At 46.1% G+C, this 144179-nt stretch overlaps 3 protein-coding genes across 4 annotated transcripts; 2 read left to right on the forward strand and 1 right to left on the reverse strand.

The window, feature by feature from the left end:
• Positions 1 to 2424: 2424 nt before the first annotated feature.
• Positions 2425 to 4061, forward strand: LOC149456136 (tripartite motif-containing protein 60-like). Its single transcript, XM_089685371.1, has one exon. The coding sequence runs from the start codon at positions 2425 to 2427 to the stop codon at positions 3994 to 3996; it is 1572 nt and encodes a 523-aa protein (XP_089541497.1). The 3' UTR covers positions 3997 to 4061.
• Positions 4062 to 27988: 23927 nt separating this feature from the next.
• On the forward strand, positions 27989 to 29706 carry LOC149456137 (E3 ubiquitin/ISG15 ligase TRIM25-like). Its single transcript, XM_089685372.1, has one exon. It carries the CDS (start codon positions 28100 to 28102, stop codon positions 29651 to 29653), a length of 1554 nt encoding a protein of 517 aa, XP_089541498.1. The 5' UTR covers positions 27989 to 28099; the 3' UTR covers positions 29654 to 29706.
• Positions 29707 to 36191: 6485 nt separating this feature from the next.
• On the reverse strand, positions 36192 to 114152 carry LOC149456138 (NACHT, LRR and PYD domains-containing protein 12-like). 2 transcript variants are annotated; one of them, XM_089685379.1, is made up of 12 exons: positions 114035 to 114152; positions 102886 to 102953; positions 94194 to 94496; positions 91197 to 91235; positions 88970 to 90692; positions 84782 to 84904; positions 61960 to 62130; positions 53533 to 53703; positions 44960 to 45130; positions 41377 to 41559; positions 36778 to 36854; positions 36192 to 36676 (listed from the first exon to the last, which is right to left on the reverse strand). In XM_089685379.1, exons 2-12 carry the CDS (start codon positions 102920 to 102922, stop codon positions 36654 to 36656), a joined length of 3021 nt encoding a protein of 1006 aa, XP_089541505.1. In that variant the 5' UTR covers positions 102923 to 102953; positions 114035 to 114152; the 3' UTR covers positions 36192 to 36653. The 2 variants fall into 2 exon arrangements, with proteins under 2 accessions (XP_089541505.1, XP_089541506.1); XM_089685380.1 differs by lacking the exons at positions 36192 to 36676; positions 36778 to 36854; positions 41377 to 41559; ... (2 more) ...; positions 61960 to 62130; positions 84782 to 84904 and having other exon boundaries at positions 88966 to 90692.
• Positions 114153 to 144179: the final 30027 nt, after the last annotated feature.

A 144179-nucleotide genomic window follows, 5' to 3' on the forward strand; every position in this document is an offset into this window, starting at 1 on the left:
CCCGGGGGTATTCCAGTTAACCGAGGTTTAACTGGAAGGTGGTGGTTCTGCACTGCGGATGGTATGGTTGTCTCCGAGCCGGTGTGTTGCGACTGGAGGCCTGGTGTAATATTTTTTCCGCAGGTGGATATTGGTTCGGTTTTGGTGCCTTCGAAGACCAACAACTCCGACTATGTGTTTCTGTTTAAGGAATGTTTTGTGTATTTGAAGTTGAAGTGTTAATGAAAGGCCGTGTTGGCCATTTTTACTCCAATCGGTGTTATGTTTTTTCTTTAATGATAAGTTATAAAGGGTTGATATGTGAAGAGTGATATGGTGGTGTAGTGGGTCTTGATTAGCCTATCTCTTGTGCACTAGTCAAGGCTTCCTTCTATACTTGAATATGTGCCGTGCTGGAGTTCTACTTTAACCACTTGCCGCCCTGCCACTGTAGAAATATGACGGCACTGGCAGGCAAAACCACGTTTTAAAACGTGTGTTTTGTAACAGATAGGGGGGGTGCGCGAGGCGCGCCGCCGCTCTATCTGTCCCGCCGATCACCGCCGCGGATGTCAGTCGCCGGGTCACAGCCGGTCCTTAGCGGCTGCTTCCCGGCGATTGGCGGCAAATAGTGACAGAGAGCACAGCTGCAGTAGCTGTGCTTTCTGTCACTTCCTTGTCAGCTCAAGAACGAGCTGATCGAGACAGAAGAGTTTCTCTCTCTCGATCAGTGGTGTCCCGTGCAGCACACCCCCCCGCCCCGCCCCCTAGTAAAACACTCCCCTCACTCAGATAACCCTTCCCTGCAAAATAAAGTTAACCCCTTCCTCCCCAGTGCCATTAGTACAGTGTCAGTTTTTTTTTTTTTTGCACTGATCACTGTATTAGTGTTTTTGGGGATGTCAGTGACCCCAAGTCAGTACCCCCCAAGTGTCAGAATGTCCGCCGCAGTCCCGCAGTCCAGCCATAAGTCGCTGGTCGCTGCCATAAGTCCCTGATCGCTGCCATAAGTCCCTGATCGCCGCCATTATTAGTATAAAAAAACCCTAAAAATCCCAGTATCTTTCCCGCCATTTGTAAACGCTATAACTTTCACGTAAACCAATTAATTTACACATATTGTTTTTTTTTTTTTTAGCAAAGACATGTCGCAGAATGCATTTTGGCAGAAATTTATGACTAAATTTGATTTTTGCATTTTTTTTTTACTGGACATGTTTTATAGCAAAAAGTCCAAAATATTGTTTTTTTTTCCTCAAAATTGTCAGCCTTTTTTGTTATAGCGCAAAAAATAAAAACCGCACAGGCGATCAAATACCACCAAAAGAAAGCTCAATTTGTGGGGAAAAAAAGAATGTAAATTTCATTTATGTACCATATTGCATGACCGCGCAATTGTCCATTAAACTAGTACAGCGCTGTATAGCAGAAAAATGCGTAAATTCCATTATCTATACCATAGTTTGTAGACGCTATAACTTCCACACAAAGCAATCAATATACACTTATTGGGGTTTTTTTTACCAAAAACATGGAGCAGAATACATTTTGGCCTAAATTTATAACCAACTTTGAGTTTACTATATATTTTTTTATAGCTGAAAGTAAAAAATATTGTTTTTCTTCAAAATTTTTGGCCTTTTTTTGTTTATAGTGTGAAAAATAAAAAGTGCACAGGTGATCAAATACCACCGAAAGAAAGCTCTATTTGTGTGAAAAAAAAGACATAAATTTCGTTTGGGTGCAGCATTGCATGACCGCGCAATTATCAGTTGAATTAGTGCAGCGCTGAGTAGCAAAAAGAGGCGTGGTCATTAAGGGGGGTAAATCCTCTGGAGCTCAAGTGATTAAACCTAGGAAATCTGTGAGATTTACCCGTTTCTCCCTGAACTGTAAGTAATAAAACTACTTTCTGTTTTTATCTAAAAGTGACTGATGCCTATTCTTCACAATCCTACAATCAAGGCCAGGACTCCCCTGAGAACTGAATGTCAGCTCTCTGCGCACTCCTGGATGGCGCCATCTGCTTCCAGAGGGGGAGTCAGGGTGTAGGGGGGCTAAAAGCTGAAAAGTTGTTCAAGGTGCAAACACATAGACTTCCATGTCTCCTGTTTAACCACGAGCATTAATTATTATTTGGGTTTTGTGTGTTATAAAGTCTATGAACCCTATGTGTAAATGTGCAGAGACGGTACAGCTCAGTGATCACCCCCATATCATTTTGCAGAAAAGCACAAATGTTCCATCTTTCCCGGTTTTCTAGAGTAGGGAAGAGTGATTATCTATACTACTGCGGAAAACACCTCCCCCCCTGTACTTCACCATGTGAAATATCACTGATCCAGCCTTGTCCTCTGTAGGAGGAAGTGACCCTCCTGAATGTATTCTTCCCGTCTTCTTGGTGACTTTCACTTTCACTTTCACTTCTCCCTCCTACTGTCAGCGATGGCGTTTGCCGATCTGAGAGCTGAGCTGGAATGTTCCCTCTGTCTGAACATTTATACTGATCCTGTAAACCTGAAATGTGGTCACAACTTCTGCCGGGTCTGTATTGATTGTGTTCTGGATACACAGGAGGGGTCTGGAGGATATTCCTGTCCTGAATGCAGAGAGGAGTTTCCGGATCGGCCTTCTCTGCAGAGGAACATAACTCTATGTAACATAATGGAGAAGTTACTAGCTGCTCGGCCAGATCAGGAGGAGTCAGGAGTCTTCTGTACTTACTGTGTGGACTCTCCTGTACCTGCTGTTAGATCCTGTCTACACTGCGAGGTTTCTCTGTGTGATAAACACCTGAGAGTCCACAAAAAGTCCCCAGAGCACATCTTATGTGACCCCACCTTGTCCATGGAGAGCAGGAAATGCTCCGTCCATAAGGAGGTCTTGAAGTATTTCTGCATTGAGGATGAGACCTGTATCTGTGTGTCCTGCAGTTTGGCCGGAGAACATCGAGGACACCAGGTGGAGATGCTGGATGAGGCTTCTGAGAAGAAGAAGGAGACACTGAGGAATGTTCTGCAGAAACTTCTGACAAAGAGAGAGGAGATGGAGGAAAGAGTCCAGAGTCTGCAGGAACACAGGAGGAAAGTAGAAGAAGAAGAAGCTGGTGACACCGAGAGAGTCACTGCCCTGTTTAGAGATCTCAGGAGACGTCTGGAGGACCTGGAGAAGAGAGTCCTGAGGGAAATCTCAGGGAGGGCAGAGCGGGTCTCCATCTTCATCTGGGATCTGGAAATAAAGAAGGAGGAGCTGTCCAGGAAGATGCGTGACATTGAGGAGCTGTGTAACATGACGGATCCACTGACTGTCCTACAGGAATCAGACACAGGTGACTTGTGTGATACTGAGGATGGAGATAATGAGGACAGAGAGAGACATGAGGAACTCCTCCATGATGGAGGGGGGCTGGATGTGGCTGGGGTCTTACACACAGGTTTATCTGATATAATAACAGAGGTAAATGTATACTTCTATCTACAGGGGGCTGAGGACATATTACGGGGTGTAAACATAACCTGTTGTGAGTTACAGATATCAGATGATGGGAAAACTGTATCCTGGTCAGATATAGACCAGAATCGTTCAGAAACACCAGAGAGATTTCAAGTTTATTTTCAGGTTTTGAGCCATCAGAGTTTTTCCTCAGGGAGACATTACTGGGAAGTGGATTTTGGGGGATCAGAGAGCTGGATAGTCGGGATGTGTTACCCCAGTATAGACAGGGGAGGAGTGCAATCTGGGATTGGAAATAATAACAAGTCCTGGGGTTTGGATAGGACTAGTAAAGGGTATTCAGTGATACATGACAGTAAATGGATCCCCTTACCCCCCAATATTCCCAGTAACAAAGTCAGGATAGATCTGGATTATGAGGCCGGCCGGATCTCCTTTTATGATCTGTGTGACCCGATCCGACACCTCCACACCTTCACCACCACCTTCACTGAGCCCCTCCATGCCGGGGTATGGATACCAGAAGGTTGTATAAAGTTAAGTGGGGGGAATCAGAAGATGTGAGAACTCCACCCAGAGTCTAATGACATCACAGAGAGGAGGGATGGGATTGGTGGAATATTCATTCAGTTAGATAAATCACAGGGAGGAGCTGCAGTCACTGTCCTGAAGGTTTTTCTTTTACAGTATCTCCCAAAAGTGAGTCCCCTCTCACATGTTTGTAAATATTTGATTCTATCTTTTCATGTGACAACACTGAAGAAATGACACTTTGCTACAATGTGACGTAGTCAGTGTACAGATTGTATAACATGAAAATTTGCTGTCCCCTCAAAATAACTCAACACACCGCCATTAATGTCTAAACCACTGGCAACAAAAGTGAGTCCACCCCTAAGTGACAAGGTCCAAATTGGGCCCAAAGTGTCAATATTTTGTGTGGCCGCCATTATTTTCCAGCACTACCTTAACCCTCTTGGGCATGGAGGTCACCAGAGCTTCACAGGTTGCCACTGGAGACCTCTTCCACTCCTCCATGATGACATCACGGAGCTGGTGGATGTTAGAGACCTTGCGCTCCTCGCACTTATGTTTGAGGATGCCCCACAGATGCTCAATAGGGTTTAGGTCTGGAGACATGCTTGGCCAGTCCATCACCTTTACCCTCAGCTTCTTTAGCAAGGTAGTGGTGATCTTGGAGGTGTGTTTGGGGTCGTTATCATGTTGGAATACTGCCCTGCGGTCCAGTCTCCGAAGGGAGGGGATCATGCTCTGCTTCAGTATGTCACAGTACTTGTTGGCATTCATGGCTCCCTCAATGAACTGTAGCTCCCCAGTGCCGGCAGCACTCATGCAGCCCCAGACCATGACACTCCCACCACCATGCTTGACTGTAGGCAAGACACACTTGTCTTTGTACTCCTCACCTGGTTGCCGCCACACATGCTTGACACCATCTGAACCAAATCAGTTGATGTTGGTGTCATCAGACCACAGGACATGGTTCCAGTAATCCATGTCCTTAGTCTGCTTGTCTTCAGCAAACTGTTTGTGGGCTTTCTTGTGCATCATCTTTAGAAGAGGCTTCCTTCTGGGACGACAGCCATGCAGACCAGGTCTGAACACTGACAGACTGACCCCCCACCCCTACACCCTCTGCAGCGATGCTGGCAGCAGTCATACGTGTTTCCCAAAGACAACCTCTGGATATGACGCTGAGCACGTGCACTCAACTTCTTTGGTGGACCATGGCGAGGCCTGCTCTGAGTGGAACCTGTCCTGTTACACCGCTGTATGGTCTTGGCCAGCGTGCTGCAGTTCAGTTTCAGGGTCTTGGCAACCTTCTTTTTTTTTTTTTAGAATCTTTATTGGGTTTTCAATTATACAAAACCTGAGCAGGTTAAATATTCCAAGGATGTATCTCAACAACATAGCATCTTCATATTACTGACATAATAACCAACACAGGCGATAGTAATAGATTTGTATAGATAATCTAAACAAAGAAATTCTCCAAGTATGTGATATCTCTGAAGAGTTTTCAGAATAGGAAGAGAAGTCAGTTGTTTGCAGCAGTATCATCAGGAAAATCTGAGCAGAGATTCTGAAAAAAAAAAACTGTTTAGAAAAAAGAAAAGGAGAAGGGTGTTGTGAGTCAGAGATGTAGAAGGATGCGTAGAAGTATGTGAGAACGTACCCTGAGATATATAGGTGATAGCAGGTTGTGGCGTAATGGCTATGTGCCGAAGAACTGAGACTATGATGAGTGTCATGTATATGGGTCAGAAACTACTGCAGGGAGAAGAAAAAACGTATGTGAAAGAAGATAGAAAAAGAGAGAAGAAGACGATAAGTTAAAGGGAGCAATAGAGAGAAAGAAAAGGTGTGGGAGAGCTGAGACTGAAGAATAAGGACAAAAGAAAAGAGAAGGGGAGATGAAGTAGCAGCGGGCTGGAGGGGTCCTTCCCAGAACACATTGTATATGTTTAGTAGTAAGACGAAGGGTGAATTAACCGCTTCAATACCGGGCAATTTTTCCCCTTCCTGCCCAGGCCATTTTTCACGTTTCAGCGCTCTCACACTTTGAATGACAATTTCACGGTCATGCAACATTGTACCCAAACTAAAATTTTATCATTTTCTTCACACAACTAGAACTTTCTTTTGGTGGTATTTAATCACCGCTGGGGTTTTTATTTTTTGCTAAATTAACAAAAAAAGACTGAAAATTTTGAAAAAAAACTTATTTTTCTTTGTTTCTGTTATAAAAGTTTACAAATAAATAATTGTTCTTCATAAAATTAGGCCGAGAAGTATTCTGCTACATGTCTTTGGGGAAAATAACCCAAATTAGGATGTATTATTTAGTTTGTAGGAAAGTTATAGAGTTCACAAACTATGGTATAGATCTGAATATTGATCAATCCTGAAGTACTGACAGCCAATCTAATTTCTTGAGGTCCAAGAGTGTCAGAACAGTACAGATATCCCCCAAATGTCAGAACAGTACAGATATCCCCCAAATGTCAGAACAGTACAGATATCCCCCAAATGTCAGGACAGTACAGATATCCCCCAAATGTCAGGACAGGACAGATATCCCCCAAATGTCAGAACAGGACAGATATCCCCCAAATGTCAGGACAGGACAGATATCCCCCCAAATGTCAGGACAGTACAGATATTCCCCAAATGTCAGGACAGTACAGATATCCCCCAAATGTCAGAACAGTACAGATATCCCCCAAATGTCAGGACAGTACAGATACCCCCAAATGTCAGGACAGGACAGATATCCCCCAAATGTCAGGACAGTACAGATACCCCCAAATGTCAGAACAGTACAGATATCCCCCAAATGTCAGAACAGTACAGATATCCCCCAAATGTCAGGACAGTACAGATACCCCCAAATGTCAGGACAGGACAGATATCCCCCAAATGTCAGGGCGGTACAGATATCCCCCAAATGTCAGGACAGTACAGATACCCCCAAATGTCAGGACAGGACAGATATCCCCCAAATGTCAGGACAGTGCAGATATCCCCCAAATGTAAGGACAGTACAGATATCCCCCAAATGTCAGAATAGTGCAGATATCCCCCAAATGTCAGAACAGTACAGATACCCCCCAAATGTCAGGACAGTACAGATACCCCCAAATGTCAGGACAGGACAGATATCCCCCAAATGTCAGGACAGTACAGATACCCCCAAATGTCAGAACAGTGCAGATATCCCCCAAATGTCAGGACAGTACAGATACCCCCAAATGTCAGAACAGTGCAGATATCCCCCAAATGTAAGGACAGTACAGATATCCCCCAAATGTCAGAATAGTGCAGATATCCCCCAAATGTCAGAATAGTGCAGATATCCCCCAAATGTCAGAACAGTACAGATATCCCCCAAATGTCAGGACAGTACAGATATCCCCCAAATGTCAGGACAGTACAGATATCCCCCAAATGTCAGGACAGTACAGATATCCCCCAAATGTCAGAACAGTACAGATATCCCCCAAATGACCCCTTTTTGCAAAGTAGACAGTCTGACGTACTTCATAAGAGGCATGGCGAGTTTTTTGAAGTTGTATTTTTTTGTCATAATTTTTCGGAAAATGAAAAAAAAAAAAAATTATTTTCACTATTTTTTTTTACATACTGTCACCAGTGCAGTACAGCGTCATCATATAACTGGCATGGCGGTGATCAGGGACACTGACTGGTGACAGTATGAAAAAAAATATATATATTTGTTTTTTAAATTTTTTTTATTATTTAGAATTTTTTATTACATTTCTTTTCTTTTTTTAAGATTTTTTTCATATTTCACTATGACCATAGTAGTATAAGGTTACCATAGTAACATTGTACTACTTTGGGGAAGTGATCTATATTTTGTTTTTTACACAATTTGCAGCAATTTATAGCAAATAATTACTTTGCCATAAGCAAGCATTTACCTGAATGACATCGATTCATTCAGGTTTTTTTTTTTTTTGTGCTTAGCTGTGATTTGGTCACAGCTAATCACATGACATGTGCATGTGACCTGCTGTGACCATTCACAGCTAGACACTAGTATACAATGGATGGCATGAATGAAGCCATCCATTGTATACAACTGTCATGTGACCTGCTGTGATTGGTCACAGCAGGTCACATGGTACAGGCAATGGGGGCCAGTACTCAGATCTGTCATCGGCCGTGTCCGAGGTACACGGCCGGTGACAGATCATGCCGCTGCGCAGCTCTGCAAGCGTGAACTGGCCATATGGCGTCCTCCCGGAAAGCCAGTACATTTTTCCGGACGCCATACAGCTATTGGCCGGGCGTCAAATGGTTGAGGAGCTAGGGGGATGGCAGAAGAAGGCAATATGGGGTGGAGGGTACTGCAGGTGTCGTAAGGCCTCACTTGGTTGGGGATGTGAAAGGACGAAGTGTCGAGGTTAGAAGAGGGGGATGGAAGTATATAGGAGACGGTGGAGAGAACGGTTGGATAGAAGTTTAGTTTGGCTGACTAGGAGTGGTAAGAGAGCAGTAACAACATAATGAGCCTAGTATGCCCATGTTACATAATCATGATAACAGAAGACAGGATGGAGCAATACAGAATATCCAGACTACTGGATCGTGTTTCCAGGTTGGGTCATTACAGATGAGTCACAAAGAAGTAGCTGCTGCTCTGGAGTCGGAAAGGATTGTTGAATATAAAGTCTCCATTTTCCAATACATTTCTCCTCTCTATGCTGCTGGGAGGAGGTTAGAGAATCGAGTTGGTCCAGACGAAGAAGGGCATTAAGGTCTGTTTTGACATCTGAGATATTCGGGGGGCTGCTGGAGACCCACTTTTTCAAAATATCTCTTCTTGCGATCATCAGGCAGGAGGACAGCCATGGTTTTGTGGCACGAAGTGTAGTTGGCAACCTTCTTATCGCCTTGGCCATCTTTATGTAGAGCAACAATTCTTTTTTTCAGATCCTCAGAGAGTTCTTTGCCATGAGGTGCCATGTTGAACTTCCAGTGACCAGTATGAGAGAGTGAGAGCGATAACACCAAATGTAACCCACCCGCTCCCCATTCACACCGGAGACCTTGTAACACTAACGAGTCACATGACCCCGGGGAGGGAAAATGGCTGATTGGGCCCAATTTGGACCTTGTCACTTAGGGGTGGACTCACTTTTGTTGCCAGCAGTTTAGACATTAATGGCGGTGTGTTGAGTTATTTTGAGGGGACAGCAAATTTTCATGTTATACAAGCTGTACACTGACTACGTCACATTGTAGCAAAGTGTCATTTCTTCAGTGTTGTCACATGAAAAAAGAGAGTCAAATATTAACACAAATGTGAGGGGGGACTCACGTCTGGGGTATACACACACACACATTGTATACAGTCAGGGGGAGGGGGGGACTCACGTCTGGGGTATATGCACACGCACACATTGTATACAGTCAGGGGGAGGGGGGGACTCACGTCTGGGGTATATACACACGCACACATTGTATACAGTCAGGGGGAGGGGTGGACTCACGTCTGGGGTATATACACACGCACACATTGTATACAGTCAGGGGGAGGGGTGGACTCACGTCTGGGGTATATACACACACATTGTATACAGTCGGGGGGGGTGGACTCACTTCTGGGGTATATACACACGCACACATTGTATACAGTCAGGGGGAGGGGTGGACTCACGTCTGGGGTATATACACACACATTGTATACAGTCGGGGGGGGGGTGGACTCACTTCTGGGGTATATACACACACATTGTATACAGTCAGGGGGAGGGGTGGACTCACTTCTGGGGTATATACACACACATTGTATACAGTCAGGGGGAGGGGTGGACTCACTTCTGGGGATACTGTATAAATAAAAGTGCCTGAGATCTGTAATGCATTTTAAGGTCACAGACATATTCATAATTCCATATTTACACGTCACCCTATTTTTATCTGAGATTAGACTTTGTAGATGGTCTCAATCATTATTATTAATACATTTACAATGAGTTTGGTCTATGGATTATTTTATTGTGTGAATAAATACAAATTAATAATAAATCTACAAATAGAAAGTGTCAGGGCTCCCGGGTATGACCAGAGGTGTGTGACTGACGCAGGGAAACGCAGACTTCAGATAAGTTATAAACAATTTATTAACACTAACAATACAAACATAAACGCAGTGCAATACTAAAACATAACACAGTGCAAACGAACCAAACCAAACCACCCACAGATAACAGTACATACAATGCAAGCGTCGTCAGGCAGGCCGGGTCAATTTCGTGCGGGCAGCATGGTACAGGGGGAGTAAGCGGAGAATAGTCAGGTCACGAGCAGGGTACAGCAACTAACAGGCAGGTAGGTACAGGGGGTCAGGCAGAGAATGGTCGGGGTCACAAGCCAGGGATCAGAACAGGAGAAGTCAGCAGAGGTGAGAATCAAGCTGGGTCAGCAACAAGACAGGAACAGGGACAGGGACAGGGACAGGATGCAGGAACAAGATACAGGGCCCAGGAAAAACACAACACCAAGGCAGAGTCTGCAGGTCTGAATGTCCCTTAAATACACCAGTATAATTAGTTCCAGGTGTTTGACTGGCTGCAAGGTTGAGTCTCTGATTGCTGGGAGCACCCGCTGGCCAGCCCTGGTACTGCAGCTCATAAGGCAGCTGAGTCCCACTATTGCTGGCCAGTCCATTCCTGACAGAAAGAGATGAAAAACGATGGTAAAATCTCAGAGGAAACATATGAAGAAAGGATCCCAAGATTTACTAGTGACAGAAAACATGGGATCTATCCCCAATATAATGATCTGACTGTAATAATGTCTGATGAATGGAACCAGAATGTGTCCCCAATATCATGTGTCCCTATAGAATGGATCCCCAATAGAGTCCGACTGGATCCTAATATGATGTGTCCCCATAGAATTCTATTGGTGATCCATTCTATGGGGGCACATTATATTGGGGATACATTCCAGTTCTATTAATTAGACACAGTATTTGATACAATGATACTTTATATTAGGATCCATTATAAAAGTGATCCAATAGAATTCTATTGGTGATCCATTCTATGAGACACATTATATTAGGATCCATTATAAAAGTGATCCAGTAGAGTTCTATTGGGGATCCATTCTATGGAGACCAAATACATTGGGATCCATTATAAAACGGATCCAATAGAATTTGATTGGTGATCCATTCTTTGGGAACACATTATATTGGGATCCATTATAAAAGGGATCCAGTAGGATTCTATTAGGGATCCATTCTATGGGGACACATTATATTAGGATCCATTATAAAAGGGATCCAATAGCATTCTATTTTTATAATGGATCCTAATACAATGTATCATTGTGACGTTGTATCCTATGATCACTCGATGTGTCCTGGTGATGGAGGAGGAGTCAGGAAAGGAGATGTTAATGTGAATAAAGTTTTTTCTATTGTACATGTGACGTGTCGGTGATCGGTGATGAGCTGCGGGTTCGATCTGAATGTCAGACTTTCAGGCACTTCAGCAGGTTCCAGACATCAGATACCATTTGTGTGCGAATGAAACCACAACACGCTACAACCAGAAACATCTGTGCAATCAGGAAATTGTAAATGTATGGTAAACTATGACAATTAATACAAATAAAACGGTACCCTCTAACAGGTGGAGACTTTTCTTGCCTCAAAAATGGCCCAACAAATTTAATAAAGTTTATGCAAAATAAAATTCACAATATACATGTTTAGAATGTTGACCAGATGACAGAAATTAAAAAATAGTACACATTAACAGAACCCATACAACAGAAGCATGAAACAATATCCAACGCGTTTCGACACAAACTCTTCTTCATATTTGCTGGTTCAGGATTTTGTCTGCAACATGAAAAACATGCATATAGAGTCATCGTTTTACACAGAAGATATTAGTGTAACATAGGTGGAGGTTGTATACACCGACCTATATAGTGCCATCAATTTATGCAGCACTTTACATGTATATTGTCCATTCACATCAGTCCCCGCCCCCGAGGAGCATACAATCTAAGGTCCCTAACTCACATTCATACATACCATACAAGGGCCAATTTAGACAGGAGACAATTCACCTCCCAGCATCTCTTTGGAGCGTAGAGGAAACCGGAGTACCCGGAAGAAACCCACGCAGGCACAGGGAGAGCATGCAAACTCCAGGCAGGTGGTGTCATGGTTGGGATTCAAGCCAACGACCCGAGCACTGCCAGGCGGAAGTGTTAACCATTTAGCCGCTGTGATGTATCCATGAGAATATGCAAGGTCACCAAAATACAATAAAATCTTGTTCAATGAAGTATGTTGCCGGCACATGGTGTCACACCGGAGGAAATGGCTCCTGAGTCTCAAAAATCTATGACCACTGGGGTCCCCCAGAAGGAGAGAACAGGGAGCTGAGGGTGTCACTAGTGCTATAGAAAAAATAGAAAATGGAAGATATAACGCTCAGAAATATATAACTGGCACATGAAAGTATGACCTAAATAATGATCCATATGGGCCGAATCTTACATAGTACATTATGTCCATAGGGGGAAAATGGGATGAAGGACTTGCCAATAGATCCTGGGATTTCAATCATTTGTAACCACCGTTTCCCAAAGGATGGACAATATCAATAATCATCTTATGAATATATAAAAAAACAAAGAAAAAAGATGGGAGTGGTGAGAAATATGCCAAGATGAAAAGCCCCTCAAACCGAAGGCAGATAAAGGCCAGCTTACATGTATAACATACCAAATGGGGATATGGCCATCGCTCTTATGGGCAAACACAGCGTTTGGTAAGAAATATGGGAGACCTTAAATATGGACGGTCGGTTTCAACACCGACCAAACATAAGGAGCGGAAAGCCGCTCAAATCAAGGTCCCAACTTGTGGTGGCCACACCCCCAAGCTACACCGTGCACCAACACGATGACGTCTTGCATCGAGCAGCCACTGATGCACAAAGCCAGCTCAGTCTGAGCTCAGGTGGAGAGTGATTACGAATCCTCACGAAGGGTTTTAGCTTTTGCCCGGACAATAATACTGACAAATGTTAAATTATCAAGGATCCCCACCTTTGTTTGCTAGAAAAGTGATAAGAGAAACTAGAGACCTTAAATATGGACGGCCAGCTTGAAAGCAAACCAGTCAAACATAAGGAGCAGAAAGCCGCTCCAATCATGGTCCCAACTCACGGTGGGCACACCGCCTGGCTGCAGGGTGTGCGGTGCGAGGTCATTGAGGTCGGCATGTAAGTTGGGGACTTCCTGTAAGGACGTTATTCCCCGGCACAGCTTGGTGTCATCTGCAAAGACTGAAATGGGATTTATAATCTCACACCCCATATTGTTTATAAATATATTACAAAGTAAGGGTCCCAACACTGAACCCTGGGGTACCCCACTAATAACACTGAACCTTGGGGTACACCACTAATAACACTCAGCCTTGGGGTACACCACTAATAACACTGAACCTTGGGGTACACCACTAATAACACTCAGCCTTGGGGTACACCACTAATAACACTCAGCCTTGGGGTACACCACTAATAACACTCAGCCTTGGGGTACACTGCTAATGACACTGAAACTTGGGGCACCCCACTAATAACGCTGAGCCTTGGGGTACATCGCTAATAACGCTGAACCTTGGGGTACATCACTAATGACACTGAACCTTGGATTACACCACTAATAACACTGATCCTTGGGGTACACCACTAATAACACTGATCCTTGGGGTACCCCACTAACACTGAACCTTGGGGTACCCCACTAATAACACTGAACCTTGGGGTACATCACTAATGACACTGAACCTTGGGGTACATCACTAATAACACTGAACCTTGGGGTACCCCACTAATAACACTGAACCTTGGATTAAACCACTAATAACACTGAGCCTTGGGGTACACCACTAATAACACTGATCCTTGGGGTACACCACTAATAACACAGATCCTTGGGGTACCCCACTAACACTGATCCTTGGGGTACATCACTAATAACACTGAACCTTGGGGTACACCACTAACACTGAACCTTGGGGTACACCACTAATAACACTGATCCTTGGGGTACACCGCTAATAACACTGAACCTTGGGGTACACCACTAATAACACTGATCCTTGGGGTACACCACTAATAACACTGAACCTTGGGGTACACCACTAATAACACTGATCCTTGGGGTACACCGCTAATAACACTGAGTCTTGGGGTACACCACTAACACTGAACCTTGGGGTACACCACTAATAACACTGAACCTTGGGGTACACCACTAATAACACTGATCCTTGGGGTACACCACTAATAACACTGAACCTTGGGGTACACCACTAATAACACTGATCCTTGGGGTACACCACTAATAACACTGATCCTTGGGGTACACCACTAATAACACTGAACCTTGGGGTACACCACTAATAACACTGAGTCTTGGGGTACACCGCTAATTACCCTCAGACTTGGGGTACACCACTAATAACACTGAGCCTTGGGGTACACCAAGGACACTGAACCTTGGGGCACCCCATTAACACTGAACTTTGGGGTACACCACTAATAACACTGAGCCTTGGGGCACCACACTAATAACACTGAGCCTTGAGGTACATCACCAGGGCTGGATCTAGCCTTTCTGATATGGGGGGGGGGTGCAGTAAAAAATGTCAGGGGGGCAGAGGATGGGAGGTCAGTTGGGCAGGGGACAGGAGTCAGAAGGGAGGACAACAGATTTCAGCAGGGCAGGGGACAGGAGCTAGAAGGGAGGAGGACAGGGGTCAGCAGGGCAGGGGATGGGACGGGACAGGTCCCATCCCCTGCCCTGGATAAAGGGAGGTGGACAGGTGTCAACAGGGCAGGGGACAGGAGCCAGAAGGGAGGAGGACAGGGGTCAGCAGGGCAAGGGACAGGAGCCAGAAGGGAGGAAGACAGGGGTCAGCAGGGCAGGGGACAGGAGTCAGAAGGGAGGAGGACAGGGGTCAGCAGGGCAGGGGACAGGAGCCAGAAGGGAGGAGGACTGGAGTCAGCAGGGCAGGGGACAGGAGTCAGAAGGGAGGAGGACAGGGGTCAGCAGGGCAGGGGACAGGATTCAGAAGGGAGAAGGAAAGGGGTCAGCAGGGCAGGGGACAGGAGCCAGAAGGGAGGAGGACAGGGGTCAGCAGGGCAGGGGACAGGAGCCAGAAGGGAGGAAGACAGGGGTCAGCAGGGCAGGGGACAGGAGTCAGAAGGGAGGAGGACAGGGGTCAGCAGGGCAGGGGACAGGATTCAAAAGGGAGAAGGAAAGGGGTCAGCAGGGCAGGGGACAGGAGCCAGAAGGGAGGAGGACAGGGGTCAGCAGGGCAGGGGACAGGAGCCAGAAGGGAAGAGGACAGGGGCCAGCAGGGCAGTTTACAGGGGTCAGCTGAGCCGAGGACAAGGGTCAGCAGAATGAAGGACAGGGGTCACTGTTGCCAGGACACTTGACAAAGCTTCTACTCCCATTCCTGCATGCTGTGCAGATTGAGGTTGTGTGTAAAAGAATCCAAACTCAGCTACAGTATGTGTTGTGTGGGGAGGAGAAGCCCTGCCGCCTGTGCCCAGGCTGTATGCAGTGCTGGGATGCAATCTGAATGAACAGCGGTATATCTATGTGCTTTAAGTAGATGCAAGTGGATCCTACACATTGGAGGCGGTTTCTGCTGTCCTGGCATGTCACATCTGAGCACACAGCATGGCCGCATGAGTGGTAACAAGCCTTAAAGGGACCTGCACCCATTTTTCTGGATGACAGCTAAGGCGTGTAAAGTGGGCACTCTAGTGGGCAGGAGGTCCAGGTGACTGTACTACGAGCATACAGGCGGGCATCTAAGACCCTAGGAGACCCTGATGGTTATACAGCAAGTATTATATGACCTTACATTGTATGGGGGTCATATGTTTAGGGTGAGAGCATTGTGAGCAATGTGGTGACACAGGAGGAATCACAATATTGGTGCAGCCTTGAGCAGTTTTTTTGGGATAACAGCTCTGGAAGGTTCAGGAATTGTATGCATGCACCTGGATAGGCATTTACGTTTGTCATAAGTCATCACTAGGAGATAAACTTACATAGTTAGTCTGGCTGAAAAAAGACAAAAGTCCATCCAGTTCAACCATTAAAAAAAATAAATAAAAAAAAAAAAGTTATAATCCTACACCCACAGTTGATCCAGAGGAAGGCAAAAAACCCAGCAAAGCACGATCCAATAGACTGCACATGATTGATTCAGAACCTCAGCACACTTCTTTCTATATTGTAGCATTTTGGTATTTATTTATTTCATGTTTTTGTAATTTTTAGTATATTAGTATTTATGGTAAGTCACAAGACAGACAAAAGATTTCCCACCAACACTTACCAGCCAGCCTGCGAGACAACCAGTGTGACTTCATCTAACAGTATGCATTAAAAACAGAGGGTTTTGTTTGCACACATTTGCAGATACAGGCGCAAGCCACAGTCTCATGTCAAGGGTCCTCTGTATACTGCGCAACTAACTAAAACTTCCACAGCCTCCATAGTAGGAGCTCATGTATCAATGGATAGGTTAAGGGCCGGTGTGCCTGGAGGAGCCCATCCCTCCTTAACCACTTCCAGTCCGGACACTTTCCCCCCCTTCCAGTCCGGACACTTTCCCCCCTTCCAGTCCGGACACTTCCCCCCCTTCCAGTCCGGACACTTTCACCCCCTTCCAGTCCGGACGCTTTCACCCCCCTTCCAGTCCGGACACTTTCCCCCCCTTCCAGTCCGGATACTTTCCCCCCCTTCCAGTCCGGACACTTTCACCCCCTTCCAGTCCGGACGCTTTCACCCCCCTTCCAGTCCGGACACTTTCCCCCCCTTCCAGTCCGGACACTTTCCCCCCCTTCCAGTCCAGACACTTTCCCCCCTTCCAGTCCGGACACTTTCCCCCCCTTCCAGTCCGGATACTTTCCCCCCCTTCCAGTCCGGACACTTCCCCCCCTTCCAGTCCGGACACTTTCACCCCCTTCCAGTCCGGACGCTTTCACCCCCCTTCCAGTCCGGACACTTTCCCCCCCTTCCAGTCCGGATACTTTCCCCCCCTTCCAGTCCGGACACTTTCACCCCCTTCCAGTCCGGACACTTTCCCCCCCTTCCAGTCCAGACACTTTCCCCCCCTTCCAGTCCGGACACTTTCCCCCCCTTCCAGTCCAGACACTTTCCCCCCCTTCCAGTCCGGACACTTTCCCCCCCTTCCAGTCCGGACACTTTCACCCCCTTCCAGTCCGGACACTTTCCCCCCTTCCAGTCCGGACACTTTCCCCCCCTTCCAGTCTGGACACTTTCCCCCCCTTCCAGTCCGAACACTTTCCCCCCCCTCCCTGTCCAGGCCAATGTTCAGCTTTCAGCGCTATCACACTTTGAATGACAATTGCGCGGTCATGCAACACTGGACCCATATGAGTTTTTTAGCATTTTGTTGAGACAGATAAAGCTTTATTTTGGTGGTATTTATTCACCGCTGGGATTTTTATTTTTTTTTTGCTATATAAATGAAAAAGTCCAAACATTTTGAAAAAAAGTGTTTTTCTTATAATATTTAGCAAATAAATAATCTTGGCCAAAATTTATTCAGTTATCTTTTTAGTAAAAAAAAAATAACCCAAATTAGTTTATAACCAAAAATTATAATTTTTCTAAATTTTGTTTTACATCTTTCTTTTCTTTTTTTTTTATAGTATTATTTATGTTTTTTTTTAACATACTGTCACCCTAACAGTACAGTGTCACCATATTACTACTGGGGCTTCATGGATGTGACGTCAGGACGTTCCTGGAGACTGTCGGCTGGGTTACTGCGGTGAGCGACGCTCCTCCTTGTTGTTTTGCAGAGGCTGTCATTGCTGGCGTCGGCTCAGACACCTTTTTTGTGAGTTTGCATTGGTATTATAATAAAGCTCAAGTTTTAACGAACGTATTGCACCATTATATTTCTTCTTGATTCCCCGAGCATTGCCATTATTCTTGGAGAGAGAGAGGATGACCGTTTGATATCAGAGTTTCTTCATTCATGCTGATTGGCTGATTGCAGAGTATTGCTCCCAAACCTTTGGAAACCTCAACAGATCATCGCTCCCAGAGCAATAGCAATTATGCTGATTTATAATTTTATCAGCATATAGCTCTGGTGAGGTTATTCATTTATTTGGTGGTGGATTTTCTTCACGGTGTCTATTGTTTATACAAGATTGCAATATTGATTGTCACTTTATGGTGATTGGACTTTATTTAAGTTTTGTGGACATTATAATTTTTGCACCTATAATTATGGATATATATTTTTCTGACATGATCTAATATGGACATTTTATTTTGGATGTATTATTTTTGATATATATTATTTGAGATTTTATTTATTAGCGCATTCCTTTTATTATTTAGAACAAATTCAGAGTACTTTGCAGAGAGTTGTCCGCAGTTAGACTGCAAAGGGCAGTGGACAGTAGTGTCCTCGGTGGAACCATGTTGTAAGTATCTTTCAGTTGTGACTCTGGGGCCATAGGTGGATGGTGGTCAATGGGGTCCTCCTTACCCCCTTCACCCGAGCCCAAGGCCGACTCCTCGGTCACACCTGGACAGACTGTGGAAGAACTGTCTGTTGTCGCTATAATTGGGCTGCCTGCTTTCAAATCAGGAGAGGCAAGAGAGGAGGCAGGCACCATTCAACGTCGACTTCCTGCAAAGGTGGGACATCCACAGGATCGAATATTTCTCTGTTTCCTGCTGGCTTGGCAGAACAGTTGCCACTTAGCACACAAGCTCTCAGCAGATTGAGGTGGAGACGTCTCTTGGCAGGATCGGGTTCCTCTGAGATTATACTATATACTGGAGTTGGAGGAAAGGATTTGTCATGTACCTGGTGAAGATCGAGCTGGAGAGGGGGCTTCTCTTGCAACTCTTGTCCAACACCCCTGGTTGTGATTACAGGGAGTGTAGGGACACAGAGTGGCGTGAGGGCCGGTATAGCAGGTAGTGCCAGCTGGGGTTTGCAGCAAGCAGATGACCGTAAATCACCAGGCAGGGACCTGGAACTGGAACACGGTGAAACTTGCTTGGCAGACAGGAGTGTAGCCAGGCCACTGCCCAAAAAAGGTCATCAACACCCAAGTAGCAAGGTACAAGAACAACAGGCAGAGATGGAGTCAGGATATGAGGATCAGTACACAGCCTGGCAGCAAGGTACAAGAACAACAGGCAGAGATGGAGTCAGGATATGAGGATCAGTACACAGCCTGGCAGCAAGGTACAAGAACAACAGGCACAGATGGAGTCAGGATATGAGCCGGGGTCGGTACACAGCCTGGCAGCGAGGTACAGGAATGAAAGACAGGAGCAGCATCAGAATACAAGCTGAGATCGCAGTAGGCAGGCAGAAATCCAGGGACAGGTGAGGGGCGAGCCGAGTCGTGCACAGGTAAGCAGGTATAGCGGGCCAAAGCTCAGGTAAAGCAGGAACTAGCTGAAGACCACTCAGCAATCCATTCATGTCAGAGTGCAGCTTATATAGACAGTTTAGTGCCAGTGCTCATACGTGTGCATGTGTTTCATGCGTATTTGTTTTCTGCACATGCTACTTCATTTGCTAGAGTGTACCGATGCCTGTTTTGCATTATGCTTTTGCTCAGAATTATGAGCATGCACATATGTATCAGCATGTGACAGCCTTCTCCTTCCAACATGTACTGAGGTTTGTTTTCTTACAGGATTGTTGTTCAGCCCGATAGGCAGTACGCTCCAACTTGGGCTCCAGTTTACTGCCTTGCTCATTCTTGGTATTTTTCACCAACACCTGGTCCCCTGATTCCCCTAAGGAAGAGTCCTTGGCCAAGTCCTTGTGTTTGTCCAACACTCAGCTTTCTGCAACCAATCCCAATGTTCCTGTACCCAAGTGCTATGTGACCAGTGTGTTAAATTCACTGGAGAGCCCAGCAGGGGATCCACCGGCAGCTGGCCATAGCACCCGAACATCAGGAAGAAGGGCATGTGGCCTGGACCCAATGAACCATGATATTGTAGGCCCATACCACAGGCATCTATCTCAGTGCCCTTGTTCAAGAGTCCATGGTATGCCCAGCAGGGTATGGTCCAACCGCTCACAAGCTCCATTGCCCTGCGGATGGTAGGGGGTGGTATGTGACTTCCTGATGCCACTGAGGAGGCACAGTGACATAATCACTGACTCAAAGTTCAGGCCCTGGTCTAAGAATATTTGTTTGGACACCTGTAGGGTTGGACCACATGTTCCCAAAATAACTTAGCTATGGTAGGGACTGTCTGGTCTTTAGTGAGGACTACGACTGCGAACTTGGTGAAGTGGTCGACAAAAACCTAGGCATAGCGATACCCTGAGGGTGACCTGGAGATTGTTAGAAAATCCATGGTGACCAGCTCAAAGGACTCTGAGGTGGTGATGATCATGCATTTGGTCCATTAAGGAGGGACTTTATGCACTGGTCAAGTCTCACACTCCCAACAAGCCTTTTGGACCCAATCTGCCAGCTGTGGGAAAAAGAAGTACCTCCTGACCAAGGACTTAGCTCTGTCAGCTCCAAAGTGTCCACTTGTGTTATGTAGCACTCTGCAGATTTGGAGGAACCACAATCTGTAGAATGTCCTGCTGTTCAATGGGAGTACATGCTTGGTGATAAAGTACGTTGTCCTGCATCTCGAGTCAATCTCAAGTCTCTGGGAGAGGAAGCGCTGCACCTGCTTGAGATCAGGATCCTTCTGTTGAACCAGTGTCCACTCCTTTAGGTTGTAGATTTTGGCAAATCCTGGCTGGGGTCTTGCTCTTTGACGGACTACAAGATGACGGTCGTGGGCAGGACAGGGGCAGCTTCAATGTTCCTCTTGGCTAGAGTCCACATCCTCCTCCCCTGGGTGATCCACCAGATAAGGGGACAGGGCATCAGTATGATTGCTAAAATGATACTAAAGTCTTGTATTTTTTTAAATAACAGACATGTTATACTTACCTGCTGTATGTAATGGTTTTGCACAGAGCAGCCCGGATCCTCCTCTTCTTGGGTCCCCTTCCAGCGCTCCTTGCCCCTCCCTCCTGTTGGCACCCAAGCAGGAGCACTTCCAAGCCACAGCCCTCTGTGTCCATCTACACACAGAGCTGTGGATTGGCACCGCCCCTTCCCTCTTCTAATTGGCTCACTGGCTGTGATTAACAGCAGCCTCAGCCAGTCAGGAGTGGGAGTCCCCAGAGAACCAATGCTCTCATGGACATCGCTGGATTGGGATAGGGTTCAGGTAAGTGTTTAGGGGGTTGCTACACACAAAAGGTTTTTTACCTTCATGCATACAATGCATGCAAAAACAAAACCTTGAGCCCTCAGAACCACTTTAAGCTTTCAAGGCTTTTATTGGATCCTATACTTAAACCGGGTCAAGCGGGTGACCCATCTTTGTTCCAACGTCCCAAGTTTCTCTGTATCCAGATAGGCAAGGGGGTTGTTGTTCATGAAGACCTCTATGTCCGCCCCTTTTCGGCAATGCCCCACACTAGGGCCAGCAACTCTAATTTGAAGGAGCTGTAACTATGTTTTTTTTCAGTAGGCCGAAGGCTGCAGCTTGCTTATGTGGTCACCCATTCACAGCCATCCAGTACCTGCACCAATACAGCTCCTACACCTTGTGAACTCCCATCCGTATACACACAGAAGGGCTTGCAGTAGTATACATAGGCCAATAAGAGTGCCAAAGTCAGCTTTTCTTTGAGTGTTTAAAAAGTCTGTTGTTGGGGTTGATGCATCTGGACTTGAATGGAGGGCAAAGAACCACCTTTCTTCTGGGTGGCATAGCCGCTCGGCAGCTTAGTAAGCTTGGCAGCTATTTGGGTGAACTTACAGTAGGAGCCACGGTAGTATTCCACCAGTCCCAGAAAGGAATGTAACTCAGTGACAGTTTTTGGGGGATGCCAGTCCTACACAGCTTGTACTTTAGCTGGTTCTGGAGAGGTCCCCTCAGCCTCTACAATGTGTCCTAGATACTGGATTATCTGTCTCAGGCAGCATTTGCTGGGCTTGAGTTTCAACCATACTTGCTAGGGTGGTGCATGTTGGGGTTGTTCAAGTAAAGTGTGTTCGTTAATTAAGTGGCCCTTCCCCTCTGAGCACCTCTTCCCTCTCTTCCCAGGTGAACTTGCATCTATGTTACTGCTGCTCCCCATCTACCTTAAACTGAATATGGACTGACCGATGTCAATGTCTTTCTGGTAAACTTTGCATTTACTGTATGTTGTTACTGCTGCTTCACATCCACCTGTAGCCCTGCTCACATTATTGTGATATTTCTTTTGTCTTTAGGTTTCTTACCTAAATTATGACAGATCTTAATCTTTACAACCCCGCCCTCCTTGTCCTCTGGCAGTTTGAATGTGGTGTGAAAAGGTTGCTAAGCTAGCTGTGTGCCTTATATTAACTTCTGATTGATGCATTGACAAATTCTGCACCTACCCAGCACAGTATAAATCTAGATCACCTTTATGGGGGACACATGCCAGGGGGACGCATGTTGGGGTTCTTCCAATAAAGATGCGTTTGCTAATTAAGTGGCACTTTAGCTCTTGCACTTCAGTGATTGCACGTAATGTCCTAGATTGTAAGCTCCAAGGATCAGGGCCCTCCTCTCCCTCTTGTATTGAACTGTATTGTCTCCCGTTATATTGTAAAGTGCTGAGCAAACTGTTGGTGCCATAAATCCTGTATAATAATAATAATGATAATCTACAGCAAGCTACTCTGGAAAAAAATCGAACTGCCAGTGACCTTGTTTCCCCATTTAGCTCTCCTTCCTCTCTGTAACATGCGCTCTCTACTTCTCCTTTTCATTGTTGTGTCCTCTCTAATTAAACTCTCCTTCCTTCACCCCTCTTCTCCACCCCACAATCTGTATATATCCCCCTCACTTATGTCCTCCTCTTATCATTGCACTCATCATTTCCTCCTAATTCTAATCCCACACACTAATAAACCCCCCAGGATGCTGAGGTACGTCCCCTCATATTATTCACACTCCCATATTACCTCCCTCACCCTTCTGCTTCTCTTAACCTCTGGAGACATGTCTCCAAACCCTGGGCCTCCTTTATGTAACTGCACCCAACGCACCCATCACCCTGCACCCTCTGGCAGCAGCCGCAATCCACACAATTTAGTTTCCATTCTTCTTCCCAAATCCAGCCCCCCTTTTCCTGTGCCCTCTAGAATGCCTGCTCTGTCTGCAACAAACTCACCTCTCTTCATTACCTCTTTATTACCAACTACTTCAATTTACTTCCTATTATGGAAACCTGGCTGCACGATTCCGACACTACTTAACCTGCCTCCCTCTCCCACAATGGTCTTCTCTAGACTCATTCCACCAGATCCAGTGGACAGAGGGGAGTGGGAATCCTTCTATCCTCACAGAGCATCTTTCAGGTTCTTCACTTTCCTCCCTCTCTGTCCCTCTCATGATTTGAAGTTCAGTGTATACATCTATTTTCTCCAATTTCTTTAAGAATTGCTGTTATCTACAAGCCCCCAGGACCAGTATCAACTTTCCTTGATGACGTCTCTGCCTGGCTACCCTACTTTCTCTCTTCTGAAATTCTCACAATAATTTTCGGCGACTTAAACCTCATAGTTAATACTGACACTCCTGCTACTTCTAAACTTCTTAGTCTAACCTCCTCATTTGACCTGAAGCAATGGGTACATGCTTGTATTTGCTCTAATGGCAACACCCTCGACCTTGTGTTCTACCTATTTACTCCATTCAACCTCTCCAACAATCCTTTTCCCCTCTCTGATCACCACCATTTTGCTGTCTCCCTGTCTTCCACCTCCTCTCCCTCCAACCGCCAAACAATTACCCATAGAAACCTTCACAACGTTAACCCTTCTGTTCTCCACTCTGCTACTGACCACCTGTATGGCAATATCTCACACATGTCCTGCCCCAACCTAGTCACTTTTGGGTTCAATAGATTCCTGTCCTTCGCCCTGGACAAGCTCGCCTCTCTCACTACACACAGAATCAGGCCCCACCCCCACACTCCTGACAAATGGACGATACCAGAAATACCATAAATCTCAAAAAATGCAGCCCATTCTGGAGCATTTGTGGCATAAGACTAAGTCTCACAAAGACTTCCAAGCCAAGACCTATTTCATCACTCTCATTAACACCTTCATCCAATCCCCATCAACTCTTCCCTGCCTTTAACTCTCTACTTCATCCTCCACTGCCTCCACCCACTAACTCACTCACCGCTCAGGAGATCACCAATCACTTTGAAAAAAAAATTTGATACAATTTGTGATGAAATCTCAACTTTACAGATATCCCACCCACTTAACACTCCATGTCCACAGGTACAACCAGCACTTCCCTTATTCATCCCTGATACTATAGACAAAGTACTTCAACTTTTTCCAACGGTTAAAAACGGACACCTAACCACCTGTCCCTTGGACCCTGTTCCCTCTCAAATACAGCGGTCACCTGATGGCTCTATCCTACACTGTGATGGGAGTCACTTTGGGTGGGGGGCCCATGGAAAACAGCTCACTTTGGAGAGGTGGGGAGACCCCTGTCTCAGCTCCCCATATCCCTCTTATGTGTAAGTCACCCTGTGCCTGTTAGGGGTGCAGGGTGATATGTCATAATATTGTGTAGACATGTATAGGTGGGGTTGTTCATTGTTTAATGCCATGTGGTTGTTTCCCATTGTTCTATTGTGTGTCTTGCATGGGAGCAAACTATTATGGGATGTATGTGTTTGTGTATTGGCTTGGTGGGGGGTGTCTGCTGATGTGTCTCTTGTTGCTAGATGTGTTTTGCCCCGCTCTGTGTTGTTATGCAGGGAGGGGGGAATTGTTCCATTGAATGTATATATCTGGTATCTGTGTTAAAATAAAGCAGTCTATTTCCTGATTTATTTCAAGACTGGTCTCGTTTAGTCTCATATGGTCAGCGGTGATGTCCGTGGATAGTGTTCGGACAGGGAAGTGGTATTACAATGGAAATACCCGAGTGCAGACTGGGTCCGCTTCCATTACATACACTCTCACATCTTCAATCTTTCCCCCTTATTTGGTATCTTCCCCAACCCTCTAAAACATGCACTAGTCACCCCCATACTTTAAAAGCCTTCCTTGGACCCCACCATTCTTAACAACTTGCACCCGGTCTCCTTGCTCCCCTTTTCGTACAAACTCCTGGAACACCTGATCTACAACCAACTCATTAAGAATAACCTTCTCCACCCCTTCAGTCTGAATTTCATCCTCAACACTCCATGGAAATTGATCTACAAAAACTCACAAATTATTTACTAACAGCTAAAACCAATAGACACTATTCTGTACTCCTACTTCTGGACCTCTCAGATGCCTTTGATATGGTTGACCACCCCCTCCGCCTCAAAAACCTTTACTCCTTTGGTCTCCATGACTGTGCTCTTTGTTGGTTCTCATCCTACCTATCCAACCACACCTTCAGCATCACTTACAATTCTACCTCCTCCTCTCCTCTTCTTTTCTCCATCGGAGTCATCCAAAGTTCTGTTCTTGGACCTCTCCTAATAATAATCTACACCTCCTCCCTGGGTCAGCTGATAGCATCCCATGGCTTTCAATATTATTTCTACAAATCTGCCTTCCATATCTACACCTCCTCCCTCCACGCAGCCGAACAAGCCTACTTCCTGACCCTCATCAAGGCCCTCTCCTCCAATCCTTGCCGACCCTTCTCCACCTTCAACTCTCTACTCTCGCCACCCCCACCTCCACCCAGCACCTCACTCACTGCCCTTGAGATTTCCAATCACTTAAAAAACAAGATTGACACAATTCGCAAGGACATCGCCACAACTCACACGCCCTCTCAACCCGTCCCCTCTCACACAGCTACCCCCTCATCCCCCCCTCTCCCTCGACATAACCCGCGGGAACTTTGTCACTGCTCAAACTCCCTCCAACCCAGTTCCCCCTCACACAGCTACCCCCTCATCACCCCTCTCCCACGGCCCCACCACTGCTCTGACCTCCACTTCCACCCCACCCTACATTCCTCATACTGAAGCCCCCCCAACACTCCGCATCTTTGACCTTACTACCATCGAGGAAGTCTCCAAGATCCTCTCTGATGCCCGCCTCACCACCTGCCCCCTCGACCCTATCCCCTCACAACTCCTACGACCTCCTTCCCCCTCCATCCTACGCTCCCTCACCCACATCTTCAATCTCTCCCTCTCCTTCGGCACTTTCCCCTCCCTTCTGAAACATGCACACATCACCCCCATACTTAAAAAGCCCTCCCTGGACCCCAATGACCCGAACAACCTCAGACCCATCTCCCTGCTCCCATTTACATCTAAACTCCTCGAGCGGTAAAATATATATATAATAATAATCAAGTGGTCATAGTGATCAAAAAAATATATAATAAACTAATATCAGAAAAAATATAGTGTATAAATACTGTGTAGTAACAATATTTGTGACAATTTCTAACACATGAAAGCAATAAACAATAATAATAATTAGACTGTGATCAATCATGCAAATAAGGTGCAAAAAATATCACACTAAAAACACAAATGAAAAATAAAAAATGTGTAGACAAATGTCCAATGGGTGGGTGACACCACTACTGCAATTGCAAGCACACGTGATCATAAACTGACTCCAGGTGCAGAAACTCCAACACACGGCTAGATTAGCCTCTCACCTCCAGGCTTCGACCCGTGAAGGTCAAAGCGTATAGTGGGATCAAAACCCTCAAATCCTCTCAGCATCTACTGATATCCACTGATCCACTTTCCCCATCCATAGATATCCTTCTCTAGGGGTCGATAATCAAACAGTGGCTCCTCTTCTTCTGCTAGCTCTTTGCCAAGTATTAGCTTCCCATGTCGTAGATAATTTGATTTGAGAGATTTGAGAGATTTGATGTTTAATAGGCACCCCTGTGGAATGTGTTATACAGTTACTGTTGTGTTTATGTGTATTGACGTTCACGTGCCAATTTGCTCTGTTATACTTTATGACTTCAATCTGCCAAGACAGTCTGTTTATCTTTTAAAGGGTGGTGTGTGCAATTCTTGTGTGTCTGCTGGGGGCCTACAGACAAGGTATTCTGCTGGTGTCAGGGAGGGTGAGGCCTCACACAGTGCTAGACAAGAGCAGAGGACCCAAAATTTCCAGTGGCTCCTGTGGGGGTAGCGCTACATAAACCAAGTCAATCCCAGTGTCCAGAGAGGTAATCCACGTCAACCATGATAGAAAAACCCTTGCCTGCCAGTCTGTACATGCCACACCCCACCCCTAAATGACAGATTCCCAGCCGCAGTAAATTAGATGTACAGCAGGGAATCCCGGGTGATGTCATAGACCAAATTTGATGAATGACATCACCCAGGATTCTCAGTGACATTACCAAAGTTCAGCTTCTAATGTAATAAGTGTTTCATGCTGTTCTGTAATATAGACAGCCTGCTTATCATTGATGCCCAATAACTCCCTGTATGAATGAAGAATCCCCTCCTCCATTCATGTGATGGAAAACATAATATGTACAGGAAGATGAAAGAGGTGTTGTGGCTTCTACTCCTCAGCTCTGGATATGACCTTAGATTTTACAATTGGCCAATTCAATTGTTTATAAAGAACGCCATCAGAGTTCTCTGCATGTCGGGGTGCTGGCAGAATAATTGGGGTATATTGCAGGGATACAAGGGCTGTATATGTGTGCAGTGTATAGTGAGAGTAGACTCAGATTCTGTATAACCATCCCGCTATCCAGGTTGGTGCAGCCATGTCCACCTTTCCCCTCTCTACACCTGTCTTTCTCTCTTCTAATCTGATTATTTTTACTACTGTGAGAAAAATCCTCCCTCTTCTATACTTTGCTGTCTGCATCAAATATCACAATCCAGCCTCACCCTGTGTAGGAGGATGTGACCCTCCCAACTGCATTCTTCCCCGAAGTCAGAGACTTTCACCGACATTTCTCTTCTTCTGGCAGAGATGGCATCTGCTGATCTGAAAGCCGAGCTAGAATGTTCCATCTGAACATTTATACAGATCCTGGAACCCTGAAATGTGGACGCAACTTCTGCCGGGACTGTATCGATCGTGTGCTGGATACACAGGAGGGGTCTGGAGGATATTCCTGTCCTGAATGCAGAGAGGAGTTTCCAGATCGGCCTTCTCTGCACAGGAACATAACTCTATGTAACATAATGGAGAAGTTGCTTTCTGCTCAGCCTGATCAGGAGGAGTCCGGGGTCTTCTGTACTCACTGTGTGGACTCTCCTGTACCTGCTGTTAGATCCTGTCTACACTGCGAGGTTTCTCTGTGTGATAAACACCTGAGAGTCCACAAAAAGTCCCCAGAACACATTTTAACTGACCCCACCTTGTCCATGGAGAGCAGGAAATGCTCCATCCATAAGAAGATCCTGGAGTATTACTGCACTGAGGATGACACCTGTATCTGTGTGTCTTGTTGTATGATTGGAGGACATAAAGGACATAAGATGGAGTCACTGGATGAGGCTTCTGAGAAGAAGAAGGAGACACTGAGGAATGTTCTGCAGAAACTTCTGACAAAGAGAGAGGAGATGGAGGAAAGAGTCCAGAGTCTGCAGAAACACAGGAAGAAAGTGGAAGAAAAAGCAGCTGGTGACACCGAGAGAGTCACTGCCCTGTTTAGAGATCTCAGGAGGCGTTTGGAAGACCTGGAGAAGAGAGTCCTGAGGGAGATCTCCGGGAGGGCAGAGCATGCATCTTCCTCTGTGTTGGATTTCATCCGGGATCTGGAAATAAAGAAGGAGGAGCTGTCCAGGAAGATGCGTGACATTGAAGAGATGTGTAACATGACGGATCCACTGACTGTCCTACAGGAATCAGACACAGGTGACTTGTGTGATACTGAGGATGGAGATAATGAGGACAGAGAGAGACATGAGGAACTCCTCCATGATGGAGGGGGGCTGGATGTGGCTGGGATATCACACACATTACACACATTATCTGATATAATAACAGAGGGAAATGTATCCTTCTATATACAGGGAGCTGAGGACATATTACTGGATGGAAACACAGCTCATAATATTCTACATATATCAGATGACAGGAAAACTGTATCCAGGTCAGATAGATACCAGAATCATTCAGAAACACCAGAGAGATTTCAGGATTGTCCTCAGGTGTTGAGCAGTCGGAGTTTCTCCTCAGGGAGACATTACTGGGAAGTGGATGTCGAGGGGTCAGATAGATGGAGAATCGGGATGTGTTACCCCAGTATAGACAGGAGAGGAGGGCAATCAGAGATTGGAAAAAACAACAAGTCCTGGGGTTTGGTCAGGGTTGACGATCATTATGTAATAATACATAACAATAAAGTGAGCCTCTTACCCTCCAATCTCTCCAGTACCAGAGTCAGGATATATCTGGATTATGAGGCCGGGCGGATCTCCTTTTATGATCTGTGTGATCCGATCCGACACCTCCACACCTTCACCACCACCTTCACTGAGCCCCTCCATGCTGGGGTATGGGTATTGGGAGGTTGTATAAATATCTGTGGGAGGAATTGGGAGATGTGAGAACTCCTCCCAGAGATTAATAATATAAAAAGCAGATGCAGCGCTGAGATAAGAATGTCAATTATCAAATAAAGTGCAATGAATCAAAAGGTGGAAAGGCAATTATAAAATATATATGAACCAGCAAAACAATAATAAACATATCACTGTATCAAATAGTATACAAAGTGATTATAAGTGCATGTAAAGTGACCATAAATCATGACATTAATGAGTCCATAAAGGGACAAGGTGATGACAATATATTGTCACTGCAAAGTGACCAATGGTGCTAAATAAAGTGACAATGGTGATAAATCAATGTCCAAAAAGGAAATTGATGCAATTTAGGATCCAGTATTATGATCTCAAAGTATAGTGATCGGCTTTCTATATCCAATAATATGGTGGTGTGCCGGGTAATAGAAGAATTGCGCACTCACCCGATGTGTAATCAAATCACGCATTAAAGACATAAACTCTCAATGATCAGCCGGAGGTCCTCCCTCTCTGAATCATCAGTGGTCAGCAGTACCTCTATCATTCTCCTTACGCAGCTCTGTGGGTGGTAAAGCAGTATTAGAGGTACTGCTGACCACTGATGATTCAGAGATGGAACTCCAGACCAGGCTGTGCATATCCTTAAGAGGACCTCCGGCTGACCATTGAGAGTTCATATCTTTAATGCGTGATTTGAGTGCGCATCTGGTGATTGGTCACTTTGCAGTGACAATATATTGTCATCACCTTGTCCCTTTATGGACTCATTAATGTCATGATTTATGGTCACTTTACATGCACTTATAATCACTTTGAATACTATTTGATACAGTGATATGTTTCTTATTGTTTTGCTGGTTCATATATATTTTATAATTGCCTTTCCACCTTTTGATTCATTGCACTTTATTTGATAATTGACATTCTTATCTCAGCGCTGCACCTGCTTTGTATATTACTGGTTTAGAAGGTTTTTTGGTACCTTTTTTGGTGTCACAGCAGCTATCCTATAGCGCTCACTTTCCATTCTGTGTTTTTATTTGATTCCTCCCAGAGATTGGTGATGTCACAGGGAGGAGAGATGTGATTTGATTGAATGTTCAGCCAATGGGATAAAGCAGTGGGTGGGGCCTCAGTTGGTGTCCTTCAGGCTTTTCTACTATAAATAATAAGTGAGATTTCTCCCTCTGTCGCTGATCACTGTGATTGGGTAGAATATTGGTCCAACTACCGGACTGACATGTTCCTATTGGCCAGTGAGGAGGGATGTTCTATCTATCTATCTATCTATCTATCTATCTATCTATCTATCTATCTATCTATCTATCTATCTATCTATCTATCTATCATTATTATTAATACATTTACAATGAGTTTGTTCTATGGATGATTTTATTGTGTGAAGAAATAAAAATGAATAATCAATCTATAAATGGAGAGAAAGAGATGAAAATCGATGGAAAAATCTCCAAGGAAACATATGAAGAAATGATCCCGAGATTTACTAGTGACAGAAAACATGGGATCTATCCCCAATATAATGATCTGACTATAATAATATCATCTGATGAATGGTACCGGAATGTATCCCCAATATCATGTGTCCCCATAGAATGGATCCCCAATAGAATTCTACTGGAACCCTTTTATAATGGATCCTAATATGTGTTCCCATAGAATGGATCTACTAATAAAAATCTGTTGGATTCCTTTTATAATGGCTCCTACTGTAATATGTTCCCGTAGAATGAATCTCTAATAGAATCCTATAGGATCCCTCTTATAATGGATCCTAATACAATGTATCATTGTGGTGTTGTATCTTATGATCACTCGATGTGTCCTGGTGATGGAGGAGGAGTCAGGAAAGGAGATGTTAATGTGAATAAAGTTTTTTCTCTCTTGTACGTGTGATGTGTCGGTGATAGAACACAGAAATCATGACATGGAGATGTATTCCTGGTCATTGTGGGGGTGTTGAAGCTTCAGTGGATGGGGGGAGCAGAAGTCAGTGCTGATAGATCAGTGTTATATTTTGTCCCATCCCCCCTCCATGATCATATTGTACAACTTTTTAGCAAGTCACAAGGTGAAAGGCTGCAGCAGAGTCTTTTCTGTGTCAGACAATTGTGAATCACCATTGGCAGAGTTTTCTCAGGAGCACACACAACTCCCAATATCCACGGTGATAATTCTGTAATGCCAACCGCAGCTTCAGACAGGGGTGATACCTGCAAAGCTGAAGATCTGTACAATGTATAGAACCTGCTGCAGCTGGACTGATATTTTTTTTTAATTTAAAAGAAATTAAAAAAAACTTGTCCATTCCAGACCTTTTAGTGGGTGGGGTTCCCCCTAAAAGCCATACCATATCCTTTAGGACTGGTAGTAGTTTTAAGGGGAACCCCACTCCCCCAAAATGGGGGGGAGCATGGGGTCCCCCCTTGACCTTACCAGACCCTTGATCTAAGCACAGGCCTGCCATGGCAGGAAAGAGGGGGGATAGGCGTGGCTAGTGGTGACGTCACTGCTGACATCACCGCTAGCTCCTCCCTATTGCATACATCTGACCTGCAACTGTCAGACCTGTCATATTGTGGTGAGTGCTCGGCGGGTGCGAATGGGTCGGCGAGCGTCCTTTTGTTTTTTTTTATTTCAGCGAGTCGGTGTCATTGGGACAACACAGGACGCTACGATTGATGATGGATTACAATGATGGAACCATTTTTTTGGGCTTTTTCTTTTAAAAGCTTTTATTGCACAATAAACCATAAGAAATGACGTCACATTCCGGAGGTGCATACCGCACCATGTATGATGAACATCCAGTAATGTCCTTCTTTAGGCACTAGATGGCAGTATCATCCCCAGCAGCATAGACCAGTCCAGGCTCCAAAACGTCCCCACACTGTGTAATGCAAGGCGAGGGCCCGTATCATTACTGCCATCTAGTGCCTAAAGAAGGTCATTACTGGATGTTCATCATACCTGGTGCGGTATGCTCCTCCGGAATGTGACTGCATTTCTTATGGTTTAAACGCATTGTACTCTAACTCATTACACTAACACACTGTACACTAACGCACTGTACACTAACGCACTGTACACTAATGCACTGTACACTAACGCACTGTAAACTAACACACTGTACACTAACGCATTGTACACTAACGTATTTTACTCCAATGCACTGTACACTAATGCACTGTACACTAATGCACTGTACACACACACTGTACTCTAACGCACTGTACACTAACGCACTGTACACTAACGCACTGTACACTAACACACTGTACACTAACGCACTGTACACTAATGCACTGTACCCTAAGAATGTGAGTGCATTTCTTATGGTTTAAACGCATTGTACTTGTGACGGAAGCGTAGGCAGGACAGAACACGCAGAAAAGATGGGGAACCCACAAAGCTTTATTGAAACAACAAAATGACACACACTCAATGGGGAAATGGGGAGGGTGATGTGTGTGCAAACTAGGGACGATTCCATGCATAGGGGGGTCTTCTCCAGCAGGGTGGCTTGTGCGGTCTTCCCCCCCTTTGGACTGAGGTCTTTGGCAGCAGGCGAACAATCTTCCCCCTAGGCTTGGGGGGTCCCAGGCAGAGCCTGATCACGAGGGTCCCACCTCAGCTGAGCTCCCTCCGTGACTGCACAGCGGATTGGAGTCTCGGGCAACAGGCGGGCAACCTTCCCCAGGGCAGGAGTCTCGGGGACTCAACGGGACTCTAGCTGTGGAGTCTGGCTTAGCACAGCTCCCACCCAGCTTTCTAGGGATATCGGGTTCATAGGGACTCAACGGGTAGCGATGGCTCAAGCACTCAGGGGCATCACAGGTAGCTATACTCTGGGCACGCCATGGGGTGGTTTAAGAAAGTGTAGTCTAGGCGTGTAGTAGGGCAGTTCATGACCCGGGTGGTCTGTGCGCAAAACAGGGACAGCTCAGGACACGGGTAGTCAGTGCACACATCAGGGACAGTTCAAAACATGGGTGGTCGGTGCACACAGCAGGGACAGTTCAAAACACGGGTGGTCGGTGCACACAGCAGGGACAGTTCAAAACACGGGTGGTCGGTGCACACAGCAGGGACAGTTCAAAACACGGGTGGTCGGTGCACACAGCAGGGACAGTTCAAAACACGGGTGGTCGGTGCGCACAGCAGGGACAGTTCAGGACACCGGTAGTCTGTGCGCACAACAGGGACAGTTCAGGACACGGGGGAGGTCGGTGCGCACAACAGGGACAGTTCAGGACACGGGTAGTCTGTGCACACAACAGGACATGGGGGAGGTCGGTACGCACAACAGGAATAGTTCAGGACACGGGTAGCCTGTGCACACAATAGGGACAGTTCAGGACACGGGGGAGGTTGGTGCGCACAACAGGGACAGTTCAGGACACGGGTAGTCTGTGAGCACACCACGGGCAGTTCATGGATTCTAGGGACACTCACGGTAGGCGACTTGCAGACGCTCAGCAGCAGGCGGCTTCCAGGGAGGTAGGCGACTTGTGGACGCTCAGCAACAGGCAGCTTCCAGGGACTCTCACAGCAGCCCGCTCCTCCAGGAGCCGGCAATCAGCAGGCAGGGGCCCTCACAGTGGCCAGGAACAGCAGCGGGGGTAGCAGGGCCGCGGGGTCTGACCTTGGAAGAGGAGCTTATGCAGAACTGCGGAGACTCCCACCCTGGGACATTCAGCGGAGGGAGCAAGATGATTCCAGCAGTGTGCACAGTAACAAAGAAAGAGGGCTGCTTCCTGTGCCAGTCTTTTTAAAGCCATGTAGGATGCTGCTAGGTTGCCTCAGCAACGGCCAGCCCAGCACTGTTCATGGAAGCTACAAGGACAGAGGAATGTGCAAGGGGGGAGGGAGGGGTGGAGGGATATGGCTGAGTCACAGCAGGCAAAGGGGGGTGGGGGAAGCATGGGCACTCTGTGACAGTACTCTAACTCATTACACTAACGCACTGAATACTCTAACGCATTGCACACTAAAACATTGTACACTAAAACATTGTACACTAACGCACTGTACACTAACGCACTGTACACTAACGCACTGTACACTAACACACTGTACACTAACGCACTGAATACTCTAAGGAATTGTAACACTAACGCATTGCACACTAAAACATTGTACACTAACGCACTGTACATTAATGCAATGTACACTAACGCACTGTACACTAACACTGTACACTAACACACTGTACACTAACACATTGTACACAGACTGTACACTAACGCACTGTACACTAACGCACTGTACACAGACTGTACACTAACGCACTGTACACTAACGCACTGTACACAGACTGTACACTAACGCACTGTACACTAACAGACTGTAAAATAACGCACTGTACACTAATGCACTGTACACTAACAGACTGTACACTAACGCACTGTACACTAACTCACTGTACTTGCGCCCGCCATAGAGTTTTGGTCTAACTGCACTTTTGGTCCCTAACGTATGGACTCTGATGACCAACTTGCTGAATAATATCTCCCAGGATGCCCCCTCCAGATAACCACCTAAGGGTCAGCCGTAATTCCTCATAAACAAAATCTCAGCATAGTGCTTTATCCTGTAATTACTTTTATTGCACAATAAACCATAATAAATGTAGTCACATTCCGGAGGTGCATACCGCACCATGTATGATGAACATCCAGTAATGTACTTCTTTAGGCACTAGATGGCAGTATCATCCCCAGCAGCATAGACCAGTCCAGGCTCCAAAACGTCCCCACACTGTGTAATGCAAGGCGAGGGCCCGTATCATTACTGCCATCTAGTGCCTAAAGAAGGTCATTACTGGATGTTCATCATACCTGGTGCGGTATGCTCCTCCGGAATGTGACTGCATTTCTTATGGTTTAAACGCATTGTACTCTAACTCATTACACTAACACACTGTACACTAACGCACTGCACACTAACACACTGTACACTAACACACTGTACACTAACACACTGTACACTAACGCACTGTACTCTAACGCACTGTACACTAACGCACTGTACACTAACGCACTGTACTCTAACGCACTGTACACTAACACACTGTATACTAACGCACTGTACACTAACACACTGTACACTAACGCACTGAATACTCTAATGCATTGTTTGCGAACGCAATGTACACAAATGAACTGAAAAGGGGGACACTGCACCGGCTGGACTTTCATATGGACTCTGCTCCCTGTCGGCTTTAGTCTCCTTATCTGCAGATGGAACAATATCAGAGACAATTCTTATTGTAATCCTGGAAGATGACACTAGATGTGTTCCTTTATACATGGATTGCTTTGTTTTTGTCTGTTACTTGTTGCAGCTCATAAACACACTCTATAGCGTAGCCTCAGCTGGCCTTATATAGCAGTTGTTGTTTTCCCGAGAGGTCATTTATTATATGGGGGAGGGGAAGCCGGTACAGTAGAGGGTCACCCCACTGTCTAGCCGAACCACCCATTTGATGTGGCCACATCTGGATGTCTGAAGTCATGTGGGAAGTTAACACTGTCTTGGGTTAATGGGGATAAATGTGTTTTTTATTTCTGTGGTTTTATATTTGAAAATATATTTTTTACACAAAAAAAAATAAAAATGATTTTTATAACAAAAATATTCAGTATTTTTGCCACTTAGTCTCTGAAGGTAACCTCTGTCCTTGTGGTGCGGAATCTTCTGTCCACCCATTGTTCCTTTATATGTTATGTAGAGCGCCCCCCACTGTCCGCACCGCACTGTCACCATGTGTTCAGTGTCTTCTACTTGTGTAGGAGGAATCTTCATGTCATGAACAGGAATTTCCCAGCATGCTGGTCTCACCAGTGGTGGCAGTTTTGGTGTGAAGATCTAAAAATCCCATTTTTATTTTGTAGTAATGAATACATTGAGGAGTAACAATACAATATACAATATAAAATGGAGGAATGGGAGGAAGGACAGATCCCCGCTCAGATCATTCCGGAATAATGGTCAGTGGATATCAGTCAGAAGAATCATCATCATCTGAATGTGAAGAAAAGGAAAATAAAATCAGTGCCATGAACAGGAGAATCTGATATAATTCCATGCTGGACATTCTCTTCATATCAGGGTCCATGTATTACCTGAGGGGGGGAGGACTTCCCACAGACCATTTTCTAATCTTCTTCTGTGTATAGATACATCCCATTTTCCACACCATCTATGAAGAATAAAATGTGAGAGTGTTAGAGGAGGAAATGTTGCTGTGATGATGGAAAAGGGGGAGCTGGTGCTGAGCTCTGGAAGAAATGATGGACATTTTATACACACTAATGGGAAGTATTCTTCTGTCTTCCTGGAAATGTGTGCGATGTGTAATGTACAAATCTGCAGCCGTACAATGTACATCAGTGGTCTCCTATGCTGGGAGGAGATCTGACGTAGATTGGATGTAGATGGTGGGATGTGGGATCTCATCTCTTCATAACTGACTCCAGTATGCAAACACACCAAACCATCCCCTCTGTCCTCACACTTAAGGGGTTTGATAAGTGTCCCCCATTTATAGGGCCCCACCACCTTGTGAACTACCCACCTAATACTGAGGAGCCCTCACCATGGCAGGGGCCCGCACACTCATGGCCATCCAACCATTGGGATATCAGACTACGTCTGGTGTACTGGGCTGTCATGTGTACAGGCTGAGAACACATCTGATTGGCTCAGTTATACTGACACATTGGATAGACAGCGGGGGATGGGGGGATTTTTAATGAAAGTTCTTTTTCTTTAAAGGTAAAACCTTGTGGAAGATTGTAGGACCCGACTAAGATTATTAGTGGTGGATCTGATATTCCTCATCCACCCATCTGTAATGATACAACTTGGGATGAGGAAGACATTCTCCATCATCTGGGAAATCTGTGACTGGCACAGGACATCTCAATCATCTCTCTCATTATCTGTATAACCCCAGAGACCACCAATGGGTTCTACAGAAATGTCGGAACTGTTCTGGGCTCACAGAATGAAACAGGACGGCCTGAACTCATCTCTACATGGACATGCTGGAAGCCACTTTGTTCTGTATATTCTATTTCATGGTTTCTGAACACAGATTCTAAGAACATTCCAAGGTGGTTACAGCTTATGTTCCCAGGTTATAAATCTGGGGGAGGTATGGTGGGATCAGACAGCTACGAGATAAAGACTGGACATGACACCAAGTGGTAAGGTGAATGGATGAGTCCATGTCTAGATTGAACAAAGGAAAAAAGAATTGTTCACAATGATTTGTTTACATGAACCTTGAGAAGAAGAGTGAATATTAAATGTTACATTGTGTGTGGTGTTATCAGGGCCACTGCTCGAAATCATGGGGCCCCGTGCAACCTACCAGAAGGGGGGACAAAGCCCCACCCCCACCCACCCATCAGAGCTGCTTTGTTCAAAACCATTACACAGAACAGGTCAGTATAATGTGTCTGTTATTTTAATTAACCACTTGCCCTCCTGAGTATTTTTTGTGAAAAAAAACAATATTTCTGACTTTTTGCTATTAAACATGTCCAGTAAAAAAAATATTTGGCCAAAATCTATTTTTCTCCGTGTCTTTGCTAGAAAAAAATCCCAATATGTGTAAATGAATTGATTTACGTGAACGTTATAGTGTTTACAAATGGCGATATAGATATTGGGATTTTTTACAATTTTTTTGTAATTTTTACTAGTAATGGCGGTGATCAGTGACTTATAGCAGGACTGCAGCAGGTATTCTGACACTGGGGGGGACTGACTTGGTGTCACTGACATCCCCAGTGACACCAATACAGTGATCAGTGCTAAAAAAAAAAAAGCCCCAACACTGTACTAATGGCTCTGGGCAATAAGGGGTTAACATGAGAGGTGATCAAAGGGTTAACTGTGTGCTGGGACTGTTTTACTAGGGGGCGGTGTGTGTTACTAGGGGGGGTGTGTGTTACTAGGGGGTGGGGTGTGTGCTTCACTGTTCTCACACTGCTCTGGATGGCTGTGCTGTGCAGTGTGCCCGAGCTGACAGAGAGGATGACTGTTAGTAAACAAAACAATTGTCCTCCCTGTTGGAGATTCTTGGGAATCACTGTGCGCCGATGAGTAATTACCGGCTGGGACCCGGTGATTGACAGCCGGGGCCATGAATGGCGGTGTGGGTAGGGCGGGCTGGAAGTGGTTAAAAAAAAAATCTTTCCAATGACTTTAAGACACTTCTTAGCTGTAAAGTCATTTTCCTTTTCTGTGGTTTTCTTCCCCAGACAAATATGACATTTCCCGGCTCCTGTAGCCTCCTGGGATGTAACCCGTCACATATCCCAGGAGACTGCGGCAGCAGGGACATACAGCGGTGTATCATCAGGTGCTGGCTGCAAGAAAGAGAAGAGAAGGCGGCAACACAAGACCTGGCAAGTGGCAGTGGGGCAGCCAATCAGAACAATGCTGGAATTGCTGGGCATGTATGGTCATTGTGGATACACCAGCACAGTAAGAGGGGGGGGTTACACAAACATTTCCATGCGGAGGAAGAGGAGAATGGCAAAGTGTTTCTTTAACCACCTAAGCCCCCAGGCCTGTTCTCCATAAATCCCCTTGAGTAGCAGAATTGTATTTCTGGCAATGTGTTGGTTTGAAATATTCTATGTTTAGCATTTGCAGTCTTCCCAGCAATAGTACAGCATATGATGTGTTCAGTAAATAGATACCAAACTTGCCAAGATGGAATATTGTGCACATCTGGTAAATGGTGAGTACCGTACCTAACATTGTCCATAGGGGGCGCTTTAATAGCCTTTACAGGTTACCAGATTACAGTTAGGCAGGAGGTCTGGTGGCAGAATTATTGCTTTTTTATGGGAATTTTTTGTTCAATTTTATTGCTATGACAGGTGATGAATAACATCCCTTGTGATAGATGGGGCAGTGACAGGTCTTCTTTATGGAGAGATATGGGGTCTATCAGACCCCTGACCCCTCCCCTGCCCTCTAAGGCACCTGATCATACACAGATCGGTTTGATTGGCTGCATTCCTGGCCAGTACCAGCCAGGTAAACACAGAATTAAACCCAGAAGTGACATAATCCTTGTAGCTTCCGGCTTCATTCATCACGGGGGGGGGGGGGGGGAGACACGGATGTTCCCCTCCCCCCACTCTGTATGTTGCCAACTCATCCGCATACAGCAGGACAGCCTGGGAAAACAGGAGCGGGCTGAGGGCCAACAGAACAGCGGTGATAATAAATCATCAGGGCCATGGTGTATACTATTCCCCCTCCACTGCTTTGCAGTATATGCAGGAGCATTTGGGGGTGGTAAAAATTCACAGCTGAGCTGCACATTTCTACCATACCCCTAAACACAAGTGTAAATGAGGCCTAAGGCCCCTTTCACACGATCGGTCAGATTGGATCTGCTTGTCCGTTTTTCAGGTGGACCCTCCATTCACCTCTATGGAGTAGCAGATGTAGAGGGACTTGTGTCTGCTTACACCCGCTTACCTCCAAACTGGTCCGGTCAGCGAAAAAAGGAAAGCGGATCCGTCCTCCTCCATCAAATTGGAGGGCAGGCGGGTGTAATGACCAGCGAAGTCCATTTACACCCAACCGCCCATAGAGCAGAGCATGCTCTGTCTGTGTCTACCTGCTTGCCGAGCGACTGTACAACTTACGATGGTAAACATCTCGGGGGGAACCATCCCTGCCTGGACAACACAATGATTACTGCTGGTGGCCATATAGCTGCTAGCAATAATCACATGTAAAATACCACAGGCTGGAGTACACAAGCCATTCAACTATTGACTTGGATACAATCAGCCTGCCCATACATGGTTCAAATCTCGGCTGGTCCCCGCTCAACTGGCCGAGTTCTGAACCATCTGTGTCCAGCTCACATTTCACTGTCCTTCCTTCAATGATCATCATCATTATCACCATGATGGTCCTATAGTGCAGTTGCTGGGGCTCCTGTACCTGTCCTGTGTGACTGCCATCATGATGATCATACAGTACAGTTGCTGGTGCTCCTGTACCTGTCCTATGCGAGCGTGACTGCCATCATGATGATCACACAGTACAGTTGCTGGGGCTCCTGTACCTGTCTTGTGTGACTGCCATCATGATGATCATACAGTACAGTTGCTGGGGCTCCTGTACCTGTCCTGTGTGACTGCCATCATGATGATCATACAGTACAGTTGCTGGGGCTCCTGTACCTGTCCTATGTGAGTGTGACTGCCATCATGATGATCATACAGTACAGTTGCTGGGGCTCCTGTACCTGTCCTATGTGAGTGTGACTGCCATCATGATGATCATACAGTGCAGTTGCTGGGGATCCTGTACCTGTCCTGTGTGAGTGTGGCCGCTGTCATGATGATCATACAGTACAGTTGCTGGAGCTCCTGTACCTGTCCTGTGTGACTGCCATCATGATGATCATACAGTACAGTTGCTGGGGCTCCTGTACCTGTCCTGTGTGACTGTCATCATCAGGCTTAGTGGGGTGTATTTGCTAAAGCTGGATCCCTCAGAATCTCGTGCACTTCTGTGAGGGAACCAATCAGCTTACCGCTTTTATTGCTAAAGCTTCATTGGACAAGCTGAGGTGAGAAGCTGATTGGCTGCCATGCACAGTTGCACCAGATTCTGAGGGAACCAGCTTTAGTAAATCCCCCCAGTATGTGTGTTCCCCCCAATAGAACAGATCTTACCTTTCATCCACAGTGAAGCCGGCATTCTGGAGGACCTGCCAACGAGGATCCACTTCTGAGTCCGACATCTTCTCACCATCCTTCTTATACAATGTCACCTCCAGTCTGGTCAGAGTTCGGTTTGTGGAGATCACGGAGCAGAGATCATCACAGCACCAGAATGTCACTTTACACCATATTAATCTGGTGGGAGAAGCAGGAAAGAGAGGTGAGATGTTCTGCAGTGACGGGCAGAAGTAGACACATTCCAATAGATAATCAGTGGGCGGGGTCTTAGAAGATGAAATGTTGGCCCATTTGGATGGATGATCTCATGGAATATTGGTTGGACCTCCCCTGTGAGATGGAGGGGAGTTGTCACCCACCTGAGAAGTCTTAGTGTGGATGGACACATTGCAGCGTACGTGGTGATGCACACATTGGAGGGGGAATGGCTCCATATAGATTCCCTGCGGCACATAGATGGGAACCGGCCACATAGGAAATAATGGGACTTCTACTTGACCTGCGTCTCCATGCAGCAAAATCCATGAGGATTGCTAGATGCCCTGACAAGCAATGATAATATGCCGGCATATCGAGGAATCAATTGGGCAGCCCACCCTCGGGCGGAGCCAAGTGATGTCATTTCCTGCCTGGAACTGACACAGGAAGTGGTGCTGGTGAACGATATTATCTCCTGCCCAATCGGGTGCTTGATAGGCGGACATATTATTGCTTGTCAGAGCATCTATTGTAAATAAAGAGACAATTGTTTTGAAGGACATACTTCAGTATTGGGGACATTTGTGTTTTGTTTGGAGTTCTCTATCCAGCCAATCAGGAGGCAGCAGATCCCTTAAAGGGAACCCACCCTGGTGACAGCTGGTCTTATGGGGAGTCCCCCGGGCCCATTGAGCCCCCAGAAGGGGGAGAAGCACAGCACCGGGGTTGTGGTATTACCAGCCAGACGCAGCACTGGGGCTTTGGTATCCATGACCTGTATATAGTTCTGTGTTCTTTATATAAAGTGTATTAATACCAATTTATATGCAGCAAAATAAGTTCATTTGCAGCACTGGGGTTGTGGCATCAATTACCTGAAATAGTTCTTGTTTCTTACACACAGCGTAATAGTCATGTGTTAGTGTGTAACAGGTGTTTGCAGCACTGGATTTGGGGTACTACTGGCTAGTGACAGCACCAGGGATTTGGGATCAATGACCTGTATAAAGTGGTTTGTTTTCTGCATAAAGTGTATTGATATCATATCATTTGGCTGCAACACATTTGCCAGCACTGAGGTTGTGGTAGTAGCAGCCATATAGTGTATGTAGCATTTGCTTTGTATTGTAATGTTTGTTGTGTCATTATTATGTGGAAGCATCGGGATCAGGCGCTTGGCTGGTTGTACATTACACAGCCGTATAGTAACACTGGGGTTGTGGGAACACTTTCCTCTGGTCACAAGTAGCTTGTCTGTGCAATATCCGCGTGCCGAGCGTATCATGTAGTTATTTGGTGGCAGAGAGGCTCTCCTGCACAGGATCACATACCTAGTACATGATCCATGCACCCGCCCCCACCACTGGGCTTTGATTCATCACAGAACATGCCGATCACCGGGTCCCGGCCAATGATTGACTGCCAGGACCCGGTGATGGGCTCTGTGAATGTAAAGAACACAGAGCTGTGATCACTGATAGGGGATCTATGTGCTAAGCAGGGAATGAAAACAAGCAGATCCTCAGTAAAAGCAGCACACAGTCCACACATCAACGCCTGCTAGGCACACATTAACCCCTTGATTGCCCTAGATGTCATTAGTACAGTGACAGTTCATATTGTTAGCACTGATCACTGGAATCATGTCACTGGTGATGTCAGTGGCAGTTAGTTCCCCCAGCAGCAGATTAGTGTCAGATTGCCCGCCGCACTATCCTGGTCCCGTTATAAGACGCTGATCACCGCCATAAGTTGTATTTACAAATAAATATTCCAGTATATATCCCATAGTTTGTAGACGCTATAACTTTCCCACAAACCAATCATATACACCGGGTGAGTAACCCCGCCCCCATGTTATCTGTCATTCAAGAATGACATTCACCCAATGACAGGTCGACATAGGAGCGGGGTCACCTGGTGATGTAACTGGGTAACCCCCGACCCCATGCTTACTGGTCAGTCAGATGTGTCCTGGTGGGCAGCAGTTTTTTTTTTTTTTAATTGTTCGGGTCGCATTTTTTTCTCTTTTTATCAAGGATTTGTCAAAAACTAGGCTTGTGTTTTTACTTCGCTTTTGATACTTTTTTTGGCGAATTATTATTATTATTTTTTTTACTCACGCAGGTTGGATTTTTTTTTTTCTCTTTTGAGTAGAGTTACTATGCACCCCATACTCATTGACATGAGGTTTCTGGGATCTGGGAGCCCCCTTTTTAGGGGGTTTCCAGATTCCTATAAGCCCCCCACCTGCAGACCCCCACAACCATTGGGCAAGAGTTGTGGGGAAGAGGCCCTTGTCCCCATCAATATGAGGATAAGCTGCTTTGGGAGGAAGCCCCCTGTCCAAAAGCACCCCCCCAGTTGAGGTCATGTGGCCTGCTATGGTTCGGGGGGTGCTCACTCTTCCCCCTTCAGTGGGACCCTGCAGGGAACTGAACCCGGGCAGAGTCACTCATCCCTACTAGTCAGTACACATCTGATGTTCTAAGTTCTACAAACAAGAAACATTTGTCTGGTAGATGGATAGATCTGGACGTGTTTTATTGGATAAGAAATGTCATCACTCAGTCTCTATGGGCCAAATAAACTTCATTGTGTTTTATATCATCCAAACAACAATCCACCTCGACAGACATGAAGTCTGATCTCTGATAGTCAGTGGAGGGTGGAATGGAGGAAAGACAATAACAGCCAGTGACCTGAAGGACTATGATGGCGTCTCCCAGTGTAACCTGCCAAGAAGTCTGTCTTTGTATAACTGTCATCTAGGGAACGTGTCTGGATCCCTCACAAAGGATTTATCCCAAAATCCAGCAGAATATGAGATCATTTATAGTAGAATTCCCCCCTCATCTCCTGGATCTCGGAGTCCCTCACATAGAAGATTTATATCAGAGTCCTGCAGAATATGAGATCATTTATAGTAGAATTCCCCCCTCATCTCCTGGATCTCAGAGTCCCTCACATAGAAGATATATATCAGAGTCCTGCAGAATATGAGATCATTTATAGTAGAATTCCCCCCTCATCTCCTGGATCTCGGAGTCCCTCACATACTAGATATATATCAGAGTCCTGCAGAATATGAGATCATTTATAGTAGAATTCTCCCCTCATCTCCTGGATCTCAGAGTCCCTCACATAGAAGATATATATCAGAGTCCTGCAGAATATGAGATCATTTATAGTAGAATTCTCCCCTCATCTCCTGGATCTCGGAGTCCCTCACATAGAAGATATATATCAGAGTCCTGCAGAATATGAGATCATTTATAGTAGAATTCCCCCCTCATCTCCTGGATCTCGGAGTCCCTCACATAGAAGATATATATCTGAGTCCTGCAGAATATGAGATCATTTATAGTAGAATTCTCACCTCAGATCCTGCAGAGTACAGCCAGGATGTCGGAGTCCCTCACACAGAAGTCTCATTCCAGAGTCTTGGAGATTATTATATGATAAATCCAGGCTGGTGAGGGATGGGTTAGTGATAAGAATGGAGCGGAGATCATCACAGCAGGAGGAAGTCAGACGACATCTCTCCAACCTGCAGAGACAAATACAGACACATGAGAGTATATTAGGGAAAGAACCAACAACTCTTAGGGTATGGTCATCATAAAACTCATAGAAAAGAAAGAAGGAAGAAGATAATGGGGTCCCATCATCAAGGTGAGAAAAGTCAGTAAATCCCCTCCTGATGATCCATGGAAGGGGGAGGGGTGTAAATCTCTCCAGCAGTCCATTCACTCTGTAGGAAGCTTGTCTCTGGAGTATAATGTCTCCCATATCATTACTGAGATCACACAGAGAAATGATGAGCAGATACTGAACAGGAGCAGACAAGGCCTGACATAGGGGGACTCAGGGGGAACTTGGTCAGGAGATGATCCAGAAGTCTTTGGTGAAGTCACACATCTGCAGATAGAATTCATAGCACAGACACACATGACACACAAAGTCCACTTTCTTGTTGATTTCACTCAGAAAAACAAATTAAAAAAATCGGCCAAACCCTCCAGATGGAGAATATAAGGAGGACGATCCTCACCAGAGGAGAGCTCTACTCATTTTATGGAGAAATCGTTTGTAATGAGGAAACCAAACAGAAAGGAACAAAATACAAGAAGATGAAGCCGACTGCCCAGCTCTACATAGTATAATATGTGGTTGTGGAGGGACTCCGGAGGGGTTATGTCCATAGGATGCCACCTTCATACCTGAACAGAACCCCCACCAGGAGCAGAGAGGGGGGATGGGCACTCACTGCCCAGAGTCAGGACAGAGGAAGCCTGGGGACTTTGTATGGCAGACAAGGACTCATAAAGGGGATGGGAGTTAGGGATGTTCATCATTTCTTGTAGTGATGGGGGATGGGTAACTTTCCAGGATTGAACAATTACTATCCTGCAGAAGGGAGACAATGACAGATGATATTTCGGGAGTATGAGTTGTATTGGTGATGGGACGGCCTTTTGTACAGAAGTGAGAACTGTCTGATGTCTTTGCCTTCAGAGGAATGTATAGAGTTTTCTGTCTTTATTATGGTCAGGACAAAACATTACATTCATAGATTTGTAAATATGAAATATTGTATATAAATAATTTATATTTACATTTCAAGCCAGCAGGTGGAGCTGAAATCACATTTCCACATGTTTGCCAGCTTGCCCCTCCTGGATCACTGTACAAACCATGTTATTTCCAGAGCTCAGTAGCTCAAGCTGTAATTTCCACTCACAACTGATTGACTCAGAGGAGTGAGAGGAGAGGAGGGAGCAGATTACTGAAACCCACCTGAGGGATCTCACTGGATATTGATCCATGGTGCCTGTAGGTACAGAGTTCAGTAAAGTCTCGGTCACATGTGTTTCAATACCTTGTGTTTATGCTGCATTTATAAATCCTCATTACTGCCTGTCAATGCCTGCCATGAATATTACAATGGTACCCCACAGTGCTGTTCACACAGGAGCAGTAGCGTTGGGTCATGTCCTGGTAAAAATGTAGCAGCATGTCACTTTCATGAGGCATCAACATTTGTCAGCCGCCTCCATTGATTTTAATGGTGATGTCCAATAACTGAACCTTAAAGTGGACCTTCACCCTCCCAGGGCACTTTCCTCCTCCCCATCCTCCCTCTTCATCAAAATCATGCTTTGGGGTTGTGTTGCAGCCAGTGGCACAGGGAACATCTCACGAGTAGAAGGAAAAATGGATTCAATAAAATTTCAGCAAATTTTGGATGGTAACTTGATGCCATCTGTGAAAAAGCTGAAGTTAAAGAGAGGATGGCTTCTACAAATGGATAATGATCCTAAACACACCTCGAAATCCACGGGGGATTACATCAAGAGGCGTAAACTGAAGGTTTTGCCATGGCCTTCACAATCTCCTGACCTCAACATCATTGAAAATCTATGGATAGACCTTAAAAGAGCCGTGCTGACAGACAGCCCAGAAATCTCAAAGAACTGGAAGACTTTTGTAAGGAAGAATGGGCAAAGATACCTCAAACAAGAATTGAAAGACTCTTGGCTGGCTACAAAAGCGTTTACAAGCTGTGATACTTGCCAAAGGGGACAGTACAAGTTATTAACTCTGCAGGGTGCACAAAATTTTGCAGACGCCATTTTTTTGTTTTCTGTTATTTTGAAAGTGTAAATGATGGAAATAAAATCTAACTTTTGTTGACATATTATAAGAATGTCTAATCTGTAATTTGATGCCTTTTGGAGATTTTTCCATCTTTCCTTGGCTTCTTTATGCACATTAATACAAGTTTTTAGCTGGGGTGCCCAAACGTTCAATCCTCACTGTATATATAAATATACAGAGAACAATAGCACAGCAAAGAGATAACAGAGAGAAGTTTAGAGGGTTAAAGTACTTGCCAGACGTCCTGGGTTAAGCAGATCAGGTTTCAGAGCAAAAGGATTTCTTATCTCCCACTGTTAGTTCCGATGTTACAAAAGGAGATTCTTCAACTCTGCTCAACTCAGCTTTCTAGCAACTCCACAGGGTGTCTCCCTGGAGCAGTAAACCAATTGCCTCATTTGGTCAGGTGTGGCAGGTGGAGACCTAAGGTATGACCAAAAATCCTCACATTTGATGTCATGGTTCATAACTTATTCTCAGTGCATTTAGCAGCCTGGCCACTAGTAGATTAATACTCAGAATCACCGGCTGAACGTCTACATATGAAATATGAGATAACTGCTTTTTGCTTGAGGTGATTGTAGCCGTATTAGTGCATTTGTGACAGAAACAATTGAGTCCTGTCCGTGATACTTTTTTTTATTTGCACTAACATACAATTTGGAGGACATGCTTTCGGGGAGTGTCCCCTTCTTCAAGGTCCAAGTAGTACTATACAAATCACAAAGTTTTAGCAGAATGTTAGAAGAGATGAGAAAAAAAAAAAAGGCTAAAGACAAGATACAGCAAAAGCAGAGGGGAAGGGGGGGGGGGACACTCACACAGAGGGAGTTAAGTTAGATCTGATAGTCATAAAACTGTTGGTTAATGATTGAGGAATCCCATGTCCAAATTCAGGCCGTTATCTCTTGTGTCAAATATAATTATCATTCTTAGTTCAAAAGTTTTTCTTTCCTGAATGGATTTAAAATGTCCTTTAAGAACTAAAATATTGAGGTCTCCCATTGTCTGGTCTGGTTGGGTGAAGTGTCCCAAAGGTGTGCAGAGGTCATCTTCTTTATGTTCCGTGATGGTATTTCTGTGCAAATTCATCCTTGTTTGTAACTTCTGTCCTGTTTTACCAACATAAGATCCTTTGTTACATTTTCTGCACTGGATAAGGTACACAACATGACTGGAGGTGCAGCTGTATGATCCGGAGATATTGAAGATCCCTTTTGAGTTTCTGACACTTTTTGATGGATTGATTTGGTTGCACAGTTTGCAGCATTTTCTATTGCAGGGTTTGCTTCCATTATTTGTGACATCATAATCAGAAGGAAGTTTCCTACTGAATAGTTTATTTCTGAGGTTGGGGGGTTGTCTGAAGGCCAGTATTGGGGGTTGTCTGAAGGCCACTATTGGGGGTTGTCTGAAGGCCAGTATTGGGGGTTGCAGAAATATTTCTTTCAGAGTTCCATCCTCTGTTATGATGGGTTGTAAATCTTTGATTATTTTTCTTCTTCCTTCTAGTGCCGGGTTGTATGTTGTTACTAGAGGTACACGGTTGGTTGTTTTTTTTCTCTTTGTACTGAAGTAGATTTTCCCTTCGGGTTCTCAAGGCTGTGTTTATGCCGGTGTTGATAGTTTTGTCCTTGTAACCTTTCTTATGGAAGGCGTCTGCTAGTGTCCCGAGATGTGTATCTCTGTCTCTTGGGTCAGAACATGCTCGGTGGTATCTAATGGCCTGACTGTGTATGATGGCACATTTCGTGTGTTGGGGGTGGAAGCTGGAACTGTGGAGGTAGTTGCATCTGTCAGTGGGTTTCCTGTATATTGAGGTGTGAAGCGTATCATCCCTGATGTATACTGTGGTGTCTAGGAAGGTGACGTGTGTGTTTGAGTATTCCATTTTTAGTTTGATTGATGGATGAAAAGTGTTGATCAATGAGTAAAATTGTTTTAGGTTTTCTTCACCTTCTGTCCATATGATGAAAATATCATCAATATAGTGATAGTATCTGTATGGTTTTTGTTCCATGCTGTTCAGGAATTGTTCCTCCAGGTCAGACATAAATAAATTGGCATATTGGGGGCCATTTTACTTCCCATCGCAGTGCCCATACATTGAGGATAAATGTCTTTATTGAAAGCAAGGTAGTTGTGCGTAAGTATGAATTCAATGAGCTGTGTAACATCCTCAGCAGTGTATTTGTTGTTTGGTGAGGATGATAAGGATCTGTGACATGCAGCTAATCCATCCTTGTGAGGGATATTACTATACAGGGATACTACATCCATAGTCACTAGAAGTGTATTAGATGGTAATTGCTGGATGTTGTTGATCTTGTTCAGAAAGTCAGTTGTGTCTTGCAGGAAACTAGCAGTATTCTTCACTAACGGTTTTTGAAATATTTTCTACAAAGCCTGAGATTCGTTCAGTGAGTGTATTCATACCTGTTATGATGGGTCTGCCTGGATTTCCTGGCTTGTGGACTTTGGGCAGCATGTAGAAGTCCCCGATTTCTGGATGATCCGGAATTGTATTCATAAGTTCTGAATGTAGGTGGGCTGGAAGTGTTTTAATGAGACTTTTTAATTGCTTTGTAAAGTTCTGGGTCGGATCATAATCCAGTTTCTTATAGTAGATGGCATTTTCCAGCTGCCTCTGGCCTTCTTGTATGTATTTGTTTGTATCCATCACAACAACTGCTCCCCCTTTATCTGCTGGTTTGATGGTGATGTCAGATATGGAGGATTTCTTCAGGAGACTAAGGCTCAAAGAATATTTCCACAATAATGAAAGTAATCCTAGGACAATGGAGTGCGACACAAAGAAAAAGAACAGCTGCTTCACACCTCCACAAGGATGTAACACCAAACTGGACACCTATATTAATAGCTTCAGACTGCAAGCTACATCCCTGATATCCTCCCAGCAAAATAAAATTCTGTACAATCTTTCACCACTAGAGCGAAGGGCTATACATGATTTGTGCAATAATCAGGACATCACCATCAGCAGACATGGTTTTAAAAAACCATGTGGGACGCTGACGGGTTGCCTCGGCAACGGACGGCCCACCACCATTCATGGAAGCTACATGGACATCGGAATGTGCAAGGGGGGTGGGAGGGGTGGAGGGATATGGCGGGGGATGGGAGAGGCACTGGCACTCCATGACAGATGCCACCAAATATGTTCTGACCCAAGAGACAGAGATACACATCTCGGGACACTAGCAGACTCCTTCCATAAGAAAGGTTACAAGGACAAAACTATCAACACCGGCATAAACACAGCCTTGAGAACCCGAAGAGAAAATCTACTTCAGTACAAAGAGAAAAAAACAAACAACTGTGTACCTCTAGTAACCACATACAACCCAGCACTAGAAGGAAGAAGAAAAATAATCAAAGATTTACAACCCATCATCATAACAGAGGATGGAACTCTGAAAGAAATATTCCAGCAACCCCCAATACTGGCCTTCAGAGAACCCCCCAATAGTGGCTTTCAGACAACCCCCAATAGTGGCCTTCAGACAACCCCCCAACCTCAGAAATAAACTAATCAGTAGGAAACTTCCTTCTGATTATGATGTCACAAATAATGGAAGCAAACCCTGCAATAAAAAATGCTGCAAACTGTGCAACCAAATCAATCCATCAAAAAGTGTCAGACACTCAAAAGGGATCTTCAGTATCTCCGGATCATACAGCTGCACCTCCAGTCATGTTGTGTACCTTATCCAGTCCAGAAAATGCAGCAAAGGATCTTATGTTGGTAAAACAGGACAGAAGTTACAAACAAGGATGAATCTGCACAGACATACCATCAAGGAACATAAAGAAGATGACCTCTGCACACCTGTGGGACACCATTTCACACAACCAGACCACACAATGGGAGACCTCAATGTTTTAGTTCTTAAAGGGAAATTTAATTCAGGAAAGAATAACTTTTGAACTAAGAATGATAATTCATTTGACACAAGAGATAACGGCCTGAATTTGGACCTGGGATTCCTCAATCATCAACCAACAGCTTTATGACTATCAGCTCTAACTTAACTCCCTCTGTGTGAGTGTCCCCCCCCCCCCCTCTGCTTTTGCTGTATCTTATCTTTAGCCTTTTTTTTTCTCATCTCTTCTAACATTCTGCTAAAACTTTGTGATTTGTATAGTACTACTCGGACCTTGAAGAAGGGGACACTCCCCGAAAGCTTGTCCTCAAAATTGTATGTTAGTGCAAATAAAAAAAAGTATCATGGACAGGACTCAATTGTTTCTGAGATAACTGCTTGAATGGTTAAGGAGATATCATTTTCTGCTCTCCTGTGTATGTCAGATTGGGGGTGTAATATACCAGGAGGCTGGGCTCAAAGTGAGCCGTCCGAATATGTGCTCCATGTTTGTGTAAGTCTTTCATAATCCAAGATATGTAATCATAGGGGAAAATGGATGTTGAATGTGGTGTCTGGTGTATGACTGATCTTGAATGTCTTTGAACTCATTGAAGGACTTGGTTTATGGCTCTAAAAGCCCTCCTCTAGCAAGAGTTTTGTACACAAGGGGGGCACCTAGCTAGTGAGGTCTATAGCCATGATGCCCCCCCAATGAGTATTGCCTGTGATCTCTGCACACACACACCGACCACATTCCTGAGGGAGGGAGGGAAATTGGAGGAGGAAGCCTGTTTTGGGAGAGAGATGTTATAACATGGAACATTCTTAACAAGATGGATGACCGTGTCCATCGCGGTGTGCATGATTGCTACAGGCAGTAGTATTTTTAATCATGTGGGACCAAACTGATATTTTTATTTACTTGTGAAAAAAAACCTCTATTAGTATTCCTGTGTCTGTAGGTGATTGTAGGAATAAATCCTTTTCAGAGCCAGTTAAGAAAAAAACAGTGTGACTTTATTTGATCGCACACAGAAGATACAAAGTCACTACAAAAGTAACAATTTCAAATACAAAAAGAAATGTAGCTTAAAATAAAATTAAAAATAAAGAATATAAGTTGTTTGTTCCTTGAATGAAAGCAAAATATATAGTTTCTTTGTGTTAAAGCATTTTTGCAGGTGAGTGTCCTTTGTGTGCAGGTGAGTGTCCTTTGTGTGCAGGTGAGTGTCCTTTGTGTAAGTGTGAGTGTCCTTTGTGGAAGTGGGAGTGTCCTTTGTAGAAGTGGGAGTGTCCTTTGTGTAAACATGTGCTTAAAATGGCTCCAGAAACCACGCCCTCCCACAGACTTTTGTTTCAAATTTGGGGGCTCATTAACTCCTCCCCTTTTCACCTCCCACTGTAACTTAAGCTCCTGTAATGTGTTCTTGGTAGCTTCAACTAGACTAATTAACATGATTGCCAAGTAACTCGGGAGGCAGTAAAACTGGAGTCATATGTTACATAGTAGAATACAGCTGTCTGAACAACTGTGACTTCTGGATTACAATGTAAACTCTCAGACTCATTAGATGAAATCATAACAAAGTATACATCACATAGGTCTGCTTTAAGAAAACATAAACTTCAGTAAGCTAGACTTTGCCTTCTGTAATTACCCGACTCCAGACACAAATAATTCACATCTGTTACTACTCAGCTCAAAACCTTCTCCCATTCACATCCAAGTAGAGGGAACACATATCCTGGCCAGACATATATCAGAACTTACTGGAGACTGAATTAAAATTTAGATATTGAAAATTAATATTACAGTATTATTACTCTGAACCCCATACTCAATCACATGGAGGGCGGGACCTGGGAGCCCCTTTGTTAAAGGACTTCCAGATTTCTATAGGCCCCCCCCACAACCAATGGGCAAGAGTTGTGGGGAAGAGGCCCTTGTCTCCATCAACATGAAGACAATGGGCTTTGGAGGGAAGCCCCCTTGCCAAAAAGCACCCCCTGGTTGAAGGCATGTGGCCTAGTATGGTTTGGGGGTGCTCACTCTTCCCCCTTCAATTGGACTTATCACGACCCTGCAGGGTATTGAACCCGAGCAGAGTCACTCATCCCTACTAGTCAGTACACATCTGATGTTCTAGGGAACGTGTCTGGATCCCCCACAAAAGGTTTTATCCCAAAATCCAGCAGAATATGAGATCATTTATAGTAGAATTCCCCCCCTCATCTCCTGGATCTCGGAGTCCCTCACATAGAAGATATATATCAGAGTCCTGCAGAATATGAGATCATTTATAGTAGAATTCTCCCCTCATCTCCTGGATCTCGGAGTCCCTCACATAGAAGATATATATCAGAGTCCTGCAGAATATGAGATCATTTATAGCAGAATTCTCACCTCAGCTCCTGCAGAGTACAGCCAGGATGTCGGAGTCCCTCACACAGAAGTCTCATTCCAGAGTCTTGGAGATCATTACGTGATAAATCCAGGCTGGTGAGGGATGGGTTAGTGATAAGAATGGAGCGGAGATCATCACAGCAGGAGGAAGTCAGATCACATCTCATCAACCTGCAGAGACAAATACAGACACATGAGAGTATATTAGGGAAAGAATCAACAACTCTTAGGGTATGGTCATCATAAAACTCATAGAAAAGAAAGAAGGAAGAAGATAATGGGGTCCCATCATCAAGGTGAGAAAAGTCAGTAAATCCCCTTCTGATGATCCATGGAAGGGGGAGGGGTGTAAATCTCTCCAGCAGTCCATTCACTCTGTAGGAAGCTTGTCTCTGGAGTAGAATGTCTCCCATATCATTACTGAGATCACACAGAGAAATGATGAGCAGATACTGAACAGGAGCAGACAAGGCCTGACATAGGGGGACTCAGGGGGAACTTGGTCAGGAGATGATCCAGAAGTCTTTGGTGAAGTCACACATCTGCAGATAGAATTCATAGCACAGACACACATGACACACAAAGTCCACTTTCTTGTTGATATCACGCAGAAAAACTGAAATTCAAAAATTGGCCAAACCCTCCAGATGGAGAATATAAGGAGGACGATCCTCACCAGAGGAGAGCTCTACTCATTTTATGGAGAAATTGTTTGTAATGAGGAAACCAAACAGAAAGGAACAAAATACAAGAAGATGAAGCCGACTGCCCAGCTCTACATAGTATAATATGTGGTTGTGGAGGGACTCCGGAGGGGTTATGTCCATAGGATGCCACCTTCATACCTGAACAGAACCCCCACCAGGAGCAGAGAGGGGGGATGGGCACTCACTGCCCAGAGCCAGGACAGAGGAAGCCTGGGGACTTTGTATGGCAGACAAGGACTCATAAAGGGGATGGGAGTTAGGGATGTTCATCATTTCTTGTAGTGATGGGGGATGGGTAACTTTCCAGGATTGAACAATTACTATCCTGCAGAAGGGAGACAATGACAGATGATATTTCGGGAGTATGAGTTGTATTGGTGATGGGACGGCCTTTTGTACAGAAGTGAGAACTGTCTGATGTCTTTGCCTTCAGAGGAATGTATAGAGTTTTCTGTCTTTATTATGGTCAGGACAAAACATTACATTCATAGATTTGTAAATATGAAATATTGTATATAAATAATTTGTATTTACATTTCAAGCCAGCAGGTGGAGCTGAAATCACATTTCCACATGTTTGTCAGCTTGTCCCTCCTGGATCACTGTACAAACCATGTTATTTCCAGAGCTCAGTAGCTCAAGCTGTAATTTCCACTCACAACTGATTGACTCAGAGGAGTGAGAGGAGAGGAGGGAGTAGATTACTGAAACCCACCTGAGGGATCTCACTGGATATTCTGTGAAAATTGATGATGAATTGATCCATGGTGCCTGTAGGTACAGAGTTCAGCAAAGTCTCGGTCACATGTGTGCCAATACCCTGTGTTTATGTTGCATTTATAAATCCTGATAACTGCCTGTCAATGCCTGCCATGAATATTACAATGGTACCACACACTGCTGTTCACACAGGAGCAGTAGCGTTGGGTCATGTCCTGGTAAAAATGAAGCAGCATGTCACTTTCATGAGGCATCAACATTTGTCAGCCGCCTCCATTGATTTCAATGGTGATGTCCAATAACTGAACCTTAAAGTGGACCTTCACCCTCCCAGGGCACTTTCCTCCTCCCCATCCCCCCTCTTCATCGATATCAGATTTTGTTTGGTTACATATGGTTGACCACCCCCCTCTCTGACTTCTGGAATAAGTCTAGGTGAATGGTGGGCTGCCCCGGTGCCTCCAGGGATATATGACGTGCAGTCCCATTCAGTAAGGGGGAGGGGCGGCCTAGCAGCACCTGGAAGAGCCGGCAGCTGTTAGTGTCAGTAGATCTCTATATTGATACATTATACACAAAACTGCAGCGTTAGCAGGATCAGGCCTGATCTCTACTAGCACTATCAGGCACATTTTTTGTAGAGGTTCAAGCAGTCCCTGACAGCCAGATGCTCTTTTTCTTGTGAGTCGCAACAGGTACCTCTAAATTTAGTGTCAGATTGCCCGCCTCACTATCAGAGTCCTATTATAAGTTGCTGATTGCCGCCATAAGTAGTATTTAGAAAAAAAAATCCAATATATATCCCATAGTTTCTAGATGCTATTACATTTCACACAAACCAATCAATACGTACTGGGCAAGTAACTCCACCCCCACGTTTATATTTTTTTTCAAGAATTGCATTCACCCAATGACAAGTAGATATAGAAGCGGGGTCACCCAGTGATGTCACCAAGTATCCCCCGACTCACATTTACCGGTGAGTTGGCAGTGTTTCTGGACAGGACCAGTCATGTTTGGTGGGCAGTGTGACGATTGCGGTGTCAGACCCCAGCCCTTCTCACCAAACTCAAGCCAATCTAAAACCGCGCTGTCACCATCAAACCAGCGGATAAAGGGGGAGCAGTTGTTGTGATGGATACAAATACATACATACAAGAAGGCCAGAGGCAGCTGGAAAATGCCATCTACTATAAAACTGGATTATGATTCGGCCCAGGACTTTACAAAGCAATTAAAAGGTCTCATTAAAACACTTCCAGCCCACCTACATTCAGAACTTATGAATGCGATTCCGGATCATCCAGAAATCGGGGACTTCTACATGCTGCCCAAAGTCTACAAGCCAGGAAATCCAGGCAGACCCATCATAACAGGTATGAACTGTGGTGGCTATTTTGGGCCTATAATAATTTTAATATTATTGTGAACTTCTGTTCAGGGTCTCAATTTATGTAACATATTTACCATCTGTTGTATCACCTCAACACACCTCCATGAAGGTTATTGTGGCTGGGGGGGGGGGGGGGATTACACTTAAAAAGACTCAATTGAGTTGGGGGGATGGGAAGCAACTGGAATTTCCTGTTTTTCTTTTAACTGAACTGGCCATTGCTCTGAAGCTCACCCATTTGAGGTGTGAATTTACTTGGGTGGGTGGATCTAGGGATGGTCTTTTGTAAAGTGTATAAAAGAGCAAATACAAAAGAGGAATTCCCTTTTTGTGCCATGTGCCTTCTGGAGCGAGACCTCACAACATCAGGATGGCTGTAATGTGTGTGTTTTATTTCTTCACAGGATGGAGGGTGTGGGTCATCGGACCTACCCTGACGTCTAGGGGGAGGATGTGTGGCCTTTTGGTTCCTTCCTCCCCTGTCCCTAGGGGGTTTTCTCTTCGGGAGAGCCCCCTGACCAAGTACGGAGTGGCTGGCTTCGGCTGGCCAAAAGGAACGGTGGTCCGCCAGGCCTTTTGGCTAGGTGGACCAAATGTGAACCTTGTCCCTGTCAGGGGCTTCGTGCCCCGGGGGATCAGGGTAGAGGTCCATCCCCTTCAGGGGAAGGACAAAGCACACCCCTAAGTGCACTTTTTCGTGTGGTGTTTTGCACTTGCACTGTTTTTGTGATTCACTTACGGGTTTTTCGTTTTTCGCACGTTTGCGGACTTTAAAAGAAAAGATATCAGGATGGCTGTAATGTATCACCATTGCTCTGTCTTTTTCTTGTAACTATCTCTTTCTTGTAGTCTTTGTATTGGTAACAATCTGTATATCATAGTAATATTACTACTTTTTATGTTATACTGGCTACGTTATATTTTGTTGTAATTGATTAACAGCCACTTTCTTTTTCTGTGTAAATAAATTAGATCTTTATTTGTGCACAGTTGTTATCCTTTAATATTAACACCATTGGCTAAATCCAGGTATAGACAAAAGGTTATAATCACTTATTGCATTTGTAATCTGTATAGAACCAAGTGAATAAGTGGGGTAAGGAAAACCGCCAAAACAGAACACACTCACCGAACGAATCTCAGGCTTTGTAGAAAATATTTTAAAACCGTTAGTCAAGAATACTGCTAGTTTCCTGCAAGACACAACTGACTTTCTGAACAAGATCAGCAACATCCAGTAATTACCATCTAATACACTTCTAGTGACTATGGATGTAGTATCCCTGTATAGTGACTATGGATGTAGTATCCCTGTATAGTAATATCCCTCACATGGATGGATGAGCTGCATGTCACAGATCCTTATCATCCTCACCAAACCACAAATACACTGCTGAGGATGTTACACAGCTCATTGAATTCATACTTACACACGACTACCTTGCTTTCAATAAAGACAGTTCAGGACACGGGTAGTCTGTGTGCACAGCACCGCCAGCTCAGGACACGGGCGGTCAGTGCAAACAGCGGGGCAGTTCAGAACACGGGTGGTCGGTGCACACAGCGGGGACAGTTCAGAACACGGGGGGTCGGTGCACACAGTGGGGACAGTTCAGAACACGGGGGGTCGGTGCACACAGTGGGGACAGTTCAGAACACGGGGGGTCGGTGCACACAGCGGGGACAGTTCAGGACACTCAGCAGCTCCCCGGGCACTCAGCAGTGGATGGCTTCCAGGGACACGCAGACACGGACAGTGTGCAGGGTCCCTCAGCGGCAGCTCCCAGGGCACTCAGCAGCAGACAGCTTCCAGGGACATGCAGCCACGGACAATATGCAGGGTCACTCAGCAGCAGCTCTCAGGGCACTCAGCAGCGGACAGGGTGCAAGGGTGCTCAGTAGACAGGCTTGCAGGGTCTGGCAGGGTCTCAGCTGTGGGGTCTGACCTTTGAGGAGAAGGCTCATGCAGAGCTGTGGAGACTCCCAACCCTGGGGTATTGCAGAGGGCTACAGTCCTGACCTTTTGGGGTCTGCAGAGTGCACAGCGGGGATGGCTGGGGAGGCTCGGTCACCCTCACCCGAGCCTCCCAGCGTCTTTCCAGGAGCAAGATGATTCCAGCAGCATGGACAGGAACAAAGAGGAGGGCTGCTTCCTGTACAAGTCTATTTAAAAAACCATGTGGGACGCTGCCGGGTTGCCTCAGCAACGGACGGCCCACCACCATTCATGGAAGCTACATGGACATCGGAATGTGCAAGGGGGGAGGGAGGGGTGGAGGGATATGGCGGGGGATGGGAGAGGCACTGGCACTCCATGACAGATACCACCAAATATTTTCTGACCCAAGAGACAGAGATACACATCTCAGGACACTAGCAGACTCCTTCCATAAGAAAGGTTACAAGGATAAAACTATCACCTCCGGCATAAACACAGCCTTGAGAACCCAAAGAGAAAACCTACTTCAGTACAAAAAGAAAAAAAACAAACTGTGTACCTCTAGTAACCACATACAACCCGACACTAGAAGGGATAAGAAAAATAATCAAAGATTTACAACCCACCATAACAGAGGATGGAACTTTGAAAGAAATATTCCAGCAACCCCCAATACTGGCCTTCAGACAACCCCCCCCCAATACTGGCCTTCAGACAACCCCCCCAATACTGGCCTTCAGACAACCCCCCCCCAATACTGACCTTCAGACAACCCCCAATACTGGCCTTCAGACAACCCCCAATACTGGCCTTCAGACAACCCCCCAACCTCAGAAATAAACTAATCAGTAGGAAACTTCCTTCTGATTATGAGGTCACAAATAATGGAAGCAAACTCTGCAATAGAAAATGCTGCAAACTGTGCAACCAAATCAATCCATCAAAAAGTGTCAGACACTCAAAAGGGATCTTCAGTATCTCCGGATCATACAGCTGCACCTCCAGTCATGTTGTGTACCTTATCCAGTCCAGAAAATGCAGCAAAGGATCTTATGTTGGTAAAACAGGACAGAAGTTACAAACAAGGATGAATCTGCACAGACATACCATCAAGGAACATAAAGAAGATGACCTTTGCACACCTTTGGGACACTTCACCCAACCAGACCACACAATGGGAGACCTCAATGTTTTAGTTCTTAAAGGACATTTCAAATCCATTCAGGAAAGAAAAACTTTTGAACTAAGAATGATAATTCTATTTGACACAAGAGATAACGGCCTTAACTAGGACATGGGATTCCTCAATCATTATCCAACAGTTTTATGACTATCAGCTCTAACTTAACTCCCTCTGTGTGAGTGCCCCCCCCCCCCTCTGCTTTTGCTGTATCTTATCTTTAGCCTTTTTTTTACTCATCTCTTCTAACATTCTGCTAAAACTTTGTGATTTGTATAGTACTACTCGGACCTTGAAGAAGGGGACACTCCCCGAAAGCTTGTCCTCAAAATTGTATGTTAGTGCAAATAAAAAAAAGTATCACAGACAGGACTCAATTGTTTCTGAGATAACTGCTTGAATGGTTAAGGAGATATCATTTTCTGCTCTCCTGTGTATGTCAGATTGGGGGTGTAATATACCAGGAGACTGGGCTCAAAGTGAGCCGTCCGAATATGTGCTCCATGTTTGTGTAAGTCTTTCATAATCCAAGATATGTAATCATAGGGGAAAATGGATGTTGAATGTGGTGTCTGGTGTACGACTGATCTTGAATGTCTTTGAACTCAGTGAAGGACTTGGTTTATGGCTCTAAAAGCCCTCCTCTAGCAAGAGTTTCGTAGACAGGGGGGGCACCTAGCTAGTGAGGTCTATAGCCATGATGCCCCCCCAATGAGTCTGTTGCCTGTGATCTCTGCACACACACACCGACCACATTCCTGAGGGAGTGGGGGAAATTGGAGGAGGAAGCCTGTTTTGGGGGAGAGATGTTATAACATGGAAGATTCTTAACAAGATGGATGACCGTGTCCATCGCGGTGTGCATGATTGCTACAGGCAGTAGTTTGTTTAATCATGTGGGACCAAATTGATATTTTTATTTAATTGTGAAAAAAAAACTCTATTAGTATTCCTGTGTCTGTAGGTGATTGTAGGAATAAATCCTTTTCAGAGCCAGTTAAGAAAAAACCAGTGTGACTTTATTTGATCGCACACAAAAGATACAAAGTCACTACAAAAGTAAAAATTTTAAATACAAAAAGGAATGTAGCTTAAAATAAAATTAAAAATAAAGAATATAAGTTGTTTGTTCCTTGAATGAAAGCAAAATATATAGTTTCCTTGTGTTAACGCATGTGTGCAGGTGAGTGTCCTTTGTGTGCAGGTGAGTGTCCTTTGTGTGCAGGTGAGTGTCCTTTGTGGAAGTGTGAGTGTCCTTTGTGTGCAGGTGAGAGTCCTTTGTGTGCAGGTGAGTGTCCTTTGTGGAAGTGTGAGTGTCCTTTGTGTGCAGGTGAGTGTCCTTTGTGTGCAGGTGAGTGTCCTTTGTGGAAGTGGGAGTGTCCTTTGTGTAAGCATGTGCTTAAAATGGCTCCAGAAACCACGCCCTCCCACAGACTTTTGTTTCAAATTTGGGGGCTCATTAACTCCTCCCCTTTTCACCTCCCACTGTAACTTAAGCTCCTGTAATGTGTTCTTGGTAGCTTCAACTAGACTAATTAACATGATTGACAAGTAACTCGGTAGGCAGTAAAACTGGAGTCATATGTTACATAGTAGAATACAGCTGTCTGAACAACTGTGACTTCTGGATTACAATGTAAACTCTCAGACTCATTAGATGAAATCATAGCAAAGTATACATCACATAGGTCTGCTTTAAGAAAACATAAACTTCAGTAAGCTAGACTTTGCCTTCTGTAATTACCCGACTCCAGACACAAATAATTCACATCTGTTACTACTCAGCTCAAAACCTTCTCCCATTCACATCCAAGTAGAGGGAACACATATCCTGGCCAGACATATATCAGAACTTACTGGAGACTGAATTAAAATTTAGATATCAAAAATTAATATTACAGTATTATTACTCTGAACCCCATACTCAATCACATGGAGGGCGGGTCCTGGGAGCCCCTTTGTTAAAGGACTTCCAGATTTCTATAGGCCCCCCACCTGCAGATCCCCACAACCAATGGGCAAGAGTTGTGGGGAAGAGGCCCTTGTCTCCATCAACATGAAGACAATGGCCTTTGGAGGGAAGCCCCCTTGCCAAAAAGCACCCCCTGGTTGAAGGCATGTGGCCTAGTATGGTTTGGGGGTGCTCACTCTTCCCCCTTCATGACCCTGCAGGGTATTGAAACCGATCAGAGTCACTCATCCCTACTAGTCAGTACACATCTGATGTTCTAGGGAACGTGTCTGGATCCCCCACAAAAGGTTTTATCCCAAAATCCAGCAGAATATAAGATCATTTATAGTAGAATTCCCCCCTCATCTCCTGGATCTCGGAGTCCCTCACATAGAAGATATATATCAGAGTCCTGCAGAATATGAGATCATTTATAGTAGAAATCCCCCCTCATCTCCTGGATCTCGGAGTCCCTCACATAGAAGATATATATCAGAGTCCTGCAGAATATGAGATCATTTATAGTAGAATTCTCACCTCAGCTCCTGCAGAGTACAGTCAGGATGTCGGAGTCCCTCACACAGAAGTCTCATTCCAGAGTCTTGGAGATCATTATGTGATAAATCCAGGATGGTGAGGGATCGGTTAGTGATAAGAATGGAGCAGAGATCATCACAGCAGGAGGAAGTCAGACAACATTTATACAACCTGCAGAGACAAATACAGACACATGAGAGTATATTAGGGAAAGAACCAACAACTCTTAGGGTACGGTCATCATAAAACTCATAGAAGAGAAAGAAGGAAGAAGATAATGGGGTCCCATCATCAAGGTGAGAAAAGTCAGTAAATCCCCTTCTGATGATCCATGGAAGGGGGAGGGGTGTAAATCTCTCCAGCAGTCCATTCACTCTGTAGGAAGCTTGTCTCTGGAGTAGAATGTCTCCCATATCATTACTGAGATCACACAGAGAAATGATGAGCAGATACTGAACAGGAGCAGACAAGGCCTGACATAGGGGGACTCAAGGGGAACTTGGTCAGGAGATGATCCAGAAGTCTTTGGTGAAGTCACACATCTGCAGATAGAATTCATAGCACAGACACACATGACACACAAAGTCCACTTTCTTGTTGATTTCACCCAGAAAAACTGAAATTCAAAAATTGTCCAAACCCTCCAGAAGGAGAATATAAGGAGGACGATCCTCACCAGAGGAGAGCTCTACTCATTTTATGGAGAAATCGTTTGTAATGAGGAAACCAAACAGAAAGGAACAAAATACAAGAAGATGAAGCCGACTGCCCAGCTCTACATAGTATAATATGTGGTTGTGGAGGGACTCCGGAGGGGTTATGTCCATAGGATGCCACCTTCATACCTGAACAGAACCCCCACCAGGAGCAGAGAGGGGGGGTGGGCACTCACTGCCCAGAGCCAGGACAGAGGAAGCCTGGGGACTTTGTATGGCAGACAAGGACTCATAAAGGAGATGGGAGTTAGGGATGTTCATCATTTCTTGTAGTGATGGGGGATGGGTAACTTTCCAGGATTGAACAATTACTATCCTGCAGAAGGGGGACAATGACAGATGATATTTCGGGAGTATGAGTTGTATTGGTGATGGGACGGCCTTTTGTAAATATGAAATATTGTATATAAATAATTTGCATTTACATTTCAAGCCAGCAGGTGGAGCTGAAATCACATTTCCACATGTTTGCCCGTCTGTCCTTCCTGGATCACTGTACAAACCATGTTATTTCCAGAGCTCAGTAGCTCAAGCTTTAATTTCCACTCACAACTGATCGACTCAGAAAAGTGAGAGGTGAGGGGGGAGCAGATTACTGAAACCCACCTGAAGGACCTCACTGGATATTCTGTGAAAATTGATGATGAATTGATCCATATTGCCTGTAGGTACAGGGGTCAGCAAGGTCTCGTTCACATGTGTGTCAATACCTTGTGTTTATGTTCCATTTATTCAGCATTTCTAAATCCTCATAACTGCCCATCATTGCCTTCCATGAATATTACAATGGTATCACACAGAGCTGTTCACACAGGAGCAGTAGCATTGGGGCTTCACCCTTCCGTGGCACTTTCCTCCTCCCCATCCCCCCTCTGCAGCAATATCAGATTTTGTTTGTTTGGTTACATATGGTCGGCCACCCCCCTCTCTGACTTCTGAAATAAGTGTAGGTGAATGGCGGTTTGCCCCGGTGTCTCCTGGGATATATGATGTGCAGTCCCATTCAGTAAGGGGGAGGGGCTGCCTAGCAGCACCTGGAAGAGCCGGCAGCTGTTAGAGGCAACATGGCGGTGCTGAACCCGTGCAGCGGCTGCAGAGAGGAGGATCCCAGCAGCTCAATGCTGGATCCACTGGCTAGGTGACTATGGTTACTGGGCAGAACACAGTAACAGGTAAGCAGGGGGAATGGGGGGAGGGGAAAGGGCAAAGTTCTTCATTATCAGCCCCGAGGGCATTTATGGTGTGTTAGTAAAGCATTTATTACGTGTTACCCGGGTATTGGGTGAGACACAGCGGAGGCTCCAGTATCCCAGAATACACTGGGAAATCATAGAGAACGAGGACAGAGCAGCTCCAGACGTTTCTGCTTGTACAGAACAGCCGTGTGGGAACTCCATTCACTTCTGTGTGCCGGCAAAATCATCGACCAGCCAGCAATACTGACAGTGCCAGGCAGGAAATGGCAACATTATAATGGCACTGAGCAGCCAAAAAAGGGTTCAAATGACATATATTAAGCAGCTGAACATAAAAGAATTAATCCACAAAAATCCTAACACCAAATAGATAGAAAGATAACTGTGCAGCGCTAGAAGTGAGACTCCTTATACCTAAAATATAAATGTTTTATGTTGTTATTCACTTGGTGACCGCCTCCTGTAGCTTTACTGCCCACCCGGCACAAAATCACATGTATACACGTGATCCGCGCTCCCTGCGTGTTCCCAGGCCGGCGATGCTGTGATTAGGTACAGCACCGATCAGTCACCAGATCCAGGACAATGAGGTTTGGCCAATCAGATCTCATCCTGTGCCGGTGTCTACAGAACACAGACACAGGAACTAACCCAATCTTCTCTGCTGGAGACCTTTTCTGTTCCAGAGAGAGAAGAGAGCAGATCTGAGTCACAGCAGCACACTTTACACTCAGACACAGAGTTAGGCACATTTTATCCCCATTATTGCCCCCCCCCCAGGTAACCCTTTTACTGCTCTGTCACCAGAGTCATTATTACAGTGTACAGATTTTTCCTAATCACTATATTAGTGTCACGGGTGACTACAGATAGCGTTAGCTCATGTCCTTCCCAGATAGCATCAGATTGCCCTCCACACTATCACTATCACATTTAAACTGTTGTTTACCTGGAGCACACAGACGCACTGTCACTTACATTACAAAAAACTGCAGCATTAGCAAGATCAGGCCTGATCTCTACTAGCACTAGCAGGTAAATATTATTTGTAGTGGTTCAAGCAGTCCCTGACAGCCAAGTGCTCTTTTTCCCATGAGTCACACTAGGTACCTATAAGTTTAGTGGCCAAAATGTCCCATAAGTGCAGTACAAGCTGGTACGGTGACAAGTGCAAGTATTGCCCTGCAGACACCAAGAATTTGCACACAGGCCCGTAGAGCCCCTAGTATCCTTCCGGATGTGCTTGCAAATCCTGACTAGCAGCCCACAAATTCTGCAGCCCCCATACTTCCCCCATTCAATGCCCAACCCGGAATTCAGGTAGAAACAGCAAATGTAACTTCTCCCCTTGATTTTTGGTGTTTTATTCCCAGAAGATCTGTATGGATGAATTGTGGACCAAAGAAATGTATATGCTGACCAGTACATCGCTGCCGACTCAAATTCAAACCTTGCCAGATGATTTGCATGAAAACCTATTACGGTTTCCAAGCTTACATTTATTTAGGCCTAACCCTCAAGATGGACATTACTAAAATAAATAAATAGCAGCCATGTTGGTCCACAGACCCGATTCATCATATGGCCGTGTTTGCTGCTGCCATGGCCAGGCATAGATATGAGAATATAATGTGATTTATGCTTTTCAACAACAATACAGTCTGCCGTCCTCAGGGTGACCCTGAATACGATCACAAAATGTGGCCCCTCATGTAAGGAGATATGTCTTTAACCACTTGCCGCCTAGCCACCGCCTATAAACGGCGGCAGGGCGGCGCTCATAGGCAAAACAACGTTTTAAAACGGACCTCCGCAAAACAGGTGGGGGCACGCGTGAGGTGCGCGCCCGCCCTGCCTGTCCCGCGGGTATCCGCAGTGGGTGTCAGCCGCCAGGTCACGGCCGGTTTTTACCGGCCGTTTTCCCGCGATGAGCTGTTATCACTGACACAGAGCAGAGCTGCATTGTTTACACACAGCCCTGCTCTGTGACAGTTCCCCGACAAGCTGAAGAGGGAGAAAATAATTTCTCTCCCTTGATCAGCTCCCCCCTCCCTACCCCCCGTCCAGCACACACCCCCGCCCCCTAGTAAAACACTCCCCTTACACAGTAAACTCTAAATATGTTAACCCCTTCCTCCCCAGTGACATTAGTACAGTATCAGTGGGGGTTTTTTCACTGATCACTGTATTGGTGTCACTGGGGATGTCAGTGACCCCAAGTCAGTTCCCCCCCCCAGTGTCAAAATGTCCGCCACAGTCCCGCAGTCCCGCCATAAGTCGCTGATCGCCGCCATTATTAGTATAAAAAAAAATTAAAAATCCCAGTATTTTTCCCGCCATTTGTAAACGCTATAACTTTCACGCAAACCAATTAATTTACACGTATTGGTTTTTTTTACCAAAGACATGTCGCAGAATACATTTTGGCCAAAATTTATGACTAAATTTGATTTTTACATTTTTTTTTACTGGACATGTTTTATAGCAAAAAGTCCAAAATATTGTTTTTTTTTCCTCAAAATTGTCAGCCTTTTTTTTTATAGCGCAAAAAATAAAAACCGCACAGGCAATCAAATACCACCGAAAGAAAGCTCAATTTGTGGGGAAAAAAAGGATGTAAATTTCATTTATGTACCGTATTGCATGACTGCGCAATTTTCCGTTAAACTAGCGCAGCGCTGTATAGCAGAAAAATGGCGTAAATTGCAGTATCTATACCATAGCTTGTAGACGCTATAACTGTCACACAAAGCAATCAATATACACTTATTGGGATTTTTTTTACCAAAAACATGTAGCAGAATACATATTAGCCTAAATGTATAACTAACTGAATTTACTATATATTTTTTATAGCTGAAAAGTAAAAAATATTGTTTTTCTTCAAAATTTTTGGTCTTTTTTTGTTTATAGCGTGAAAAATAAAAAGCGCACAGATGATCAAATTACACCAAAAGAAAGCTCTATTTGTGTGAAAAAAAGGACGTAAATTTAGTTTGGGTGCAGCATTGCATGACTGCGCAGTTATCATTTGAATTAGTGCAGCGCCGAGTAGCAAAAAGAGGAGTGGTCATTAAGGGGGGTAAATCCTCAGGAGCTCAAGTGGTTAAACTGGCCTCCATTCTGTATAATGCCTCCATTTCAGATATGTAACAGCTTACATGTAGGCAGTAAGTCTCATTTCTCAGGAATGACTCTCATTTCTCTGTAAGCGGATGCACTTTATATGGCACCTCTCGGCCATTTGCAGTTTCTGTTCTTCACGTAACTATACTGAGAAGAGTAGAATGTTTCATTGGTTATCCTGATTTAGAAACGCCTGTTGAGTTTCTGTAGATCTTCTCTTGATTTGTATTAAACTTTTAGAAATACTTCTTTTACACTTCTGTGTGGAGAGCTTTATTTCCCCGGATCCGGTGGTAGGAGATAAACGAGGACAGGTTGGGCTACAGACAGACAGAAATTGATCGTATCCCCTCGTAAATCACCTTATGATGTCTATACTCCCCAACAAAACTTCTGCCTGGATGATTCCCTCATTAATTTTTCTGGCCACCTTGCATTCAAACAGTATCTCCCCAGCAAGCGTGCCAGATCTGGGGTCAATATGTAGAAGACCTGTGAGATGGCAACAGGCTATACATGTCATTTTCAGAATTACGAGGGAAAAAGATTGTCACATAGAGACCCCAGGATGCCCATCTACATGGGGAGCAGTGGCAAGATAGTTTGGGGCTTGGTGTCCAGGCAGCAGGCAGGAATATAGTCCAAAAAAAGTCCTGGGTCCATACAGGCAGCAGGCAGAGATATGGTCAGCACAGCCAAAGTACTGGTTCAGGTAGCAGGCAGGAGCATGGTCTATAAAAAGTCCTGGGTCCATACAGGCAGCACAGTATTGGTCCAGGCAGCAGGAAGGAACATCATTCTTAAGGCCTCAGTCAGGTAAGACCCGGCCACAGGGGTAGAGGCTTTATCACAACCAATCACTTCGAAGCCTCAGGACTAACAGACCCTGATGGGAATTACAAAGCCCGGTTATAAGGAGATGTATATTTAAACTGGCATCCATTCTATATAATGCCTCCATGTTAGATATGGAACAGCTTAAGTTTTGTTTCTCAGGAATTTGCTTTCATTTCTGTGTAAACGGAAATATCTTATATGGGGCCCCTCAGCTTTTGTAGTTTGTTTTCACGTAACTATACTGATAAGAGTGTAATGCTTTATTGGTTATCCTGACTAAGAGATGTCTATTTTGTTTCTGTATATTACCCCGAACACATCGGATTACACTTCAGAAATACGGCTTACAACACTTCTGTGTCAATGGCTTTATCTCCCCGGATCCGGTGCTAAAGAGGAGCGAGGACAGGTTGGCTATAGACAGACATCAGTCCTATCATCGGTGACAACCAAAAACTGGTTCTCTCTACTCTGAAGCCCCTCACATATGTGAGACCCCGGTGTTATCTTGAGCCCACTACTACAGTAGCATGGCAAGAGATCAGTTCAAGCAGCAGGCAAAAAACATGGTGGATTAACAGGCCGAGGTCAGTGCAGGTGGAAGGCAGAAACGTGGTTTAGAAACAATCCAGATGGCAGGCAGAGGCATAGTCAGTAAACAGGCCAGGGTCAGTCAACGTGGAAGGCAAAGGCGTGGTCCATCAAGGCTGCAGACAAATGATCAGCATGGATTTTAGGAACTGGGAAATGGCAGGATGGTAAAAATAAGGGGAACTAATATTTTAGTGACGTGTGATAATGTCGGAAGCAATCTCCGATGTATAGGCCCGGTTGGGAGGGACATTGGGGACAATGAACACTGGGGTGTCCTAACTCCTCTTCTGTTGCAATCCCAACTTTTGTTTGGCGACTTCTTCCTGATTCTGCGGGTGGAATGTTTTCTGGTAAATGTTGCTCGTGAAGTCTGCTCACACAATCAGAGCGAATGTTTTCTGGGGGGATCCTTGCTGGTAGATCAGGGCAGTGATCATTTCTTCTATATATTTGAGGAAGGTGGTAGGTCTTTCCATTGACTTTTGGTAGATGACAAACTCATTGCAAATGGCCAAATGGGAAAAATAAATTGCAACTTTGTTACACCAGAAGAGGGACTTTCTTGCTGAAAAATAGGGCTGTAGAATCTGATCATTTAAATCCCCCCCCCCATGAACCCATTATAATCGTGGATGCATTCAGGTTATTGGATGGGACCGCGTCTTCCATGAATTTCCACCGAGTTGTCATTGTGGATGGTGGACAGGACATAAACATCTCACTTGTCCCTCCACTTCATGGCCAACACTTCCTTGTTTATTATAGCTCGGCTGGGTGTTTATTATAGCTCGGCCGGGTGTTTATTATGTTTCACATATCATTTGGGTTTAGTGGCTCAGACGGTTTTCTTATTTACTATTGACTGATTTGTTTCACAGATTCATTCATTTACACATTGGGTTTGATGTTCAGGTGGGTGTTTATTTATTATTAGTTTCTTTTTTGGGTCACTAGGGGCAGCACAACACAATTCTTGTCTAGTAATATAATATTCTTAATTAAGTGACAACTTTGTGTAAAAAGGAGAAAAATTTTAATTTTCCAAAAACTTGTGGAAAAAATGATATCTTCCATGGACTCAACATGCCTCTCAGCAAATATCTTGGGGTGTCTATATTCTGAAAAGGGGTCATTTGGGGTGTTTGTACTGCCCGTCATTTTAGCACCTCAAGAAATGTGATGGGCAGTCAGAAAGTAAAAGCTGTGTAAATTCCAGTATCTATACCACTGTCTGTAGACGCTATAACTTTCACACAAAACAATTAATATACACTTACTGGGATTTATTGTATCAAAGTCATGTAGCAGAATATATTCTGGCCAAAATTTATGACAAATTTTAGTTTATTGGATTTTTTTAAAACAGAAATTAGAAAAAATATGTATTTTTTTAATTTTCAGATTTTTTTAATCTATATCACAAAAAAAAAAAACCCAGTGGAGATGAAATACCACCAAAAGAAAGCTCTATTTGTCTGAAAAAATGATATACATTTCATTTGGGTACAGCGTTACCAGGTAAAGTAGCACAGTGATGAATAGCAAAATATGGCCTGGTCAGGAAGGGGGGTAAAAGCTTCCGGAGGTGGAGCGGTTAAACTATCAATGTGTGTTTAACATAAATATACAGGAATATTACAATGTTATAAAAACAATATAGAAAAGATATCTTCAAAGTGATTGATATTGCAGCATGATGAGTGAGACCACCCAAACTTTAGCAACCTAGAAACATGCAAAAAAACCTACCTTGTGGTCGGCTAGTTATGATTGGTGATGTGCAGTGACACCTTCCTTACAGGAAAGATGTAAAGATAGCTGTGCAGCACTAGAAGTGAGACTCCCTAAACCTAAAGTGGTACTATTTACACATTTCAAACAAACAACATGTGTTACAGCACAAATAGACATGATGAGGCCCCGCCTAGGACGTAACGTGTAAGGTGGAGATTAGAGATGAGCGAATCGAAGTAGCCGAAGTGGAATTCGAGTTGAATATCGGAAAAATTTTGATTCGCGCCAAATCCGAAAAATAGCCTACTTCGGACGCGCAAATCGAAATTTTTCCGAAAATGGCGGCTGACATGTGCGGCGACGGAGCGGGGATGTCTGGGAAGGCGCGCAGACAAGGCGCGCTGACCCATAATGCATTCCTCAACGACATGTGATCGCATCAGCCAATCAGCAGCCAGCCAGCCAGCACTGTGTAATGGTCGAGCTATAAATAGCGGCCATTTTGGAATTCTTCATTTGCCTGCAGTCATTGAACAGAGGCAGACCGCTCTGTATTAGGGACAGGGACAGAGTTAGGGCCACAGAAACGATACTTAGGGACAGAGAACCATTACTCAGGGACACAGAATTGTTAATGAGGGCCACAGAATCGTTACTTAGGGACAAAGAAACGCTAGTTAGGGCCACAGAATTCATACTCAGGGACAGACAGAATTGTTACTGAGTGCCAGAGAATTGTTACTGAGGGCCACAGAAACGTTAGTAGGGCCACAGAATTGTTACTCAGGGACAGACAGAATTGTTACTTAGGGCCACAGAAACGTTATTAGGGCCACAGAATTGTTACTCAGGGACAGACAGAATTGTTACTGAGTGCCAGAGAATTGTTACTTAGGGCCACAGAAACGTTATTAGGGCCACAGAATTGTTACTCAGGGACAGACAGAATTGTTACTGAGTGCCAGAGAATTGTTACTTAGGGCCACAGAAACTTTAGTTAGGGCCACAGAATTGTTACTCAGGGACAGACACAGAATTGTTAATGAAGGGCCACAGAACTGTTACTTAGGGCCACAGAAACTTTAGTTAGGGCCACAGAATTGTTACTCAGGGACAGACACAGAATTGTTACTGAGGGCCACAGAACTGTTACTTAGGGCCACAGAATTGTTACTCGCACAGACACAGAATTGTTACTGAGGGCCACAGAACTGTTACTTAGGGCCACAGAATTGTTACTCGCACAGACACAGAATTGTTACTCGCACAGACACAGAACCGTTACTTAGGGCCACAGAACTGTTACTTAGGGCCACAGAATTGTTACTCGCACAGACACAGAATTGTTACTGAGGGCCACAGAACTGTTACTTAGGGCCACAGAATTGTTACTCGCACAGACACAGAATTGTTACTCGCACAGACACAGAACCGTTACTTAGGGCCACAGAACTGTTACTTAGGGCCACAGAATTGTTACTCGCACAGACACAGAATTGTTACTCGCACAGACACAGAATTGTTACTCAGGGACACAGAACTGTTACTGAGGGCCACAGAACTGTTACTTAGGGCCACAGAATTGTTACTCGCACAGACACAGAATTGTTTCTCAGGGACACAGAACTGTTACTGAGGGCCACAGAACTGTTACTTAGGGCCACAGAATTGTTACTCGCACAGACACAGAATTGTTACTCAGGGACACAGAACTGTTACTGAGGGCCACAGAACTGTTACTTAGGGCCACAGAATTGTTACTCGCACAGACACAGAATTGTTACTCAGGGACACAGAACTGTTACTGAGGGCCACAGAACTGTTACTTAGGGCCACAGAATTGTTACTCGCACAGACACAGAACTGTTACTGAGGGCCAAAGAACTGTTACTTAGGGCCACAGAATTGTTACTCGCACAGACACAGAATTGTTACTCAGGGACACAGAACTGTTACTGAGGGCCACAGAACTGTTACTTAGGGCCACAGAATTGTTACTCGCACAGACACAGAATTGTTACTCAGGGACACAGAACTGTTACTTAGGGCCACAGAATTGTTACTCGCACAGACACAGAATTGTTACTCAGGGACACAGAACTGTTACTGAGGGCCACAGAACTGTTACTTAGGGCCACAGAATTGTTACTCGCACAGACACAGAATTGTTACTCAGGGACACAAAACTGTTACTGAGCGCCACAGAACTGTTACTTAGGGCCACAGAATTGTTACTCGCACAGACACAGAATTGTTACTCAGGGACACAGAACTGTTACTTAGGGCCACAGAATTGTTACTCGCACAGACACAGAATTGTTACTCAGGGACACAGAACTGTTACTTAGGGCCACAGAACCGTTACTTAGGGCCACATAAACGTTAATCAGGGACACAGAATTGTTACTGAGGGCCACAGAACCGTTACTTGGGGCCACAGAAACGTTAATCAGGGACACAGAATTGTTACTGAGGGCCACAGAACTGTTACTTGGGGCCACAGAAACGTTAATCAGGGACACAGAATTGTTACTGAGGGCCACAGAACTGTTACTTGGGGCCACAGAAATGTTAATCAGGGACACAGAATTTTTACTGAGGGCCACAGAACCGTTACTTAGGGCCACAGAATTGTTACTCAGGGACACAGAATTGTTACTGAGGGCCACAGAACTGTTACTTAGGGCCACAGAATTGTTACTCGCACAGACACAGAATTGTTACTCAGGGACACAGAACTGTTACTGAGGGCCACAGAACTGTTACTTAGGGCCACAGAACTGTTACTTAGGGCCACAGAATTGTTACTCGCACAGACACACAATTGTTACTCAGGGACACAGAACTGTTACTGAGGGCCACAGAACTGTTACTTAGGGCCACATAATTGTTACTCGCACAGACACAGAAGTGTTACTCAGGGACACAGAACTGTTACTGAGGGCCACAGAACTGTTACTTAGGGCCACAGAATTGTTACTCGCACAGACACAGAATTGTTACTCAGGGACACAGAACTGTTACTGAGGGCCACAGAACTGTTACTTAGGGCCACAGAATTGTTACTCGCACAGACACAGAATTGTTACTCAGGGACACAGAATTGTTACTGAGGGCCACAGAACTGTTACTTAGGGCCACAGAATTGTTACTCGCTCAGACACAGAATTGTTACTCAGGGCCACAGAACCGTTACTTAGGGCCACAGAATTGTTACTCGCACAGACACAGAATTGTTACTCAGGGACACAGAACTGTTACTGAGGGCCACAGAACTGTTACTTAGGGCCACAGAATTGTTACTCGCACAGACACAGAATTGTTACTCAGGGACACAGAACTGTTACTTAGGGCCACAGAATTGTTACTCGCACAGACACAGAATTGTTACTCAGGGACACAGAACTGTTACTGAGGGCCACAGAACCGTTACTTAGGGCCACAGAATTGTTACTCGCACAGACACAGAATTGTTACTCAGGGACACAGAACTGTTACTGAGGGCCACAGAACCGTTACTTAGGGCCACAGAATTGTTACTCGCACAGACACAGAATTGTTACTCAGGGACACAGAACTGTTACTGAGGGCCACAGAACTGTTACTTAGGGCCACAGAATTGTTACTCGCACAGACACACAATTGTTAATCAGGGACACAGAACTGTTACTGAGGGCCACAGAACTGTTACTTAGGGCCACAGAATTGTTACTCGCACAGACACAGAATTGTTACTCAGGGCCACAGAACTGTTACTTAGGGCCACAGAATTGTTACTCGCACAGACACACAATTGTTACTCAGGGACACAGAACTGTTACTGAGGGCCACAGAACCGTTACTTAGGGCCACAGAATTGTTACTCGCACAGACACAGAATTGTTACTCAGGGACACAGAACTGTTACTGAGGGCCACAGAACCGTTACTTAGGGCCACAGAATTGTTACTCGCACAGACACAGAATTGTTACTCAGGGACACAGAACTGTTACTGAGGGCCACAGAACTGTTACTTAGGGCCACAGAATTGTTACTCGCACAGACACACAATTGTTAATCAGGGACACAGAACTGTTACTGAGGGCCACAGAACTGTTACTTAGGGCCACAGAATTGTTACTCGCACAGACACATAATTGTTACTCAGGAACACAGAACTGTTACTGAGGGCCACAGAACTGTTACTTAGGGCCACAGAATTGTTACTCGCACAGACACATAATTGTTACTCAGGGACACAGAACTGTTACTTAGGGCCACAGAATTGTTACTCGCACAGACACAGAATTGTTACTCAGGGACACAGAACTGTTACTGAGGGCCACAGAACCGTTACTTAGGGCCACATAAACGTTAATCAGGGACACAAAATTGTTACAGAGGGCCACAGAACCGTTACTTGGGGCCACAGAAACGTTAATCAGGGACACAGAATTGTTACTGAGGGCCACAGAACCGTTACTTGGGGCCACAGAAATGTTAATCAGGGACACAGAATTGTTACTGAGGGCCACAGAACCGTTACTTAGGGCCACAGAATTGTTACTCAGGGACAGACACAGAATTGTTTCTTGAGGGACACAGAATTGTTACTGAGGGCCACAGAACCATTACTTAGGGCCACATAAACGTTAATCAGGGACACAGAATTGTTACTGAGGGCCACAGAACCGTTACTTGGGGCCACAGAAACGTTAATCAGGGACACAGAATTGTTACTGAGGGCCACAGAACCGTTACTTAGGGCCACAGAATTGTTACTCAGGGACAGACACAGAATTGTTTCTTGAGGGACACAGAATTGTTACTGAGGGCCACAGAACCGTTACTTAGGGCCACATAAACGTTAATCAGGGACACAGAATTGTTACTGAGGGCCACAGAACCGTTACTTGGGGCCACAGAAACGTTAATCAGGGACACAGAATTGTTACTGAGGGCCACAGAACCGTTACTTAGGGCCACAGAATTGTTACTCAGGGACAGACACAGAATTGTTTCTTGAGGGACACAGAATTGTTACTGAGGGCCACATAAACGTTAATCAGGGCCACAGAATTGTTACTCAGGGACACAGAATTGTTACTGAGGGCCACATAACTGTTACTTAGGGCCACAGAATTGTTACTCGGACAGACACAGAATTGTTACTCAGGGACACAGAATTGTTACTCAGGGACACATAATCGTTGAATTAAAGAGTATGTCAGACAACATGCAGAGGAGTGGCAGAGGAGGCAATGTTTTAGGAGCGAGCAGACGTGGCAGCAGAGGAAGGGGTCGAGGCAGCACTATTCGCAGCCAGAGGCCAGTGCTCCCGGTGTCATCCAGCGGTCGTGTCTCCACCGACAACCCTGCCGTCATCGATTGGTTGGCTCGGTCGTCTTCCTCTTCCCAGGTCACCTCTGACACCTACAGCCAACGGTCGGTGGGTACGTCAGACACAACCGTTAGTTGGCATGGCCCGGGAGCAAGCCCACTGAAATCACATGTCCTCTACCTGCCCCTGTCCTTTGCTGTTCCCTCACCAAGCGAAGTATCGCATGCTGTGGGCTCAGCCCCACTGTACAGTGAGGAAGAGCTAACAGAGGGCGGTCAGGAACGGGGGGAGACATCGGCCTTTTAAGCAGCCAGGCGAACAAGTACTGGCGAGGAGAGTGGCTCGGTAGCCGGTCTAGAGACAGGTCTGTCTCCTGACCCAGACGCAGCCGAGGGGGCTAGTAGTGAGGCGGAGACCGTACTTGATGATGAGGAGGTTGATCGCACTTGGCTGCCTCGTCGTCATCAGGCAATTTCTTCCGCATCATCAGGAGAAGAGGGTGCCAGCTTGGCAGCGAGCGAAACAGTCGGTGGGTTGCCCAGGAGGCAGCAGGGTCGCATCAGTGTCAGTGGAACCAAACGTCCACGGAGTAGAGCACCAGCTCCACTGCAGCCTACCACCACGACCAGTAGTGGTGCCGGTGCGCACGGAGGAAGTAGCAGTCAGCCAGTGAGGAGTAGCGGGGGCAAAGTTTCCTACTCGGCGGTGTGGCAATTTTTCATCAAGCCGCCCGAGGAAGTAAACGTAGCCGTATGTCGACTATGTGGCCAGAAATGCAAGCGTGGCCAGGGGGCCCATGTTGGGACTACAGCGTTGCGTCAGCATATGCAGCGTCACCATTCGGTGGCCTGGGAAAACCGTGATAAAGATACGGTGGTTCTGCCTGCCCCAGCCCCCGCTCCGTTACTTGCTCCGTCACCCAACGTCGTCAATCGCCCCCTATCAGCCAGTCAAGGCTCCAACACCTCTGCTGAGGGGAGTTGTCGCTCGTTGGCATCTTCCGCTCGTTCAGATGCTCCTTCTCCTGCTACTCCTCTTCTCGGATTCCGTCAACAGTCTTTCTTGGAATCCGTTTCCAAGAGACAACAGTTTGCGAGCACGCACCCGACGGTGCAAAAGCTGAACGTCCTCCTGTCCAAGTTGCTGGTGCTGCAGTCCCTCCCTTTCCAACTGGTGGACTCAGCACCTTTCCGAGAAATGATGGCTTGTGCCGCGCCGCGGTGGAGAGTGCCAAGCCGTCATTTCTTCGCCATAAAGGCAGTGCCAGCCCTGCATTCACATGTAGAAGAGATGGTGGGCCAGTCTTTGAGCATGTCGGTCTCTGCCAAAGTGCACGGCAGCGCCGACGTGTGGAGCTGTAACTACGGTCAGGGACAGTATATGTCATTTACGGCCCACTGGGTGAACGTGGTGCCGGCACAGCCGCACCAGCAACTTGGACAGGTCACGACGCTTTTGCCTCCACGTTTGCACGTCCTTGGTCCAGCAAAGATGTCCGCCTCTACCACCTCTTTTTCCGCCGTGTCCTCAGCCGCCACCCCCGTGCCAAGTCCCATTACCCGACCGGCATATCACATGTGCAGGGCGCAACGGTGTCACGCTGTGCTGCACCTGGTATGCCTTGGCGAATGTAGTCACACAGGGGAGGAACTTCTGAGTGTAATGAACAGAGAAATCGACAGATGGCTGTCTCCGCGCAAACTGAAAATCGGAACCATGTTGACCGACAACGGAAAGAACATGGTGTCTGCTCTGCGTCAAGGAAGGTTGTTCCATGCGCCATGCATGGCTCACGTGTTCAATCTGGTTGTCAAGCGGTTCCTAAAATCCACCATCCCACTGCAAGACATCCTTAAAATGTCACGTAAACTGTGCATGCATTTCAGCCATTCCTACACCGCAAAGAACACCCTCATTGAGCTGCAGCAGCAGAATGGAATTCCACAGCATCGCCTGATCTGCGACGTTGCAACAAGGTGGAATTCAACCCTACACATGTTAGACCGCCTTTACGAGCAGCGAAAGGCCATCACCGATTTCCTGATGTTACAAGTGGATAAAGGTACTCCCCTGTGTAACTTTGATGTCAGCCATTGGCAGCTCATGCGTGACACCTGCCGCTTGCTCAGGCCCTTTGAGAAGGCCACGCTATTCGTGAGTCGGCAGGACTATGGGATGAACGACGTCATTCCTCTGTTGCACGTCCTGGAACAAATGCTGTTAACAATGGCTGGTCAGGGTGCGGTAGACGTGGCACACAGATCTCAACGCCACATGACCCCTGTGGGGCCAGGACAGGTAGAAGAGGAGGAGGTAGAGGAGGACATTTGTGCTCAGGAATTATTGAGTGAAATGGGTGGTTTTTCCACTCAGCGGACAGGAGTGGAGGAGCAGGAGCATCTGGTAGAGGAGGAGGAGACAGAGGACCCAGACGCACCGTGGCAGTATGCTGTGGAGATGGAGGCAGGGAGTCCCTCGCATTCCTTGGCGCAAATGGCCCATAGCATGCTCGGTTGCTTGCGTAGCGACAGCCGAATAATAACCATCAGACAGAGGGATGACTTTTGGCTGTCCACCTTGTTGGACCCTCGCTACCGTTCCAAAATGGTGGCCTTTTTCACACCTGCTGAGAGGGAGGCCAAAATTACGTACTATAAAAACCACCTATGTAGTCAGTTGGTCTCTGCCTTTGTGCGCCAACGTCCATCCTCAGACACTGTGGGCCCTGTGCGCTCGCGTTACGCTGCCATGGCAGCAGGGGAGGGGTGGGGTGGTAGGAGCAGTGGCAGCTCCACCAGCAGCGGCTGCCTCAGTCTGCAGTCGATGATGAGTAGCTTTCTTCACCAGCGCAGTGAGGAAACTACTAACCAGCCGCAGCAGCAGCAGCAGCAGCAGCAGCATCAGGTGGACCTGGAGCAGGAGCTCAAACAACAGGCTTGGGCCTACTTGGACAGCACCCTGCCAACCGAGGTAGACAATCCCCTTGACTACTGGGCAACGAAATTTGACCTTTGGCCCCAACTAGCTGAATTTGCCCTTGAAAAGGCTGTCATGCCCGGCCAGTAGCGTGGCATCGGAGCGCGTGTTTAGTGCGGCAGGAGGTATTGTAACTCCGCGGAGGACACGACTGTCCACCCAAAGTGTGGAGAGACTCACGTTTGTGAAAATGAATCAGGCGTGGATTAGTCTGGATTTCAAACCACCAGTTCCTGACACAACTGACTAAATCCGCCATGAATCATGCCCCAAACATGTGCCACTTTCAGGTCTCCTCACACACTGCTGGTGTGTTCCATTTTTTGTCATAGGGTGCTGGCAGATTACGGGCCTCCCATTGCTGCTGTCTCCATCGCCACACTCTGCCATGTGCCACATTCAGGTCTCTTCACACTGCTGTTGTGTTGAATTTTTTGACATAGGGTGCTGGCAGATTACGGGCCTCCCATAGCTGCTGCCAGGCCCCTAATCTGCCATGGGCCCCTATATACCGCCTCCTCATGCTGCTGCCAAGTCCAGAGTCTCTCATGGGTCCCTGTACGGCCTCCCATTGCTGCTGTCTCCATCGCCACATTCTGCCATGTGCCACATTCAGGTCTCTTCACACTGCTGGTGTGTTGAATTTTTTGACATAGGGTGCTGGCAGATTACGGGCCTCCCATAGCTGCTGCCAGGCCCCTAATCTGCCATGGGCCCCTATATACCGCCTCCTCATGCTGCTGCCAAGTCCAGAGTCTCTCATGGGTCCCTGTACGGCCTCCCATTGCTGCTGTCTCCATCTCCACACTCTGCCATGTGCCACTTTCAGGTCTCCTCACACACTGCTGTTGTGTTGAATTTTTTGACATAGGGTGCTGGCAGATTACGGGCCTCCCATTGCTGCTGCCAGTCCCCTAATCTGCCATGGGCCCCTATACCGCCTCCTCATGCTGCTGCCAAGTCCAGAGTCTGTCATGGGTCCCTGTACGGCCTCCCATTGCTGCTGTCTCCATCGCCACATTCTGCCATGTGCCACATTCAGGTCTCTTCACACTGCTGTTGTGTTGAATTTTTTGACATAGGGTGCTGGCAGATTACGGGCCTCCCATTGCTGCTGCCAGGCCCCTAATCTGCCATGGGCCCCTGTACCGCCTCTTCATGCTGCTGCCAGGTCCAGAGTGTCTCATGGGTCCCTGTACGGCCTCCCATTGCTGCTGCCAGGAGGCAGCAGGGTCGCAGCAGTGTCAGTGGAGGCAAACGGCCACGGAGTAGAGCACCAGCTCCACTGCAGCCTACCACCACGGCCAGTAGTGGTGCCGGTGTGCACGGAGGAAGTAGCAGTCAGCCAGTGAGGAGTAGCGGAGGCAAAGTTTCCTACTCTGCGGTGTGGCAATTTTTCGTCAAGCCGCCCGAGGAAGTAAACGTAGCCGTATGTCGACTATGTGGCCAGAAAGTCAAGCGTGGCCAGGGGGCCCATGTTGGGACTACAGAGTTGCGTCAGCATATGCAGCGTCGCCATTCGGTGGCCTGGGAAAAACGTGATAAAGATACGGCGGTTCTGCCTGCCCCAGCCCAGGGTTCCATTTTGTCATAGGGTGCTGGCAGATTACAGGCCTCCCATAGGTGCCGCCAGGCCCCAAATCGGCCATGGGCCCCCGTACCGCCTGGTCACGCTGCTGCTGAGCCCACAGTGTGACCTGGGTCCCTGTACGGCCTCCCATTGCTCCCACTCTGCCATGTGCCACTTTGAGGTCTCCTCACACTCCTGCGGTTTTCCATTTTGTCATAGGTTGCTGGCAGATTAGCGGCCTTCCATAGGTGCCGCCAGGCCCCATATCGGCCATGGGCCCCCGTACCTCCTGGTCACGCTGCTGCTGGTCCCACAGTGTGACCTGGGTCCCTGTACGGCCTCCCATTGCTTCCACTCTGCCATGTGCCACTTTGAAATCTCCTCACACTCCTGCGGTTGTCCATTTTGTCATAGGTTGCTGGCAGATTACAGGCCTTCCATTGGTGCCGCCAGGCCCCATATCGGCCATGGGCCCCCGTACCGCCTGGTCACGCTGCTGCTGGGCCCACAGTGTGACCTGGGTCCCTGTACGGCCTCCCATTGCTTCCACTCTGCCATGTGCCACTTTGAGGTCTCCTCACACTCCTGCGGTTTTCCATTTTGTCATAGGTTGCTGGCAGATTAAAGGCCTCCCATAGGTGCCGCCAGGTCCCAAATCGCCAATGGGCCCCCGTACCGCCTGGTCACGCTGCTGCTGGTCCCACAGTGTGACCTGGGTCCCTGTACGGCCTCCCATTGCTTCCACTCTGCCATGTGCCACTTTGAAATCTCCTCACACTCCTGCGGTTGTCCATTTTGTCATAGGTTGCTGGCAGATTACAGGCCTTCCATTGGTGCCGCCAGGCCCCATATCGGCCATGGGCCCCTGTACCGCCTGGTCACGCTGCTGCTGAGCCCACAGTGTGACCTGGGTCCCTGTACGGCCTCCCATTGCTTCCACTCTGCCATGTGCCACTTTGAAATCTCCTCACTCTCCTGCGGTTTTCCATTTTGTCATAGGTTGCTGGCAGATTAGCGGCCTTCCATAGGTGCCGCCAGGCCCCATATCGGCCATGGGCCCCCGTACCGCCTGGTCACGCTGCTGCTGAGCCCACAGTGTGACCTGGGTCCCTGTACGGCCTCCCATTGCTTCCACTCTGCCATGTGCCACTTTGAAATCTCCTCACACTCCTGCGGTTGTCCATTTTGTCATAGGTTGCTGGCAGATTACAGGCCTTCCATAGGTGCCGCCAGGCCCCAAATCGGCCATGGGCCCCCGTACCGCCTGGTCACGCTGCTGCTGGGCCCACAGTGTGACCTGGGTCCCTGTACGGCCTCCCATTGCTGCTGCCAGGAGGCAGCAGGGTCGCAGCTGTGTCAGTGGAGGCAAACGGCCACGGAGTAGAGCAGCAGCTCCACTGAAGCCTACCACCACAGCCAGTAGTGGTGCCGGTGTGCATGGAGGAAGTAGCAGTCAGCCAGTGAGGAGTAGCGGGTGCAAAGTTTCCTACTCGGCGGTGTGGCAAGTTTTCGTCAAGCCGCCCGAGGAAGTAAACGTAGCCTAATGTCGACTATGTGGCCAGAAAGTCAAGCGTGGCCAGGGGGCCCATGTTGGGACTACAGCGTTGCGTCAGCATATGCAGCGTCGCCATTCGGTGGCCTGGGAAAAACGTGATAAAGATACGGCGGTTCTGCCTGCCCCAGCCCAGGGTTCCATTTTGTCATAGGGTGCTGGCAGATTACGGGCCTCCCATAGGTGCCGCCAGGCCCCAAATCGGCCATGGGCCCCCGTACCGCCTGGTCACGCTGCTGCTGGGCCCACAGTGTGACCTGGGTCCCTGTACGGCCTCCCATTGCTTCCACTCTGCCATGTGCCACTTTGAGGTCTCCTCACACTCCTGCGGTTTTCAATTTTGTCATAGGTTGCTGGCAGATTAGCGGCCTTCCATAGGTGCCGCCAGGCCCCATATCGGCCATGGGCCCCCGTACCTCCTGGTCACGCTGCTGCTGGTCCCACAGTGTGACCTGGGTCCCTGTACGGCCTCCCATTGCTTCCACTCTGCCATGTGCCACTTTGAAATCTCCTCACACTCCTGCGGTTGTCCATTTTGTCATAGGTTGCTGGCAGATTACAGGCCTTCCATTGGTGCCGCCAGGCCCCATATCGGCCATGGGCCCCCGTACCGCCTGGTCACGCTGCTGCTGGGCCCACAGTGTGACCTGGGTCCCTGTACGGCCTCCCATTGCTTCCACTCTGCCATGTGCCACTTTGAGGTCTCCTCACACTCCTGCGGTTTTCCATTTTGTCATAGGTTGCTGGCAGATTAAAGGCCTCCCATAGGTGCCGCCAGGTCCCAAATCGCCAATGGGCCCCCGTACCGCCTGGTCACGCTGCTGCTGGTCCCACAGTGTGACCTGGGTCCCTGTACGGCCTCCCATTGCTTCCACTCTGCCATGTGCCACTTTGAAATCTCCTCACACTCCTGCGGTTGTCCATTTTGTCATAGGTTGCTGGCAGATTAGCGGCCTTCCATAGGTGCCGCCAGGCCCCATATCGGCCATGGGCCCCCGTACCGCCTGGTCACGCTGCTGCTGAGCCCACAGTGTGACCTGGGTCCCTGTACGGCCTCCCATTGCTTCCACTCTGCCATGTGCCACTTTGAAATCTCCTCACACTCCTGCGGTTGTCCATTTTGTCATAGGTTGCTGGCAGATTACAGGCCTTCCATAGGTGCCGCCAGGCCCCAAATCGGCCATGGGCCCCCGTACCGCCTGGTCACGCTGCTGCTGGGCCCACAGTGTGACCTGGGTCCCTGTACGGCCTTCCATTGCTGCTGCCAGGAGGCAGCAGGGTCGCAGCTGTGTCAGTGGAGGCAAACGGCCACGGAGTAGAGCAGCAGCTCCACTGAAGCCTACCACCACAGCCAGTAGTGGTGCCGGTGTGCACGGAGGAAGTAGCAGTCAGCCAGTGAGGAGTAGCGGGTGCAAAGTTTCCTACTCGGCGGTGTGGCAAGTTTTCGTCAAGCCGCCCGAGGAAGTAAACGTAGCCTAATGTCGACTATGTGGCCAGAAAGTCAAGCGTGGCCAGGGGGCCCATGTTGGGACTACAGCGTTGCGTCAGCATATGCAGCGTCGCCATTCGGTGGCCTGGGAAAAACGTGATAAAGATACGGCGGTTCTGCCTGCCCCAGCCCAGGGTTCCATTTTGTCATAGGGTGCTGGCAGATTACGGGCCTCCCATAGGTGCCGCCAGGCCCCAAATCGGCCATGGGCCCCCGTACCGCCTGGTCACGCTGCTGCTGGGCCCACAGTGTGACCTGGGTCCCTGTACGGCCTCCCATTGCTTCCACTCTGCCATGTGCCACTTTGAGGTCTCCTCACACTCCTACGGTTTTCAATTTTGTCATAGGTTGCTGGCAGATTAAAGGCCTCCCATAGGTGCCGCCAGGCCCCAAATCGCCAATGGGCCCCCGTACCGCCTGGTCACGCTGCTGCTGAGCCCACAGTGTGACCTGGGTCCCTTTACGGCCTCCCATTGCTTCCACTCTGCCATGTGCCACTTTGAGGTCTCCTCACACTCCTGCGGTTTTCCATTTTGTCATAGGTTGCTGGCAGATTAAAGGCCTCCCATAGGTGCCGCCAGGCCCCAAATCGCCAATGGGCCCCCGTACCGCCTGGTCATGCTGCTGCTGAGCCCACAGTGTGACCTGGGTCCCTGTACGGCCTCCCATTGCTTCCACTCTGCCATGTGCCACTTTGAAATCTCCTCACACTCCTGCGGTTGTCCATTTTGTCATAGGTTGCTGGCAGATTAAAGGCCTCCCATAGGTGCCGCCAGGCCCCAAATCGGCCATGGGCCCCCGTACCGCCTGGTCACGCTGCTGCTGAGCCCACAGTGTGACCTGGGTCCCTGTACCGCCTCCCATTGCTCCCACTCTGCCATGTGCCACTTTCAGGTCTCCTCACACTCCTGCTGGTTTCCATTTTGTCATAGGTTGCTGTATGGCCTCCCATTGCTGCTGCCTCCACCGCCACACTGTGGCTCCAAACACTGGTTTTGGCCCCGTGACTGGCCAAATGAGTGAAATGTGCGGTGATTCTAAGATCGACGGCACTCATCTGCATGTCATACTGACTGACAGTATTATTTCTCTTCCCCAGCAGACTCCAAGGGCATTTAAATTAAAGGTACAGTGTTCTGCACTAATATTAAGTCTCTCTGAAGCCTAGAAACACCCTTTTTTAAGTTAAATTCACAGCGAATATATTCGACTCAAATCGAATATTGTCCACGAATTCGCCGAATCAGTCGAATCGAGTTTTTCAATACTTCGCTCATCTCTATTGAGTATCTTTCATGGTTCAATAAAGCTTTGTGTGTTCCCCATGTTCTTTGCGTGTTCTGTCCTGCCTACGCTTCCGTCACAGGAGTGTTAGTGAGCATTGCTTCCTCCTTCAGAATCACACGTGAGAACGAGCCCTAAGGGTTTGTATTGGATCCTATTTCCTGCTTGTTATGGATAGGGATGTTCATTCCATATGTACAAAGCCTGCTCACAGGTCTACTTCAAGGAGAACCCCAAATCCCATGGATGAGATCACAAAGAGAAAGATTCCCTCAGAGAGGAGAAGACATGAGAAGAGGAAGGTGATGGAAGATTCTACATCGGTGAGGATGGAGGACACCCAGAGATATCAGGAAACACCGAGAGACGGGAACAATCACAAGACGTCACATTTCCCGATCACTGCAGGATCACAGATCTCACTTACCGTAATGTCTGAATTTTACTCTCCGGGTTCATCAGAAAGGAAAGATCAGGAGGACCCGATTCATCTTCTTCTGCTCTGTCCTCTCCCGGACAATCTTTACTGGGAATAGCACATCTCTCGAACCTAAACCAACAATGAGACAATAATTACCACCAGGAATGTATGACCTCTGACAACACGCTAACAATGTAACACCCAACATTTCCCTCCCACATGGCTGCCTTCCCTCCGGCTCTACACTCTCATGCTGGTCCTGATGTCATTGGTGGCTATGATCGGTCTTTGAAGTCACACTCTAGACAAAACGTTCGATGCCCCTGATATATATATATGTACTGTATATACAGGATCTCCGGACTACCTACACAAGAGGTTCCATTCATCAACACATTCTGGGAAATCCTGGAACACCACTTTGGTTAACATATACAATGCAGTTCAGACATTCCCATCTCCGCCCACTTCTGCAGACAATTGGTCCCTCCAATGTTGGGGTGATGATGTCACACCCCTGGAATTATTTCCCTCCTCCAGATCTCTGAACACTAAGCTTTCCCTCCACTGGCTGGACACACCCATTCCTGTCCACCAATGAATGACTGGCAGCTCACACCTGACCCGGCAGGAGGAGGGCGATAGGTCAGTCGGCACCACTGCTGAACACTGGACAACCTCTACGAGGTGCAGACACACTGGGGAGGTCATAGAATCTCATGATGGGACATAATATCCCAATACTGGGGGCTATGAAGTGAGATGGGAGGGATTGCAGTTATCATTCCCCTCCCCCTCTCATCTCCCCCCCATACAGGTTTAGGGGAACCCTTTATATGTGTCCTGATAATAACAAGACCCCCGCTATCATCCTTTCATCTTGGGGGTCTGTGCTGTATATTGGAAGATAGGAAAAGGGGGAATGAAGAGGGAACCTTCCAGACAAGTTTCTCACCATTTCACAAGAGATCGACCTTTGGACAGATTTGTGATTTATTATCTCCACACAGCCTCGTCCTTTATACTGGATTTAATGGAGAGATTGGAGATTGGATGGTGTGTGTGCCCTAGAAATCATTGTCGGGGCGATTTATAGAAGGGCCCTGTGAATGGCTCAATATTCACACAAAAGTCACAAATCATCTCTGTGATGTGTGGAATCTGTGTGAAATGTTGCCTTTTATAGGGTGAATGTGACATTCCCTAACATTCGATCAGAAGAGAAAATTGACCCAATTACATTCAACCTGAAGAGTTAGAGAAGATTTTATCTCCAGTCATAAGAAGAGAGTGAATCAGGAAAATACTGCATTATGGCCACTAGATGGAGCTGATGGTCAGAAGAAATAAATATTAAGTGTACTGAATCGTCTACTACAGAGATCGATCTCCTATACAGAACATACGATGTACAGAGATCGATCTCCTATACAGGACACACAATGTACAGAGATCGATCTCCTATACAGAACATACAATGTACAGAAATCAATCTCCTATACAGAACATACAACGTACAGAGATCGATCTCCTATACAGGACATACAACGTACAGAGATCGATCTCCTATACAGGACATACAACGTACAGAGATCGATCTCCTATACAGATCATACAATGTACAGAGATCGATCTCCTATACAGGACATACAATGTACAGAGATCGATCTCCTATACAGAACATACAATGTACAGAGATCGATCTCCTATACAGAACATACAATGTACAGAGATCGATCTCCTATACAGAACATACAATGTACAGAGATCGATCTCCTGGATTCGGTATGGCGGTTCCCTCTGCAGTATGGGATCCATGACACAGCCAGTGGGGAGCTCAGGAATCTCCATACACGGAGCTCAGCTCTTCCACACATTATTCGCTCTTCTGGTCGAATGTTCTTAGGACGATGTTCTCCTAGGATGGAATGTCAGGGAATGTTACATTCACCCTGTGAAAGGCCACAGATGGAAGCTGACATCTCACACATATTACAAACATTGCCGGGAATTTTGGTGACTTCGGCACAAATTGTAAATCCTTCACACAAAGACCATCTTTGTATCCTCCAGATCCTCTGCAACAAGTACATGTGGAGTTTTGGGGGATGGGGTACATGTGGGTGACATGTGATCATGTGTGTGATGAATGGTATAATTGGGGGAGGGGCAGGGAAAGGGTTAATCCGATGTAAATGGTGCGATTCTCCCAGAAGTCCTGACTTCAGTGACACCAAGTCAGTCCCCCCCCAGTGTCAGAATGCCGCCGCAGTCCCGCTATAAGTTGCTGATCGCCACCATTACCAGTAAAATAATAATATCCCAGTATCTATCCCGCCATTTGTAGGCGCTATAACTTTCACATAAACCAATTAATTTACACGTATCGGGATTTTTCAGCGAAGACACGGAGCGGAAGACACGGAATGGGGGACACGGAGCTGAGAGACACGGAGCGGGGGACATTTTGGTGTAAATTTATGACAAAATTTGATTTTTAATTTTTTTTCTGGACATGTTTTACAGCAAAAAGTAAAAAATATTGGGTTTTTTCTCAAAATGTTAATTTTTTTTTGCTTATAGCTCAAAAAATAAAAACTGCACAGAGGATCAAATACCACCGAAAGAAAGCTCAAATTGTGGGGGAAAAAAGGACAGAAATTTCAACTGGGTGCAGCGCTGCATGACTGCGCAATTATCAGTTAAAATAACGCAGGGGGGGGAATCCTCTGAAGGAGGTGGGGGGGAATCCTATGGAGGGGGAGGGGGGGAAATCCTCTGGAAAAGGGGGAGGGAATCTTCTGGAGGGGTTAAACTATGAAAATCAATCAAGCATAAAGCAATAATCAGATGACATCACCAGCATTCCCGGGATATAGACATTGTGGTCACATGATATCCGAGTCCTCCCCGGATTGGAGCAAAGTGTCAGCTGAAAGCAGCGCTGGATTATGGAAACAACGACCAGCAGCAGAAATGTCCCCGACAGAAGCTGAAAGCTGTTGCTGAGAGATGTGGGGGGCGGGGTCTCCTATTGTCATGTGACCTGCAAGGAGGACACACCTACAGTGGTCCTATTGGTGCAGCCGCCGACAGTGTCATGGCAACGCATGTCACCTGCGCATGCTCCATGCCAGTTTACTGCTCACGCATGCGCTCAAAGTCTATCCTGCACCGGCCGCCGTTATCATGGAAACGCATGACATCAGCGGTGGGCAGGACAAGACGGAGGCAGGTCACCAGTGTCATGGAAATGCATGACACCGACGCCACACAAGCCAATGGGCGGGCAGGGTTGCAGAGATGAGCTGTGAAGAAAGAAGAACAGAAAGGAAGCCGATTGAGGGTCGGTTCACACTCCATGCATTTCAGTTACTTTTCATCTCCATCTAAAACGCACAGAAAGTAGGTTACATGGTGGTCAATGTCATAGTTCACATCAGCGCTTGCAGTTCCAGTGTGTTCAAGCCGAAGAAAAAAGCAGAACACGCCGCATCTCCTCCACACAGAACTGCACTGGAACGCGCAACATGCATTAAAAATGCACCGGAACACAACAAAAATGCAGTTTTTCATGCGTTCCGATGTTCTTTCATTCATTCCAGTTGGTTTTCCCTTCTCTCTTTCTTCAATTTAGAAGGAGACATGTGTGCTCCAGTGCGTTTTTGATGTGTTTTGCCACAATCTGCAGAAAAATGTGAGCGGGCACATGCGTTTCTGCTACGCTCAGGTGTGAATGGGATGTGCTTGGGAGGAAGTTTTTAGGCAACAAGGATGACCAGGGAGGAAAGGTGAGGGGTAAATAAAGCACTGCCTCAGAAGTCGCAGCAAAGTCACAAAGATGAAGACAAATGTATGACTTGCTGGTGATTTTACATTGAAGTCTATGGGAGGCGTGCAGCTCAAGAATCACCCAAAAGTAGAACAAGAAGTATTTTTGTTGTTGCAGCGACTCGAGGTGCAGCAATTAAGAGAGAACCCCATAAAATCTGTGTGTTTTCATTTCACCTGCAACTTTACATGTCACCAGAATGTCGCTGGAAAGATCCCACCAGTGTGACCCAGGGCAGAGGACTGAGGAAAGAATGAGTTCCCAGGACTTCTAACACGTGTGGTCTGATAATCCCCGTTATACTGTATGCAGGTTCCTGCCCATTCTCTACATTCAGTTAGGATATCCTCACACTCACTTACCTGACCTCCTGACACCTGTGTAGGAATGGAGACAGGAGTTTCTGCCACTCCGGATCCACAGTGAACGATTCAAAAGATAAAGACTGAAAAGTTTCTCTCTTCAAAGCCTTCAAGCAATAGCTCAGCTCCTTGGAATAATTACTTCTCATCAACAAGTGATCAGTATATGAGCCCCACAGCTCCAGACTTGAACAACCAGACATGACGCTCCTAATGAAGTCCTCATCCTGAGTCTCATACAGATAGAAGATGGTCTGAGGATAGAGATCTCGATCAATGTACTTCATGGCCCATTTCATCACTGCAGGTCTGGCTCGGAGTGAGATGTTGATTCCTGTGATCTCTGAGAATATCTTCACCTGATCTTCATTTAGGAGACCAAACAGGAATTGTACAGCTAATGATAAATGTGAGTGCCGGAAACTGAAGTCACGGAGTGATTCTCCTTTACAGATCTCCGGGAGGAAAGTACCTTTCATAAATCCCAACCAATCATCCAGCACATAATACAGAGCAGCAAGGAATTCCTGTACACTCAGGTGGATGAAGCTGTAGCAGGTCTGGGTGCGGATGTCCCAATGAAAGATGTTCTCATTCAGAAATACAGACTCCACCTCAGACAGAGAAAGTCCATGTCTTTCCAGATCTTTCTTCTCAAATAAGATTTGTTGCTGCAGAACCCCCTGATTGGCCAGAGCACACAGCTTCTTCAGACAGGTTTGTTTCCTGCGTACAGACTGCTCCTTGCTGTGATGGGTTATTAGAACCTCCAGGTAGAGAAGGTAAATTGAAGTCGTCGTTTTACACTGAATTACACCCAAATCTTTTCCTATTTCTTGTTTCATTACAGTGCAGACAATCCAGCATGTGATGGGGACGGCACACATGGTGTACAGAACTTCATTGTCTTTTATTATACTGAGAACCTTGTCTGCATCTTCCTTATTTCCAAAGAATTGATGGACATATTCCTCTCGATCGTCCCTTGTAAATCCCTGGATTTCCACATTGCGAGGACCATCAATGAATGTGTTAAGTTTCTCCATGGCCAGTGACCTCGTGGTGATGATCAGAGAAGAATGTGGGAGAACCTGTCTCCTGAGCAACCTTTGGAGAATTATTTCCTTGTGGTTTTCTTCGTGACAAACCTCAGATTTCTCCTCCAGAGTCCAACTCAGCTCATCAAACCCATCAACTAGAAAGAGAAGTTTTCTTTGACTTTCAGGATCCTCTAGAAGAGACACCAGGTCATCTGAACTCTCTAGTCTGCAGGCTCTGGATAAAAGTCCCACAAGGCTTATGTTTCCAGGGATGGTGTTGATTTCTCTACAGCTCAGATAAAACAGAAAGTCAAACTTGTCTTGGTAGAGATTCCCAGAGGCCCAGTCCAGCATGATCTTCTTGGAGGTCATTGTTTTCCCAATCCCAGCAGGTCCTTCTAACACCACAATCTTAGGGATACAACCAACTTCATCAGGGTCAAAGAGGGCCTGGATTGTGGTTGGGGAGGATCCATCAGAAGGTCTTTTCTCCATGGTCTGTAGATGTCTGCTGCCTGAACTCCTTAATTCTTGTTCTTTTCCCTCTTTTTTCTGGGGTCCTTTTCTCATCGATAACTTGATGTATCTTTTCTGTAGATGAACAGTCTCCCCCCTACAGGGATTATATTCTTTAATCTTCTGGAATTCCTCTTTCATAGACACTTTGTGTTCCTTTTTGAAGTCTTTATGAGAGAAAGGAAAATATTTTATTCCTCATACACACATGAAATAGTATTTATAAGACAGAGTTGGAAATATTATATTCTAACTATAAACCCGAAGAGTGGAACCCTAAAAGAAGATATCTCATGAAATACAGGAGGATTGTGGAAGCATCCAAACTATGGACTCACCATCCAGAGCAGAGGAGCAAAGAGAAACCATGAAGGGTCCCCCTGACAGCTGGGGCCCTTTCCTTTGGTCCAGGGGCCCTTCCCACTAACTCCCACCACAGGGCCTTTTATAAGCCCCGGCTCACACTGCTGCCACTTATCAATGACTTATGACACAAAGTCACATGACAAATCAAAACACATTTATTTCAGTAGGTGCCATCCTAATCAATGTGACTCAAGCTGCTAGTACAACCTTTGTGACCCTGGTAGTTCCACCACTGATCCAGACTACAACAGAACAAAATGTTCATCCAGAAGAGACTCCATATGAAAAGTTGATGTCCTACTAACCTGATAATCTGTTGTGTGTCATCTTCTTCTTCGGTTTGGCTGAAAATAAGATGAGGGAAGTGATTAGTCCTGACAAACCTCTGAAATGTATAAAATAATAACTAAGAGAGTTATTAGTGTAGCAGATCCTCCCCGACACCATCATCCCACCAACCCTCTGTAGATTGGAGTCTCTCTTCCTTCTATTTCTCCATGCAGGTGATGGGGAGTGTCTAGGTCTGCCTGGTAACATCTCAGCATATTGCAGTGACATATGACCATAGTGGGGGGACCAAAACCCCCCCAATTCTCTATGCAGGTTTTACAGGCACACACCTGGAATCTGGAGTCATGACTCCTCTTTCTGATGTTGGTTCAGGTGGATGCATTGGGCACAAGGCTCAGAACTTCGAGTAACAGTCATGAGGGCCTCCCTGTACTACAACTATAAATATGGAGGGTCTGTATAATAGGCAAGTGGCTGCAATTGTATTGCTGTGCTCGGCATGCTGAGTGATGTCATTGTGTTATGGGGACTAACTGCCAGCATCCTGGGGAATTGTTACTCTTGTGTCCCTTTCAGAATGTTCCTGAACTCCGTAGTCTTTTCCTTCATCCACAATTTTGATACCCAAATTAATTTTATTCTGTAAACTCCCTCAGGAAAGATTGTTTAACCCCTTAATGACTGAGGGTAAAACAAATGTTAATGCCTGAACACAAATATGTCATCTTGATCTGTGTTAGTACATCTGTACATATCAATGCAACTACATTGTGTATCCAGGAGGATCATACCACGTCTTGTCAGGACAAACTGGGCTTCATTTGTTGGGAAACGGTGACAGGCATCTCCTGATTGTTTATTATCAAAGGAGCTTCAACCAGCATGGTATCTTTGGAAACTTCATGGACCTGATGAAGTCACGTGATGCATGACGCAATGCATCGGACAGAAGCATAGTGACGTCATTTCCAATTGCGGCCGTGATCGCCGCCATCTTAGTTTTCAAAAATACCATGCTGTTTGTGGGCGTTTGCAGCCCTTTTCCCTTGTGAGTGTATTTCTTGCATTTTTCATGTTCTTTAAATAAAATGAACATTACTGCACTATGAGGATTCCCTCTCTCTTGTTCACTTATGTATGACATCTGCTATATGCTTCTCGGTGATGCTGAGCTCCCAATCACCAGGGAGGATTACTGCTGTTTTTCACCTATGTGATGTGGGTCAGTTTATGAGGTGAGTGTGCATGCCTGGTGATGGTGGATACCACACAGCACAGTAAAGGAGAAGAGTCACAGTTTTCTGCTATTCACCTGATGGACTGTCTTATTGCACTGTTTTGATGATATATATATTTTCACTGTTTATTATTGGTCCCATATTCTATATTACCTGTGTTGAGGTTTTTATATGTGGACCTCATTTACATTACATGTTTATTGACATATACACTGACACTATTTATGTATTTATTATTGTTTGGTTGAGGATTTATATTTATATATTATTATTGTCAATATTTGTTAGCACAGCACTAATTTTACATTTATTATTTTTTAGCGATGGAACACTTTTTGGGTGATTGCTGCTTCTTTAGATTTGTATATCCTGTATGTATACAATGTATTATATAATAGATCCTGTATGTATACAATGTATGATATAATGTGTCCTGTATGTATACAGTGTATTATATAATGGATCCTGTATGTATACAATGTATGATATAATGGATCCTGTATGTATACAATGTATGATATAATGTGTCCTGTATGTATACAATGTATGATATAATGTATCCTGTATGTATACAATGTATGATATAATGTGTCCTGTATGTATACAATGTATGATATAATGGATCCTGTATGTATACAATGTATGATATAATGTATCCTGTATGTATACAATGTATTATATAATGGATCCTGAATGTATACAATGTGTTATATAATGTATCCTGTATGTATACAATGTGTTATATAATGTATCCTGTATGTATACAATGTGTTATATAATGTATCCTGTATGTATACAATGTATGATATAATGGATCCTGTATGTATACAATGTATTATATAATGTGTCCTGTATGTATACAATGTATTATATAATGGATCCCGTATGTATACAATGTATGATATAATGGATCCCGTATGTATACAATGTATGATATAATGGATCCCGTATGTATACAATGTATGATATAATGTATCCCGTATGTATACAATGTATTATATAATGTATCCCGTATGTATACAATGTATTATATAATGGATCCCGTATGTATACAATGTATGATATAATGGGTCCCGTATGTATACAATGTATGATATAATGGGTCCCGTATGTATACAATGTATGATATAATGGATCCCGTATGTATACAATGTATGATATAATGGATCCTGTATGTATACAATGTATGATATAATAGATCCTGTATGTATACAATGTATTATATAATGGATCCTGTATGTATACAATGTATGATATAATGGATCCTGTATGTATACAATGTATGATATAATGGATCCTGTATGTATACAATGTATGATATAATGTGCCCCGTATGTATACAATGTATTATATAATGGATCCTGTATGTATACAATGTTTCTTTCTCTCCATTCATAAAGAAATAAAACACAGGGGCGGGCTGCACAATGACTGATCACTGAGGCTGCCAATCAGAGGCTATCACAGTGATCAGGTGACCGGGAAGTGGGAGTCTCAGGTCCCGATCATTAGTACGATACCCGGGGCTCTTGGTGAGATCCTAGTCTCTGTGCAGCGCTCCCAGCACAAAGAGAGGTACACAGATATGGGGCCCCCAGGATAAAGACCCACTTCTGTGAGGCCCCATATGTGCGCACTGTCAGCGGGAAGGGATTCATCCAGTTGGAAGCTCCTGACTGGTCGCTGGCTTTCCTGGATGACATTCCTAGTTCTTCCTCACACAGATATTGATCAGGAATTGGTAGGAAATGGTCATTATAGACGGGAACTCACCATTCTTGGCTCTCCTCTCCTGGAGGTCATTTGCAGGTCCCATCAGACCAATCAGTGTAAAGACTTTAATGGTGACATCCAGAGCCTCTTCTTCTCCATATGTGCCTATAAGGATGTCCTTGATGGAGATGCAGTTGTTTTTTTCTAGTTTTCCTCGGGGGATGGGAAGTTTACCTCCATAAGAGAAATCAGACAATTTGTTCCTAAATCTCTTGAAGTCACATCCTTTCAGATCCTCCAGAGAATATATGAGAAGATCCCCGGGGGTTTGTGTGACCTTTCCCAGGACACCAGGAGCCGACCCTGCAGAGAGGACAATCAGCAACCATAAACATTCATCCTGATTGGATGATTTCTGACACATGACAGCTGATAAGTCTGTACTGGCAGCTGGTAATGCTATAAAGAGCATATAGAAGAGGAAGGAAATCCCCCAATATGTCTATATGTACATTATGTCACTATAATAAAAAGAGTGAGCGCTATAGAAATCCTAAGCAGCCGATGCACCAAAAGGTAAACCAAAAACCTACCAAGTAATCAAAGAATAAAGAGGTGCGGCACTAAAAAATATCTAAATTCAACAAACAAACAATGTATCTAAAAGGTGGATGTAAAGTGACAAATGTGCACAACATAAAATAAAGGTGCTGATGGTGAGCACTATCAATGTGCTAGGTGTTCTTGGTCAAACACAGTTCTATAGACAGTTCATAAAGTGCTATGAAGGTGAGATTTCATCCGGGGTAACCCAGGTCCATGCATCTTACAGCATTCTGGTGGTGTGCTGTGAAATATTAAGAATGCACACTCACCAGATGTGCATCCTTTATGCGCATATGCGTATAAATATGCTCCAAGGATGTCTGCTGGAAGCCTCCTTCAAAACTGGGTCAGCCAGGTCTGGTCAAAACTGCTATGGATCCCCTTCCCCTGGGTATTAAGCAGCGCCTGTGGCCTCTCTCCGAGATGGGCTCTATGCAAGTATCAGCTCACCATGCTGCTGCCCCGATGCAGGCAGTCCCCTCTCCGGCGGCCTCTCACTAGCACGGCGGCTCCCTCAGCCCATTCACTCCGCTCGGCGGCCCCGTTCAGTCCCGGCCACTCCCGCACTTCCTCTCCTCCTTCCCGCACAGTGCTGAGCCTAACCTTCCACGAAGCCTACAACGCCAGCTTGGAGCCCTGGGACGTCACGTGCTCCCGCCCTGCCCAATCAGGGTCTGCCTGTCTCGCGGAGTTGACGTCATCACACCTGGTAACATCAGCAGGCCGGAGTCTCCCTGTCCAGGAAAAGAAAAAAAAAAAAAAGGAATGGAGCTGGGACGGGGAGGAGTGCGCTGACTGGGCAGGGCGGGAGCACGTGACGTCCCAGGGCTCCAAATAAAAGTGATACTCATGAGCTAAAACGTGATATTCTCTTTGTGCAATAAACTTATAAAAAAAATAAAAAATTATTTAAAACAAATATCAAATTAATATGTGAGGCATCAACACTAAACACATACTCATGATTTGTGTGAAAATATCAAAAATAATATCCAAATGTGTCGCGCTTCACAATTGCAAAATCAATAACAAACATATAACTGGCATAATATAATCAGGAAAAAACATGTGCTTCAAACGGTGCAATTCTGTGCAGCAAAACTTAGAAACAAGTGCACAATCATAAATTATTATAAGGTCCACTTTGTGCTTCAAATCTTGCCAGTGCCAAAATGTGCTGAGCAACACTCCCAGTGCTAAAGAATAGGTGTACGCTCACCTTACCAATTAGCCAAACTAAGTGGCTAATATCGCTTTTGTCCCAACAGGACTAAATGATGATTTCCATGCAGGGTGCTTTTTTCCACATTCAAATGGATGGGCCTGTGTTACCACTTTTCTCCCACCAGGGGTCTCCCTCACTCCTTTCTATCCACACTGAGCCTTAGTGGACAGTTGGGGCAAAGACTGTGTAATGCTTCCACCTCCCGGCAATGGGGGATAACATGGAAAAGGGAATAACAATAGTGCCTTATCCTTTTTAAGACCGATGCTTTTATTGAAACGAAAATTCGCACTCACATATTTCGGTGCTAATATGATCAGCTGCAATGTGCCCAGATCCTCAATTCGTATTTGCCGCTTCTCCACATCAGCGTTGTGACGTCAGAGCCCCTCCCCTACGCGTTACGCCACAGGGTCACGTGGCTTCATCAGGGGGAATCAATTGGACGCCACTGTGCTGTGCTCTCTTATATAGGCCATCCCGTCGCCATTTTCCGTGTGCGCGCGGCCATATTTATGGGGTTCATTGCCGCAATATGTTTGTCGGCAATGGGTATAATGTATACCTTTAGATTTATTCGTTCCATGTTATTATCTATAAATTATGGACCTACTATTCTCTGACTATTGTCATTCATTCATACAAATGGGATCTAGGCATCATTACAACCGTTCATTTACATAACAAAACTAACAACATGACAACATCAATTATATTCATTAAAAATATTCATTAAAAATATATATAATAAAAACATCTGTATCCTTACTATTACCCACTGTTTTCATTATAAATAACTAACCTTTATCAATAATATTATGCAAATAATGATATTTCACCAGTGCCTATCTCCTGAATTTAAAATTGATTAAAACATTTTATTATATTTATTTATAACTCATTTATAACTCATTGAAAAATTTAAAAATGTATATACTGATATAAATCAAATTTACAATCTTTATATATAATTAAAATATAAAATATTGATTAATAGCACATATTTAATATCTATTTAATCATAAAAAATATACTAAAATAAATTATAATAACCACATCAGTTAATCACTCATTCATTCCTGCATTTTAATCATTATATTTTTAAAAAACGGGTGATAACACAGGATTATGATGTACAATTAAATATTAATCATAAAATATTTTTCTTAATTATTTTTTATTTTTCTAATTTAATCATGATTTTAGCTAATAAATCTTAATATAAAAAAAAAAAGCCTTTAGTTTCACAAGAAATAAATTGCTTAATTTTATATTCCTTGTTATCATAAGTATTAGAAAATATAAATCTGCGTTTGTCTAGTTTCAATATTTCCCAATGTTTACCATAGACAGTACAAAGCAGTACAAAAGATTATCTCCAAACATTGGGAAATATTGAAACTAGACAAGCACCTTAAAAGTATTATTCCTCAGAAACCAAAATTCATATATAAAAAAGCACAGAATTTAAGAGACAAATTAGTAAAAAATGTATTGGAACCATTCAAACCAAGTACTTCTACCTTTTTTCAGGGTAAAGGGTTCTATGCATGTGGTAGGTGCTATAGTTGTAAGAGGGTTAAGAATAACCCCAAACGCAGATTTATATTTTCTAATACTTATGATAACAAGGAATATAAAATTAAGCAATTTATTTCTTGTGAAACTAAAGGTGTCATTTATGCGTTAAAGTGCCCATGTAACCTAATTTATATAGGTAGAACTAAAAGGGCACTGCAAGAACGCATTAAGGAGCATGTATATAATATTAACAGAGGGTACAAATACCATCATGTCTCCCATCATGAAATGAGGTGTTTAGCCCCCCGTGGTCTTAATAAAGAATTTGATTTGACTTGCTTCATTAGTAATTTTTGATGTTTAAATTTACTAGGTCATTTTTAGCACATTTTAGAGTATTTAAATTTTATTTTTTTTTTTTATATTAAGATTTATTAGCTAAAATCATGATTAAATTAGAAAAATAAAAAATAATTATGAAAAATATTTTATGATTAATATTTAATTGTACATCATAATCCTGTGTTATCACCCGTTTTTTAAAAATATAATGATTAAAATGCAGGAATGAATGAGTGATTAACTGATGTGGTTATTATAATTTATTTTAGTGTATTTTTTATGATTAAATAGATATTAAATATGTGCTATTAATCAATATTTTATATTTTAATTATATGTAAAGATTGTAAATTTGATTTATATCAGTATATACATTTTTTAATTTTTCAATGAGTTATAAATGAGTTATAAATAAATATAATAAAATGTTTTAATCAATTTTAAATTCAGGAGATAGGCACTGGTGAAATATCATTATTTGCATAATATTATTGATAAAGGTTAGTTATTTATAATGAAAACAGTGGGTAATAGTAAGGATACAGATGTTTTTATTATATATATTTTTAATGAATATTTTTAATGAATATAATTGATGTTGTCATGTTGTTAGTTTTGTTATGTAAATGAACGGTTGTAATGATGCCTAGATACCATTTGTATGAATGAATGACAATAGTCAGAGAATAGTAGGTCCGTAATTTATAGATAATAACATGGAACGAATAAATCTAAAGGTATACATTATACCCATTGCCGACAAACATATTGCGGCAATGAACCCCATAAATATGGCCGCGCGCACACGGAAAATGGCGACGGGATGGCCTATATAAGAGAGCACAGAACAGTGGCGTCCAATTGATTCCCCCTGATGAAGCCACGTGACCCTGTGGCGTAACGTGTAGGGGAGGGGCTCTGACGTCAAAACGCTGATGTGGAGAAGCGGCAAATACGAATTGAGGATCTGGGCACATTGCAGCTGATCATATTAGCACCGAAAAATGTGAGTGCGAATTTTCGTTATCAATAAAAGCATCGTTCTTAAAAAGGATAAGGCACTATTGTTATTCCCTTTTCCATGTTATCCCCCATTGCCGGGAGGTGGAAGCATTACACAGTCTTTGCCCCAACTGTCCACTAAGGCTCAGTGTGGATAGAAAGGAGTGAGGGAGACCCCTGGTGGGAGAAAAGTGGTAACACAGGCCCATCCATTTGAATGTGGAAAAAAGCACCCTGCATGGAAATCATCATTTAGTCCTGTTGGGACAAAAGCGATATTAGCCACTTAGTTTGGCTAATTGGTAAGGTGAGCGTACACCTATTCTTTAGCACTGGGAGTGTTGCTCGGCACATTTTGGCACTGGCAAGATTTGAAGCACAAAGTGGACCTTATAATAATTTATGATTGTGCACTTGTTTCTAAGTTTTGCTGCACAGAATTGCACCGTTTGAAGCACATGTTTTTTCCTGATTATATTATGCCAGTTATATGTTTGTTATTGATTTTGCAATTGTGAAGCGCGACACATTTGGATATTATTTTTGATATTTTCACACAAATCATGAGTATGTGTTTAGTGTTGATGCCTCACATATTAATTTGATATTTGTTTTAAATATTTTTTTTTTTTTTTTTTTTATAAGTTTATTGCACAAAGAGAATATCACGTTTTAGCTCATGAGTATCACTTTTATTTGGAGCCCTGGGACGTCACGTGCTCCCGCCCTGCCCAGTCAGCGCACTCCTCCCCGTCCCAGCTCCATTCCCTTTTTTTTTTTTTTCTTTTCCTGGACAGGGAGACTCCGGCCTGCTGATGTTACCAGGTGTGATGACGTCAACTCCGCGAGACGGGCAGACCCTGATTGGGCAGGGCGGGAGCACGTGACGTCCCAGGGCTCCAAGCTGGCGTTGTAGGCTTCGTGGAAGGTTAGGCTCAGCACTGTGCGGGAAGGAGGAGAGGAAGTGCGGGAGTGGCCGGGACTGAACGGGGCCGCCGAGTGGAGTGAATGGGCTGAGGGAGCCGCCGTGCTAGTGAGAGGCCGCCGGAGAGGGGACTGCCTGCATCGGGGCAGCAGCATGGTGAGCTGATACTTGCATAGAGCCCATCTCGGAGAGAGGCCACAGGCGCTGCTTAATACCCAGGGGAAGGGGATCCATAGCAGTTTTGACCAGACCTGGCTGACCCAGTTTTGAAGGAGGCTTCCAGCAGACATCCTTGGAGCATATTTATACGCATATGCGCATAAAGGATGCGCATCTGGTGAGTGCGCATTCTTAATATTTCACGGCACACCACCAGAATGCTGTAAGATGCATGGACATGGGTTACCCCGGATGAAATCTCACCTTCATAGCACTTTATGAACTGTCTATAGAACTGTGTTTGACCAAGAACACCTAGCACATTGATAGTGCTCACCATCAGCACCTTTATTTTATGTTGTGCACATTTGTCACTTTACATCCACCTTTTAGATACATTGTTTGTTTGTTGAATTTGAATTTAGATATTTTTTAGCGCCGCACCTCTTTATTCTTTGACTATATTTACATTATCCTATGGAGGGACTGGCTGTGATAATGTCACATGACCTCTTCCAGGATGGTGTGTTACCTCTCAGATGGATGAATATTGAACACAAAAACTTAGGGGTCTATTTATAAAAAAGAAATCACCTCCATGAATAATCTCCATAATATGTCAAATGTGTTTATTTCCTTTCATCATCAGCTCCATCTAGTGGCCATATTGTCATATCTTAATGGTTGAGGTATTTTAAGAAAAATACTGTATTATAGCCACTAGATGGAGCTGATGATCATAGGAAGTAACCTATTAGATACATTATGGGGATTATTAGTGATGGCTGTGCAAATGACACAAATTCATAATACATATTTTATATATAGACCTCCTAATGTACAGTTATGTTCAAAATAATAGCAGTCAGATATCACTAACCGGATCAATCACTGTTTTTGGTAGAAATTATATTTCTACATGGCAAATAATTTACTAGCAGGTGTAGTAGAGTAATAGAAATCCAACAGACCCAACAGTCATGACATGCATGCTGCTGATTCTGTGTCATTGAATCACTCATTGAAAGGGGCGTGTTCACAATAATAGCAGTGTGGAGTTCTATTAGTGAGGTCATTCATTCTTTGAAAAACAGGTGGCAATTATTGCCCTTATTTAAGGAAGGAAGGCAGCAAATGTTGGACATGCTGGTTACAGTGCATTTCTCTCGGAAATTCTGAGGAAAATGGGTCGTTCCAGACATTCTTCAGAAGAACAGCGTACCTTGATTAAAAAGTTGATTGGAGAGGGGAAAACATATAAAGAAGTGCAGAAAATGATTGGCTGCTCAGCTAAAATGATGGCAAATGCTTTAAAATGGCAACCAAAACCTGAAAGACGAGGAAGAAAGCAAAAAACTACCATTGGAATGGATAGAAGAATAGCCAAAATGGGGCGGACTCAGCCAACAATCAGCTCCAGGAAGATGAAAGAAGGTGTGACGTTCCCTGTGAGGACTGTTACAATTAGAAGACGCCGATGTGAAGCCAAGCTATCTGCAAGAAGTCCCCGCAAAGTCCCACTGTTGGGAAAAAGACATGTGCTGAAGAGGTTACAATTTGCCAAAGAGCACATTGACTGGCCTAAAGAGAAATGGCGCAACATTTTGTGGGCTGATGAAAGTAAGATTGTTCTTTTTGGGTCTAGTGGGCAGAGACAGTTTGTCAGATGACCCCCAAACACTGAATTCAAGCAACAGTACACTGTGAAGACAGTGAAGCATGGTGGTGCAAGCATCATGATATGGGGATGTTTCTCATACTACGGGGTTGGGCCTATTTATCGCATACCAGGGATCATGGATCAGTTTGAATACATCAGAATACTTGAAGAGGTCATGCTGCCTTATGCTGAAGAGGAAATGCCCTTGAAATGGGGGTTCCAACAAGACAACGACCCCAAACACACCAGTAAACGTGCAACATCTTGGTTCCAGACCAACAAGATGGACGTTATGGAGTGGCCCCCCCAATCCCCGGATCTTCATCCAATAGAAAACTTGTGGGGTGACATCAAAAATGCAGTTTCTGAGGCAAAACCAAGAAATAGAGAAGAACTGTGGAATGTGGTCCAATCATCCTGGGCTGGAATACCTGATCACAGGGGCCAGAAGTTGGGGGACTCCATGCAACACAGATGTACAGCAGTTCTCAGAAACAGTGCGACTACAACCAAATATTCATGAAGTCATTCAAAGGAAAGCAAAATCTTCAAACATTTCTCAGTTTATATAGTGAATGTTGGAGTTTGTAAAGAAGAATACAAACACTGCTATCTTTTTGAACCGTCTAATATTCACTTTTCTTCCATTTTGTAGAGTAACAACACAAATTTGATGTATTTTTCTTCATGTTGTGATTTGGAATAGAATGTGTCGTGTTCCCAATGCATTTGTGTGGATGGAAATAAAAGCTATTAGAAGGATTTTCAGCTTTAGTCACTTTTTTCATCACACTGCTATTATTTTGAACACAACTGTATATGTAGGGATGATCATTTTAAACATCACGTTTATTGATTGTTTGATAGTAAACAAAAAAAAAAAATTATAAATCCTGTAAAAATGTTACCCCGATAAAAGATATTTGTGATCATCGTGAACTAAGAACTCCGATTACCCCCAAATCTCAAAGAAATATGTGTCATCTACCACGGGGCTGTGTCCTCCTTAGGATTATAGACAAAGGATTCCCCCGACCACTGCACAGCTAACCATACAATTTGGGGTCATCCAGTCATTATGGATCACTGGGCCATCTCAGAAGATCATTTCCATCAATGATAAATAAAATCTGAAGACACGGGAATGTGATTGTGGAATCTCCTGAACTCTTCTAATGGGAGGACTGACCAGATGTCTGCAGGAAATGTCCAGACTACAGAGACAGAGGACATCCTATCATCTAATTCCAATCTCTGGAGATGTGAGATGGAGGAAACCATTGGAAAGGATTGTCAGGATCAGCAGTCATACCTTGTGAGGAGGAGGATGAGGAGGAAGAGGTCGCCATGACATCAGGAGATGACCCGAGATGACATCACCTGAAAGGAGTACAAACAATCATAAACTCATTTGTGGTGCGATGAACAGAACCAATAAGAAGGATCTTGTTCTCTTATGTGAATAACGATTGGCCACCTGGTTGTCCAATCAGAGAAGATCAGAATTGGATGGACTTCTGTCATTTACAACCCATAACTCTGAAGATCAATCAGAACCTTCATCCTGGCATTCATCTGATTGGTATATCGGGTCACACAGGAATTTTACCCTGTTTAGGGCCACAATTTATACAGACTCGTACTTTTAGGTGTCACCTCCACAAATCTGTGCCATTTATAGCCAAGTGGATTCTTCAGGAAGGTCGGTATTTATGGATCATAAAAACAGGTCAAAACAAAATCAACTTGTTTTGTGGCTTTTTTGTGGCCACTTTGTCAGGAAAAGGTGTTCAGTACACTTTAATGGGTGGGATCTGTATATACCTGCAGCCCAGAGTATACAGTACAGTATACGGATATGTCCCCCACATGTTACACATATTAAATCTAAACAGACCCTGAGAGTCGGCTGTGAAAGGAAAGCAATTAGTTACAAGGACACATTGACTCCAGCACACAATGGGTTAGAATGGTCCTCCCATAACACCGGAGGTACAGTAACTGACACTGACATCACTAGTGACACTGAAACAGTGATCAGATACAGTACTGTACACTATCACTGTACTAATGTCACTGACTGGGAAGGGGTTAACAGAGTCCTGTGTAACCTCAGGACTCTGTGCTGTGATTGGCTACAGCCAGACCTGATGACAGAATCCCATTGTAGCCACTGACAACCTAGAACAGGCTGGATGACATACATGTACGAGATCCAGCCTGCTGGTGCGGAGCTCCCCCAGTAAATGTACTGTGGGTAGGCAGAAACCAGTGAAGATGATAATACACGAGGGTTACCCCCTCATCCCTGCACCCAACCCGGACACATCATTATTACACGGGTTCTGAGGATCATTTCATTCAGATAAGGCACCAGGTGAGATTACCACCTTAATCAGCCACAGAACCCGTGTAATTCATATGTGTTCAGTACCACTTCCCCCCCACCCTATAGCACAAATACTGCTACAGGGCGGCAGGGCTGTGCAAAATTACATATATTTTGCATTTATGGGTAGGGGACACGTGAATGCACTGCCCTACATGTGCTGCCATTGGTGGCTACGACTGTCTATTACCGGATCCCAGCCAGAGATTCCCCCCCGGCACCCAGTGATTGCTGGGGAACAGTGACAGGGGAGAGGGCTGTATGTATCTCTCCCCTGTCAGCTCCAGCATGCTGCTTTGTTTTGCTCTGCATAGAATGTCTCCCTAGTAAAACACTCCCAGCACACAGTTAACCCTTTGATGGCCCAAGATGTTAATCCCATCCTGCCCAGAGCTAATAGTACAGTGTCAGGGCTTTTTTTTTTAGCATTGATCACTGTATTGGTGTCACTGCAGATGTCAGAGACAGTCAGTTCCCCCCCCCCAGTGTCAAAATGCTTACCACAGTCCCGCTGTAAGTTTTTGATTGCCGTTATTATTAGTATAAAATGTTTTTTAAAAAATTCCAGTATATATACCGCCATTTGCAAACGCTATAACTTTCACGTAAACCAATTAATTTACACATGTCCCACATCTGTGGCTTTTTAAATTGCAGTTAGTGTCAGTGTATAAATAGTCAGTGAGTTTGTTAGCTCTTACGTGGAAGCACTGACTGGGCTAGATACTGAGGCATGGGGATCAGAAAAGAACTGTCAAAAGTCCTGCGTAACAAGGTAATAGAGCTTTATAAAGATGGAAAAGGACATAAAAAGATGTCCAAAACCTTGAATATGCCAATCAGTACTGTTCAATCACCTATTAAGAAGTGGAAAGTTCGGGGATCTCTTGATACCAAACCAAGGCAAAACCTTATCAGCTTCCAGCTGTTCTCTGTCTATGGCTGCTCATCAGATTAGGATCTGTCCATTCAGAACGCCCATATAACAGGACATGTTTATCCAGTTGCTTTGTGTCTGACAACTACCTGTACACGGTTGTCAGTCCTCCCTGCATGAAGTGTCAGTGCAGCACACTGTGGAGGAAAGCATGCATGGCCCCTGCAGGAGTCCAGCATGCAGGCCTGTCATCCTCTGACCAGAACATCGAGCTGTCTGGCCCCCGTCATCAATCATCAGGAGAGAGCACTCTGTCAGCTGGTACCTTCTGATGACAACAGCTAACGGCGGGTTACCGCGATCACCCCTTGACAGGCCATGTCCCCCCAGAGTACCGACCAATCACAAAAAGAGGTGGGCATCACATGACTTCCTGACATCAAATCATTGAAAGCCCTGAGCTGGAGGAGGTGGGGGAGGTAGGGGATCATCACTGTGGACAGAATTATGCCCCGTGGCCCCACCCAGTGGTACTGTTGTTACCAGCGGCAGTTAGCCAGCCATCCTGCATGGTTACAAAACCAAAAGCTCAGCTGTCCATGATGAATCCTAGTTTTCTGAACTCAGCCCGGGACAGCTGTCAGAAATCCGTGCGTGTCCCGAGTATTTCAGGAATGTTGGCAACTATGCAAGCTCCCATTTTTCATCTCATCTACACTATAGAGCAGGCATCAACAAATGGCGGACCGCGGTCCGAACATGGACCAAGTGACAGTCCTGTCTGAACCGCGGCCACACCACCCAGCAGCCTGAGTGGACTCCCCTCCTCCCACCACTTCAGCTGTTAGTAATCAGAAGGAATGGCAGGGTGGACCCCCGTCCAGGATGCACTCCTCCGCCATGGCCACTGCTGAACCCCAGAAAGGAAGAAGGCAGAGGAATGGAAGGAAGGACCCACCTGTGATATGGGGACTGTGAGGTGAGAGGAGGGAGCTGTGATGTGGGGTGCTGTGAGGTGAGAGGAGGGAGCTGTGATATGGGGGGCTGTGAGGTCAGAGGAGGGAGCTGTGCAATGGGGGGCTGTGAGGTGAGAGGAGGGAGCTGTGATATGGGGGGCTGTGAGATGAGAGGAGGGAGCTGTGATATGGGGACTGTGAGGTGAGAGGAGGGAGCTGTGATATGGGGGGCTGTGAGGTGAGAGGAGGGAGCTGTGATATTGGGGGCTGTGAGGTAAGATGAGGGATCTGTGATATGGGGGGCTGTGAGGTGAGAAGAGGGAGCTGTGATATGGGGGGCTGTGAGGTAAGATGAGGGAGCTGTGATATGGGGGGCTGTGAGGTGAGAGGAGGGAGCTGTGATATGGGGGCTGTGAGGTGAGAAGAGGGAGCTGTGATATGGGGGGCTGTGAGGTAAGATGAGGGAGCTGTGATATGGGGGGCTGTGAGGTGAGAGGAGGGAGCTGTGATATGGGGGGCTGTGAGGTGAGAGGAGGGAGCTGTGATATGGGGGCTGTGAGGTGAGAGGAGGGAGCTGTGATATGGGGGCTGTGAGGTGAGAGGAGGGAGCTGTGATATGGGGGGCTGTGAGGTGAAAGGAGGGAGCTGTGATATGGGGGACTGTGAGGTGAGAGGAGGGAGCTGTGATATGGGGGCTGTGAGGTGAGAGGGGGAGCTGTGATATGGGGGTCTGTGAGGTGAGAGGAGGGAGCTGTGATATGCGGACTGTGAGGTGAGAGGACGGAGCTGTGATATGGGGGGCTGTGAGGTGAGAGGAGGGAGCTGTGATATGGGGGCTGTGAGGTGAGAGGAGGGAGCTGTGATATGGGGGCTGTGAGGTGAGAGGAGGGAGCTGTGATATGGGGGGCTGTGAGGTGAGAGGAGGGAGCTGTGATATGGGGGGCTGTGAGGTGAGAGGAGGGAGCTGTGATATGGGGGCTGTGAGGTGAGAGGAGGGAGCTGTGATATGGGGGCTGTGAGGTGAGAGGAGGGAGCTGTGATATGGGGGGCTGTGAGGTGAGAGGAGGGAGCTGTGATATGGGGGGCTGTGAGGTGAGAGGAGGGAGCTGTGATATGGGGGGCTGTGAGGTGAGAGGAGGGAGCTGTGATATGGGGGGCTGTGAGGTGAGAGGAGGGAGCTGTGATATGGGGGGCTGTGAGGATAGAGGGGGAGCTGTGATATGGGGGCTGTGAGGTGAAAGGAGGGAGCTGTGATATGGGGACTGTGAGGTGAGAGGACGGAGCTGTGATATGGGGGGCTGTGAGGTGAGAGGAGGGAGCTGTGATATGGGGGCTGTGAGGTGAGAGGAGGGAGCTGTGATATGGGGGACTGTGAGGTGAGAGGAGGGAGCTGTGATATGGGGGGCTGTGAGGTGAGAGGAGGGAGCTGTGATATGGGGGCTGTGAGGTGAGAGGAGGGAGCTGAGATATGGGGGGCTGTGAGGTAAGATGAGGGAGCTGTGATATGGGGGGCTGTGAGGTGAGAGGAGGGAGCTGTGATATGGAGGGCTGTGAGGTTAGAGGGGGAGCTGTGATATGGGGGACTGTGAGGTGAGAGGAGGGAGCTGTGATATGGGGGGCTGTGAGGTTAGAGGGGGAGCTGTGATATGTAGACTTTGATGTGAGAGGAGGGAGCTGTGATATGGGGGGCTGTGAGAGGAGGGAGCTGTGATATGGGGGGCTGTGAGGTGAGAGGAGGGAGCTGTGATATGAAGGGTCTGTGATGTGGGGGGTCTGTAATGTGAGGAGAGGGGGAGCTGTGATGTGGGGGGTTGTGATGTCAAGGAAAGACTGTGATGTGAAGGAAGGACTGTGATGTGAAGGAAGGACTGTGATGTGAAGGAAGGACTGTGATGTGAAGGGGGGCTGTGATGGAAGTGGGGCTATAATGTTGGGGGGCTCTGATGTGAAGGGGTGTTGTGCTGTATGGGGGCTGTGATGGGAAAGAGGGCAAGGGACCTCTAAAGATTTACCTCTCAGTCATGGGCCCCAATGTGCCAGCAAAGATACCACCTTACACCCCAAATCTGAACTGTCCCTATAATATTAGTGACAGGTTGTGAATTTGCCTAAAGGGGAACTCCGTTTTTTTCAGAGGTATAAAAGCAGGAGACTTGCTCAGTGTTCCAGAGAGAGCTGACCTGTTCCTACGTCTCCCCCCCCCCCCCCCTGACCGCACTCAGTGGATGTCTTCATTTATACATTCATTGATCTGTATATCTATAGTCAGCTATACATTTAGAGTCAGATTCTCCTAATTAAATTGCTGGTCCTAATCCAATGCTACTTAGTCCCGTGGTGTCACACCGAAATGATTCTTTGAGGGAGATGTGTGAGTTGTGAAATTTATCCTGAACCATTTGTTCAACGTTTGTTTGCTTTTGATTTACATGAAAAAAAAACAAAAAACAGAATTATTTGCTAGAAAATTACTTTGAACCTCCGAACATTATATATTTTTTTTAAATCAGACATGCTAGTGAATAAAAGGGGGGGGGGGGGGGGTGCTGCTATTTTTTTATGTCACATAGTACTCGCTCAGCGATTTTTCAAATGAAATGTTTTAAAAAAAAATACACTTTTTTACTTTTAATGCACAAAAACACAATATATTGGCCAATTATTTGGTAAAATATAAAAGATGATGTTATGGCGAGTAAATAGATACCAAACATGACATGCTTTAAAACTGTGCATGCCCTGTGCAATGGCGACAAACTGCATATATTTTTAAAATCCCCAGGTATCTAATCATCAAGACTCTGCACAGTGGGAGTGCCACAGCATCCCAGGAAGGGGGATGGGCATCTAGTGCAAGGATCTGAGATTTAGCCCAGTTAATATGCAAACCGGAATGTGTGCCAAATTCCTCTACAGTATGGAGGGCAGAGACCAGGGAAGGGCCTGTGTCAGCCAGATACAGAAGCATATCATCCATGTACATCCCAACCAACTTTACCAAGGAGCCAATCCGAAGACCTCGAATATCAGGGTGCGACCGCAACAAGGAGGCTAGGGGTTCCGCAGCCAGCGCATATAACATGGGGGGACAGCAGGCAACCCTGTATTGTCCTGTGATTTAGAGGGAATGCGTCTGAGATCCACTCATTGACAGCCATTCTAGCAATAGGAGAGTGTAGTGACTTTTGGGGACTAGCTATTAAAAACATAATTCTATTCTAACAGCCACAAGCCCAGCCGTCTGTTAAGGGTTAACTTTTCTTGGTTAGAATTCAAATGACCTTCTAGTGAAATCACAAACACAATGAATAGAAGGGGCTCTTTCCAGAGACAATAGACTATTTGAATATCTACAGGTGGTCCAAGACAGACAATCCTGAGAGCTTAGATTGGCGACTATAAGACTAGCTAAAGTGTATATTGTCAACAAGTACTATGTGTCTATCAGAGTTGAGGAGATTGCACCTACAAAAGTTAATTAGACAGTCAAATACAACTTTGGACTTCCAAACAGTGAGTCACCACACCGACCAAGTTAACAATACCTAAGACCATACTTGTAAGTCTGAGAAGAGTAAACAAACCTTGGGGAGAGTGATAAGCCAACAGTCTTTTCAAAGGAAGGCTACAAGGACAACTGGTTGTTTATCCTATTACCTTTACAATAGACACGTAAACAGCGGTTTCCTGTGTCATTCTTAAGACCAAAAAGTTGAAACTCAGAACTTATATTTTTACCCACAAAGACATTAAAAGAGAGACACATTATTCACACTCTTTCTCAAACAAAAATACATTCAGCAGAGTTGGGGATTGTATACCACTAAATTGAGTATGAAATGATGAAAAGTAAGATATATTGTGAATTGGTATCAGTTGTATATTTCTATCAGGAAGCAAATGTTTTCACACAAGTTTGAATCTCAGGGAAATGAAAAACTGAATGCACATATATCTTTCTATGATTCCTATCCGAAACATTATAGGTAGAATTAAATATATTTGGGAGATATATATTTAATACCTAAAATCACCTTGGGTTCCACCCAAGGTATGAGTCATCATACATACTCAAATTGTTTTGTGATCCCTGACTGCCCCCTAGTGGACAGGTGAGAGATAGCTTAGGTACATACACTTCTCGACCGGCCAATCAAAAAGGCTGTTGGGAGGGTCTTTTAGAACAATGGTTTGGATAGTATAAAAAAGCCATGCACCTCATTTGAAAAAAAAAAAAACAAGCTAAAAAAAAGATACACAAAAAGAAACAAGCTACCAAAGGAGAACAGCAAGCTGAAGAAATCTGACAAGGCTGAAATCTATCTCTTCTGAAGAACTACTACTTCATCCTTTCAAACTTTTAAAAACTTTTACTAAACTTCTAAATCTCTGTACCTCTAACTTCCTACATTTTTCCAATATCACCACCTATTGCCCCTGCGGTCATCCCTGAAGGCGTTTCCATTGCCAGCTGAATCTACTGGGGAGGCGTCATAATCCAGATTCTGGGTGTGGTGAGACTGTTTAGATCTAATATTGTATTGCATATTTCCTCTGTTGCTTAGAGTGATAAGAATTACATTAGAGTGATAATAACTGCATTGGGTGTTTATATATAGGAAAATCCAGATTATTACTGTTAAAAATTGTTTGGTGTCATTTTAAAAATTTACATATTGCATAAATCATTAATTTTTATTGGTTAGAGTATAATTTATCAGGGAATATTTTCTCCCATTCCTATAGCCACGTTTTGGGAGAAAATGACCTCTGAAGTACTCTAAAATTATCATTTACTACTAAATTTCATTTTTAATCATTATTATCTAGAAATATTGTAATCTGTATTACCATTATTAGAATTGTTTGGTGTATAATATTGGTATCGTATATCTTTGATTGTGTGTACCAATATTCATTCATCACCAGTCTTTTGCGTTTTGTGTTAATATATATATAATTTTTGTACATAAATACATTTATATATTTATTTATTATAAGACAATTTTTGTGTGTATGGTACGAAATCATACTGGCTAAAAGGACTCAAGGTATAATAATAAGTGGTGTCCAAATTATTGATTCATTAAATATTTGCCGTATTTTAACGGCTGGAGGCACTGTAATATTTTATCTAAGGGAAAGGGACACCGCCCTTCACAAGTAGAATAAATCCTTACATAAACCACCACAAGAGTAACACAGTAATTGTACCCATTTTATAAAGTGAGGCCCAAAGCCAAAACACTCCAAACAGGCCCACAGATAGTCCCATTCAATTGAGTCAAACGCCTTGGCCGCATCCAGAGTCACCACCGCCCTAGCACCAACCTCCTCATGTGTGGCCTGCGGGTTCATGTACAGTCGTCTGATATTCATTGCTGTGTTTTCTCTGGCATAAAACCCGTCTGGTCCCGGGTGTACCAGGGATGGAATAACTTGACCAAGACGAGTCGCCAATACCTTAGCTAGAATTTTAATATCTACCTGTAGAAGGGAAATAGGTTTGTATGCATCTGGACTGGTAAGGTCCTTGTCTGGTTTGGAGATCACAATAATTATGGCTTCACGCATTGAATCCCGGAGTTTCTCCTCACTAAAGATGCATTCATACAGAGACAATAATTCTGGGATTAATACCTTTTGAATAGGTGGAATAGAAGTCTAAGGGTAGACCATCCCAGCCGGGGCCTTCGCGGGGGAAAGAGTAGAGATTGCAGCTGCAATCTCCTCAACTGTGATAGGAGACTCCAGAGCAACTCTCTGGGATGCAGACAACCGCAGGAGAGAGATGGATTGCAGATATGCACGGGTATGTTGAGGGGTAACCGTGGCATGGGAGGCATAAAGAGAACTATAGTAGCGTTCGAATGCCGCGGCAGTATGTTCCGGGTCAGTAATCTGGGCCCCATTTGAGTCAACAAGGGAGACCACTACTGGGGGGTTTGATTTTGATGGGTCAAATAAGCTAATAGTCGACCCGCATGGTCTCCGTGTTCAAAAACACGCCGCCTGCTAAAAAAACAAATGTTAGTTCACTCTCTCCAAATTAAGTTGGTCTACAATGTGTGTATGGGAGCGCAATATTGCGGCGTTCGCAGGAAAGGGATCAGTCTGAAAGGCATCAGTTAGCAGGGATAGATGTTCCACAGCTTGTTCCAGGGCTAGTCTAGAGGAGGTATTTAGTCTATTGATCCATGTAGACAGCACCATATGGGCATGTGTGGCAGTGAAGGGATTAGGTGTAGTGGGCTGGGTCTGCTGAGTGAAGCCGTGTGGTGGGCTGGGTCTGCTGAGTGAAGCTGTGTGGGGGGCTGGGTCTGCTGAGTGAAGCCGTGTGGGGGGCTGGGTCTGCTGAGTGAAGCCGTGTGGTGGGCTGGGTCTGCTGAGTGAAGCCATGTGGTGGGCTGGGTCTGCTGAGTGAAGCTGTCTGCCTCTCCTGGGGGAAGGGGAAGGCTGATCTCTGAAGTTGCTCCCAGAATTTATTTTTCTCTGATTTCAGTAAAAGTCAGTCCTCATCTCCAGAAGCAGAGAAAACATGGACTTCCCACCCGGACCCAGCACAAGGACTTGGAGAATGTATTTGCTGGATGAGATTGATGTCGTCTTCTTGCTCTCTGGGGGTCTGGACAGGGATGAAGCCCCCATTACCAGATGGAATATTTCATCTATCAGGACATATCTGGTATAAAGAGAAATCCTAAAAGCGACTTCCTTCCCAGAGGTGTTCAAAGTGTTCTGAAGTGTCAGTCCTGGGACAGGGACTAGTAGGAGGAGGGGGCGGGAAGGACAGATGGCTCTTACAAAGCAGACATGGGGGAACCCAGTGTGAAACCAGGGGAAGAGAGGGGGGAGAGAATGGATGGAGTGGATGGAGGAGACACATCGATTGTTATCACACTGCAGAGGAATTGAGGGGGGAGAGGAGTGGATGGAGGAGACACATCGATCGTTATCACACTGCGGGGGAAGGGAGGGGGGAAAGGAGTCGATGGAGGAGACACATCGATCGTTATCACACTGCGGGGGAAGGGAGGGGGGAGAGAAGTGGATGGAGGAGACACATTTATCGTTATCACACTGCGGGGGAAGGGAGGGGGAGAGGAGTGGATGGAGGAGACACATTGATCGTTATCACACTGCAGGGGAAGGGAGGGGGGAGAGGAGTGGATGGAGGAGACACATTGATCATTATCACACTGACAATAAGTCGGTGTAGATCTGCTCATATCCCCTGCAGTAAAGTGCTCGGCTCCCCGAGGCTGATCATCTGCCTGCCCACAGCAGGGCTAAATGTCAAAGAAAACCACCAGCCCGGCACCCACAACTGCGTGTCCCAGGCGTCGGGCGATATGATTGGCACATCCCCGCCTACTTTTGGTGTGATTTTAGCCCGTTGAAAACCAATGGACTGAAATGTCAGCACCCAGACCCGCAGGTGAGTCTCACAGGAATGCACAGCGACTTCTTGTACGATTCAGCTCCAGGCCAGGTGTGAACCGGCCCTAAACGTTCAGACGGAGGAAGAGAAGGAAGTGCTGTTAGCCGATATGGACGGCTTCTCCTGTTTTCATGCAGCTCTGACCTGACTGGGAGAAAGTTCAGCTTTACAGACCCATTCTCAGTCAGGACAGAGCTGTCACTCGGCAGACGATTCTCAGTCAGGACAGAGCTGCCACGTGACAGACGATTCTCAGTCAGGACAGCGCTGTCACGTGGCAGACGATTCTCAGTCAGGACAGAGCTGCCATGTGGCAGACGATTCTCAGTCAGGACAGCGCTGCCACGTGGCAGACGATTCTCAGTCAGGACAGCGCTGCCACGTGGCAGACGATTCTCAGTCAGGACAGCGCTGCCACGTGGCAGACGATTCTCAGTCAGGACAGCGCTGCCACTCGGCACACGATTTTCAGTCAGGACAGCGCTGCCACTGGGCACACGATTCTCAGTCAGGACAACGCTGTCATGTGGCAGACGATTCTCAGGACAGCGCTGCCATGTGGCAGACGATTCTCAGTCAGGACAGCGCCGCCATGCAGCAGATGATTCTAAGTCGGAACAGCACTGCCACGTGGCAGACGATTCTCAGTCAGGACAGCACTGCCACTCGGCACACGATTCTGTCAGGACAGCACTGCCACTCGGCACACGATTCTCAGTCAGGACAGCGCTGCCACGTGACAGACGAAGCTTCACTTTCACACACTTTGCTGTCTATCACAATTTATATGGAACTAACCTGCAGTCTCCTGAACACGCAGATCTTGCTGCTAACAAGTTCCTCTCTCACTGCAGCTCATCAGGGCACACTGGAAGGAGGATTGTGACAGACGCACCCACAAGAAGTGGAGGTCACGTTTCCTGTTTATGCCTTGCAAGTGGGTTTGGTCGCAGACTGGAGCGCCACTCTGGACAGGAAACATCTGACTTCCACTCCAAGGTTGTGTTCTGTTTAGTGGACTTTAACCCCTCACCCTCGAGAAGATTTCCCCCTCTTCATGACCGGCCTTTTTCTGCTATTCGGCACTGCGCTATGTAAACTGGTAATTGTGCGGTCATGCAATGTTTCAGCCAAATGAAATGTATGTCCTTTTTTTCACACAAATGGTGTTTTCTTTTGGTATTTGATCACTGATGGTTTTCTATTTTTTGTCATATAAACTGACAATTTTGAAAAAAAAAAAATATTTTGGACTTTTTTTCTATAAAACATATCCAGTAAAACAAAATGTAATAAATCAAATTTCCTCATAAATTTAGTCCAAAATGTCTCCTGCTCCGTGTCTTTGGTAGAAAATAATTCCCATACGTGTAAATTCATTGGTTTCCATGAAAGTTATAACGTCTACAAATGGTGGGATAGATACTGGGATTTTTTTATATATACTAGTAATAGTAATGGCGGCGATCAGCGACTTATAGCGGGACTGCGGTGGGCATTCTGGCACTGAGGGGGAACTGACTTGGTGTCACTGACATCCCCAGTGACATCAATACAGTGATTAGTGCTAATAAAAAGCCCCAACACTGTACTAATGGCACTGGCAGGAAGGAAGAGCGCTCACTCTCTGAAGGGGAGAGTATTGGTAATCCAGGGGTAGCAGGATAGCACAGTCTCCTCTCAGCAGAACCTCCCAGGGAACATTACAATAGAAAAGACAGAGAACATCGCCCCAAAAATGTCTTTACCATCCAGGAGAATGTTGATGTATTGACACGTGTGCAGGAGGGTTAGAGCAGCACGTCTCTGGAAGGATTTGGAAGTAAAACACTCTTCAGCCACAGCACAAGCTTCCAGGAAACGATAACCATTCCTATACAGTGACAGAGCTCAGCAATTAGCAGGAATAGGTCATTGTGGCCAGCTTGGGCTGTTCAACATCTGTGCTACTCTGAGGATTGGAGAGCAGGCTTTCTCCTGACCATTCTCCAGAGATGAACAGCAAATGCAGCAATATCACAATCCCCTCTCATCACAGAGTGCTCACTGTCCCTGCACTGTCCTCTACGTAGCAGTAACAGTAGTAGAATCCCCCCCCCTCTCTCTCTCCGTCTCTCTCCCTCTCCGCCCCCCCCCTCTCTCTCTCTCTCTCTCTCTCACTACCTCCCTACCCCTCCCTCTCTCTCTCTTTCTCCACAACCGGAAATGTCTTAGCTCCCTTCCTCTTCTCTTCCTTCCTCCACAGCCAATCCTAAGTTTAGCTACAGCAGTGCTGCTATGGGTGGATCCTTCTCAGCTGTAGCAACAGCCAATCAGAGCACAGTCCTGTTTTTTTCCTGTCTGTCACTCACAAAGAGAGAAAGGAGAAAACAAATGCCTTGCAGCTGCTGCATAAGAATTAAAGCAACTATCACTCTTCTACAATAGTTTCTACTGGTGACTCCAATATCACTTAGCGCTATTTGTACACTCTTTGCATCTAGTGGGGTATGATGGCATCACCTGTATAGTAATTAGGAGCAGAGTCCTTATAATTTGTGTGATCAGGACAAGATCTCTAACAAGCGCTAGTGCCTCCACTCAATTGGGACTTGTGGATAACAAGTGAAATCCCAACTGAGAAATGTATCATCCACATAGACAGCAATCCACACAGCATTGTATATGACATTGTATATTGAAGAAATCACATTCAGTGACCATCCAACATAAAGTATCTTCCAAACAGGAACATTAGCATTAGCAGTCTTTTCTGCATGTCTCAGTGAGGGTATTCTGCAACACTTACAGTCTGAGCTCTCTCTCTAAGGAAAAATCCACACTTCCTCCTTTTTTCACAAGCCCTCGCTCTCATGACCTCATCCTCGGTGCCCAGAGAGCATAGCAGCCATATTGGAAAAGGGAAAAACAAACACTGCATAACAGAAGTATACACTGGAAAATGGGCAAAGAAATCATCACATCACTACATTCTCCCCCAGCTGAAAATCCTTCTGACCCGGCAAGGAGATACACATAAAACAACACAAGTTAACATCATTGTTGCCTTCTGCAGACCACTTCTCCAGAAGCAATCTATTACAGAGATTAGCTGCAAAGAAAACATGGTTAGTAAATAGCCATCATGCTAACCAGTCTAGAATGGGCTGTAATCATGTCCATCAGAACATGAGGTTGTACAGCATAGTTCTGTACAGCATAGCAGGGTCTTCCCAAGGTGTCATAAGTAAACATTGGTGGAGGTCCTTGAACAGGATCTCCTCTCCTCAAACCCTCAGGCATTAGTCCAGATAAATCTGGGACTGCAATAGTGGGAAAACTTGGTGCTTCAATCATGCCTGGAACTGTAGGCACAAAGTTTTGGTCTGTTGGTTCAAAAGCAGGAGTAGTTGGGTTCAGACCTCCCCTCTGAAGAAGACCCCCATTAGTAATAGGTGAAGGAGCCTGTACAGGAGACTCTGGTGGAGGTGTAAACCAGTCATTGTCATCACACTGTTCTCCACTGTCTGCACAAGGCACATCATTAGAATTTGTAGCAATATCCACTCCAAAGACATGCTGGTAGGTTAATTGGCTCCTGTCTAAATTGGCCCTAGTATGTGTATGTATGAATGTGCGTTAGGGACCTTAGATTGTACACCCCTTGAGGGTTAGGGACTGATGTGAATGTACAATATATATGTAAAGCGCTACGTAAATTGACAGCGCTATATATGTATCTGAAATAAATAAATATCAGGTTGTGGCTTCTCATCCGCAGTAGCAACTTATGGTACTGGAAGCAAGTGATTTCTATGCCAGGATTTGATCCAACCCTCAGGTCCTCGAAACCGGTAGACTGGAATTCTAGGCAGTTTTTCTATAACTTCAAACAACTAATTTCTCCAGCAATCAGCTAACTTATGTTTGGCTGAGGGTCCCAAATTGCGAAGAAGCACTTTATCACCAGGCTGCAAGTCTTTGTAACAAACTTTTGCGTCAAAGCGTCTTTTATTGGCAGCATTTATTTTTGCAGCATTTTCCTCATCCATTTGATAGGCCTCTTGTAAACTATGTTTGAGTCGTGTCACATACTGGTAGTGATTTCTATGTTCCACTCCATCAGTAGACACATGCAACTGAATGTCAATAGGCAGACGGGCTTCTCTCCCAAACATGAGAAAATAAGGAGAGAAACTAGTTGACTCATGTCTGGTACAATTATAGGCATGTACCATAGCTCCAACATGTCGGCTCCAGGTTTGTTTAGCACCATTAGGGAGGGTATCCAATATATTCAACAAGGTATGATTGAAACGTCAACATATTCAACAAGGTATGATTGAAACGCCAACATATTCAACAAGGTATGATTGAAATGCTCAGGGAGAGCATCACCCTCTGGATGATAAGGTGTGGTTCGGCTCTTGTCGATGTTAAGCAATGTTAACAGCTCTTTAGGTGACTTTCAAAGTCCCGCCCCTGGTCAGAGTGAAGTCAATTTGGCAGTCCATAATGAACAAAAAACTTCTCCCACAACACTTTGGCCACAGTTACTGTTTTTTGACCTTTGGTGGGATAGGCTTGAGCATATCGAGTGTAGTGATCAGTCACAATCAAAACATTTCCCACACCACTGCTGTCATTATCAATACACAAAAAGTGAATGCACACTAAATCCATTGGACCAGAACTTTTCAAGTGTTCCATAGGAGCAGCTCGAGTAGACAGAGTTTTCCGTTGCAGACATCTCACACAACGGCGGCAATAGTCCACAACAGCTTCTCTCATTCGTGGCCAAAAGAAGCAGTCTCGGATTAATCCATATGTTTTTTCAACTCCTAGATGCCCATGTTGGTCATGCAAACTTCTCAAAACAGATTTTCTGTAGACTTGAGGGAGCACTAGCTGTCTCCTTCCAGGATGATCATGGAACAAATGTACCCTATACAAAAGTCCATTGATTATTTTGAGTTCATCCCATTCCTTAAGATAGTAGATACTCTGCTCAGGTAAGGTTTTTCTCAAGTAATTAGGATCTTTGCAGAAAACAGACTCTCTAACATGTCTGATTACTGGATCCCTCATTTGTAGAAGAATCATATCTTTCTTTTGCAGCTGGATGTTTTCTGGTATCCCTAGAGCAGTGGGGCAGCAATACATGTTTGGGATACACTCTTCACCAGCTCCCAATGAGTCAATAACTCGTAAGTCAGAGAAAACAATATTGTCTCCTTATACAGCAGCTGTAGCACAGTAGGCAGCCACAGCAGGCCCAGGTACTTCCTCCCATTCACTTTCTTCTAAGTTCATTGGCAATCCAGGACACCTGGAGAGAGCATGAGCCCCAATATTTTTGGGTCCTGGCTTGTACTTGAGAGTAAATTGGTAATTAGACAAGGCAGCAAGCCACCTATGACCAGTGGCATCCAGCTTGGCTGTAGTCAAAACATAAGTGATGGGGTTATTGTCAGTTCTTACCTCAAACTGATACATGTAATCATGCAGCTATTCAACAATAACCCACTTCAGGGCAATAAATTCCAGTTTGTGAACAGCATAATTATTTTTTGCTGGGCTTAGACTGCGACTGATATAAGCAACAGTCATTAGTCCTCCTGGGCACTCCTGATGGAGGACTCCTCCTAACCCGTCATAGCTGGTATCTACATGCAGAACGTATGGCTTTTGTGGGTCTACATAAGCCAACACTGGTGCTTCTGTAAGGCTTTTCTTAAGCTGTAGAAAAGCTTCATCACAAGCATAAGTGGACCTCTCACTGAAAGGAGTTTTGCTGGTTGTGTCAATGCCAGGTGTTTCTTTAAGCAAGTCATTAAGAGGCCGAGTAGTCTTGGAATAGTCTCTAATGAAGGAGCGATAATAGCTACAAAACCCCAAGAAGGACCTCAGTTCTGTCAGATTTGTGGGACGGGGCCAGGTTACCACAGCCTCCACTTTAGCAGGATCAGTTGCTACCCCTTCTGCAGATACGATGTGGCCCACAAAGTTTACTGAAGAACGGGCAAATTTACATTTGTCCAGGGAGAGTTTCTGACCTTCTCTCCTCAAACATTCAAGCACTTTAAACAGTCTCTGATCATGCTCCTCCAGAGTGGAGCCAAAAACATTTATGTCATCTAGGTAGACAATACATTGAGTGGGAAAAAGGTCTCCCAGTGTCCGATCCATTAGACGCTGGAAGGTTGCAGGTGCACCTCTAATTCCCTGAGGCATTGGAGCAAACTGGAAAAACCACAGGGGGCAAATAAAAGCTGTCTTTTCTTGATCTTCCTCACTCATTGGTACTTGGTAATACCCGGATCTTAAGTCCATTACTGTAAACCATTTGCTGCCTTGCAGGGCATCAATAGCTTCCTCAATGCGAGGTAGAGTGCATTGATCTGGGACAGTTCACCGATTTAGAGTCCTGTAATCAACACATATTCGCACTCCACCATTTTTCTTTCTGATCACCACTATTGGGGATGCATACGGGCTTTTAGACTCAACAATGATGTTTTGATCTTTCATTTTGTGCAAGAACTCTCAAACATCATCCAGATCTTTAGGAGGTATGCGCCTGGATCTTTCTCTAAAGGGGCTGCTATCTGTTAGGCGAATACTGTGTTGAATACTTTTAGCACACCCGACATCCATGTCATCAGTAGAGAAAACGTCATTGTATTCCATTAGCTGCTCTTCTAGTACTTGTTTGTGCTCTGCAGGACTATCAGCATCATTCAGGTAAAAGTCTAATTTGGTTTCTTTCTCCTCGATCTTGGCAGGGTAAAAGCTAATGGTTTCCACTGGGTAACAATAGGCTACCTCCTGCCGCGCTGGTATTATAACTGGGTATGTGGTAACATTCCGAACAGTAACAACATCCATCCTTGGACATTTTAAACGATAGTCTTTCCTTTCTGGTACAATCTCCCAGCCATTCTTTGCAACCTCTTTCGGATCAGTCTCTAGCAGGAAAAAACTACCATTTTCACCCGGTGAAATTTCCACATAAACCCTCAATACTCTCACTCCCCCTGATGGAATCTCTATGGGATGCCATGGATTCCCCACACATCCTCCAGGAAGATTAGTAGCAAAGGTTTGGCAGATATTTTGAAGTTCTGGAGCAACAGGCAGTGAAGGTAGAGGAGTACCCTGTTGTGGCTGAAGAAACCTTATGAAAGCAGCCTCAACGGTTTCAATATTGGAACCCACAATCATAGGAGCATACTCATTACCCCCGGGTGGAGGGCTCACATGGGCAATGACTTTAATTGGGGGATCCTCATCAGCTGTCACACCAGGAATGCGAAGCTCAGCTTCTAGACAACCATCCATAAAAACAGGAATTTCTTCCACACCATAAACAGTCATAGTGTCCATAGGTTTCAAAGGGAGGTGGCTTAAGTGTTGCTGATAAAAGGGTCTGTAGATAATAGTCAGCTGACAGCCGGTGTCAAACAGAGCAGTAGTGGGTATATCATTAACAAACAAATTGAAAGTACATCTGCGGCCTACTCCAAGCAGTTTAGTGAACATTTGTTTTCTTGATTTTCCCTGTTTTCTTTTATACATTCATCCAGCTTTACTGTGAATTTCAGAACTATCATCAAGCAGTGGACACTGACGAACTGTGTGGCCTGCTTGTCCACAGCGGAAACATTTAATGTGGAAGAGAGGCTTATCACTGGAGGTTTTATCAGCAGATAGAGCTCTAGGCTGTGGAAGTCTACCAACTTCTTTGTTTCTAGCAACAGTCTCAATTTTGTGCTCACCCAAAGAGCTCTGATGAACTTTGCTTTTAGAAAGGGTACTAAAAAGGATATCAGCCTCCGGTTTCTTTACTTCACTCATAGTTTCAGTAAAAGTAAAGTTTTTCTCTCTCAAAACAACTCTTAGGACCGGTGACATTGGGTGATGCGGCAGAAGCCCCTTTATGATTAATTTATCAACATCTGTAGGAGAGATGACCTTTTCAGTGAGCAATCTTCCTAGAAGCACTTCTAGCCTCCTCACAAACACAGAAACATCCTTTCCCTCTTTATGCTTTGTCTGTTTACAATCAGCAAGCATCTGATCCGGGTCACAGTGCCGTCCATAAGCATCTGTCAAAATATCAATATATTCTTGGGCCCTGCTACTCACATGTGTGTCCTTGTAAGCTCTGGTGGTCTTCAGCTTTCCATGATGCGCTCTGAGCAGGTCCATTCCTTTATCACTTGTGCAAAATCTTTCCACACTTCAAAGCTTTCTTCACCAGCAGGGACAGGTAGCACTCCTGAAAAAGCCTTTAATTTGCAGTAAGAATCAGCATGTAAATTCTGAGCAATGACTTCAGTGACTTTTAGCAGCAGATTCTCAATATTTGTTTCCTGCTTAGTGGCTGTAGCAGGCAACATTCCAGTCTCTCCTGATGAAGCCGTTGTATTCAATGGTTCACACTTTACAGGCAAGGCTGGTAACTTTCGCCTTACTGGAGGTGAAATCACTGGAAATACTACAGCACAACCAATTGCTTCAGCCCTTTTGGGATTTATGCAAAAGGACCCTTTAACTGGATTTAAATCCACCTCACTGAGACAGAGATAATGGGTATAAAGTTCACAACTCTCATCCTCTTCTCTTTTATCCACAAGAGTGGCATACTGCAAGGTTTTATTTGCTTTTAGTGTCTCCTGCAGTCTGTGGGAACTCACAGTGATAGGCACATATGAAATAGCAAATGTCCTTTCAGGTGGCAGTCCCTCTTCTAGAGCCCACTGCCTCACAGCTTCTGTTGATAACAGTGACATGGTCGTTCCTTAATGTCCTGATCCAAGATAGATCTCAGCAGTGCCTCCAGATGTTGCGCTATTTGTACACTCTTTGCGGCTACTGGAGTATGATTGTGTCACCTGTATAGTAATTAGGAGCAGAGTCTGTATAATCTGTGTGATCAGGACAAGATCTCTAACAAGCGCTAGTGCCTCCACTCAATTGGGGCTTGTGGATAATAAGTGAAATCCCAACTGAGAAATGTATCATCCACATAGACACTAATCCACACAGCATTGTATATGAAAGTCCATGTATTGAAGAAATAACATTCAGTGACCCATCCAACATAAAGTATCTTCCAAACAGGAACATTACAGCATTAATAGTCTGTTTTGCATGTCTCAGTGAGGGGAGGCTGCAACACTCTGTCTGAGCTCTCTCTCTCTCCAGGAAAACCACACTTCCCTCTTTTTTGCAAGTCTCTCACTGATGACCTCATCCTCAGTGCCCAGAGAGTATAGCAGCCATATTGGAAAAGGGCAAAACAAACACTGCATAATAGAAGTATACACTGGAAAATGGGCAAAGAAATTATCACATCACTACGTAAGTATTAACAAACACTATTGCAGCTACACCCCTAACATGGATCTAAACCTAAAGACCAAAATGTAATTCATTGCAGCTTCCCAACCCTTAGCTGTGGTATCTGTACGGGGGTACAATCACAGATGGCATTGTCCTGTGTGAGTGCATTTTCTGCTGGACTGAAAAACAGCAGTTGAACACAGCCCCCTAATCATGTCCTCTCTGCTTATTCACGGGTAAATGCTGCTGTCTCATCTCCACCTTAAACTGTCTCACTGCTGTGCACTGACTTTCTACAAAACTAGTTAGTTTTTAATTAGTCTATATCTATTTGTCTGTGTGACGGAGGAAAGGCAGGACAGAACACACAGAGTGGATGACAGATGCACATAGCTTTATTGAGACAAACAGATGGCAGTCCTTCAATACGGGGGGTGGCACAGAGGGTGGATTTGCCACTAAAGGGTAATGAGAGGCCCCACCCACTTAGAGCCAAGGGGGTGTCCCTGTAACAGGGGTAGTCCGACACAGGAGGGGGGTGCGAGGGGCCACCACCGCAACAGTTCAGGTAACACAGTGGGGAAGCAGGTACTCATGGATCCAACAGGGTGCCTGTTCTCCCAGGGGTAGAAGCAGAACGCAGGTACCTGTGGAGTCCGGATCAGGCGGGTGGCCTCTGGCTCTGGCAGACGGGCTGTGGTAGTCTCTCCCCCTTCTGTGGGGCCTCTCGCAATCGCAGGCTGGTATAGTCTCTCCCCCTTCTGTGGGGTCTCTCTCAATCGCAGGCAAGCTTTCTCTGGCCGCCTCTTCCCTCCTGCGGGGTCTCTGTGAGGCTGGGGTAGGCTTGCAGAGTCTAGTCACAAAGGTCTCGCCGGAGCTTGAGATCCTTTGCTGACTGCACACCGGAATGAAAACGGAGCGCCTTGCATCAGCCTCTTAAACTGCTGCAGGATGCTCCCCGGTCGCCTTGGCAACCGGGAGGGGGGAAGCAAAATACTAGACCCCAGGGAGAAACAGGTTGGTTACAGGGACATCCTGGGAAGCAGGGATGATGTCTGCATAGATGAAAAGCAAGTTGGGAGGTGTGCAGAGAGCTCCCAGCCAGCTGGCCGGGAGGGAGGGGGGCCCAGAGTAATTTGATTAGGCCATTTGGCCTAGTGACACAGGGGACAATTGGAACAATACAGAGAAGGACTCTGAGTGCATGTGATACAAGGCATTAATAGGGGATTAATAATTGGCAGGCTCCCATACCGTGACAGTCTGTTTGCCTTTCTGTGATCAGAGAATTAATCCTCTTTTATGACTTTGGCCTGTGTCTGTGGCTGGTCTGGCTTTGACCAACATTCCCCCCCCCCCCCCCAATTCATGTGTTCCTTATCAGTTCCTTATTGGGGTGGAGAAGGATTGCTCACTTGATTATCTCCCTATAAATTTAGACCAGTTTATGGGGGAAGTCACAAACGGAGTGGGGGGGGGGGGGGGGGTACAGTCACAGATGGCATTGCCCTGTGTGAGTGCATTTTCTTCTGGAGTGCAAAACAGCAATTGAACTAAAGCAGCAAGAAGTTACAACACAGAACTCTACTACACTCTGGAAGGACTGCAAGCAAACACCCTGGGAAACATCTCCTACAAGTCTAATTCCCACTCCATCTACCTTTTAATATGCCCCTCTACTCTTCCTTTTCATATTATTATCCTCTGTTTTTAAAAATCTAATTTCTTTACCCCTCTGCTCCACCCCAAAGCTTATACATCTCACCTTCACTTCTACCATCTCCCTACTACTGCTCTCATCACCTCCTGCTAATACTTAACTCCCCTGCTGACCCAAACACCAGGACTGGAAGGCATGTGCACTCGTATTCATCCTGCTTACATCTTACTTTCCTTACCCTCCTTCTCCTAACCTCTGGGGATATCGCCCCGAACCCTGGTCCTCCAGGATCTCACCCCAACACCAGGCACCCTCCTTCCTCCAGGAATAGTCGCAATCCCCTCAATTTTAATGTTCATCCCCATGCTCCTAAAAAACACACTCCCTTTCTCATGTGCGCTCTGGATTGCCCGCTCTGTCTGTAACAAGCTCACCTCTGTCCATGACCTTTTTGTCTCCCGCTCCCTTAACCTACTAGCAATTACAGAAACCTGGCTCCAAGCATCAGATTCTGCTTCTCCTGCAGCACTTTCCTATGAAGGCCTCCACTGGACTCACTAACCCAGACCCAGTGGTAGGAAAGGAGGTGGGATTGGTTTTCTTCTATCCCCGCTGAGCACCTTTCAAGTCCTCCCTAACCCTCCCTCTCTATCCTTCTCTTCTTTTGAGACACACTGCATTAGGCTGGTTTCTCCCATTTCTCTCAGGATTGCAGTGATTTATCGTCCTCCTGGACTGATGTTGCGCTTTCTTGATGACTTCTGTGCCTGGCTACCCTACTTTCTCTCCTCTGAAAAACCCACTATCATTCTTGGAAATTTTAACATCCCCATTAATGTCAACAACCCGGCTACATCCCAACTCTTCAACCTAACCTCATCTTTTGCCTTACACAATGTATACAGTCCTCCACTCACTCTGATGGGAATACATTAGACCTTGTTTTCTCCCATATTTGCACTCCTCACAAACACCCCCTTTCCTCTCGCTGATCACAATCTCATCACCTTCACAGTGTCCTCATCTTTAAACACCTATCCCTCCAAACAGCAAACCATTACCTGCTGAAACCTTCACAACTTTAACCCTGCTCCTTTCCACTGTGCAACTGACCGCCTCTACGACAGAATCTGTCTGCTGTCCTGCCGTGACCTGGCCACTACTATTAGAGATGAGCGAAGTATTCAAAAATTCGATTTGACTGATTCGGCGAATTCGTGGACAATATTCGATTCGAGTCGAATATATTCGCTGTGAATTTAACTTAAAAAAGGGTGTTTCTAGGCTTCAGAGAGACTTAATATTAGTGCAGAACACTGTACCTTTAATTTAAATGCCCTTGGAGTCTGCTGGGGAAGAGAAATAATACTGTCAGTCAGTATGACATGCAGATGAGTGCCGTCGATCTTAGAATCACCGCACACTTCACTCATTTGGCCAGTCACGGGGCCAAAACCAGTGTTTGGAGCCACAGTGTGGCGGTGGAGGCAGCAGCAATGGGAGGCCATACAGCAACCTATGACAAAATGGAAACCAGCAGGAGTGTGAGGAGACCTGAAAGTGGCACATGGCAGAGTGGGAGCAATGGGAGGCGGTACAGGGACCCAGGTCACACTGTGGGCCCAGCAGCAGCGTGACCAGGCAGTACGGGGGCCCATGGCCGATTTGGGGCCTGGCAGCACCTATGGGAGGCCTGTAATCTGCCAGCAACCTATGACAAAATGGAAAACCGCAGGAGTGTGAGGAGACCTCAAAGTGGCACATGGCAGAGTGGGAGCAATGGGAGGCCGTACAGGGACCCAGGTCACACTGTGGGACCAGCAGCAGCGTGACCAGGCGGTACGGGGGCCCATGGCAGATTTGACCTCGTTCATCCCATAGTCCTGCCGACTCACGAATAGCGTGGCCTCCTCAAAGGGCCTGAGCAAGCGCAGGTGTCACGCATGAGCTGCCAATGGCTGACATCTAAGTTACACAGGGAGTACCTTTATCCGCTTTTAACATCAGGAAATCTGTGATGGCCTTTCGCTGTTCGTAAAGGCGGTCTAACATATGTAGGGTTGAATTCCACCTTGTTGCAACGTCACAGCATGAGGAGTCGGTACGGGGGCCCATGGCAGATTACGTGCCTGGCAGCAGCAATGGGAGGCCCGTAATCTGCCAGCACCCTATGTCAAAAAATTGAACACACCAGCAGTGTGAGGAGACCTCAAAGTGGCACATGGCAGAGTGTGGCGATGGAGACAGCAGCAATGGGAGGCCGTACAGGGACCCATGAGAGACTGTGGACCTGGCAGCAGCATGAGGAGGCGGTATAGGGGCCCATGGCAGATTAGGGGCCTGGCAGCAGCTATGGGAGGCCCGTAATCTGCCAACACCCTATGTCAAAAAATTGAACACACCAGCAGTGTGAGGAGACCTGAAAGTGGCACATGGCATGAGAGACTGTGGACCTGGCAGCACCATGAGGAAGCGGTATAGGGGCCCATGGCAGATTAGGGGCCTGGCAGCAGCTATGGGAGGCCCGTAATCTGCCAGCACCCTATGTCAAAAAATTGAACACACCAGCAGTGTGAGGAGACCTCAAAGTGGCACATGGCAGAGTGTGGCGATGGAGACAGCAGCAATGGGAGGCCGTACAGGGACCCATGAGAGACTGTGGACCTGGCAGCAGCATGAGGAGGCGGTATAGGGGCCCATGGCAGATTAGGGGCCTGGCAGCAGCTATGGGAGGCCCGTAATCTGCCAGCACCCTATGTCAAAAAATTGAACACACCAGCAGTGTGAGGAGACCTCAAAGTGGCACATGGCAGAGTGTGGCGATGGAGACAGCAGCAATGGGAGGCCGTACAGGGACCCATGAGAGACTGTGGACCTGGCAGCAGCATGAGGAGGCGGTATAGGGGCCCATGGCAGATTAGGGGCCTGGCAGCAGCTATGGGAGGCCCGTAATCTGCCAGCACCCTATGTCAAAAAATTGAACACACCAGCAGTGTGAGGAGACCTCAAAGTGGCACATGGCATGAGAGACTGTGGACCTGGCAGCACCATGAGGAGGCGGTATAGGGGCCCATGGCAGATTAGGGGCCTGGCAGCAGCTATGGGAGGCCCTTAATCTGCCAGCACCCTATGTCAAAAAATTGAACACACCAGCAGTGTGAGGAGACCTCAAAGTGGCACATGGCAGAGTGTGGCGATGGAGACAGCAGCAATGGGAGGCCGTACAGGGACCCATGAGAGACTGTGGACCTGGCAGCAGCATGAGGAGGCGGTATAGGGGCCCATGGCAGATTAGGGGCCTGGCAGCAGCTATGGGAGGCCCGTAATCTGCCAGCACCCTATGTCAAAAAATTGAACACACCAGCAGTGTGAGGAGACCTCAAAGTGGCACATGGCAGAGTGTGGCGATGGAGACAGCAGCAATGGGAGGCCGTACAGGGACCCATGAGAGACTGTGGACCTGGCAGCAGCATGAGGAGGCGGTATAGGGGCCCATGGCAGATTAGGGGCCTGGCAGCAGCTATGGGAGGCCCGTAATCTGCCAGCACCCTATGTCAAAAAATTGAACACACCAGCAGTGTGAGGAGACCTCAAAGTGGCACATGGCATGAGAGACTGTGGACCTGGCAGCAGCATGAGGAGGCGGTATAGGGGCCCATGGCAGATTAGGGGCCTGGCAGCAGCTATTGGAGGCCCGTAATCTGCCAGCACCCTATGACAAAAAATTGAACACACCAGCAGTGTGTGAGGAGACCTGAAAGTGGCACATGGCATGAGAGACTCTGGACCTGGCAGCAGCATGAGGAGGAGGTATAGGGGCCCATGGCAGATTAGGGGCCTGGCAGCAGCTATGGGAGGCCCGTAATCTGCCAGCACCCTATGTCAAAAAATTGAACACACCAGCAGTGTGAGAAGACCTCAAAGTGGCACATGGCAGAGTGTGGCGATGGAGACAGCAGCAATGGGAGGCCGTACAGGGACCCATGAGAGACTGTGGACCTGGCAGCAGCATGAGGAGGCGGTATAGGGGCCCATGGCAGATTAGGGGCCTGGCAGCAGCTATGGGAGGCCCGTAATCTGCCAGCACCCTATGACAAAAAATGTAACACACCAGCAGTGTGAGGAGACCTGAAAGTGGCACATGGCAGAGTGTGGCGATGGAGACAGCAGCAATGGGAGGCTGTACAGGGACCCATGAGAGACTCTGGACCTGGCAGCAGCATGAGGAGGCGGTACAGGGGCCCATGGCAGATTAGGGGCCTGGCATCAGCTATGGGAGGCCCGTAATCTGCCAGCACCCTATGACAAAAAATTGAACACACCAGCAGTGTGAGGAGACCTGAAAGTGGCACATGGCATGAGAGACTGTGGACCTGGCAGCAGCATGAGGAGGTGGTATAGGGGCCCATGGCAGATTAGGGGCCTGGCAGCAGCTATTGGAGGCCCGTAATCTGCCAGCACCCTATGACAAAAAATTGAACACACCAGCAGTGTGTGAGGAGACCTGAAAGTGGCACATGGCATGAGAGACTCTGGACCTGGCAGCAGCATGAGGAGGCGGTATAGGGGCCCATGGCAGATTAGAGGCCTGGCAGTAGCTATGGGAGGCCCGTAATCTGCCAGCACCCTATGACAAAAAATGTAACACACCAGCAGTGTGAGGAGACCTGAAAGTGGCACATGGCAGAGTGTGGCGATGGAGACAGCAGCAATGGGAGGCCGTACAGGGACCCATGAGAGACTCTGGACCTGGCAGCAGCATGAGGAGGCGGTACAGGGGCCCATGGCAGATTAGGGGCCTGGCAGCAGCTATGGGAGGCCCGTAATCTGCCAGCACCCTATGACAAAAAATGGAACACACCAGCAGTGTGTGAGGAGACCTGAAAGTGGCACATGTTTGGGGCATGATTCATGGCGGATTTAGTCAATTGTGTCAGGAACTGGTGGTTTGAAATCCAGACTAATCCACGCCTGATTCATTTTCACAAACGTGAGTCTCTCCACACTTTGGGTGGACAGTCGTGTCCTCCGCAGAGTTACAATACCTCCTGCCGCACTAAACACGCGCTCCGATGCCACGCTACTGGCCGGGCATGACAGCCTTTCAAGGGCAAATTCAGCTAGTTGGGGCCAAAGGTCAAGTTTCGTTGCCCAGTAGTCAAGGGGATTGTCTACCTCGGTTGGCAGGGTGCTGTCCAAGTAGGCCCAAGCCTGTTGTTTGAGCTCCTGCTCCAGGTCCACCTGATGCTGCTGCTGCTGCTGCGGCTGGTTAGTAGTTTCCTCACTGCGCTGGTGAAGAAAGCTACTCATCATCGACTGCAGACTGAGGCAGCCGCTGCTGGTGGAGCTGCCACTGCTCCTACCACCCCACCCCTCCCCTGCTGCCATGCCAGCGGAACGCGAGCGCACAGGGCCCACAGTGTCTGAGGATGGACGTTGGCGCACAAAGGCAGAGACCAACTGACTACATAGGTGGTTTTTATAGTACGTAATTTTGGCCTCCCTCTCAGCAGGTGTGAAAAAGGCCACCATTTTGGAACGGTAGCGAGGGTCCAACAAGGTGGACAGCCAAAAGTCATCCCTCTGTCTGATGGTTATTATTCGGCTGTCGCTACGCAAGCAACCGAGCATGCAATGGGCCATTTGTGCCAAGGAATGCGAGGGACTCCCTGCCTCCATCTCCACAGCATACTGCCACGGTGCGTCTGGGTCCTCTGTCTCCTCCTCCTCCTCTACCAGATGCTCCTGCTCCTCCACTCCTGTCCGCTGAGTGGAAAAACCACCCATTTCACTCAATAATTCCTGAGCACAAATGTCTTCCTCTACCTCCTCTTCTTCCTGTCCGGCCCCCACAGGGGTCATGTGGCGTTGAGATCTGTGCGCCACGTCTACCGCACCCTGACCAGCCATTGTTAACAGCATTTGTTCCAGGACGTGCAACAGAGGAATGACGTCGTTCATCCCATAGTCCTGCCGACTCACGAATAGCGTGGCCTTCTCAAAGGGCCTGAGCAAGCGGCAGGTGTCACGCATGAGCTGCCAATGGCTGACATCGAAGTTACACAGGGGAGTACCTTTATCCGCTTGTAACATCAGGAAATCGGTGATGGCCTTTCGCTGCTCGTAAAGGCGGTCTAACATGTGTAGGGTTGAATTCCACCTTGTTGCAACGTCGCAGATCAGGCGATGCTGTGGAATTCCGTTCTGCCGCTGCAGCTTAATGAGGGTGTTCTTTGCGGTGTAGGAATGGCTGAAATGCATGCAAAGTTTACGTGACATTTTAAGGATGTCTTGCAGTGGGATGGTGGATTTTAGGAACCGCTTGACAACCAGATTGAACACGTGAGCCATGCATGGCGCATGGCACAACCTTCCTTGACGCAGAGCAGACACCACGTTCTTTCCGTTGCCGGTCAACATGGTTCCGATTTTCAGTTTGCGCGGAGATTTCTCTGTTCATTACACTCAGAAGTTCCTCCCCTGTGTGACTACATTCGCCAAGGCATACCAGGTGCAGCACAGCGTGACACCGTTGCGCCCTGCACATGTGATATGCCGGTCGGGTAATGGGACTTGGCACGGGGGTGGCGGCTGAGGACACGGCGGAAAAAGAGGTGGTAGAGGCGGACATGTTTGCTGGACCAAGGACGTGCAAACGTGGAGGCAAAAGCGGCGTGACCTGTCCAAGTTGCTGGTGTGGCTGTGCCGGCACCACGTTCACCCAGTGGGCCGTAAATGACATGTACTGTCCCTGACCGTAGTTACAGCTCCACACGTCGGCGCTGCCGTGCACTTTGGCAGAGACCGACATGCTCAAAGACTGGCCCACCATCTCTTCTACATGTGAATGCAGGGCTGGCACTGCCTTTTGGGCGAAGAAATGACGGCTTGGCACTCTCCACCGCGGCGCGGCACAAGCCATCATTTCTCGGAAAGGTGCTGAGTCCACCAGTTGGAAAGGGAGGGACTGTAGCACCAGCAACTTGGACAGGAGGACGTTCAGCTTTTGCACCGTCGGGTGCGTGCTCGCAAACTGTTGTCTCTTGGAAACGGATTCCAAGAAAGACTGCTGACGGAATCCGAGAAGAGGAGTAGCAGGAGAAGGAGCATCTGAACGAGCGGAAGATGCCAACGAGCGACAACTCCCCTCAGCAGAGGTGTTGGAGCCTTGACTGGCTGATAGAGGGCGATTGACGTCGGGTGACGGAGCAAGTAACGGAGCGGGTGATGGAGCGGGGGCTGGGGCAGGCAGAACCGCCGTATCTTTATCACGGTTTTCCCAGGCCACCGAATGGTGACGCTGCATATGCTGACGCAACGCTGTAGTCCCAACATGGGCCCCCTGGCCACGCTTGCATTTCTGGCCACATAGTCGACATACGGCTACGTTTACTTCCTCGGGCGGCTTGACGAAAAATTGCCACACCGCCGAGTAGGAAACTTTGCCCCCGCTACTCCTCACTGGCTGACTGCTACTTCCTCCGTGCGCACCGGCACCACTACTGGCCGTGGTGGTAGGCTGCAGTGGAGCTGGTGCTGTACTCCGTGGCCGTTTGGCTCCACTGACACTGCTGCGACCCTGCTGCCTCCTGGGCAACCCACCGACTGTTTCGCTCGCTGCCAAGCTGGCACCCTCTTCTCCTGATGGTGCGGAAGAAATTACCTGATGACGACGAGGCTGCCAAGTGCGATCAACCTCCTCATCATCAAGTAGGGTCTCCGCCTCACTACTAGCCCCCTCGGCTGCGTCTGGGTCAGGAGACAGACCTGTCTCTAGACCGGCTACCGAGCCACTCTCCTCGCCAGTACTTCTTCGCCTGGCTGCTGAAAAGGCGGATGTCTCCCCCCGTTCCTGACCGCCCTCTGTTAGCTCTTCCTCACTGTACAGTGGGGCTGAGCCCACAGCATGCGATACTTCGCTTGGTGAGGAAACACCAAAGGACAGGGGCAGGTAGAGGACACGTGATTTCAGTGGGCTTGCTCCCGGGCCATGCCAACTAACGGTTGTGTCTGACGTACACACCGACCGTTGGCTGTAGGTGTCAGAGGTGACCTGGGAAGAGGAAGACGACCGAGCCAACCAATCGATGACGGCAGGGTTGTCGGTGGAGACACGACCGCTGGATGACACCGGGAGCACTGGCCTCTGGCTGCGACTAGTGCTGCCTCGACCCCTTCCTCTGCTGCCACGTCTGCTCGCTCCTAAAACATTGCCTCCTCTGCCACTCCTCTGCATGTTGTCTGACATACTCTTTAATTCAACGATTCTGTGTCCCTGAGTAACAATTATGTGTCCCTGAGTAACAATTCTGTGTCTGTCCCTGAGTAACAATTCTGTGGCCCTAAGTAACGGTTCTGTGGCCCTCAGTAACAATTCTGTGTCCCTGAGTAACGTTTCTGTGGCCCTAAGTAACGGTTCTGTGGCCCTCAGTAACAATTCTGTGTCCCTGAGTAACGTTTCTGTGGCCCTAAGTAACGGTTCTGTGGCCCTCAGTAACAATTCTGTGTCCCTGAGTAACAATTCTGTGTCTGTCCCTGAGTAACAATTCTGTGGCCCTAAGTAACGGTTCTGTGGCCCTAAGTAACAGTTCTGTGGCCCTCAGTAACAATTCTGTGTCCCTGAGTAACGTTTCTGTGGCCCTAAGTAACAATTCTGTGGCCCTCAGTAACAATTCTGTGTCTGTCCCTGAGTAACAATTCTGTGGCCCTAAGTAACGGTTCTGTGGCCCTCAGTAACAATTCTGTGTCCCTCAGTATCAATTATGTGGCCCTAAGTAACGGTTCTGTGGCCCTCAGTAACAATTCTGTGTCCCTCAGTAACAATTCTGTGTCTGTCCCTGAGTAACAATTCTGTGGCCCTAAGTTACGGTTTTGTGTCCCTCAGTAACAATTCTGTGTCCCTGAGTAACGTTTCTGTGGCGCTAAGTAACGGTTCTGTGGCCCTCAGTAACAATTCTGTGTCCCTGAGTAACGTTTCTGTGGCCCTAAGTAACGGTTCTGTGGCCCTCAGTAACAATTATGTGTCCCTGAGTAACAATTCTGTGGCCCTAAGTAACGGTTCTGTGGCCCTCAGTAACAATTCTGTGTCCCTGAGTAACAATTATGTGGCCCTAAGTAACGGTTCTGTGGCCCTCAGTAACAATTCTGTGTCCCTGAGTAACATTTCTGTGTCCCTAAGTAACGGTTCTGTGGCCCTCAGTAACAATTCTGTGTCCCTGAGTAACAATTCTGTGGCCCTAAGTAACGGTTCTGTGGCCCTCAGTAACAATTCTGTGTCCCTGAGTAACAATTATGTGGCCCTAACTAACGTTTCTGTGGCCCTAAGTAACAGTTCTGTGGCCCTCAGTAACAATTATGTGTCCCTGAGTAACGTTTCTGTGGCCCTAAGTAACAATTCCTTGGCCCTCAGTAACAATTCTGTGTCTGTCCCTGAGTAACAATTCTGTGGCCCTAAGTAACGGTTCTGTGGCCCTCAGTAACAATTCTGTGTCCCTGAGTAACAATTCTGTGGCCCTAAGTAACAATTCTGTGGCCCTCAGTAACAATTCTGTGTCCCTCAGTAACAATTCTGTGTCTGTCCCTGAGTAACAATTCTGTGGCCCTAAGTAACAATTCTGTGTCCCTCAGTAACAATTCTGTGTCTGTCCCTGAGTAACAATTCTGTGGCCCTAAGTAACGGTTCTGTGGCCCTCAGTAACAATTCTGTGTCCCTGAGTAACAATTCTGTGTCTGTCCCTGAGTAACAATTCTGTGGCCCTAAGTAACGGTTTTGTGGCCCTCAGTAACAATTCTGTGTCCCTGAGTAACAATTCTGTGTCTGTCCCTGAGTAACAATTTTGTGGCCCTAAGTAACGGTTCTGTGGCCCTCAGTAACAATTATGTGTCCCTGAGTAACAATTCTGTGGCCCTAAGTAACGGTTCTGTGGCCCTCAGTAACAATTATGTGTCCCTGAGTAACAATTCTGTGTCTGTCCCTGAGTAACAATTCTGTGGCCCTAGGTAACGGTTCTGTGGCCCTCAGTAACAATTCTGTGTCCCTGAGTAACAATTCTGTGGCCCTAAGTAACAGTTCTGTGGCCCTCAGTAACAATTCTGTGTCCCTGAGTAACGTTTCTGTGGCCCTAAGTAACAATTCTGTGGCCCTCAGTAACAATTCTGTGTCTGTCCCTGAGTAACAATTCTGTGGCCCTAAGTAACGGTTCTGTGGCCCTCAGTAACAATTCTGTGTCCCTGAGTAACAATTCTGTGGCCCTAAGTAACGGTTCTGTGGCCCTCAGTAACAATTCTGTGTCCCTGGGTAACAATTCTGTGTCTGTCCCTGAGTAACAATTCTGTGGCCCTATGTAACTGTTTTGTGGCCCTCAGTAACAATTCTGTGTCCCTGAGTAACAATTTTGTGGCCCTAAGTAACGGTTCTGTGGCCCTCAGTAACAATTCTGTGTCCCTGAGTAACAATTCTGTGGCCCTAAGTAACAGTTCTGTGGCCCTCAGTAACAATTCTGTGTCCCTCAGTAACAATTCTGTGTCTGTCCCTGAGTAACAATTCTGTGGCCCTAACTAACGTTTCTGTGGCCCTAAGTAACAGTTCTGTGGCCCTCAGTAACAATTCTGTGGCCCTAACTAACGTTTCTGTGGCCCTAAGTAACAGTTCTGTGGCCTTCAGTAACAATTCTGTGTCCCTGAGTAATGTTTATGTGGCCCTAAGTAACAATTCTGTCGCCCTCAGTAACAATTCTGTGTCTGTCCCTGAGTAACAATTCTGTGGCCCTAAGTAACAGTTCTGTGGCCCTCAGTAACAATTCTGTGGCCCTGAGTAACGTTTCTGTGGCCCTAAGTAACGGTTCTGTGGCCCTCAGTAACAATTCTGTGTCTGTCCCTGAGTAACAATTCTGTGGCCCTAACTAACGTTTCTGTGGCCCTAAGTAACAGTTCTGTGGCCCTCAGTAACAATTCTGTGTCCCTGAGTAACGTTTCTGTGGCCCTAAGTAACAATTCTGTGGCCCTCAGTAACAATTCTGTGTCTGTCCCTGAGTAACAATTCTGTGGCCCTAAGTAACGGTTCTGTGGCCCTCAGTAACAATTCTGTGTCCCTGAGTAACAATTCTGTGGCCCTAAGTAACGGTTCTGTGGCCCTCAGTAACAATTCTGTGTCCCTGGGTAACAATTCTGTGTCTGTCCCTGAGTAACAATTCTGTGGCCCTATGTAACTGTTTTGTGGCCCTCAGTAACAATTCTGTGTCCCTGAGTAACAATTTTGTGGCCCTAAGTAACGGTTCTGTGGCCCTCAGTAACAATTCTGTGTCCCTGAGTAACAATTCTGTGGCCCTAAGTAACAGTTCTGTGGCCCTCAGTAACAATTCTGTGTCCCTCAGTAACAATTCTGTGTCTGTCCCTGAGTAACAATTCTGTGGCCCTAACTAACGTTTCTGTGGCCCTAAGTAACAGTTCTGTGGCCCTCAGTAACAATTCTGTGGCCCTAACTAACGTTTCTGTGGCCCTAAGTAACAGTTCTGTGGCCTTCAGTAACAATTCTGTGTCCCTGAGTAATGTTTATGTGGCCCTAAGTAACAATTCTGTCGCCCTCAGTAACAATTCTGTGTCTGTCCCTGAGTAACAATTCTGTGGCCCTAAGTAACAGTTCTGTGGCCCTCAGTAACAATTCTGTGGCCCTGAGTAACGTTTCTGTGGCCCTAAGTAACGGTTCTGTGGCCCTCAGTAACAATTCTGTGTCTGTCCCTGAGTAACAATTCTGTGGCCCTAACTAACGTTTCTGTGGCCCTAAGTAACAGTTCTGTGGCCCTCAGTAACAATTCTGTGTCCCTGAGTAACGTTTCTGTGGCCCTAAGTAACAATTCTGTGGCCCTCAGTAACAATTCTGTGTCTGTCCCTGAGTAACAATTCTGTGGCCCTAAGTAACGGTTCTGTGGCCCTCAGTAACAATTCTGTGTCCCTGAGTAACAATTCTGTGGCCCTAAGTAACGGTTCTGTGGCCCTCAGTAACAATTCTGTGTCCCTGGGTAACAATTCTGTGTCTGTCCCTGAGTAACAATTCTGTGGCCCTATGTAACTGTTTTGTGGCCCTCAGTAACAATTCTGTGTCCCTGAGTAACAATTTTGTGGCCCTAAGTAACGGTTCTGTGGCCCTCAGTAACAATTCTGTGTCCCTGAGTAACAATTCTGTGGCCCTAAGTAACAGTTCTGTGGCCCTCAGTAACAATTCTGTGTCCCTCAGTAACAATTCTGTGTCTGTCCCTGAGTAACAATTCTGTGGCCCTAACTAACGTTTCTGTGGCCCTAAGTAACAGTTCTGTGGCCCTCAGTAACAATTCTGTGGCCCTAACTAACGTTTCTGTGGCCCTAAGTAACAGTTCTGTGGCCTTCAGTAACAATTCTGTGTCCCTGAGTAATGTTTATGTGGCCCTAAGTAACAATTCTGTCGCCCTCAGTAACAATTCTGTGTCTGTCCCTGAGTAACAATTCTGTGGCCCTAAGTAACAGTTCTGTGGCCCTCAGTAACAATTCTGTGGCCCTGAGTAACGTTTCTGTGGCCCTAAGTAACGGTTCTGTGGCCCTCAGTAACAATTCTGTGTCTGTCCCTGAGTAACAATTCTGTGGCCCTAACTAACGTTTCTGTGGCCCTAAGTAACAGTTCTGTGGCCCTCAGTAACAATTCTGTGTCCCTGAATAACGTTTCTGTGGCCCTAAGTAACGGTTCTGTGGTCCTCAGTAACAATTCTGTGTCTGTCCCTGAGTAACAATTCTGTGGCCCTAACTAACGTTTCTGTGGCCCTAAGTAATAGTTCTGTGCCCCTCAGTAACAATTCTGTGTCCCTGAGTAACGTTTCTGTGGCCCTCAGTAACAATTCTGTGGCCCTCAATAACAATTCTGTCTGTCCCTGAGTAACAATTCTGTGGCCCTAACTAGCGTTTCTGTGGCCCTAAGTAACGATTCTGTGGCCCTCACTAACAATTCTGTGTCCCTGAGTAATGTTTCTCTGTCCCTAAGTAACGTTTCTATGTCCCTAAGTAACGTTTCTCTGTCCCCAAGTATCGTTTCTGTGGCCCTAACTCTGTCCCTAATACAGAGCGGTCTGCCTCTCTTGAATGACTGGAGGCAAATGAAGAATTCTAAAATGGCCGCCATTTATAGCTCGACCATTACACAGTGCTGGCTGGCTGGCTGCTGATTGGCTAATGCGATCACATGTCATTAAGGAATGCATTATGGGTCAGCGCGCCTTGTCTGCGCGCCTTCCCAGACATCCCCGCTCCGTCGCCGCACATGTCCGCCGACATTTTAGGAAAAATTTCGATTCGCGCGTCCGAAGTAGGCTTTTTTTCGGATTCGGCGCGAATCGAAAATTTTCCAATATTCGACTCGAATTCCACTTCGCCTACTTCGATTCGCTCATCTCTAACTACTATCTACAACAGTTCACTTTGATCCACAGTACACTCACTTGCTCCTCTAAAGCATCAAGCCCCAACCATTACAACCGTGGCAGACTGATGAAACCAGAAATCTTAAACGACATAGTCGTGCGCTGGAGTGATTGTGGCGTAAAACCAAATCTCACCAAGCATTCACCCGATATAAATCTGCTCTCTTAACATACAATTCCTCCCTCCATGCTGCCAAACAAGCCTACTTTGCAACTCTTATTAATACCTTGTCATCCAGTCCTCATCATTTCTTCTCCACTTTTAACTCTCTACTTTCTCCACCTCCTGCCAGTAACTCACTCACTGTTTACGAGATTGCCAATCATTTTATAAACAAGATTGATGCAATTCGTAGGGGCATCTCCACCACACAGACATCCATCCCACTTAGCATACCTTATACTAAACCTCCCTCAACACTTTCCTCCTTTGACCTTGCTACTACCGAAGAGATCATCAAAGTTTTCTCAGAAGCCCATCTTACCACCTGCCTCCTGGATCCTATCCCCTCACAACTACTACGATCACCCTCTTCTTCTATCCTATGCTTTCTATGCTTCCTCACTCACATCTTCAATCTCTCCCTCTCTATAGGCACCTTCCCCTTCCTTCTAAAGCATGCACACATCATTCCCATACTTAAAAAGCCCTCCCTGGACCCCACCAACCTGAACAACTTAAGACCCATCTCCCTGCTGCCATTTACCTCTAAACTCTTAGAAAGCTTAGTCTACAATCGCCTGAGCTCCCACCTCACTGACACCAACCTTCTTTACTCTTTACATTCTGGCTTTCCCTCACTACACTCCACTGAAACTGCCCTACTAAAACTCACTAATGATTTACTAACAGCTAAAACCAATTTTCACTACTCCGTACTCATCCCAACCAATGGCCACTACTCCGTACTCATCCCAACCAATGGCCACTACTCCATACTAATCCCAACCAATGGCCACTACTCCCTACTCATCCCAACCAATGGCCACTGCTCCATACTCATCCCTACCAATGGCCACTACTCCGTACTCATCCCAACCAATGGTCACTGCTCCGTACTCTTACTACTTGACCTCTCTGCGGCTTTTGATACTGTTGACCATCCCCTCCTCCTCAAAAACCTCCACTCTCTTGGCCTGTGAGACTCTGCTCTCTCCTGGTTCTCCTCCTACCTATCGCAGCGCTCCTTCAGTGTTACCTATAACTCTGTCTTCTCCTCTTCACTCCCTCTTTCTGTAGGGATCCCCCAAGGTTCTGTCCTTGGACCCCTTCTCTTCTCCATCTACACCTCCTCCCTTGGTCACTTGATAAACTCCCACGGCTTCAAGTACCATCTCTATGCTGATGACACACAAATCTATCTTTCTACCCCTCACCTCACCCCTTCAGTCTCCTCTCGCATTACTAACCTACTAAGTTACATATCATTATGGATGTCACTCCACTTCCTCAAACTCAATCCAAAACTGAGCTCATACTATTCCCTTCAGCCCGTGTCCCCTCCCCTGACTTCTCCATCAAGATCAATAATACAATCATCATTCCCTCCCCTCATGCCAGGGTACTAGATGTAATCCTAGACTCCCATCTGTCCTTTCAGCCCCAAATCCAATCGCTGTCCAAATCTTGTAGACTTCACCTCCACAATATCTCCAAGATTTGCCCGTTCTTAACCTCGGAAACCACTAAGCAACTTATTCACTCCCTTGTTATATCTCGCCTTGACTATTGTAACTCCCTCCTCATTGGCAGACCTCATCTCAGGCTATCCCCTCTTCAGTCTGTCATGAATGCTGCTGCCAGACTCATCCACCTTACTAACCGTTCTTTATCAGCCACCCCTCTATGCCAATCCCTCCACTGGCTTCCCATGGCCCAACGGATAAAATTCAAAACATTAACAATAGCATATAAAGCCATTTATAACTCTGCCCCGAATTACATCACCAATCTTGTCTCCAAATATCACCCAAACCATCCTCTCCACTCCTCGCATGACCTCTTGCTCTCTAGCTCCCTTATCTTCTCCTCTCATGCTCATCTCTTGATCCTCCCCATCCTCTGGAACTTTCTACCCCAATCTATCAGACTATCGCCTACTCTACCCACTTTCTGAAAACCTATCTCTTCAGGGAAGCCTATCCTGCCTTCAGCTAATAACCAAATAATCTATTCCTCCTACCATTCCATCCCCCACAGTTATTACATTTTGTACCACCAGCCCCTCCCTCTTAGATTGTAAGCTCCAAGGAGCGGAGCCCTCCTAACCCTCTTGTATTGAACTGTATTGTTGCTGTATTGTCTCCCTTTATATTGTAAAGCACTGAGCAAACTGTTGGCGCCATAAATCCTGTATAATAATAATAATAATCTGCATGGGACTGCACAGATATACCCACCTTACAGTCTAACTTCAGATTTCAATTAACTCTAAATAGTCTGCCAAGGCCAAGCTGGCCCAAACAACTTATATCCATTAAAACTTAAATAGAAGCGCAGCGCTAAATAAAACTGATGAATAAAAAATGATAGTGATAATATATGAAATAATAAAATGTCCCATACATGTTAAACATGCATAATTAAGCAGTTCATAAAATAAATAACAGGTGATCCACTAGATGTAGCCGTATATCAGGAGAAGCTGTATCAGGAACACGTGATAAAAATGCGCACTCACCGGACGCGCTATAATCAAGTGCATGTAATCAATATCCACTCGGATCCCTTAGGAAGGTGGAGAAGGTGAGCATCCATCTAGAGGTAAGTAATCCTGGTATTCTGTCTCAGTGGCTTCCAGGTCCAGAGATCCCCTTAAGGCTGAATGGGTGAATGTACTGGATACAGAGCTCCCTCCCTCTGGTGCTGGTGGTTAATGGTGAGATATCCTGGAAATCAATTAGCTCCAATGGGAGCCAAAAACGGTGCCCATAGTGTAGTAAGGTTAAAGACTTTATTTCAAAAAGATGCAGTATAAAACAGGGTAGTAAACCCTCTGATGATGTGCACTGCACGAAAGACCTTAGGAGGAGCCAACAGAGCGTGACGTCACAGCCGCCCGGAGCCACGAGGAGGCCATCTTTATTAAGGGGTCAGCACTACTCTGCATCTATCACTGATATATTGGGAGTGTTTACTACCCTGTTTTATACTGCATCTTTTTGAAATAAAGTCTTTAACCTTACTACACTATGGGCACCATTTTTGGCTCCCATTGGAGGCTACCCCACAAGAGAAAAAGAACACCACCCACCTGCCCCCCCCCCCCACTCCCCAAAGGTACCAATCCTTAATCGCTTGCCTACCGGGCACTTTCATTCCCTTCCCAGGCCATCTTTCAGTGCTGTTGCCCTTTGAAGGACAATTGCGTGGTCATGCAACACTGTGCCCACATGAAATTGTTATAATTTTTTTTCACGCAAATAGAGCTTTATTTTGGTGGTATATAATCACCACGGGGGGGGGGGGTTATTTATTTGTTAAACAAATGAAAAAAGAGCAAAAATTGTGAAAAAAAGGTTTGCTTTGTTTCTATTATAACATTTTGCAAACAAGTACTTTGTCTCCTTCACTGATGTGTGTTGATGAGGTTGCACTGATGGGCACTGATGTGGTGGCACTGATAGACAGCACTGATGGGTACTGATAGGCTGCTGTGATGGGCACTGATGAAGCGGAACTGATAGGCAGCACTGATGGGCACTGATAGACTACTCTGATGGGCACTGATGAGGCTGCATCAGTGGGCACTGATGAGGAGTCACTGATGGGAACTGATAGGCAGCACTGATGGGCACTGATGAGGAGGCACTGCTAGTCAGGACTGATGGGCACTAATAGGCTGCACCAATGGGCACTGATGAGGCTGCACTTGTGGGCATTGATGAGGAGGCACTAATGAGCCTGCACTGATATACAGCACTGATATCAGGCACTGATAGATGACATTGAGGGGCACTAATAGGCAGTACTGAAGGGCACTAATAGGCAGCACTGAAGAGCACTGATAAGTGGCACTGACTGGCAGCACTGCTGGGCTCGGATTGGCATCACTGCTGGGCACAGATTAGCAGCACTGATTGGAAGCACTGATGTACCTTGATTGGCATTGATAGGCAGCACTGATAGGCACAGATTGGCAACACTGCTGGGCACTGATTGGAAGCACTGATGGGCACTGATTGGAAGCACTGATGTACCCTGATTGGCATCGATAAGCAGCACTGCTGGGCACTGATTAGCAGCTTGGCTAGGCACTGATTGGCAGCACTGATGTACCCTGATTGGCATTGATAGGCAGCACTGTTGAGCATTGTTGGGGCTGCCCTGATGATCAGTGTCCTGATTATGAGTGTAGATGTCTACTTTCACACTTGCCAGTGATCAGCAGCACTTTCCTCACACTGTGACTGATAACTGACAAATGTGCTTACATGGTGATTAGCTGTGATTGGACACTGCTGATTACATGATAAAAGGCCGCTGTGATTGGCTCTTTATTGTGACATGTGATCAGCTGTGTCTGAAGGACATAGGGATCACAGAGAGCCGTGTGTGCTCTGCAGCGGAGTGCGAGGTTCAGGGAGAACATCCTATGACACCCTCCAAGAACTGGACTACTGCGCTGTAGCCCTCATTTGGAACTTCCCCTTTTGGGTGGAGCTCCGCTTTACATCGACCAAATCCTTTCAGGCCTTGACATGTAACCAAAACTGTGAATGGAATATGGTGAGGCCTCATCAATGGGTAGGGAGGAGGTTCTGACATGGCAAATTCTCCAGAGGAACTCTAATGTACTGACCAACATCTAGACTTAGGTCAGCTGGCTTAGAAGAGCCAATAAGAGGGATTTTCATTGGTCCTTCTAAACCAGCTGACCAAAGTTCAATGGCCAGGCAGTGCATTATGTTTAGGAACCCCAAAAACACAGGATTCCCCTTGAAATGATGGCAGCATAGAACCTGAACCTCACCCCCCATGAGGCCCCCTTACCCATCCCCACCAACTGTTATAACTAAGAATAAACAAATGCTTAGAAAATCAGCACAAGGGATGTTACTTTCGGAGCTCCCATCCCCCGCACCTTTAATCTTCTGATAAAAATCAGCACAAGGTATGTTACTTCCAGGGCTCCCACCCCCCGCAGCTGTAATTGTCTGATAAAAATCAGCAAAAGGAATGTTACTTCCAGGGTTCCCATCCCCCACAGCTATAATCTTCTGATACAAATCAGCACAAGGAATTTTAGGTCCAGGGCTCCCATCCCCCGCAGCTGTAATCTTCTGATAAAAATTAGCACACGGGATGTTACTCAGATGCAATACAAATGGCCCCTTGTGTTGGTGTCGGCGGCCAAAGTCTTCCAACCCACTCCCATCCCCCGCAGCTGGAATCTTCCAGGGATATGGGGGTTAATACCAGTGCTTGACCTATGACGGATTATCAGGAGAGACTAGCACTGACCTCTTAAACCCACTGAGCAGAACTAGAGGTGGAGGGGGGGTCATTAGCAGGATGACAATGAGGGACTGCCTTAATTGAGTTTAGGGACATTTTGGATGACAATGGAGAGAATGGACAGGAAAGGACATACAATAATTGAATTTGTAGCTGTAAACAGGAGGACAGTGGGGGGGATATTATATTTAGGCAAAAGACTGGTTGGACAGGATGGACAAGGAAACAATAATTGAATTTGTAGCTGTAAACAGGATAACAGTGGGGAGAATACATTAATTGAATATTAAGGCACTAATTAGGGATGTACTACATTTGGGCACAAGACAGGAAACACAATCATTGAATTTGTAGCTGTAAACAGGATAACAATGGGGAGAATACACTAATTGAATTTGGGACCTTTTGTGGAGGGGCGTGTTAATTACAGCTAGGGGCCTTTGGCACACAGGAGTAGAATACTAATTGGAGGATGCTCTTCCTATGACCATGAGGGATTAAAGGAACAAGGAATTATTAACTGGGAATTAATAACTGGGCTGGCAGAGAACTCGTGCCACTCCGGATCATTAATCAGGAATTAATAATTGGCTGGGCCCCTATACCGTGACAGCCAGTTATTGGCATTTCTCTCCTCTCGAGCTGTCATATTGACAGAGGAGAGCTGGTAATCGGCTTTCCGTGGAGGGGACATGTACACTGATCATCAGGGCACTGATGATCAGTGTGCCATGAGGATCAGTGTAGCCCCAGCAGTGCCACCTGTCAGTGTCCATCAGTGCCTTGTGTCGGTGCTCATCAGTGTCACCTGTCAGTGTCCATCAGTGCCACATCAATGCCACATATCAGTGCCTACCAGTGCATATCAATGCCACTTATCAGTGCCCATCTGAGCTGCCTTTCAGTGTCAGCCATCAGTGCCAGTCAGTGCCACCTATCAATGCCAATCAGTGCCACCTATCAGTGCTGCCAATCAGTGCCACCTATCAGTGCCAGTCAGTGCCACCTATCAGTGTGTATCAGTGCCGCCTATCAGTGCCAGTCAGTGCCGCCTAA

This window comes from Staurois parvus, unplaced genomic scaffold, assembly GCF_062004578.1.
Source record: "Staurois parvus isolate SC_StPar_1 unplaced genomic scaffold, SC_StPar_1.0 ptg000374l, whole genome shotgun sequence".
Lineage (NCBI taxonomy): Eukaryota > Metazoa > Chordata > Amphibia > Anura > Ranidae > Staurois > Staurois parvus.

Excerpts from the sequence above, each read along its gene's own strand:
- LOC149456136 (XM_089685371.1), top strand. The coding sequence starts at position 2,425 with ATGGCGTTTGCCGATCTGAGAGCTGAGCTGGAATGTTCCCTCTGTCTG.
- LOC149456137 (XM_089685372.1), top strand. The coding sequence starts at position 28,100 with ATGTTCCATCTGAACATTTATACAGATCCTGGAACCCTGAAATGTGGA.
- LOC149456138 (XM_089685379.1), bottom strand. The coding sequence starts at position 102,922 with ATGGCGACCTCTTCCTCCTCATCCTCCTCCTCACAAG. Across the intron at positions 62,131-84,781 it reads AGTAAAATTCAGACATTACG|GTTGTATAAATGTTGTCTGA; the intron begins GTAAGTGAGATC and ends TTGTCTCTGCAG. Across the intron at positions 36,855-41,376 it reads GGCTTCACTGTGGATGAAAG|ATGGTGTGGAAAATGGGATG; the intron begins GTAAGATCTGTT and ends TATTCTTCATAG.